The sequence below is a fragment of the Ooceraea biroi genome, chromosome 8 (assembly GCF_003672135.1).
Source record: "Ooceraea biroi isolate clonal line C1 chromosome 8, Obir_v5.4, whole genome shotgun sequence".
Classification (NCBI taxonomy): Eukaryota; Metazoa; Arthropoda; class Insecta; order Hymenoptera; family Formicidae; genus Ooceraea; species Ooceraea biroi.
The window spans coordinates 1,891,617-2,035,795 of NC_039513.1; the positions used below are offsets into that span (position 1 = coordinate 1,891,617).

Here is a 144,179-nt window from a genome sequence, read left to right on the forward strand (position 1 = left end):
AACGCATGTATTTAAATATGATAATGAATGAATACCTTAATCAAAATATTTTCCTTCGTTTTCTATAACTTTTTCCCATCTTTCTGGCAAAAGATGGATTTCACGACGATAAAATGACTCTTCTTTTGAGATGATCCATTCGTCGACGAATTTTCGCACTTCTTCGAAATTATGAAAGTGTGTATCCTCTAAAGCGTGTTGCATTGACCGGAACAAATAATAATCGCATGGAGCAATGTCCGGAGAATACGCGGGGTGCGGTAAGACTTCCCATTCAAGCTCTAATAGTGCTTGTTTCACTGATAACGCAACGTGAGGTCGAGCGTTGTCATGAAGAAGAATCACTTTCCGTTGTTTACTCGCAATTGGTGGTCGTTTTTGGTCCAATGCTTGCTTCAACTTGTACAATTGGTGTCGATAACGATCAGCCGTTACAGTCTCATGCGGATTTAACAGCTCATAGTACACTATCCCACGAAATACAGAGCATTACTTTTGAACCGTGAATATTGCGTCTTGGAGTGGATGTTGATGGTTGGCCTGGATCCACCCATGATTTTCTGCGTTTGGGATTATCAAAATAGATCCACTTTTCATCCCCAGTAACAATCCGAGACAAAAGACTCTTCTTTTTTTGCCTGGCGAACAACGAAATGCAAATGTTCAACCGGTTCGCAATGGCACTTTCCGATAATTGATGTGGAACCCATTTCCCTTCTTTCTGAATTTTTTCCATTTCATGTAAATGTTTGGTAACTGTTGTACGATCAACATTTAATGCTCTGGCAAGTTCTGAAGTGGATTGTGTTGGATTTTCGTGTAATAATGCTTGCAAATCTGCATTTTCAAGCTTTCTTGGTTGTCCCGAGCGTTCTTTGTCCTTCACATCAGTATCACCACTTTTAAAGCGTCTAAACCAGTATTCACACGTCTTATTGATGGGGCAGAATCACCATAAGTTTCCACAAGAATTCTATAACCCTCAGCCGCAGTTTTCTTTTGATTAAAAAACAAAAGCAACGCATGTGGAAAATGCTCTTTCGGAAGTTCCATTTTTACGATGATATAAACACGACTGTTATTGCATCTATTGCTATAATGCTACTAAATGTCATGGATAATGTCAAGACTGTAAGAAACAACAGTTATCGGAAACAGCTATTGGAACAAACTGACACTACAGCCATCTGTTGCAAAACCCTCAAAACTAAATCACACTCCTAATATAATAAATAACACAAAACCTATTCTAAAAAAGGCGTTAAAGGTGTTATTTATTTCATCATGTTTCATCAATTCAAATTTGACAGAATTGATAGCTGCCGTTTTCACGTTCCTAAGAAATAATAAATTAATATAACCGCACTGACAGCCACTATGACATTCTAACATTCGTAACACGAAGTTCAAGTCACACGAAGTTCGAGCCAAGCGAGAGAACCAATCAGCGTCGCGGAAAAGAGGCCTCAATATTCGATAAAAAAGAACTTCACGAAGTAACACGCCTTTTTTAGAATAGGATATTAGAACTTTTAAACCTTCTAATTCGAAAAGTTCTTAAGGAACAATTACTTAATTATAATGCATTGCAAAGCTCTCGAGCAACATTAAGATGCAAATTTCGGCGAAACTACGAGCACTTAATTTGGCGTCTGGAAATATCGACACTGCTTCGGACACAGAGCATTTTGAGACCAAAACCATTGAAGCACCAAATTTCATAAAAGTACATTACTCTTGTACGTAGAGAGGCGCGAGCAACATTAAGATGCAAATTTCGGTGAAACGGTACGAGCACTTAATTCGGCGTCTGGAAATATCGACACTGCTTCGAACACACAGCATTTTGAGACCATAACTATCGAAGCACCTAATTTTTTAATAGCACTTTACTCTTGTACGTAGAGAGGCGCGAGCAACGTTAAGATGCAAATTTCGGCGAAACGGTACGAGCACTTAATTCGGCGTCTGGAAATATCGACACTGCTTCGAACACACAGCATTTTGAGAACATAACTATCGAAGCACCTAATTTTTTAATAGCACTTTACTCTTGTACGTAGAGAGGCGCGAGCAACGTTAAGATGCAAATTTCGGCGAAACGGTACGAGCACTTAATTCGGCGTCTGGAAATATCGACAATGTTTCGAACACAGAGCATTTTGAGACCAAAACCATTGAAGCACCTAATTTTTTAATAGCACTTTACTCTTGTACGTAGAAAGGCGCGAGCAACGTTAAGATGCAAATTTCGATGAAACGGTACGAGCACTTAATTCGGCATCTGGAAATATCGACAATGTTTCGAACACAGAGCATTTTGAGACCAAAACCATTGAAGCACCTAACTTTTTAATGGCACTTTACTCTTGTATGGCGTCAGGTTCGCACGACGTTTAAGTCCGAAATTCTGCCAAACGAAACGAGCACCTAATTCCGCAGTTAGATGTCTTAAAATAACGTTAAAAAAGAAATATTTCGGCACCATTAATTGTTGAGCACGTTATTTTTTTTTTGTGTGTACTTTGAGTGCATGACCTGCACAAACATAAAGTAAAATTGAAAAATGAGATGCTGAAATGTTTTAGTATTGAAATACTCTTATTAATATTACATTAATACATATAAGCGGTGAATATGTGTGAAACTCGTTTTCTTTGGCAGACTTTCGGACTTAACCGTCGCGCGAACCTGACGCCGTACAAGAGTAAAGTCCCATTATAAAATTAAGTGCTCGACAATTAATGGTGCCGAAATATTTCTTTATTAACGTTATTTTAAGATATCTAACTGCGGAATTAGGTGTTCGTTTCGTATGGAAGAATTTCGACCTTAAACGTCGGGCGGACTTGCCGTACAAGAGTAAAGTCCTATTAAAAAATTTTGTGTGGATATATCTTAATGGATTCTTAGAGCACCTAATTAGCACCTAATTATTGCACAATAGATTTTTTTTAATTATATTTTTTCATATGTGGGGGGGGGGCTAACTTAATGTTAAGGCAGCCCCCCCCAATTCAAATTTAATTTTCTGCTAAACGATTTGAGCACCTAATTTCGGACCTTAGCACCTAATTAGCCCTTAATTTTTATGTTGGTCAGGTCAAATTTGGCGCTGGTGGGGGGGCTAACTTAATGGGGGTGGTTGTCTGGTGTATTTACCAATCATTTGACTTTGTCATTGCGATAGTGATTTCTTGAGATTCACAAAGACCTCAATTTAAAATTAACGTATGTAAGTTGTTGACGATTTGAGTATGTTTTGTTCTTGTATTGTATTCATAACAGAATTTTTGTTTTTGTAATTATTTGTAGATTGTGTTACTTGAGAAGGACCAGAATCCTGGTTGAAACGTTGTAAGGGTTTTAATTAAATTATTGCCAATATATGGTCGAATAAATAGAACTATTTGTTTTATTATTTTGTAATTTATAGTATTTTTATCTTATACTTAATAATTACACAGAATCAAAGTAACTGATTTCAATCAATAGCAGAGTATTTAATATGTACTAACGAGGACATAATTATCACATTGCCCGTTTTTGTCGACTTAATTGATGACTCTAATATTCCGATGTAATTTAATGTAGCCAGTGTTATGATTAATATTGCATTTGTACTTTGTATCGAGAAAAACAAGATTTCCTGATATTCGAAATACTTCAATGACGTTTGATAGCTGGTACAATAAACATTTTATCGCTCCATGTCGTCCCGCTACCCTCATGCTAAAATTATAATTGTATATCGAAGAAAAAAGCGTTAACGCGATATCTAGGTATCATTATGATTACGATTGCATCACGGTTGTATTTATTTCGCATTTATTTATGGCGGTAGAAACGTAGAGATCACAGAAGTTGATCGAACGAAATGAAAAAGAACGATCGACATCGTCGCTATCGTTCACTAGGTACTTAATTGAATGCTCACCTGCGGATTCTTTCTCTGAATCCACTTCTCGGTTTCACGGCAACACGAATCGTATTTTCCGGATTCGATTGAACGAGGCACGAGGACGAATCTTTATCGGACACTTATTGTTCGCTGTAAAGTGAAAGTAGTGAATTATATTGATTAATAGATCCACTTTTACGTTTGCAAGGACAAACATAGCTCTTGATTTTACTCTAAGTTTACGATAAGTTAATCGAGACGACGTGTCGTCGCCACACGACGACGCCGAATTTTGACGACTATGATCGACAAATTGAGTTTCCGGCGAATGTGACGACGAACAAGTAAGCGCGTAAAAGAAAGGAGAGAAAAAGTGTTGCATGTCGCTTCTCCATCAAACTCTCTGGGCGTCATTGTACATTGTCATTAATATTAGCATTATATTCCGTCACTATACTCGGCTAGCCGATATTTTTTATGTATGTTATGAAACGTCGTTAGGCCAATTCAATTTGTAAAAGAATAGTATTTATATTAGCAATAAACATTGACGAAAATTCAACTCCATGAATGGCTATCACATTTCATCGCAAATTCTATGTATGGTTTATCTGTATGGATCTTTTCCACTCAGCGATAACTTATAATCGATCTTTCTTTAACAGAAATCTAATTAGATGTGTATATTTCTTCTAGAATATCTTCTTTCAAAAACATTGTAAGAGTTTCTTAAATTAAAGTTCAAAGTCACATTCTGATAACATTTAAAAATAAAAATTATGATTTAATCTTATCTATAATACATATCTCTTTGAATCGCCAGTAACTTCATTTAATTGACAAATTCTTAAATTGCGCAAGACTGGCAAAGTGTCAGATGGTCGGACAATATTTTTGTGCATTAGATGCAATGATTATTTAGGAATCTATTTTTCAACCACGCGCCAACAATTTCGTCAGACTTAAAAACGCAGCCATTTTCCATATTCCATATAAACCTAGTAATAAATAGTGTTCGTCCGAACGCGGGCGACGGTATCTTCGACCGAGGCACGATACACGCGGAGCGAAACGAAATAGGAGCCGGAACGTTCCGACCAGAACGACGAGCGAAACGAGACGGTACGGAAAAGAATCAGGGAACACGGAGGATAGGGTTTAAAAAATGGACTGTATTTCGTATTGAAAACAAATATGTGCGGAACAAACTCTGAATATTAAATTAAGACCCAATATTCGAGAGATTTCAAATGTAAGAAACCGGAATCGCGGCGTCGAGCGTTAGACGCGGATCGGAAATCTTCTGGAGATCGGCCGACCGATCTCGCGAGACGGAGATCTTGAACACGTCGAACCGATATTTGTCACACCAAAGCGGACATCTTGAGAACGCGGAGTCGGAGATCTTGAATTCGCGGGGCGGAAATCTTCTCCGAGACTCGACACCGTTCTTTCGATCTTTCGATCCAAAACGCACTCGAATTTGAGTACTAGGGTCACTCGCGACGGACGTTGAGCGCGAACGAACACGATTTTATTATGAACTGTTCGGACACGTCTTACCGCTACGAGGGTCGGAAACGAAATCTTGTTCAGTCAAGCCGGACCGCAATTACTCTTTTTTTTTAAACATTGGAAATGCGAAACAAAATAAATGGCAATTTTCGGTGTTATCTTGGCTGTTGCCAACGCAGATCGATCCAACGAAACCTAAGGTTTAGTGGATATGCTTCGCGAAACCTAAGGCTCCGTTTTAAAACGCCTTTCGTGAACAAGTAGGAATCATTAAATAATAATATTTCGTTGTGAAAAAATGATTCCTAAATAATCATTGCATCTAATGCACAAAAATATTGTCCGACCATCTGACACTTTGCCAGTCTTGCGCAATTTAAGAATTTGTCAATTAATCTTATCTACTTTAATATTACAATTTAATTCACGAAAAGTTTTAGATCTTTGCGTTACATCGAAAGCTATTTCGATATTTCAGAGATTTGAAAGGAAAAATCCTTAACTTCTTTCAATATTTCTTAAGGGAATGTGAACTTGGTAGCATTTGGTACAATTTAATTTTCATTTAATTGTTTCATGCGTTCTCGTATATTTGTTCTCGACTTTCGAAGAATATGGAAACGATTGCCGGTCGATCGAGCACGACAAGGCGATGTGGATTCTGTACAATAACGCATTTTTCGCATTAATTAGCGAATATCACTTTCCTGTCGTAAGTTGGTTAGGAGTTCATCGGATACCAGCAATCCGCACCCCAACGTTCTAGAAGCATGCAGGATTATCAAAATTAAGTTGAGGATATGTAGGACACTCTCCCTTACTCCCAAGATGTATAAGCATACGTATGTAACTATTATTAACTTGGATTATTTATTGTAAGTAAATTGATAACATTGTCGATAAGTAATATTACATGGCGGATCGCGTTGCTCTTTTGATCGGATATTATAATTTATGTAAATATCGACAAAGACGCACGGTGCTGGTTAAACTTTGTTGTGCCTTCGAACTTTCGTGTGTTCTCGTTGCCGGTAAACTATGCGGAAGTAGATAGGCAAGTTTCCGAGATACTTTCGCATTTGCGTAAACATAATTGTAATTAGTTATAGCAATTGGCAACGTACTTTTTCTCATTATGCATGTGCACTCTTCTCTATTACGACGGTACAAAAAGGAAGTATATACTATTGTACATGCACATGTGACTACATACTAAAAGAATAGTACAAAAGAAAAGTAGGTTGAGGCAGCGATTATTAATTTACGCATAAACGCGAAATTCTAATAATAAAATACTTTTCACATTTATACAATGCACATTATAATGTAATTACAAAATGTATATTACAATGTGAAAATTATTATTCAGGTTTAGCAAGTAGCTCTGATCCTCAAACGTGCCAAATCAATTTAGTAATTATCTCGATAAATGCTTTCCATCATCGTAATGTTAATGACGCTAATCAATTAAAGTTTATTAATGCATTATCATATGACGATGCTTTAACGCACAAAGTATTTGTGACATTTTAATTGCATGTGATATAATGGCGCTCAGTGTTACTCGCCAATTAATATTCGCAGAGGTAATTAAAAACGAATTTGATGTTCAACGAGTTCTCCAATTTTACGCATTAATTTGCTAATCGAGTCCTCGAAGGAAGGTGGATTGATAAAGTTGTCGTAGAAATTTTTGCCGTATCTGCATTTCGTTAGTCAGAAATGATTTCCGAATGTCAGATCGCACCTCAGATTACAAATGCAATGTCACCGTATTATAACGCACCCTGTTTTTCTGACGGTACTGCATTTTTCTTGGGAGTTTCGAACTCATGACAGGTGCGGCTTGCACGGAGCTTAAGTTACTTGGAGCTCGAGAGAAGTTAAAAAATTAATAATTTGGTTGAATAACTTTCACAAACACCGCAGTGTAATTTACATATATATTAATACCTAACCGAGTGTGAGATTAAATTATGACATCGAAATGCAAATTTTAACACAATTTCTAGTCACGCGTACCATTAAAAAGTATGCTTCTAACGCTCTCTGATTCTAGAGAATTTTAAACCGTTGTCGTCTGTGTACCGTTAATTTATCAAGAGACACGGTAGTGTCTCGCGCCAAGTATACGCGCAGCGAGACCGCACCGTGACACTATTACGCGAAGCGACGCTTTCGCAGACACTCAGATTATTAGATCTCAATAACCGCTGAACGGATGAACTTTTAAGTAGGCTCAATGGATAGCTTGGGGTCAAATTATATACTAAGTGTTTTTATTTGTCTTGTACGTGCCCTACGAGCGGAGATATGGCGATGCAAAGTCTGAAATTGGAAAATTTCATTTAAGAAACGTCGTCATCGTCGTCAAATGTACAGTCCGTTCTTTTTCGTCGAGATGGCAGCAGCTCCGTTTATACCGACCGGCGGAGATGCTGTTGGTATATCCGTGTGACTCACCATAACGATCATATGTAGAGGCTCTACATTAGAATTGAGATATCGCGAATCTGATTGCGCTGACTTTTTGACAATCGTTTGTAGTTTTGTTTTGTTTGTAGTTGAACTGTTCAAAAGGTATTAATTAACAGTATGTTAGGGGGGTTGATTCTAACCCAGGGATCTGAGGGGGGCTGAGTCAGCGGGGGGAGGGGGGGTACGACGTCACACGGTGAGGAGGTCGCGGGGAGGGGGGAGAACTGCTGACCTAACCCACACGCGACAGTATTTGCTGGCCCAACCCGCGGGAGGGGGTTTCGCGGACCTAACCCGCGGAGGGGGGAGGGAGGACCGTGACCACCTAACCTAACCAAGGGGGTTTTCGCGGACCCAACCCGCAGGGATCGTGACAGTTTTGTGCTGACCCAACTCGCGGGGAGGGGCGAGGGGGAAGATGCACGGCACGTGCGCGATGTAAGAGAAACCCCCATTGTGCGCAACGTGCGATGTAACAGTTAGCATTTTGTCAACGAACCGATGTCGCGGTTCGCACGTGCGCGACGTAACCGATACCCTCTTCGCTGTACACGTGTTTCGCGGTGATAAGACGCGAGCGCCGACGTCCGGCTGCTATGAAATCGGATGAGTGGATGTTAAAGTATGATTAAAGATGACACGTTCGCGGCGAAAAAAATGCATGCGGAGAATATTCCACAACGCGAGCGCCGACGTCCGGCTGCTACGAAAAATGCACTGATTGCGCAATTCGACGTCTCAGGTTCAAGTGGACTGCTATGGGTTAGGCTCGTAAGTGTGCGCGAAGAAGAGGGAAGGGAGGGGTGGGGGTTAAATGTATATTTAAAGAGAAGAGCGAATGTTACAAATATTAGTTGTTTAGTGGAACGAGCACGATTAGATCTGAAGAGAAGAATCTAGAAGGAACAATGTGGAGCAAGAGACACATGGAGCAGAATTGCGATATAGCAGGGAGGAAGCGAAGCTAGTAAGTATATTTAGCAATTGATATAATAAGCAACGGTGTGATGTCTAATATACCTATAATATTTCTCCGCAGTGCTAATTCCACACCGGCCGTCACTTCCGAAGTGCGTGATACTGTAGCATCGCAATCACAACGCCGACGACAATGCGTTCGCATCCTAGGAAGAAGGTACGCGCTGACAACGACGGAACACAAGTATTTGGAAGTTGGCATAAATGTGGGATATGGTCCGAGTCACATGGAGATTGCTGTGGGAGACAAACGTGGGAATGAATTGATCCTCGGAATGGAAACCTGGAAAGGTCTCGTGGAACATCAGCATTTAATCCAGGAATATTTTTCCAAAACTGATAAACGACCCGTAGATCCCATATATATCGGGCCGCTAACTGTAGAATTTATTACGTTTAACGATACGAAGTGTGTTCGGTTCGAAGCAACAAACGTGCGATCAATAATGATGGCATCGACACTAACAACTCTGTTTAATCTCGATAAATGTATCGATTACATGTACAATTGGTTAGTGAGCTGCACCGACCATGTAGATGACAAACGAACAGTTCTGTAAGATCGCGCGTTGCGTAGATAATCCTAATGACATAACCGTTGCCATACAAAACAGCGAATATTTCGATGACAAGGAACTTATCGATTGTGAGTTATTGGCATTAGCCTTTTGAAATACGTTGTTAATATGTAACAAATATATGCAATAAAAAAACATTTACTCCTAAACGTTGTAGCGCACTTTTCTACAGTCCTCAGTTATTCGCATAGGTTAGATAAGTATCACAGAAGGTATCAAATGACGCGATCACATTTTTGTGTAGCCTCACGAAATAGTAGGTATATCATCACATTGAGACACGTGCAACTTAAGCTGCAAAATATGCGAGCACATTCGATATAGCCTCGCAGGATATTTTAGATGCGGTAAGGCAAATTTTTCAACACGTGTGCATTAGAGTGAGACAAAAGATATAGGGTGGTAAATCATATAATAGGGAACGATATGAAATAGCATATCAGTATACGTGTCAGAAGTGCCGCTGTTACATCGGTCACGTTGAAGGAGTGGAAAGGCGAAAAAATGGAGAACCTCACTTAACTAGAACAGAACATTGTGGCACAATCATCGCGTGTATCAAACATGGGTGAATATTTCGCATGGACACAACAGTGTGATGACCTTATCGAGCAATTGGAAGAACGCAGTCGCGACGCCAAGCAGCTGCGACTCTCTATCGGAAACAAACAGTCCTTAGTAGCTCGAATCGCGCGGCTCGAGGAACTGAAGAAGCGATTAGAAAGACGCTTTATCCATATTGGTGGCGAGTATGCAGGGTGGAATAACGGTTTCGAAGAACTCTCTTGGCGAGAGATAGAGACCGCGTTCGAGAGCCGCATTTTAACCGGTGCTGTGATAAATTCCGGCTATATCGAACCACGGCGATTTCTGGAAGACGCTAGCATCATAGTGCTCGATCATGTGCAAAAGGTAATAAATGAACATGACAGTGTGAAATTGAATACCGTGTTCAATGGCGAGTTTGTGGCGGGTGAGAAGACCGCCAATAAAAGTATCAATACGCGAAACCGAGAACTCTTTCGTACGTCCAATCTGAAAGAGTGGTTTGCACGATACGTTATCGAACCCACCTTGGCGTCTCTTGAAGAATTCCAGGAACGCGACAGTGGATGGGCGTTGTCGCGTATACTGGACTTGACGGTTAACGTTAACAAATATAACCCTATGCACGCGGGATGTCACGTCAAATTGCCGAAGAAAATTATGGCGAAGAAAGCAGTGGTAAACGTGCAAAGTAACGATGTCGCATGTTTTGCATGGTCAGTGGTTGCCGCTCTGTACCCAGGAAAAAGATATGTAGAGCGGCAATCATCGTACCCCCATTATACCACAGTACTCAATCTCCAAGGCATAGAATTTCCCATGACATTGAAGCAAGTCAACAAGTTTGAAGAGCTCAACAATGTCTCAATCAACATATACTATATGAATGAATGTCAGAAACAAAAAAATGAAAAAGAAGGATCATTAAGTATCGTTCCACTGCGTTTCACCGATGATAAGAAGGCCCGGCACATCAATCTACTGTACGTGCCACAAGATAATAGCTTGGGCCACTTCACGTGGATCAAGAACCTGTCTCGGCTAGTTGGCATCCAACTTAGCAGCAATAAACGAAAAAAATATATTTGCGATCGGTAAGTACGTTGTATTATAATAAAATACGCTGTCTTTGACCAGAAGTAATAGATCTCTCATTCATGCAGGTGTCTGCACTACTTCTCCTCCAACGGGAGATTGAAGGCCTACTCCGTAGATTGCACAAAACTAAACGATTGTGTCATCGTTTTACCGAACGAGGACGACAAGTGGCTGTGTTTCGGCAACCACAGCAGGAAAGAGCGGATGCCGTTCGTCGTATACGCCGACTTGGAGTGTGCATTGGAGAAGAGAGGAGCGGAAAAATCCGGCACATACCCATATCACCATCACAAGGCATATAGTGCTGCGTACTACGTGCGGTGTTCATACGACAACTCATTATCCGCGTATCGATATCGTCGCGGCACCGACTGCATTTCGTGGTTTGTCGAAGAACTGAAAGCTCTAGCATTTCGCGTAAAAGCAATTCTAACCGCTAATGTGCCCATGGAAAATCTAACGAGAGAACAGGAAGTAGCATACCATAGCGCGACGCACTGTCATATCTGCGAAGAGCCATTCGCGCAAAATGAGACGCGAGTACGCGATCATTGCCATCTGACCGGTCGGTACAGAGGTCCTGCGCATTCAAATTGTAATCTAAATTATAAAGAGTCCTATACTATTCCGATAGTATTTCACAATTTATCCGGCTACGATTCACATTTTATAATCAAAGAATTGGCTAGTAATTTCAAGGGCACAATTGCGCTACTACCGATTACAAAAGAAAAGTACATTTCGTTTACCAAAAATGTTAACGAGGCAGATACAGTATTTCGGAACCACGTAAAATTGCGCTTTATTGATTCGTTACGATTTTTGAGTAGTAGTCTGGATAAATTGGCATCGTTTCTCAGCAAAGACAAACTCAAAATTTTACGATCAGAATTCTCTAATTTATCAATCGAGGATTTCGACCTATTGACACGAAAAGGCGTCTTCCCGTACGAGTACATAGATTGTGCCGAAAAGTTGCAAGATACCCGCTTACCACCGCGAGAATCATTCTACAGTTCCTTAACGGGTGACACGATATCCGAGAGCGATTACGCGCACGCCGAGAACATCTGGCAGCGGTTCGCCATTCAAACGTTAGGCGAATACAGCGACTTGTATTTGAAAACCGACGTGTTATTATTGGCCGACATTTTTGAAAATTTTCGCGACAGTTGTATCACGAGTTATGGTCTCGATGCGGCATATTACTATACGCTACCGGGCTTCACGTGGGACGCGATGCTCAAGCATACGCGTATAAATTTCGAACTGCTCACCGATATCGATATGGTTATGTTCATAGAACGCGGCATACGCGGCGGCCTAAGTCAGTGTTCAAACAGGTACGCCCGTGCCAACAATAAATACATGGAGTCGTACGATCCATCGAAACCATCGTCGTACTTTGACGTTAATAATTTATACGGTTGGGCAATGTCTCAACCTCTGCCCTATGCAGATTTTCAATGGGTCGACGACGTCTCGGACTTCGACGTGAACGTTATCGTTCCTGATTCGTCCACCGGTTACATTCTCGAGGTCGATCTCGAATATCCACAGCATCTGCATGATGCGCACACTGACCTACCATTCTGTCCGACGCGCGATAAGCCGCCGGGCAAGCGCCAGAACAAGTTGCTCGCAACGTTATATGATAAGGAACGTTACGTGATACACTATCGCAACCTGCAGCAGTGTACGCGTCACGGTCTGCGGATAATAAAAATTCATCGCGTATTACAATTCGCGCAATCCGCATGGCTTCGTAGGTATATTGAACTCAATACACAATTTCGAATGCGTGCGACCAACGATTTCGAAAAAAATTTGTACAAATTGATGAACAACGCGGTATTTGGAAAAACTATGGAAAATGTACGCAATCATATGGATGTAAAGCTTGTAACGAAATGGAACGGAAGGTACGGTGCAGAGGCACTGATCGCTAAACCAAATTTCCATAGCCGGAGCGTCTTTTCGGAAAACCTGGTCGCGATTGAACTGCGCAAACTCCAGGTGAAATTCAACAAACCAATCTACGTGGGTATGTGCATACTCGACATATCCAAGACGTGTTTGTACGAATTTCATCACGCGTATATGGTACCTCTTTATCGCGAAAAATGCAAGATCATGTACACGGATACGGATAGTTTAATTTACCATATCGAATGCGACGACGTGTACGAGCAAATGAAACATGATGTTGCGAGATTCGATACGAGCGATTACGAGGTCAATAATGCGTATGGAATGCCACTCGCAACTAAAAAGGTACCCGGTTTGATGAAGGACGAAAACAACGGCGCGATAATGACAGAGTTCGTCGGGCTTAGAGCGAAGATGTACGCTGTGAGAGTGGCCGGTAGGAAAGACACCAAAAAAGTGAAAGGTGTCAAGAGTAATGTCGTATCGAAAGCGATAACATTTGAAGACTACACGCGGTGTCTGAAAGATCATACGGAAGTGACGCGACGCCAATCATGCATAAGATCAAAATTGCATGAGGTGTACACTGTGTCAGAGCCGAAAATCGCTCTAAGTCCGTACGACGATAAAGGTGCATTTTCACGAGCCGCTGAAACTGATCGTTTGAGCGACAAAAAGAATCACGTGACTTTTGTCGCCGAACTATATAGCGGTAACTTCTGTACAGGGTGGGGAAAAATTATTGGTCAAGCTTTCGCCAGTCGATTCTACTCGTCGAGATCGCCAACATTGTATCATAAACATGGTGCCGCAAAATTAACTTTCAAGGTCATTTTCAATGTCAAATTTTTTTATTGGCTTAGTCGATTCTACTCGTCGAGCTGAATAAAAGTCTCAAAGGGACTATATGCCGGAAATCAATATTTCATAGAGAAATCTTCGTTTGAAGTTTTTAGAAGCCAAAACATTTCGTAAAATTAATTGTGATGAATGTAAAATCTGCTTAATCTTAACGCTACCCAGGAACAACGAAGTGGGCGTGGTAGATTTTTGTTCCCTTCGGGTTATCTTGGTACCCAGTAACATTTCAACGGCTGTTGGTTCCTTAAAGCAACGGTCATTTGCCTCGGAGAGGAATAATATATCGCTCCATAAGACATTCGTTACTTGTGCTTAAGAAGCTTTCCATCCATATCCAGACCTTTTTCGTGATTATTAGAAGACCGCCGCTGATCTTGAATCAATTTTCAGTATAAAATTTAAAAAAATTGTTTTAATTTTTTACCAAATTTTTTCTAAGAATAACGTTGCTGTAGCATGCCTCGACGTGGTGGTCGTGATCGGGCGCTTCGGGATGGGCGTGACCAACGTCTAATGCTTCGAGCAATTGATCATGCTCATGGTAATTACACACAAGCACGAGCTCTTTATGCTAGTTGGTTGCGACGCCAAGCTAATGGCAGACCATTACGTCCAGGGTCCGTGCCTGATCGTCGAGAATTTCAACGACTCGATGAACGATTACATGATCAGGAGCAAATGAATTTTGCAGGTGCTAGCCACCGTAGGGCAGGTCGTCCTCGTGTGTCTTGGAGAATTGAGGAACATGTGATTGCTCTAGTTCGAACTTATCCTGTCATGGGATCACGACGCATAGGCGCGCGAGTAGGGGTTGATCATAAAACAGTCTTGCGCATTCTCCGTGAGGAAGGCCTACGACCCTACAAAGTGCAGGTAGTGCATGAGTTACGACCTGGTGATCGCACAGCTCGTCTTCGTTTTTGTCGGTGGATGCTTCGTAAGATCCGAAGATATCGGCACTTTCTGAAAAATATAGTGTTCACTGATGAATCCAGTTTTTCCAGCACTTCCATTTTGAACCGGCAAAATGTTCGCATCTGGCGCAGACGCAATCCACACGCAATGGTCCAAAGAGTTCAGCAGGGCCGTTTTTCAGTCAATGTTTGGGCAGGGATACTCGGGAATGATTATATTGCTCCTGTGTTTCTCTCAAACCGATTGTCAAGCGTTGAGTATTTGCGGTTTCTACGTCATACTCTCCTGAATCGACTGCGACGTATGGTTCCGAGGAATGCCCGTAATCGAATTTTTTTATGCATGACGGTGCTCCACCGTATTTCGGCAGGCAAGTCCGCGCTTTTTTACAACGAGTTTTTGGAACTCGATGGATCGGTCGTAATCCTATGCCACACTTATGGCCCGCCCGTTCACCTGACCTGAACCCTCTGGACTTTTATTTTTGGGGAGCTCTGAAAGCCAGTGTTTATGGGTCAAGCAGGGCTTTAAGGACAGCTCAGGATTTACAAGATCGCATTGAAGAGGCGGTTGCTACTTTAGCACGAAATCGAGCTGTGCTCCGTAGAGTGCGAGATAATTTGGTGGAGAGACTCCAAGCTTGCATTGATAACGGTGGTGGTCACATTGAAGCTGGCAGACAAGCACAACTGCTCAGAGCTATTGGGGCCGATGGGTCAGTTCTGTTTGTTCGTAGGTAGCGTCGACGACGATAAAGTGAGAGGCAAGGGGAACTCACTGTAATCAAGTCACCCCGAGGTGAGAGGCGAGGGGAACTCACTGTAATCAAGTCACCCCGAAGGGAACAGAAATCTACCACGTCCACGTCGTTGTTCCTGGGTAGCGCTAAGAGTAGATTAAGCAGATTTTTGACCTTGAAAACGAATTTTTCAGGGTCATTTTTGGGGGGTGATTTTCGCTAATCATGATCAGGATATTCAGAACATGATTTTAAGAACTTTATAAGCATCAGATTTATTTTCTGACTTCATAAAAATCGATTTTTTTGAAATTTCAGGCAAAAAAACTTCAAACGAAGATTTCTCTATGAAATATTGATTTCCGGCATATGGTCCCTTTGAGACTTTTGTTCAGCTCGACGAGTAGAATCGACTGGCGAAAGCTTGACCAATAATTTTTCCCCACCCTGTACATGAAAAAAAATAGGAGCGATAAAATTGAAAGTTGAGCTACAGATTTCGCGTTTTTTATTTTATTAATAACTGTCAGTGTTATTAACCTGTGTAGTTATGGCTTCTAGAAAAAAGAAATATTATAATTGGATATTAAATTATAATCGAATGATTCGAGAACGAGAAATAGAATTTCAAAATAATTTCGTTTTTGCCGTTTCGGTAATACATACCGTTGCCGTAATGAAAAGTGAAAAAAGACATTATTCTAAAAAAAAAGTTTTGGGTTGCACCACTGTTTCAAAATCGTAATGAGTATGGATTTTATAAAGCTACTTTACCGTATATAAAGTTAGAAAGCGCAAGATTTAAAAATTATTTTCGCATGTCATCAACGCAACTGGAGGATTTGCTACAAATTGTTGCATCGAAACTCCATAAACAGACATTTCTCAGAGAGCCTATCAGTGCTGAAGAACGTTTGTGTTTAACTCTAAGGTTTGTTTTATTACATTTTTTAAAATCTCATACAAAAAAATATATATAAAAGCGACACACTAGGCAATACAAGATATAAATGGTTTAAAAGTTATATAACTACTGTTTTTTACATAGATATTTGGCTTCTGGTGATTCAATGGTATCAATATCGTATCAGTACTTATTAGGATGTACGACAATCAGCAATATTATATGCGATACATGCGAAGTAATTTGGGATATGTTGTGTCCAATTGTCCTTCCATCTTCTGTAACGAAAGAAGATTGGTTAAATATTGCAGCCGATTTTGAAAATCGATGCAATTTTACTCATTGTATAGGTACGATCGATGGAAAACATATTGTTATTCAAGTATGTATGTTAATAGTATTATTATTTACTTATAGACATTTGTTATTTATGGCATTGCAAATCGTACGTTAGAGTTAGAGTTCTTTTACCTCCTCAAACTTTTAGCTAGAGGACCAAAGTGGTCGATTATCAATGTACTTTTTCAGTGTCCTGTTAATGCTGGCTCTACATATTATAATTACAAACACAGCCACAGTATTGTTTTAATGGCAGTATGTGATGCTAACTATCTATTTACATTTGTTGATGTTGGAGCTTATGGTAGACGCAGCGACGGTGGCATTTTCAAAGAATGCCAGTTTGGTAAAAAATTTGAACAAAAAAAGATGAATGCACCAAATGCAGAGGTTATTTCTGAAAATGGCCCCATATTGCCGTATTGTCTCGTTGGAGATGAAGCATTTCCTTTAAAAGAATATTTGCTTCGGCCATATCCAGGAAGAGGCGGACTGACCAAAGAGAAAAATATATTTAACTATCGACTGAGCCGTGCTAGGCGAACTATTGAAAATACATTTGGTATTCTTGCCAGTCAGTGGCGAATACTGAGGAAGCCAATAATTGCTAAAGTAGAAACAGTAGAGAAAATTGTGCAAGCCATTGTGTGTTTACACAATTGGTTACGAAAACAGGACATAAACATCAATGAATACGTGACTACAAATATGGTCGATCATTTGGATGATAATAATTTAATACCTGGTATTTGGAGAACAGTTCTTGAAAGCGGTTCTGCCTATCGTGAAATACAACGAGCAGGATCATATAGGAGTACTCAGACAAGCATGGAAATACGAGAAAAGTTTTGTACATATTTTAATAATGAAGGATCTGTACCATGGCAAAATAATTTTATCTAAAAATATATTACATTAAAAAAGACGTTTACCTGTTATTTATATTATTTATTATTTCGTAAACTTAGAATATAGACTATATGTCATGTACAACATGTGTCTTGTTTACAAACATGAAAGATTTAAACTTTAATATTCACTTTCTTTTACGAGATTGTATGTTAGTTGAAACATTTTCTGTGCTGCATCATCCAACATGTTTGGTGGAAGTTTTCTCAATCTTCGTTCAATTACGGACACAATTGCGTCCACGTCGTCATTTTGTGGAGGATCAGGCAAAGTAATCGGTGCCTGTACCTTTCACAAAAGGCATTAGCAATTTTGTCGAGTGCTGAAGTAACATTTTCTTTTTCATTCGTGCTTTGTTTTCTCTTTTCTGAAAATATTTATTTATATATAGTGGTTCGGGCTGCACGTTGATGAGTCAGTGAGTGAGTTAGTGAGAGGTATTTGGCTTATATATATATATATATATATAAGCCAAATATATATATATATATATAAAACACATTTTTTTAAATGAAACTATGTTATTTTATTACGTACGTAAGTTATGCTCTAGAAAATTGGCGTAGCTGTTGCCATTTAGATGTCCGTCGATAAAATAAGGACCAATAATTTTGTTATCTATGATACCACACCATACATTCAAAGACCATTGTCTCTGGTGTTCAATCTGCCGCAGCCAATGAGGATTTTCCACTGCCCAGAAATGCATATTATGTAAATTAACATTCCCGTGATTAGTAAATGTTGCCTCATCAGTAAATAACACTGTATCAAAAAATGAGTCATTGATTCGAATTTATTGTTGAGCCCATTGGCAAAATTCAACACGATTTACAAAGTCCATTCCATGTAATGCTTGGTGAAGGCTGAGGTGATATGGATGGAATTTGTTAATGATGCAAGATGCGGAGTACACTCCTCCGATTAATACCAGATTTTCCTTCAATTTGTCGCGAACTAATGTGCGGATTTTGAGCCACCATTGTGAGAACTCTAATTTCATTCCCTTCATTAGTTTTTCGCTTTTCACGCTCACTTTTACGTGTATTTAAGCTACCGGTTTGTCTAAGTTTATCACACACATTTTTAAATGTTCGACGCGAAGGCTGAGTGCGATTAGGATATCGTTCAGCGTATAAATTTTGCGCTCTCACTGAATTTTTTTGACATTCTCCATAAATGAGGATCATGTCGACTTGTTCTTCAAATGAATACATCTTGCACGATTGACTTATCTATCGATACTACTTTTTATGTTTATCTTATCCTGTGAACTTATTAAGATGGCCTTCAAAGAGTCTTTGTTTTCATTGAAATAAGTTTACGTCACTATTTATTTTCATCGATGTATCCGTTTGAAGAACAAGTTGATCCACATTTATGAGGAATGTCAAAATCAAAACATTCCGACAAAACATACAAATAAAGCGTCATTTCGTACATCTTTTAAACGTAAATTTCATTTAATATAAAAATGTATTTTTTATCGTTTTCATTTACATTTAATCTTGTTCAATAATTTTGTGTCATGAGTTCCGTACTTGTTTTAAACTCCTCTATAAAATTATGAAAAAAAACATACCGAACCCATTAAAAAAAATGAAGGTGACCTTGATATCTTCGAAGCGCCTCCACCAGGACAAAAATTATTATCGCCATATGTTAGCCCCCTTCGTACCGTATAATTTTGATTACATAAATTTTCCTCTGGACCTTATAAATTAGAAGATATTTAAGGTGGTAATAGTTATTGCCCCACCCTGTATATTAACAGTTTTATTATTTCAATCGAAAATGGGAATGCAAAAGATATATTACAAGTTATTTCGATTAAATTTGTTTCGTTTAAACACTATATAAAGAGTTATTTTTATGTATATATACTTACTTCATCTTCATCGAGTAAATTTTGCATCTTTCGTGTTCTTTAGTTTCTTACAATTTTTTTCTTTTTATAAGGTTAATAAGTACCCTTGATCTTGACACACGTACTGTCTCACCTCAGCGTTTGAGCGGTAATGTTTTGTAGTTGAACAAGTTCAGACTACAAAATTATAGCCGCGGAATTACGAGCGACAAATTTGTCGCTTCAATTACTTGTTTTAGCGGCACGTGAAATTGCGCCTTAAGTGTTATGGTATAACCGGTTCTAACGACACGTTACCATGGGGACATTATCGGATACCATTGTAAATAGGAAATACAGGTTTTGTAATGTTCATATGATATTGTATATATTTTTTATCGTAGATATTCCACTACAATACGAAATATATTTCTAAACTACATTATCCTTGTGTATCCATGAATTGTGCGAATCATCGAATCCCAGTCATTTCACGTAAACCTCGGCACCTTTCCTGCGTAACACCTTTTCCACGAGATATATGTCCGGATTAGCAACGCGATGCAATTCGTGTTCGTAGAATTCTCCGGCGATTGGCTCGCCGCGCAAATCCTCGATGAGATAGGTCACGGGATTAGTCGTCTGCACCTTGATGATTCTGAATACCTCGGTCGTCTAGTTTGGCGTGTAGCCCTTGTCGAAAACCGTCTTGTACTTGCTGACGCGTACCGGGTCACCTACTGTGAATCGCGCCGGGGCTGCAATCTTTACGTTGCTGTACACCGTGGCCAAGAGTTTATCCGCGATCTTGGCCGTTACATCGATGGGTCGCATACCGATCGTCCGATGTTTTCGCGCGTTGTACTTTGCGACGAGCTGCTGTAGTTCGTCGATCCATCTATAGTTTCCATTAAGCGTAAACATTTTCCACATGTCGTTCTTTAGCGTACGATTGAACCGTTCCACGACCGAGGCTTTCATGGGTGAATACGTAGAATAGTGATTGATATCATGTTTCATCAGGAGCCGCTGCACGTCAGCATTGTAGAATTCCTTTTCTCTGTCAGTATGCAAATTGTTTGGACACCTTCCATCCTTTCGAAATAGCTTTGCAAACGCATCGGCTGTCTCGCTCCCGCATTTACTCTTGAGCGGTACGGCCCATGCATACTTGCTCAACACGTCTATAATTGTAAGTATATAATTGTAGCCTTTGTTGAAACGTGAGTACGGGCGCATCTACACTATGTCAGCTTGCCACAGGTCATCGTATCCGCGGACTATGACGCGTCTTCGTGGAAAAGTTCTCGCCGGAGCATGCAGTTCCTCGACGAGTCGCCGTTTCTCGGAACTGACAATCTTTTTACGTCCATCGGATTTTCGCGATCGCATGTTTTGGCGATACAATCAACGACTGTTAGGCGTGTAGTTATATGTCTCAAACTGTTTGTAAACGTTCGACGCCTTTCCAGAGTCGTTCTTGCCCCGTTCGTCGCTGTTCCAGACCCTTTCTTGAGCCGTTCCTGCCACGTTCGTCGCTGTTCCAGTCCCGTTCGTCGCTGTTCCAGTCCCGTTCGTCGTCGTTCCAGTCCCGTCCGTCGCCGTTCCAGACCCTTTCTTGAGCCGTTCTTGCCACGTTCGTCGCTGTTCCAGTCCCGTTCGTCGCCTTTCTAGACCCGTTCGTAAGTCGTTCGTAAGTCGTTCGTGAGCCGTTCTTAAGTCGTTCGTGAGCCGTTCAACACTGTTCGTTGGCCGTTCGTCGCCGTTCTAGACCCGTTCGTAAGTCGTTCGTGAGCCGTTCGACACTGTTCGTTGGCCGTTCGTTGCCGTTCTATTAGTCGTTTCTGATGCAGCAGTAGTTGATAGCAGTAGTCGAAGCTCCTTTATCGCAGCCCATAACGCTTGCGTGTCCTTCTCGAACGCAATACTCAGCTTCCTCTCAAATTCTGCATGTTGATTCCACGACATTTTAACGTACTGTTCCACGTATAGTTTGTTTACAGCGTCGGTATCAGCCTCGGGCTGCGCTACACGACGAATTTTGCGCGACTGTGCGTCAAAATCAGCAGCGTGGCGACACAACGCATTTACACGTACGTAGTTTCTCACTACTCCACTGAACTAATAATACGGATTGTTCATCGGTGCCTCCCTTCGTTCAAGTAATACACCAAACTTGTTGATTGGCATGTTGGTGCACACGATCGACTGATTCGTTTCATTGATGTACCATTTAATTTATAATGAGACCTGCCTCGCGAAGTTCTTCGATAATCGACAGAATCTCATTATCGTGGTTATTATTTCCCGCTTGGCGCGAAGCTTCGAGCAATCACAGACGATCCACCAGTTCGTTGGGATCATTCCAGTGCACGTAATCGATCACATTGTCGTTTAGTGTCACATTGTCGTTTAATGTCACAGCGCGAGTTAATCTTCTTCCAGATCGCTTCTTAGGTACGATAGGCAGTAACGGTGTGATTACGCGGTTGTACTTGTAACTCTTGTTGCTCTTTACTTGACCATGCGCGATGTGTTTGCGTCTATGCGCATTCGTCGTCAGCAGCATGCTCTTGTACGCATGCAAATCATTAACTGTGTACACGACTTTGTTAGGACATTTCATAAAGATCAGTTTGTAAAGACCGGGTGTACCGATGTATCGCACGCCGTCGACAAATATGTTATCACGGGTGTCCACGTCGAAATGTTTATTACCGAACATCATTCCATCCTGACCGAGATAAACGCCGTGCATGTTATCTATGCCGCTCTCTCGATCACCGCTCAGGACAGGGCTTACGTATTGTTGTCCTAGCGAACCTAGCTGACTGTGCAGCATCTCTCGACCCTCCGGTGTTTGCAGCGTGTGATGAACGGAAGTTCGTAGCGATTCGTTCGTGGTTTCGAAGTCTTCATTGGAAGAGATTTCGATCGCGGACCGTTCAAACGGTTGCGGCGCTACTTTCATCGGGATAGAGGTTGTCATGTTGAATGGAACTCGTTTTCGCTTGGGCGGTGACGTTCTCGGTGATGCGTCCAACGAGAGTTTCCTCTTATTATTATATACCACATTAATCTCACTCTGCGGGGATAATGTTTCACTCTCTGTGTCTTCGGTATTGCTCATCGGTTCGTCTTTCTGTATGAGAGGGCTGGATGTATCGTCCGTGGTATTATCGATAAGCTTCTGCAGAGGTTCAATAATCGGTCTAAAGTGTCTCTCCAACGCGGCATCTTCCACCATCTTGCCAATCTTTAGAGCGCGATGCTTCTTGCGGATCGAATCACTGGTTTTCGCAATTTTCTTCACCATCCTCTTGCGCGCTTGAATATCTGTATCGGCAGTGAACGTCGCCATGTCGTAACGGGGTTCGGACGGTTCACCGAACACGTATTAACGGTGACTAACCACTTTATGGTATCGCAAACTCATTAAATCCGTTTCTATACCGCCCATTAGTGATCGCGCTGTCCTTGTCTATCACTACGAAACCGTATTTGCGTTGCCAACAACTGCGGCACAATGCGCAAAAATCATCGTACGACATGTCGGTATTTACGTGATCGTTGTACACGTGTTTCAATTTGGTACCATCCTGTTTAAACAAGATCAGCAGGTTCGCGTTGTCGCGTATAAGATGCTTGGGTATCTTTGCATACGTTTGACAGAGATAGAAACAGTCGACGTTCGAGTGTCGTCCCATCGCAAAGTATTCTCTCACCGTATCCTGCTTATCGCACGCCACGTCATCAAAGACGAAGATCGAGTTTGGACGCGCCTCGCTCGGTGGAATGATGTCACTGTTATTAGAAAACGTGAAATAGCCAATTTTTTCAATCGGCGACAATACATTTTCCAAGTACCGATATTTGGGCTGTTGCAACGATTTCGAGTACACGTACACGTTCTCGAAACGTACACCGTGCGGACTTTCTAACAGACTTATCAACACGTTGATCTTGCCACAATTCGAGGGCCCACAAACAATCGCGCGTATCGTGTGTGGCAACAGTTTTCCATTTCTGCGTACTTCCTTCTCCGATAGCACCCGCGTTCTATCGTCCAAATTTGTGACGTGTATCGTCAACGGTTGTCGCACGAATCGCATATTTGCACTTGCTAGGAAGAGGGGAGTTGAACGACTATTTATAGGTTGGCGGAATCGCGAAAGCCATCAGTACCACAGTGTTTTTCACACTGTCATATCCTTCCGATATTCGCGACTTAACCGCTGAACAGTTACAATTTGTGCCGAAGATCGTTCTGTTGCGAGCGTGTGGGAACTATATCGACTGCGTGTGGAACAAGCTTCCGGACCATATAAAGGCGGATTCGGAAGTGCAGACTTATCGCCGCTGTTACGAACATTACAATCAACCGTGGCAGCAAACGCACATCGACGGTCCGGCACCGTTGATCAGGGATTGTTACGCATGCCAAAAACAGTAGTGAGAGGTGGAGGTTTGCTGAATCGTGCGATAAACGCGCTTTCCTTCGAACTGCATATTCCGGGCTATCAGTTTTGTGGTTCTGGAACTCGTGTGGAAGAACGTCTAGCTAGAGGTGATCGAGGTATCAATCTGTTGGACGCGGTGTGTCGCGAGCACGATATAGCGTACCTACGTAGCAACGATCTTGACAACAGACACGCGGCGGATAAGATACTCGCCGAAAGGGCGCGAGAACGCATTTTCGCGAGGGATTCGACTCTGAGAAAGAGAGAGAGCTGCCGCTATAACAGTTTGGGCAGCTATGAAAGCCAAGACCAAATTGAGCATGGGTATGAAGACGAAGAAAAAGATGACTATCAGAAGAGTACCGAAGAAACGAATGCTTCCGATAGCGAGACGCGGTGGTGTCCTGCCACTGCTGCCGTTGCTGGGAGTAATCGGATCGTTGGCTGCGGGGGCAGCGGGAGTAGCGAAAGCGGTGAATGACAAGGCCGCGCAGCGTCAGCTGGATGAAATGCGCCGTCACAATCGCGCTATGGAAGATCAGGGACTTTATCTCGCTCCGTACAAGCGTGGAAAGGGTATCCCGAAGAGGAAGGATGGTGGAAAAAAACGTCAAAAAGACGATAGGAATGCCTACGGGTATAACCACCAATATACAATTGGGATACTTGGCTAATCGTATGCGCATACCGTTCTTCAGAGGTGTATTTATGCGTAATGCCCTACCGATGGACGGAGTTGGTCGAAACGAGAGCGGTATTGTGAATTTGGATGACGCGGAAGGCTCGGGCACGCATTGGGTAGCGTATGCGAAGCGAGGAGATCGCGTTATATATTTTGACAGTTTTGGGAATCTTCGACCACCGAGGGACTTAGTGCGCTATCTCGGACATAACGCGGTGAAAATTGAGTACAATCGTACCGCGTATCAAACGTACGATCAGAGCATTTGCGGACAATTGTGCCTGAAATTTCTCCAGACGGTTGGCAAAACATTTAAACCATTAACATTCCGCGATCGGCGCTCAGTATTCGCTCGAACATGTCGCTGACGCTTACGCTAACCGGGAAGAGTAGCACCCTCGCGGTAAACTACTTTCCCGCGATTGATTTGAGCGATGATGGGTACGAGCTCGGACTTATGGATTTTGAAACGTATTGCACGATACCGAACGTGAATTCCTCGAATATTAAATTTTACTTTGGTAAAGACGACAAGGAAATTACTATACCCGAGGGATCGTACGAACTACACGCCATAGATGAGTATCTGAAGCGTGCGATCGAACGACACGTAGCTGGTTCCGGCGATAATGCCAAAAACGTCGATGATGAGGAGTATCCGATAGTGCTTCGTGCTAATCACAATACGATGCGGAGCGAAATCAAGTGTGCCTATCGAATAAACTTTAAGAAACCGAACAACATTGGACGCTGCTGGGATTCTCGTCGAATCGAATATTGCAACTGCGAAAATGGCACGAATCGGACGTACCAGTCAATATTATGAACGTGAACATTATTCGCATAGAGTGTAACGTGACCGCCGGTGCGTACAGCAACGGTACGCGTGTGCACACGATACATGAATTTTCGCCGCGCGTGCCACCAGGATATAAGATATCGGAAACACCTGCGCAGATCATTTACCTGCCGATCATCGCACGGTGCATTACGGATCTGACGTTACGTGTTGTGGATCAAGACGGGCAATTACTTGATTTTTACGGTGAGGAGATTACCGTCAGATTACACGTACGACGACGACAACGATAGTGTGTCTACACACACTAGTAGTAGTGTAAGATGAGATGTTCGTTCTGAACGAAACGGAGCACGTGCGTGATACTGTTATAAGAACTGCGGTGACATTCGATAAACAAAAGCTGCCGAACATTGACGTTTTCAAATCTAATACGAAGAAGCTCAGTGTATCAAACGTTGAAGTTTTGAAATCTTTGGGCTTCAGAGTACGAAGTACGTAATCGCGGGGAAAAAATGATTGACATTTTGAATATCGGAGGTGAGCCAGTCTTCGACGATCGCATCGTCAAGATTGAGACTCATACGTATAATCCATACGCCAACATGCTGTTTGGACACAGCGATGAGATACGAATACCCATACAGCAGCAAGATTTGTATACCTTACCGTGTCAGAGCTTTCTGTACGTCGAGGGCAAACTAACGACAAACAGAGCCATTGAGGGCTCTAATGTGGTATTGAGGAATAATTGCGTAGCGTTCATGTTCGATGAGATACGCTACGAACTTGACGGAGTGGAAATTGATCGCAACAAAAATGTTGGAATGACTTTGACACTCAAAAACTATACATTGTTAACACTCGACAGAGGCGTGACCCTGGGTAATGCCGGTTGGGATACATATATTGACAATGTGAACGGAAACTTTAATTTTTGCGTACCGCTCTCTATGTTACTGGGATTTTGCGAGGATTACAAACGCGTGGTGATCAACGCTCGTCATGAGCTGATTCTAATACGATCGCGCAATGACAACAATAGTCTACTGGGCGAACCCGCGCTGGAGCCAAAGATTGAGCTGTTCAAGATACAGTGGCGAATGCCGCATGTGTTACTGAATGAAGTCAATAAGCTATCGATACTACGAGCCTTGGAGAGCGGACGATATCTGAGCATGACATTCCGATCGTGGGATCTGTACGAGTTTCCTCTACTACAGAGCACCACCAAGCACTCGTGGACTGTCAAGGCCGCGAGTCAGCTGGAGAAACCGCGATACGTGATCTTTGCATTGCAGACTGGGCGTAAAAATGTAATGTCCCAGGATGTTGCTATATTCGACGACTGCAAATTAACCAACGTGAAATTGTATCTAAACTCGGAATGTTATCCATACGACGACCTGAATTTGGATTTTGAGAGGAACAAATACGCCATCCTTTACGACATGTATTCACGTTTTCGTAGGGCGTATTATGGATGCGACTGCACCGAGGCATATTTGACCACTACCAACTTTCTTCTTCGCGGTCCTTTCGTGGTTATCGATTGTTCGCGACAGAACGAGTCGATCAAGAGCGCTACCGTAGATGTACGATTGGAGTTTGACTGCAAAGAGAATATACCTGCGAATACTACCGCCTATTGCCTCATAATGCACGATCGCGTGTTCGAATACGGTCCATTGACCAACGTTGTGCGCAGAATTGTGTAAAATTGCATCGTCAGCAGATATCTCTTTATAACTACAGACCGTTGAGAGTGTGCTACCCAAGTGATGCATATATAAGATGGGGAGCGCGACCGGTCGGGCAAACGCGACGATGTTCCTGTTGTTGCCGGAGCATAGAGGGATTTTCGGTTTGACGAGCGAGCAGTTGCAGTACGTTCCGAAGATCATTCTCCTGGAACGATACGGCGACTACGTGGAAGGGTTGTGGAACAGGTTACCTGAACACCTGAGACTCGATCCCGAGATGCGACGGTACCGCAAGTGCTACGCGCACTACACCAGCCCGGGCAGCGTACGCACATAGACGGACCGCCGCCGCGGATCATAGAATGTCCCACGTGTCGAGCGAGCGTCGCGCGGAGCGACGTGTGACAAGGGCACGCAGACGTAGACGCGTGACCGTTGACCCCCCTGTTCCGACGCGTGAAAAGAATTTGGATTTTGAGAGGGACAAATACGCCATTCTTTACGACATGTAAAATTGCATCGTCAGCAGATATCTCTCTCTTTATAACTACGGACCGTAGCGAATGTGAGTGATTAGTCTAGGGAAACTCGTCATGTCCGTACCGACGTTCGTGAACCTGCAGGGCTTCATCGTCGGCAAACACTTCGTCGTGAAGGAGTTTGCCGCTCTCAGAGAGGGATGTGTTCTCTCGCACTATATCTTTGGACCCTACGAATCGTGGTACGATCTCTTAAAATCTGAGAGATCGCAAGTTTCCTGGTTAACGGCGAACCATCACGGACTATCATGGGACGTTGGAACGATTCCGTACCGATGGGCTAGGCGTCTGATCACGAAGGCGGTGGTGGGCGCGGTGAAACAAGAGGATGATGAAACAGTACCCCTCGTGTACGTCAAGGGACACGAGAAGCGCGAATGGCTGCACGATTTGCTTCAAGACGATGCGCGAGATGACGTATTCATCGAGACTTTGGATGTGGACTACGAAGATATCGCTCCTTTACATAAATTAGATATAGTAAATACATTTCGATGTGGTTACCATGTGAAACATTGCGCCTTACAAAATGTATTCAAACTCTACAATTGGTGGTCGAACCGCCTGAAATAAACTGCATTCATTATTACAACTTGTGTCTGCGGTTTTATTCTATTCTGTTCTCCCCTTCTTACGGAACTCTCCATGCCATCATCACACACGTCACGGTTTTCGTTGCGGATATTGATATATGAGAATATCAATTTAATCGCGGGGAACGTGCTTTATCTTTGCTGATTATGGTTTTCATCATGCTGGTAACTCTATCCAAGTCCCTTTATGGGCCTCCATCGCGTCCACTTAATGTTAGTTTCATTCAGTACAGTTTGAATTCGTCGAGGTTCTGGTGTAGTCAGTGCAGGTCTTGTATAACGATGTCTTGCGACCAGCGGCCTAGGACGTGAAGGCACTACTTGAGTTGTTTTTGCCACTGGCGTGTGGATAACGTATCCGCAAGAAGCGGTAAGTACCGTATAACATTGACACGAATTCATATTCGTTAACACACACACACACAGACAATACTTGACACTCGCATACACACACAATACTTGACACTCGCATCTCTGTACTCCACTTTTTATCACATCTTAATTTGTGTTCTGCACTTTTGTTTTAGTACCTACTGGTGGGTATTAATGAACTGGTAGAGAATGGTCGCCGCGAGCTGCGGCTTCTTTTCCCCGAGACGGCAGATTTTTTATCATCGATTAATAACATCTCCTGTTAGCATCATACAATGTATTTGTTTATTTCTTTTCAGACCGTCTATAGGCAGGATATAGAGATCGACGGATTTATAAATCTTGATAAGCTGAACTTCGTGCGATTCTACCGCCGCCAGATGCGACAGAGAGATCGAGATTACTTTGAAGAGAGATGGACAGCTACATGGGGGCAAGATATTTTTCATCTACGCCGCTTGTTTAATGAGGAGCCATTAGAGGAGGAGGAAATTTGGTAGCAACATGTAGGGTTGCCACCATTTTGTGTGTTACTCATATATTGTTTTTAAATATTTACATTTACAAATAATTAAAGATGTGTGATATTAATAAAAAACAAGATTTCGATAAAATGGATACCTTAATCTTATTTTTCCTCTCATAACTTGTCACAAGAGAAAAATTAATAAATTAATTTTTACCTTTCTGATTATAACGAAAATGTATTTTGAAATTGTTTTTCACATGTGTGAGAACATTATGTTTTATCAAATGTGATAACTAATTATTTAAATTTTTATTTAAAAAAATTCATATTATAATATAAGATATTAATATGATATAATATAAAAAAATGATTTACCTATGCCTGGGATCGAACCTGGGTCGGGCCTGCCATATGACCACTCGCTCAATCACCTGAACCACACACAGGTTCTTGTTTTTACACTAAATTTAGTTTATACCGTTTATTGAACGTAAAATCGCGGGGCCAAGATATTTTTCATTTACAGCGCTTGTTTAATGAGGAGCCATTAGAGGAAGAGGAAATGTGGTAGTAACATGCAGGGTTGCCACCATTGTGTGCGTTACTTCATCACAGCGAAACACGTCGCGACGTATACAGCGAAGAGGGTATCGGTTACGTCGCGCACGTGGATGCCCCTCCCCGCCCGCGGGCCGGGTCAGCGGAAGTGCCGAAATGCTGGATATTGGTTCCTTAGTAACGAATGCTATTATGCACATTCCATCACGCCATCCCGACACATGTTGTGTACAATGGGGTTGGGTTCGCGAATAGTCCGCGAAAATATTGCGGTCCCTGCGGCCCTCCCTCCCCTCCCGCGAGTTAAGTCCGCGACATCACGTCACCCGCGAAACATGTTGTGTAGGTTTCTCTTACATCGCGCACGTGCCGTGCATCCTCCCCCCTCACCCCCTCCCATGGGTTAGGTCAGCAAAAACACTGCCACGATCCCTGCGGGTTGGGTCCGCGAAAACCCCCTCCCGCGGGTTGGGCCAGCAAATACTGTCGCGTGTGGGTTAGGTCAGCAGTCCTCCCCCCTCCCCGCGACCCCTTCGCCGTGTGCGGTCGTACCCCCCTCCCCCGCTGATTCAGCCCCCCCTCAAATCCCTGGGTTAGAATCAGCCCCCCCTCAAATCCCTGGGTTAGAATCAGCCCCCCTAACCTACTATTAACATTTGTTTAAATGAAAAATAGCTACCTTTGCCATTTGTTAAGATATCGCGAATCCGCTTGCATTGTCTTTTTCAAAATCGTTTTTAGTTGTTTCGTTTATAGTTGAACTTTTAACAGTTATTACCATTTGTTTAAATAAAAAATAGCTAACTTTGCCATTTGTTAAGATATCGCGAATCCGCTTGCACTGTCTTTTTTAGGATCGTTTCTAGTTGTTTGGTTTATAGTTGCACTTTTAAAAGTTATTAACATTTGGTTAAATAAAAAATAGCTAACTTTGCCATTTGTTAAGATATCGATATAATTAAAAAAGTAAAATAGTAAAATATTTAGAATATTTATTATAAAGCTTATAATTGAGAATATTCACTCTTAATTTACTCTTCGTCTCTTTTTTATGTGCCCTTTATAAAAACACAGAGGTGCAATCGAGCCTAAATTTTAAGTTTTATGCCTTAAAATCTCATTGTAAATTATTGTTACAAAAGAACGCTATCGCAAAGTGAAAGATGTTCCTTGGGCATTGTCAAAAGTAATTGCTTCAAGAGAATTGTCAAAATCAAATATCACGGCAAAATATTGCTTGGGGTTTACATGGTTTACAAAATACAGATAATGTTTCGTGTTATGCAAATCCTCATATAGTATAAAAAAGAATACTTCACACTACAAAATGTGTGAAATCACAACAAAATTACCTTTTTAAAAAAAGGTACAAAAAGCGCCAAGTATACGCGCCCGAAGTTCTTTCAAAAAAGAATTCTACAAAACTGATATCTTTCAAACTCGAAGTTCTTTCAAAAAAGAACTCTACAAAACTAATGATATTAACAAATCATTTTGCTGATAATAAATATTATTAATGCCGTTAATAAAAAGAAAAGAATAACATACTTCACACTACAAAATGTGTGAAATCACAACAAAATTACCTTTTTAAAAAAAGGTATAAAAAAGCGCCAAGTATAAGCGCCCGCAGTTCTTTCAAACCCGAAATTCTTTCAAAAAAGAATTCTACAAAACTGATATCTTTCAAACCCGAAGTTCTTTCAAAAAAGTACTCTACAAAACTAATGATAATAACAAATTGCGCCAACTACAATAGGCGCAATAGGCATATTTATGCAAACCAGAAAATCTATTACTTTTTATTATTATTCTTTGGCCGATATTAATTGTTGATTCTTATTTAAAACCATATTAAGTACAATTATAAGATATTTGAAACCAATCACACAGCCGTATTAGCATCTTAAGACATTACTTCAGATAGCGTCTGGAAATAAGAACGGACTATGGATATAGCACTTTAATATCAAAGGCCAGTATTCATAAATACTGGCCTTTGATATTAAAGTGCTATATCCAGTTAATAATATATGATTCTGTAATGACAGTTTTGGGCACATATTGTTTTACATTACATTCAACATACAAATAAATATTGTAATATTATTATCTCCTAGTCCGCATTTATCTCCTAGTCCGTTCTTATTTCCAGATGATCTGAAGTAATAATGTCTTAAGATGCTAATGCGGCTCTGTGATTGGTTTCAAACATCTTATGATTGTACTTAACACAGCCTTAAAGATTTTATTGGAAAAATAAAGGGTATAATAATAATAAGCAAATATTTTTCTACGATAAATATTTTAATACATATACATATATAAATATGTCGTCAATACAAATGTGTTTTTTGAAAATACTTGGCGCTGCTAAACCGAATAAAAAATTCTCAACAAATCGAACCAATATGTTAATTGCCTTATTCTCTTTCTTCCTCTCTTGTGAATGTGTGTGTGTGTGTATTTCGGCGGTTGTGTTATGTAAGTTAGGTGTGTGTGTGCCCCTCTCTCGTGCGCGCGCGCGTGCGCGTGTGTGTGTGAGACATTAGAGTTAAGTATAGAATAAGTGTAATTAACTACATTTGTACATATATTTTATGTATTTCGACAAGTTGTATAAATTAGAGTCTAAGCAAATTATTGTAATGTTTAGATTATTTAAATACTAAGAGAATTTTTTATTCGGTTTAGCAGCGCCAGGTATTTTTTGTGCATAATACATTTTTTTAACGAATATCATGTATGCAAAACTTTCAAAAAATGATTTAATTGTCAAATCAGCCATTTATAAAATAAAAGTAATAATAAAAAAATTAATGAAATAGAAACACAAAAAAAATTAAAACGACAAAAAAAAATTGAAATAACAAAAAAAATATTTCGTTACCTGTGCATAAGCGTTCTAACAATGAATCGTGTTCTGACACACTTACAGAAAATAGTGAGAGGCAAGGGGACTCATTCTAATCATTTTTCATTTCATTTTTTAGCTACATTGTTTAAACAATTTTGTTATAAACGATTAATATTTTTAACATGTTTAATTCACTTCACATTACTAACAATAAATGTCAAAAGTTGATTTTATTGTATTTTGAAAGTCGCATGTCGAGTTACTGTCTATTCAAGTAATTTTTCGAGTTTTCGTCCGCCATATTGGATCCGCCATATTGAATTTTGAAAATCTGATTTCAGATTCGGATTCAGCGACTTAAAAAACCAATATATTAAAAAGATCGAACAGTTAAAAAATATAGTTTCACAAGGTGTTTCATGCGCAATGCCAAACGAACGCGGCAATTTAGGGATTGTTTACCCCCCAAATATTTATATAAAACAAAACAAAAAAATACGTGTTCCTTAATTAGTTTTCCTCTTGAAGTTTTAATAGATTTTACTTCGATCAGATCAAAACTGATTTTTTGCAGCAAGAAATTGGTCACTTTAGGGGTAGTTCACCCCCTAATTTTCACTCCCCTTCCAACATACCGAGGCCGATTTTCGTCTTCTATCGAAAGATACTTTCATACCAAAAATCATTAAAATCGCTTCACTGGTCTCAAAGATATCGCAATTTTTCCATTTTACCCCCCATTTTGGGGGGTCGTTTCACCCCCTAAATATGTTTTTCCGCCGCTAAAAAAAATACGTGTCCCTTAGTTTTTCATGTATTATAACATATCCAAATTTCAGAAAAATCGGAGAGTGACACTTCCGTAGGTTTACTTGTGAGAGCTGGTGGCGTTGGTGAAAGGACGTTGGATATCGAAGTCCGCGGAATTGGAGTGGGCATTTGTTGAGGAACATGAGTCAACCTTGGTGGAGTATGGATGGGCGTACAATGCGTGGAAGAATCCGTGGAAGCTGCAGGATCAAGATATACTTCTGAAGGTGAAGTATCTTCGTGTGCAGATGTTTCAATGTCTGGCAATGAACTTACAGTCCTGAAATATATGTTTATTTATGCATACAGCATTTTATGACCGGTATTCACAGTCCGTGCGGCTGTGTGATTGATTTACATTTTAAGAATGTACTTAAGATATTGTTAAATATTTAATAAGAATGGACTATGAATACGGATCTATAAATGTGAGTATATCAAACATGAAACAAGCTTCAATATATCTTATCCTGGACAATATATCGACAAATTGACGAATAGAAGTAGTACAATTTGATATATTAAAGAAAAACTTACTGCCGTATCTCAAGAAAGTCATTTAAAAACATCATCAGATCGTAAAATCTGAACTTAGACTGTTTTATACTAGCAGCTGTGGCTGCTGATCCACTGGGAATATAAGTTTTTATTTTCTTGCGAGCTTTTGCGTAGTTGTCTCTTAAATACTTCCAGCGAGCTTTAGCTTGCTGTGGACTAAGAACTCCTAACAAGTGTATTTCATAATTAATTCATAAAATAAAATATATTTAAATAAACATGTAAATACATATGTAAATAAACGTAATTCATAACATTAATCCTTAGTCATAAACGTAAATATAAATATAGTACCTCCTAGGGTGTTGGACACTTCGGCCCATAGTGTATTTTTGCGCAAGTTCGTTCTTTGAAAAGCAGGTAGGCTGTAGTCGTACAATGCTTTCCTTGCTTTCACGGCTCCAATTAAAACTTCATCTAGTATGTCCTTAGATGCAGGACCTTCTAGAGGTTTTGTATTACCTTGAAACATTAAACAACTGAATAGATTTAATTATTATAATACAATAAAATGATACAATAAAATATGCATGAAGAAGAAAAGCATGCAAAAAAACATACATACAGGGTGTCCCAGACCTACCATATCACCGGTTAATGGTAGATTCCTGAGGTGATTCTGAGACGAATGTTCCTCTTGCAAAATGTTGAGGGTGGCGTAGTTTCGGCGCTACGAAGGGTTGTAGTTATCCTATCCTTGTGTAGAATTTTCCCGCGTTCAGTGACGGTGGGTCGAAGGGGTCCCGCGCATCGCGCACACTACAATTCGAACAGCCGCGAAAAATTAAGATCAAATTGATCATGTTCTAAAAAATTTGTGGTGAAGCGAAAGAGCCATCCACAATAGCCACATTTGTGCTGAAAAGGGTTCAAGCATGCGAAAAGAACGAGTGATAGTATTCTGTATAATTGTAGTATATCTTGTAATATTTTTGAAAAAGTATAGTGTAGTATAGTGTAAAGCGACCCCAGATATCCTGTATTATAGGGGACTGTTCCCCCTTTTTGATTTCAACAGAAAGAGAGCAAACTGTAAAATATTTAGGACCGTGAGGTCATTTCGGCTGATAATAAGGAATTAGAATCATAACAGTTGGAGCGCTGACCTAGCAGCCTAAGACCGAGGTTTGAAGACCGAGGGATCCCGAGGCAGTTCGAGTTCGAATCCAGGCAGGCTCCTCTAATTTTGCTTACAAAACTGACCACTGTATAACTCTATACAGTTCTCAGTTTGCTCTCCTCCTTAAATATCAGAAGATACTGTATAGTATCTTATTTCTAGCTCTCATGGTTGAATATTTTTATATTAGAGTTGTATCATGTTTGTAATTCCCAAAAATTCATGCACTTAAAATGAGATAAATTAGGTGTTGAGAGATTTGAGAGAAAGTGAAAATGCAACATGCAAAAAATGCAAACACGAATGGACCTATTAATATGCAACTCTAACCTTAAAATTTAGCCGTATTGCCGTGAACAATGGATGGGATGTAATAAAATACTATTATAACTATTATATAATAAATTCTGTACAAACTATTTGTTAACTTACTCTAATTTGAGCTTTATTCATTTTCTTTTTCTATTTGCACAAAACGCAATTATTAAAAAATCGTTTACTCAACAGTTGCTTGAGCGTTGTACCTCGTCCGAGAATCGAGCGCTGTTCTGAGGAGGAAACAGTTCCGAGGACCGTACGTGCGTCTGCGAGGGTTCACCGAATTTTACATACGAGGTTTCGCGGCGGCCACAAGTAAAACGTGTGGCTCGTATCATGAATGTGAATGTGAGTGAGCCAGTAACTCGTCGTACCTGCAATTAAATTACTCGTGAGATCACTCGTGTGTCACCGCGATTCCCGTGCACCCAGCGATGAACGATCTTGCACGCTTGGTACAGTAGCTCGCGGCATTGGCGTTGCCGTTAAAATAATTTTATCACGCACATCCCTTGTGCCGTTGAGCTCAGAGAAACCGCGCAACATGCACTAACACATATCATTAGCGTATTTTCCGCCAGAAATTGAAATCGGCGTAATGACAAAAATGGCGTACAAAAGGTTTGTTTTCTATTGCTGAACTGGCTGCACTAGTTCAAAAAGTGTACACTGAAACGTTTTCTATTGCAGAACTGGTGTCATTACTTCTGTTCGTTATTGCAGTGCAGCCAAACTCAGTACAACAGTTCACTGAACTGGTTGCACTGGGTTTGAAGTCAGTGCAGGAGTTCAAGAACTGAAAATTGAGAGTATCAGCGGTTAATTCAAAATGTGAGTTGCATTTTAATAACAAGTTTAACAGTAAATATGGAAATAGACATACAAAATACTTTAAGATATGTTAATACATAACATAAAAATTTGAAATACGAGTAAAAATCGTCACTATTTCTTTGTAATATGAAATTTTTAAGGTTAGAAAATGTCATGCTGACTTATAAAATAACAATACTACACATATTTTTAGTTATCACGAGAAGATCTTAATAAAAGCAATGTCAAGCATACAAGAAATGGCAAATTTAAGAACGGACGCAGTGGGAAACATTTTAGTCGACGAAAATGGATTTGCCACATGTATTTCTGAAGGTATTTAGATTATTCTATCTAATCCTGGTATTAATAGTTGTATAATCCAAGACAATAATCTAAGAATAAATCTGTACTTATGTGTAAATCTATGAATAATTATAATATCAATCAAGGATTACAGATTATGTACAACTATGTGAATATTAGCTTACATTTGCATATAAATGACATATGTTTACACGTCACCTTTAATCAGGTTTAATAACATCTGTAGTTCTAAGACTGACCAATTACAGCTACTCTTTTGAAGAATGGAGAGAGAGAGAGAGAGAGAGAGAGAGAGAGAGAGAGAGAGAGAGCGGGGGAGAGAGCGGGGTAGAGAGAGAGGGGAAGAGAGAGCGGGGGGAGAGAGAGAGAGCGGAGGAGAGAGAGAGAGCGGGGGAGAGAGAGAGAGAGAGCGAGAGAGAGAGCGGGGGAGAGGGAGAGAGAGCGAGAGAGAGAGCGCGGGAGAGAGAGCGGGAGAGAGAGCGGGAGAGAAAGCGGGAGAGAGAGAGAGAGAGTTATTAATGGAGATGTTATTAAACCCGATTAAAGGTGACGTGTAAACGTAATTAATAGAACAATATTAAAATTAATAAAATATCATACATTTTCAAGAGGGTTACAATTTCAAATTTCATTCAATGAAATTGATTTTACATGTGACACTATTCGCTGCTTTTTTGATAACAAAGAATTAATAATACCCTTACATAAGAATGTACAAGGAAATGTTAACATATTAGAAAATGAAAATAACGTGGTAAGCTCTGAAAAGAGTACAAATAAAAGTGAACATGAAAAGTTACATGAAGGATCTTTCTCTTGGACAGATGCAAGCACAAAATTGTTCTCATGTTTATATAAAGATAAAAAAGATCTTGTTTCACTGAGAAAAATAACAACAAAAAAAATCCTATGACAAAAAATTTCTGAGAAAATGAAAATAAACGGATATAATGTGCCTTGCATACAAGTAGAAAACAAATTTAAATCGTTAGAACGATCATTCAAGAACATTGTAACACATAATAAAAAAACTGGTACAAATAAAATAAGTTGTCCCTATGAGAGGTAAGTGTTTATTAATGTACAAATGTACAAAGAATTAATACATAATATAAAACCCACACGGAACAAAACCCTCCAATGGACGTCCACTAGACGTCCATCATGGAGATTCGAAACCTCCATTAGACGTCTACATAACATCCAGTAGACATCTACTAGACATCCATAGTTCCGCATTTGATACGTCCATACAACCTCCATTAGATGTATCCATAGATGTTTCGTGGATGAATGATAGACGTTAACTGGATGTTTTGTAGCTTCTTTAGAAATTTAATTTTATTATACTTACTAAATATCAAGAAATTGATTGATTATTCATACTTGTTGCACATATTTTATTTACTCATTTTATGTGTATAATGATTGGTTTTAAATACAAGAAACATATTTCTCGTATTCAAACCGATCACTTACAAACACATAAATATGCGAGTAAATAAAATATGTCCAATAAGTTATGAACAATTGCTCTCTTTCTTAATTACTGTCAGGCAATTAACGTATATAATTTTATTGCATAATTATATATATATATATATATATATATATAGAGAGAGAGAGAGAGAGAGAGAGAGAGAATTTAATACATAAATAAATACATAAAAAAATTTCTCGTATTTTTTAACCACTAACATCTATTGCAATCTTAAGTATTAATTAAATATAATAAGAAGATAATTATACACTAAATATAATCAACATTTCAAAAAATCGTTTTTTTATTGTTTATTGTGAAGAAATTATACAAGATGCATATAAACCTATACAATTTTGAAAAAATAAGAATATACTGAAAAAAGATATAAACATTATAAATATTCATTTTGCAACAATTAACAATAATATATAGATTTGGTAATAAAAAATTTCGCACGCGCGCGTTACAATAAAATATCAAAAATTTATACGTTTATAGCTAAAATTTATATATTTATAGATCGATATGTATATTTGATTATATTATATAGGTTATGACAATCAAGAAAAACTATATATATTAACTATATGTTAAGATGCGAATAGGTGTTCCATGGACATCTGAAACATATTAAAAATGATTAATCATAATTCATAATGTTATTGCAGATTGCTTTATTCTGATTGGTCAAATTCCAATTTTCAATTCGCAATCTCCAATCTCCAATACGTAATCTGATACGGGCTTTATTACGTTATGAGAATGTTTCATTGGTCGATTTGCTCACGGCCTTACGATTACGACTAAAACTTTAGGTCTGTTTTTTATTGCTGCACTGCTGAACTGGTGCAATGAGTTAGAGTGAGAAAACATATACTTGTCTCACTTTAACGTATTATTGCATCAGTTCAGTAGTGCAGCAATAAAAAACAGACCTTTTTACTACGACGAACTTTTATTACGACTAAAATGTGTACTACGTGCAGTGACCTTAGGCTGAGATTTCATGTGTCGTACGACAAGCTTTGTCAAACGTATTAATTGGCTATCAGATGGAGAAGTTTTAAGGTCCCAAAAATTAATACGTCCGATAAAGCTTGTCACACGACACATGAAATATTAGCTTAATACGGGCATCGCAAAGTAGATAAATATTGGCCTAGTTTACACCGATTGGTTAATACGTGTATCAAATAGTAAATAACTATATTCGTTTAGTATATTCGTTTAGTCATTGGCTGATTAGCTCAAATGTACTATTTGATACGCGTATCAAACGATCGGTGTAAACTAGGCTATTATGTATTGTTATATCGAATCAATGGTGAAGTTACTCGTTATTATGTAACCACAAAGAAGAAGAAGAAGTATTTTGGTGTGTGCTAGAAGATACGTCTGTAACTAAAAAACTATTAATAACAAAGTGTCTAAAATAATTCACAGACTTGTGATTATGGACCTGTGGATTGGAAGGATCTTAAATCCAAAGTGTAAGAAACGTTTAAGGTGAGTAAATACATATGAGATAAGTACGTATATATGTTTCAATTCCGATTTTTTTCATTTCATCAAGTTCTCTAATATTAATATTGAAAACAAATATATTATTTACTTTCTTGCAAAATACTCTGTATGCAAGTAGCAAAGTGATGTCAAATGACATGTCAAATAACATCTTAATGATGTATCTAATGTCAATAAGACGTCATTTGAAACATCATTTAATGACTGCGTTCAGTAGAAAAAGCTGATCAGTGAGCTCTCAGTGATTCTTTAATATAATTGGTTCTTGCCTTTACATCTTTGCTGGATCTAAGTGCAGAAACCAATCATAATGAAGGATCACTGAGCACTTAGTGTAGTTTTCTCCGCTGAATGCAGCCAATGTCACCATGCCACTTGGGTACAAAATTTGTATTACTTAAATTTCTTAGAAACCTCAGATTTGCGATATAAATGTGAGTTCAGTTATTAAGAAACTGTTGCTTATTGCATTTCATCATTGGTTTTTAAATGCAAAGGAAAATGAACTTATGTTTATTAACATAAACTTATCGACTAAAATCATAAACGATTTATAATATGTTTTAGATATCTCTGAAAACGATACAAAAGAGAATATAGAAAGCACAATATGAAAACACAACAAGAAATGAACACAATGAAACAGGTAAATTATGTTTTCTGCTTCTACTGCTACTAATGAAAGTATATAGTTAATATTTACTACCACTACTACTAATAATAATAATAATAATGATAAATATTTCATACCTTTTAATAATACCTTTCATAAATACCTTTCTCCGTAGGTTTTCCCTACTGCAAACTACTAGACGAGAATGCAACGACAAGTCCATATGTATATTACATCACATCACATCACATTGTCTGTATTGTTCCGCTTCTCCTCATTGAGGTGTCTTGCCTTCGAGTGTCGGAACCACTCCATTATCCTCCGCTGGATCTTTCCTTGGTCGGAATCTGGCACATTCTTAAGTACGCAACCTAGAAACATTTTCTCTATTTTAACTTTGTTTTCTTTATTTGTGTGTGTGTGTGTGTGTGTGTAAAATATTTAAAATATATATATATATAAATGTATTTTATATATTTCATATATTCTTATGCATATCTTTGCTTTATACATCGCGCATCATGTTTATCTGAATGATTACATCTAAATGCAAGTAAATATTTTAAATATTTTACACACACACACACACACAAATAAAGAAAACAAAGTTAAAATAGAGAAAATGTTTCTAGGTTGCGTATTTAAGAATGTGCCAGATTCCGACCAATATATAAAATACATTTATATATGTACATATATATATAAATGTATTTTATATATTTCATATATTCTTATGCATATCTTTGCTTTATACATCGCGCATCATGTTATATATATATATATATTGCTACGTCCCGACAAGTCTCCTTTTTCTTCTGGATTCCTTTTTTTCATTTAACCGTCATATGACGATATCACTGCCTTCAGACAGACTTTCTCTTTTATGATCCATCCCAAAATTCCTTTCCTAACAACCTCTCAAAGGACCAAGGTTGTACGCTTAGTCATCTTCCCCGACATAGCGCCTAACTTATACTTACTTAGACTTACACACGAGATATATTTTTATAGCATTTTAATTATAAGTAAATATTAAGCAGGTCGCGCGTCCTGGAGGCGAAGCGTGACTATATCTCTTGAATTGTTTTCTCATATATCGATATAGTCACTCTCCAAGGCTCGGTTTAAAACAATATGTCTATTGCATAATGTTAACGCACAGATTAACGATACCAATATTTGTATTCCCGTTGTTTAAAAACAAAATAAAATCATATATAAAATGTCTGATATTGAGAAGAGATTTGGAAATGTTTTTTATTTTTTGCGTTAAACATCTAGTTTGAGGAGGACCACTTATCCATAGTTTTATTAATTTTTTAACAATACCAATGCATATCATATGCATGTAATCTAACGGAATTTGAGATATAATGTTAAAATTTTGAATATCTAGTAAGATAGAACGACCAAGATGATATTCCTCTTGAGTTTAATTACGAAAGCTAGCATCTGTTCGATTTTGTCCATCAAAATCAGGAAAACAAATTCTATTATCAATAAAATTACCTTCAGTTGTACATTTTGAACAGCTAAAATAGCCAGTATGTCCTTTAGTTAATGTAATGAAAGATTTAGCGGGAGCATCACAGATAATAGAGTGTATTGACACTGAATATGTTGTCTCGTTGTAAGTTATATCCTCATTAATCAAAATATTCATATCGTTTACAAACGATTGTAAAAATTCATTCGCATTCGCTGGTTTAGCTTTACCAAAATCGCAACCAATTAGAAACACTTTTTGATATGGAATTATTCGACCTAAAATGGGCCACAATTGATTCGAGTTGGATTGAGATATTGGCAGACCATCAATACCGATTTGAATCTGAATAGGAGAAGAAACTTTGTTATTCTTGCTTTGAGATAAAAATTGGAGAATACCATATTGAGTACCACAATGATAATATTGTCCAGGAAGTATATCAGTAATAACAGAAGACCGTGGTGTACGTAATAATGTCTTTACACATTTTGGCAAATTTTGAAAAATTGGATGTGCCTTTCTTAAACCGGACAATAAATGCGACAGAGCTGCATGCGAAATGTGATGTGTGATCGCCCATTGTACTAAAAAAGCCTTAAAATCATCATCTTCTTTTTCTGAAGTATTCTCCTCTCCTATAAACGCTTCATGTAAAGATACGTTGTTTAAAGAAACATCACAAGGTTCGGAGATATTCGATTGCTCGGAAAATGAAGAATTTATTATCTCTTGTACAATTGCAGAAGCGTTATTTGGATTGACATGTACAAGATCGTCATGGTTACTTTCTGAAGCGGAATTAGATAAAATTACTTGAGAATTGATTGTACACTCTTCATTAAAGATTAATGAACATAATGTATCACTCTCTTCTCGAATCAATTTACGGCGATATCTCGTTGAAATGTGCGACTTAAATTTACGCTTCGGCATATTTAATATATAACGTGTTATAAAATTTATTGTATTAATATTATTATTTATATGTATTATTCTGTGCTAGCACAACAGCCGCTAGTCTTAGGGGTAGGTTAACTAGGTGTAGTAACTCCCTAAGAGAGTGGGTCCCAGACACCACGACACAGCGCGTCCTCAGGTTGCGGATAGAGGAACGGCCTCTATGTGGGGCTAGCTGCGAATAAATTGAATAAGCAGCCGCGGACAGCCGACTGGAAATGGCCCTCCTGTTCGGGGGTTGGGCGTAGGTCTGATAAACTCACACCGTAAAACGACTATTATCAAGAAACAATCAGAAGTCGCCATGGATTCTTTCGGGGTAAAATACCCCTCCGTTCGGATCTCCGGGTGAGGGGTACTTCGAGGAATTCATGCGGCACAAAGTCGAAAAACGGGGGGGATATTAGGGTAGGTACGTGGAACGTTCGAAGCTTATATAGACCGGGCGCGTTTCAAATGATGATACGGGAAGTAGGGAGATACGGAACGGAGATCGTCGCGTTACAAGAAACTAGGTGGGACGGGAATGGGGCAGTAAATTCGGGCGCATATACACTACACTATGGGGGGTCGGAAACCCATAGTTTTGGCGTCGGTTTTTTGATTAACAACAAAATCTCGTCCGCGATCAGGAATATTAGGTTCGTCAACGAAAGGTTAGGGTTACTTGTCGTACAAGGTCGTTGGTATAAAATCGCGATAATAAACGCACACGCGCCAACCGAAGATAAGGAAGACGAAATTAAAGACGGATTTTACGACGAGCTCGAACACATCATAGATCAGTTACCAAGCGATTATATGAAAATCGTGTTAGGGGACTTTAACGCGAAAATTGGTAAAGAGGAAATTTTTAAACCGACCATCGGATTGGAAAGCCTACACGATGGCAGCAACGAAAATGGTAATAGGGTAATTAATTTCGCGACCGGTAGGAATATGATTATCAAAAGCACGTGCTTCAAACATAAAAACATGCATAAGCAAACGTGGATTTCTCCGGACGGAAATACGATTAATCAAATCGATCATGTTCTCGTGGATAGGAGACGACACACGAATATTCTTGATGTTAGGTCGTACAGAGGGGCAGATTGTGATTCAGATCATTTTCTCGTCATTGCAAAAATTAGAGAGCGTCTTTCGACAAGGAAAAATAAAGAACAGGCGGCCGGAATTAAGCGCATAAACGTACGTAATCTCGCGGAAGAAGACAACGGCGTCAAATACGCGGTCGAAGTAGTTAATAGATTCGAGGCATTAGAAGAAGTCGACGAAACGGAAGATAACGCGGTTAATAAGCAATGGGAAAACGTGCGGGATGTTGTGATTAAATCGGCGGAAAGTACGATCGGTTATTGCAGAAGAAGTAAAAATAAATCGTGGTTTGATTCGGAATGCGAAAACATGATTAAAGAAAGAACTAAGGCGCGGTTAAGATGGCTATCGGATAAATCGGACACTAACAAAGAGGTATATAATAAAAGTAGTAAATCGGCCAGGGATTTAGTTAGAAGTAAGAAGCGTCACTACTTAAAACGTAAGGTAGAGGAGATCGATGAAAACTGTCGAAATAAAAACGTACGCGGGATGTATATAGGAATAAATAACTGGAGAAAAGGGTTTCAGCCTAAAACGGAGATGCTCAGAGACGAAAACGGGAATTTAATTACGGACACGGCAGGAATTTTGGATACGTGGAAAAATTATTTTGATCAGCTGTTAAACGTTCAATTTGAAAATGATCCAGCTGTCGAAAACTTAGAAGTATATACGGCGGAACCTTTAATCGACGAACCGACGGTGTTAGAAACTAAAAACGCAATTAAAAGACTAAAAAATTACAAAGCTCCGGGTATAGATTTGATTCCGGCAGAATTATTAAAATTGGGGGGAAATAAGTTAACGAACGAAATTCATAAATTAGTTAAAATTATTTGGAATAAAGAAGAGCTGCCGGAACAATGGACAGAATCGTTGATAGTTCCGATTTTTAAAAAGGGGGACAAAATGGATTGCAATAATTATCGTGGAATTTCTCTTTTATCAACTTGTTATAAGGTTTTGTCGAACATTTTACTCACGAGATTGACACCATACGCGGAAGATATAATCGGGGATCATCAATGCGGATTTAGGAGAAATAGGTCAACTTCGGATCAGATTTTTACTCTTCGACAAATTTTAGAGAAAAAATGGGAATTTAGTCAACCAGTCCATCAATTGTATGTAGATTTTAAAAAAGCATACGATTCAATTAACAGAGCGACACTGTTTAAAATTCTGGCCTATATAGGGGTACCCAAAAAATTAAATAGTTTAATTCAGGCTTGTTTAAAAGAGACAAAGGGTAGAGTAAAAGTCGGTAACAAAATCTCAAACACTTTTGATATTTATAGTGGGCTAAAACAAGGCGATGCATTATCCCCTCTTTTATTTAATTTAGTTTTAGAATATGCAATTAGAGAAGTACAGAAGAGTGGGGATGGCCTGCAGTTGAACGGTAAAACTCAAGTTTTAACATATGCGGATGATACTGCGTGGCTAGGCGACGATAAGGAAACGATTATAAGAAATGCGGAATTATTGATAGATTATGCTAAATATCTCGGTTTACAGGTTAGTGTGGAAAAGACCAAATACATGGTAACTAGTAGGGATCAGGATAACGATAATTTACAGGTTCGCGATAATATATTCGAAAGAGTAGACAATTTTAAATACTTGGGAACGATTATTAATCAGGGAAACGATACTGGGGTAGAACTTAAGAAAAGAATCAACGCGGGAAATGTAGCCTTTTATTCGGTCCGTAAATTACTTGGGTCGCGGTTATTATCTAGGCGTTTAAAACTTAGAATATATCGAACCATTATTCTCCCGGTAGCTTTGTACGGAAGTGAATCGTGGGCACTTACTTTACAAGGTGAAAAGAAATTTAGGGTTTTCGAGAATAAGGTATTACGGAAAATTTTCGGAGCGAAACGAGATGAGGAAACGGGGGAATGGTGGAGGCTACACAACGTCGAGCTGCATAAACTTTATGATAGTCCGGATATAATTAATGTAATTAAATCACGCAGATTAAGGTGGGCGGGTCATGTCGCGCGTATGGGAAAAGATAGAACCGCGTATAAAATTATGACGGGTAGACCAAATGGCAAGAGACCGTTAGGTAGACCAAGACGTAGATGGGTAGACAATATTCAGTCGGATCTCAATGATATAGGCGCCGAGAGTGGGGATTGGGAGGCAGTAGCTCAGGACAGGGATCGATGGCGAACTTTGGTAATTGCAGCTATGAACTTTCGAGTTTTGAATGCCAGCTAATATGTATTATTATTGAAATGAATAAAAAATATTTAAAATACGAAATTTTTAGTAAAAACAAGTATTAGATTAGACTTTCTTTTTACTTATCTCTTAGATAGAGTTCCTCATGCAATTGCGCTCCGACGCTCCTCCGACGCTCCTCCGACGCTCCTCCGACGCTCCTCCGACGCTCCTCCGAGGCTGCTCCGACGCTTCTCCGATACTGCTTCGATACTGCTCCGATAATGCTCCGATAATGCTCCAATAATTAATAGCTCAGAATTAATTCCTCTCGTCTACTGATCACGTGCATTCAACGCAACGGACGTAGTCAAAAGAAAGAAATCAAACAAAAGTGAAGCACCTGCATAGCGACGCGCGTTAAACAGTTTCGCGTGCCAATGTATCTCCTGGACACGAAATTGTTTAACGCGCGTTGCTATGCAGGTGCTTCACTTTTGTTTGATTTCTTTCTTTCGACTACGTCCGTTGCGTTGAATGCACGTGATCAGTAGACGAGAGGAATTAATTCTGAGCTATTAATTATTGGAGCATTATCGGAGCATTATCGGAGCAGTATCGGAGCAGTATCGGAGCAGCGTCAGAGGAGCGTCGAAAGAGCGTCGGAGGAGCGTCGGAGGAGCGTCGGAGGAGCGTCGGAGCGCAATTGCATAAGGAACTCTATCCAAGAGATAAAGAAAAAAAGAAAGTATAATCTAATACTTGTTTTTACTAAACATTACGTATTTTAAATATTTTTTATTCATTTCAATAATAATACATATAAATAATAATATTAATACAATAAATTTTATAACACGTTATATATTAAATATGCCAAAGCGTAAATTTAAGTCGCACATTTCAACGAGATATCGCCGTAAATTGATTCGAGAGGAGAGTGATACATTATGTTCATTAATCTTTAATGAAGAGTGTACAGCCAATTCTCAAGTAATTGACATTCACGTTTGGCCTTTACATAAAATAAATTACAAATTTGTAAAACTACCATACAAAGATGAGTATTTCATAGTAATACCACTTATAAGTACCACACATTTATAATATCTGTGTATTGCGCTTCGAGTGATGTTATAAATATGTCTTTCTATGTACGCAGAAGAAAAGAAGGTAAGTCTCGGTACTCGGTACATTGTTCATTCTAATATTGCTCTACTAATATAAGTAGAAGTTTATTTACTTATTTCTCATTTCGCAGAAAGATGTCCAGTCAAGTTGTTGTGAATACATCAAATCCATCGGAGGGACAAACGTTGATGATGCCGTGAAGAGGATACTGTACAAGACATTTTCTAATAAATTGGCGGAGAGATACAACTGGGAAGGCCGAAGGGGAAAAGAACCCCTATGTCAACTGGAACTTATAAAAGTTATTTTCAGTAAGTATTAATACGCAATAAGTTTATTTAGTAGTTTTATAAGTTTATAAGTTTGCGAACAATTAAATAATACTTTTTCAAATACACACAATAACAGGTCGATAACGGAAATGCGCATTATTGTCACATCTGATATTTTAATACTTCTAGTAATTTTATAATAATACATTACTTTTTCAATGAAATTTAAATTGTTTAATATTATTTTATTAAACATTATTTCCCACTTGCATTTATGATTTAGATGTAATCATTGAAATAAACATGATACGCGATATATAAAGCAAAGATATATATGTAAAGGAATATATGAAATATATAAAATAGAATTATGCATAACATTGCACGTACGATATATATATATATATATATATATATATATATATAATTCTATTTTATATATTGTTACGGAATGTAACGTTAATATTTTAGTTTTTGGAGTCAATGCATTTAAGCAATTTACCCCAGGGACTCAAGTCGTGTGCGTTTTGCGATTTAAGGATAATTTAAATGGTCGGAAAAGGAATGTGAGAGTCGGAGATTCAATTACTAATTCGATAGTTAATTACTAAGATATTGGATTTATTCGAGTTGATTAATGACAATGTTGAATGAATTTAGAGTGAGGGAGAAGTAAATATGAACCTTGAGTTGTGATCGCGTTGACGCCGTTTTGGAGATCTCGTTGCTGTACTTCTTTCTAACCGCGATATGAGTGAAGAGAGCCGGTGGAGAACCAGGAAGAGAAGAGAAGAAAAGAGAGCCAGGAATCTTGGTTGGTTCCTTTTATACCAAAATCGTGAGCAACAGAATTTTCCTTTAGCCAATGGGAGATCTCGAGAACGGCTGCAACAGGCATAGACAGAGAGGGAGGATCCCGCGCAAATCCCCGCTCTTGGCCTACAGAATCTTCGCGAAAGTTCTAACGATTCTTATACATATATATACTTATGGTATTTTATATATGATTTTATTTTGTTTTTAAACAACGGGAATACAAATATTGGTATCGTTAATCTGTGCGTTAACATTATGCAATAGACATATTGTTTTAAACCGAGCCTTGGAGAGTGACTATATCGATATATGAGAAAACAATTCAAGAGATATAGTCACGCTTCGCCTCCAGGACGCGCGACCTGCTTAATATTTACTTATAATTAAAATGCTATAAAAATATATCTCGTGTGTAAGTCTAAGTAAGTATAAGTTAGGCGCTATGTCGGGGAAGATGACTAAGCGTACAACCTTGGTCCTTTGAGAGGTTGTTAGGAAAGGAATTTTGGGATGGATCATAAAAGAGAAAGTCTGTCTGAAGGCAGTGATATCGTCATATGACGGTTAAATGAAAAAAAGGAATCCAGAAGAAAAAGGAGACTTGTCGGGACGTAGCAATATATATATATATAACATGATGCGCGATGTATAAAGCAAAGATATGCATAAGAATATATGAAATATATAAAATACATTTATATATATATGTACATATATAAATGTATTTTATATATTGGTCGGAATCTGGCACATTCTTAAATACGCAACCTAGAAACATTTTCTCTATTTTAACTTTGTTTTCTTTATTTGTGTGTGTGTGTGTGTGTAAAATATTTAAAATATTTACTTGCATTTAGATGTAATCATTCAGATAAACATGATGCGCGATGTATAAAGCAAAGATATGCATAAGAATATATGAAATATATAAAATACATTTATATATATATATATTTTAAATATTTTACACACACACACACACACACAAATAAAGAAAACAAAGTTAAAATAGAGAAAATGTTTCTAGGTTGCGTACTTAAGAATGTGCCAGATTCCGACCAAGGAAAGATCCAGCGGAGGATAATGGAGTGGTTCCGACACTCGAAGGCAAGACACCTCAATGAGGAGAAGCGGAACAATACAGACAATGTGATGTGATGTGATGTAATATACATATGGACTTGTCGTTGCATTCTCGTCTAGTAGTTTGCAGTAGGGAAAACCTACGGAGAAAGGTATTTATGAAAGGTATTATTAAAAGGTATGAAATATTTATCATTATTATTATTATTATTAGTAGTAGTGGTAGTAAATATTAACTATATACTTTCATTAGTAGCAGTAGAAGCAGAAAACATAATTTACCTGTTTCATTGTGTTCATTTCTTGTTGTGTTTTCATATTGTGCTTTCTATATTCTCTTTTGTATCGTTTTCAGAGATATCTAAAACATATTATAAATCGTTTATGATTTTAGTCGATAAGTTTATGTTAATAAACATAAGTTCATTTTCCTTTGCATTTAAAAACCAATGATGAAATGCAATAAGCAACAGTTTCTTAATAACTGAACTCACATTTATATCGCAAATCTGAGGTTTCTAAGAAATTTAAGTAATACAAATTTTGTACCCAAGTGGCATGGTGACATTGGCTGCATTCAGCGGAGAAAACTACACTAAGTGCTCAGTGATCCTTCATTATGATTGGTTTCTGCACTTAGATCCAGCAAAGATGTAAAGGCAAGAACCAATTATATTAAAGAATCACTGAGAGCTCACTGATCAGCTTTTTCTACTGAACGCAGTCATTAAATGATGTTTCAAATGACGTCTTATTGACATTAGATACATCATTAAGATGTTATTTGACATGTCATTTGACATCACTTTGCTACTTGCATACAGAGTATTTTGCAAGAAAGTAAATAATATATTTGTTTTCAATATTAATATTAGAGAACTTGATGAAATGAAAAAAATCGGAATTGAAACATATATACGTACTTATCTCATATGTATTTACTCACCTTAAACGTTTCTTACACTTTGGATTTAAGATCCTTCCAATCCACAGGTCCATAATCACAAGTCTGTGAATTATTTTAGACACTTTGTTATTAATAGTTTTTTAGTTACAGACGTATCTTCTAGCACACACCAAAATACTTCTTCTTCTTCTTTGTGGTTACATAATAACGAGTAACTTCACCATTGATTCGATATAACAATACATAATAGCCTAGTTTACACCGATCGTTTGATACGCGTATCAAATAGTACATTTGAGCTAATCAGCCAATGACTAAACGAATATACTAAACGAATATAGTTATTTACTATTTGATACACGTATTAACCAATCGGTGTAAACTAGGCCAATATTTATCTACTTTGCGATGCCCGTATTAAGCTAATATTTCATGTGTCGTGTGACAAGCTTTATCGGACGTATTAATTTTTGGGACCTTAAAACTTCTCCATCTGATAGCCAATTAATACGTTTGACAAAGCTTGTCGTACGACACATGAAATCTCAGCCTAAGGTCACTGCACGTAGTACACATTTTAGTCGTAATAAAAGTTCGTCGTAGTAAAAAGGTCTGTTTTTTATTGCTGCACTACTGAACTGATGCAATAATACGTTAAAGTGAGACAAGTATATGTTTTCTCACTCTAACTCATTGCACCAGTTCAGCAGTGCAGCAATAAAAAACAGACCTAAAGTTTTAGTCGTAATCGTAAGGCCGTGAGCAAATCGACCAATGAAACATTCTCATAACGTAATAAAGCCCGTATCAGATTACGTATTGGAGATTGGAGATTGCGAATTGAAAATTGGAATTTGACCAATCAGAATAAAGCAATCTGCAATAACATTATGAATTATGATTAATCATTTTTAATATGTTTCAGATGTCCATGGAACACCTATTCGCATCTTAACATATAGTTAATATATATAGTTTTTCTTGATTGTCATAACCTATATAATATAATCAAATATACATATCGATCTATAAATATATAAATTTTAGCTATAAACGTATAAATTTTTGATATTTTATTGTAACGCGCGCGTGCGAAATTTTTTATTACCAAATCTATATATTATTGTTAATTGTTGCAAAATGAATATTTATAATGTTTATATCTTTTTTCAGTATATTCTTATTTTTTCAAAATTGTATAGGTTTATATGCATCTTGTATAATTTCTTCACAATAAACAATAAAAAAACGATTTTTTGAAATGTTGATTATATTTAGTGTATAATTATCTTCTTATTATATTTAATTAATACTTAAGATTGCAATAGATGTTAGTGGTTAAAAAATACGAGAAATTTTTTTATGTATTTATTTATGTATTAAATTCTCTCTCTCTCTCTCTCTCTCTCTATATATATATATATATATATATATATATATATATAATTATGCAATAAAATTATATACGTTAATTGCCTGACAGTAATTAAGAAAGAGAGCAATTGTTCATAACTTATTGGACATATTTTATTTACTCGCATATTTATGTGTTTGTAAGTGATCGGTTTGAATACGAGAAATATGTTTCTTGTATTTAAAACCAATCATTATACACATAAAATGAGTAAATAAAATATGTGCAACAAGTATGAATAATCAATCAATTTCTTGATATTTAGTAAGTATAATAAAATTAAATTTCTAAAGAAGCTACAAAACATCCAGTTAACGTCTATCATTCATCCACGAAACATCTATGGATACATCTAATGGAGGTTGTATGGACGTATCAAATGCGGAACTATGGATGTCTAGTAGATGTCTACTGGATGTTATGTAGACGTCTAATGGAGGTTTCGAATCTCCATGATGGACGTCTAGTGGACGTCCATTGGAGGGTTTTGTTCCGTGTGGAAAAGGAGTATATTTAACCATGTTTGACGTACAGTCAAATCCTTTGGAGAACTGCAATTTATTATACATTACTATCATTTATTTAAGAATTTTATTGTAATATAAATATAAATATTTTTTACACTTCCCTATGCAATGAAATATCCTCTATTTGGGATGCTTTCCGGTTACATAAGTAACACAATTTACCCATCTGCAAATAATTATATCAATAATATTGCTAATAAACCTATAGGGGTTTGTATATTTTAATAATATAATAATTGTCTTACGTTTGCACTCTCACAGTTCCTCTTGCGACGCGTAGGTTCCTCTAACTGCGACGCGTAGGTTAACATGTCACTTTCATTTTCGCGCATGAGCATTGCGAACAAAGCTCTTTGCGTGCGCCATTACTTTTACCTCGATTTCGGAGCGACTGGCCATATAGTAGTATTACATATATGGAAAAACGTTACATCTTGATCGGGATCCCAACAGTTTTACTCGTTAATTACTGGGCAGAATGTAACAAAACTGTTCAATAACTACTAAATAAATGCACGAAATTTCTACCAGGATATTTATTTTTTTTTATGTACTTGGCGTCGCGACGCTACCGCGTCGCTTGATACGTAAAGGATAACCTGGCATATGAATTTTTGGTAACCCATAGCAACGAGGTAAATTACCGTTAGTTATACGTTGTTTATAACTATAATCAGTAATTATGTTTAAATCATGCTACAATTTAAGTAAATCATTAATCTGCGATGTTAATCGATTAATACGTACAATGATTCTGCGCCTGTTAAGTTGTATATAATTTGTAACATCTGAGGAGGACCGGAATACACGGTCGAAACATTGTGGAATTATTCAAATATATTGCCAGTAAGGTCAACAATTGACATCTCTTTTTTTCCTTCATATTCATTTCACTGGCAAAATAAGGATTTTCTGACTACATCACTCGTTACATTTTTATTGTTTGATTAATTTCTTATATTAGTTCAGATGCATATTTTAAATCGTGATACTGGTAATATCTGATGGTCAGATATATTGTTTTTATATAACTGCACGCCAACAAATTTGTTAGACTAGATGCAGTAATCTTTCTCGTACTAGGAATTAATTCATCAACTACGCGCCAACAAATCGTTAGTCTTTAAAACGCAGCGATTTCGTATTCCAGAATGAATCTATTAATCAATAGGAATCAAATTAATTAATAATATTCATTGCGAAAAATATCACCCCACGCCAGGGTTCGAATTTAGAACTCCCTAGCGAAGAAAAGATTTCTATACTTGTTATTCTTATATTAGATCAATATAGTATAATTCTGTGTAAAATTAAATATCTCTTAGTTCTTAAACATCAATTACGCAATTTTATTTTACATTGTAAAAATGTAATAGAAGGATAGATATGATGTAAATTACGAAAATAATTAATATTATTTTAGAGATTTGAGATATGTATGACTAAACTTAATGGATGATACTTTGGAAGAATTGGGCACTTGAAAACTTCATCGGAAAATGTGCACACGATCAAAACGAATAATAATGGGATATATTATTTTCTCGATAATAGTTACGATGTACAATGGTGGCTTACAAGTAACTAAAAGCGAAATGTCTTTTAGGGATTAATAAATGTGTATTAAATCATAATATTCACATAAATTAATAGATTTATTATATATTATTTTCTTATGCTGTGTATACCACATATTTGCTGCAATCAAAAACTAATTAATGTATAATTTTTGTAATTATATTTTTTAAATGTAATTATATTTAAACGTAGTTGTATTTTTTCAAAATATTTTTTGGACATTAATATTGTCACGTATGCATGTTAAAACATAGTTTTTGCATCAACATATCAGTGGAAATATTACCTATTACTTTTCTATTTTCTGTATAGCATATATTTGAAGCAATTAATAAATATATACTTTCAGAAAATATATTGTTTTCTTTTGGGTGATTACAATTTGTTTTTTAACTCTCTTAGTAATTGATAAAGTACGTAAATAAAATATATAAATATATAAAAATGTATAAAATATTAGTAATAAAAGCTGCACATGCATTATAATACTAACTGAACAATAATAATTGCATATTCTTCATACAGGCATACATGCAAGAAATAAATTAGCATTTTGCAATTAGCAGAACGCAATACTTGATGATAAATTATCTCTTTCACGTTTAGTGTTCGTTAGAATAAATCGATTGTTTTAATGTGCATAAGTGCTCTAACACATATCGCAAGTTAGAAGCACTTACAATTATCACGTAATCGTATCATTGTAATCGTATTGGGCGAATTGGTCTCAAAAGACAATGTTAGTTCATAGCGGTGATGACTATGACGAACATTATACAACAAGCCTTGCATTTCGGGCATCTCCTTTGAATGGCCAGAAAAAAATTAATTTATTCTAATTTTTAAAATGTTTACGTTTATAAAAACAAGTGAAGGTATGTGATATTAATAAAAAATAAGAGTAATACGGTCCGTGGTATGTGTGTACAAGCAGTTTCAATTCTCTGAATCATATCTTCTCGAGTTGTGGGTTCACGCTCGTACATAATATTTTTTAAATGTCAATCACAACGGAAGAAACCGAATTAATATATTAAGTAGTAAATACATCCTTATAATCTAAAGATTATAATAATTTCCTTACAATCTAACTTACATAACAAACTTCGGTAAAGCACATAAACTATATGTTACGAATTTAGTTAAAGTTATTCTATACTTAATTCTAATGTCACGCGCACACACACACATACATACACGCGCGTACGAGAAAGAGAGAGACACATGCACGTACGCATCCACAAGAGAGAAAGAAAGAATCAGCAATTAACATATTGATTCGGTTTAGCAACCCCAAGCATTTTGAAAAATACTTATTTGTATTAAACTAATTTTTCTGCATTTGTAGTCGATATCATGTACATGTATATACATGTGTCTGTATATAGTATAGATAATAATAATAGATTTTTTGATTTGCATAAATACACATTTTCATAGGTGGCGCAATTTTTGATATCATTAATTTTGTAGAGTTCTTTTTTGAACGCATCCTTAGAGCGCGTATACTTTTTTTAGCGCTTTTTTTGTACCTTTTTTTAAAAAGATAATTTTGTTGTGATACAAATTTACATGAATACATGTGCAATGCGATCCGGGCGCACCAAGTACTTCAATGTCGTCATGCGATAAGACAGTATGCATGGAAAACATTTGGATGAAATACTCAAACTGAATTGCTTCTAGGTACTTGGATAGTTAACTATTGATTTCGTATTTAGTTTTGATTTTTATAAATATTTTTTTAAACTTTTTGTTGCGTACCAGTTGGGATTTGTTATGTACTTGCCGTATTTCTTCCATCAGAAAAGGATAAGAACGTGTAGGATATTTTGACATGCTGAGTGCTATTTGAGTGCAGGAAATTGAAGAAATGGAGAGGAAATAAGCAGCAGAAGCTTCTCTAATGCGAAGATTGAATTCGATGGTTGCGGATATATAAGATCGATAGAGGTTTTCTCATCATGTCATTCTTCGGCTTTTCACAATTCCAACAGCCTCATCTTCTCAAGCCGCTCAGGTAATCAGGTAAGGATATCGATCAGGTAAATGGTTATAAAAATCGTATTTTAATATCAATTTTTCTTGAAACATACTAACGTACAATATACAATATATGCTTTCTTTTGAATTATTATCGGTTATTCGCGAGTATGAAAAAATGTATGTTATATTATATTTCTGTCAACATCCATTGATTTCTCTATCATCTTTCACATAAAATAATTCAATAATTACGATTGATTGATCAATTATTATTTGCATGTCATGCAAAGAATCAACATCAAACGCCAGTTGCAAGATTCTTGGTACTTGAATCCTCAAGTAATTCCGAGATTTGTGAATGAAGAAAAAAATAAGAAAAAGAAAGAAAAATGAAGTTAAAGATAAAAAGAGAAATAGTAAAAGAGAGAGGGGGAGGGGAGGGGGTAGAGCGACAGCGTGGAAAATCAAGAATAATACTTTTCACACATATATTGGATTGTGTGTGCGTGCGTGCGTGCGTGCGTGCGTGCGTGCAACATATATTTGTCTCGTTTTTTTAGTGTTTTTGATAACGAATTCAATCCAAGATTTATTATGTTTGTGCAATATGATCGATAAAATAAATACAGAGACAGCCCATAAGAATGTTGTGGTTGTAAATGACAGATGTGTATTAAAAAAAAATACTGAAAACCGTACTACTTTTCATGTGATGATACAAGACATTCCTTTCTTTCTCTTTTTCTAACATGAAACGCAAAAAAAACTTAACAGAAAGATATTTAACTTATCAATATTAACGAAATTGTAAATAGATTATATGTTATTTTCCTCATTGTGAGATTCTTCATTAAATTTAAAGAAATAATTAACACTATACTTTATCCAATACTCATACAACATACATGACGATAATTTGCGATTTTATGATTAGCAAAACATATTGTAACACGAGAGTATGATATAGCATAGACATTTGAATAGATACTTAAATGTAGATAAATAAACAATATATACACATACGCATTATTTATACTTTCTTATTATAAAAATTATATCTTAAAAATAGGATAATAAAATAAACTTTTCTTTTCTTTAGTTTTTCCAAAATAAAATTGCAATCGTAACTTACACTTTACAAAACACAAATAAAATAAGATAAGTACATAGTAGAGTAAATTATGTATAATCCTTTTAATACGTTATATTTTCTTAAGGAATAAAAAATATTCTTACTAAATCGTATATATGTTTGTATGTGTGTGTCTTAGCAGAGTACTCGATATCTTTCCTTTATCATTTTAAAAATAGCAATGGTTATAATTATATAATTTAATACTATAATATGTTTTCTAAATTGTTAATTACAGAAGTATTGTTTGAAATCTTTAAAATCTTCTTACATTATTTCTCTTTTGCATTGGAGCAGTAACTGTCAGAAGAAAAAATGTTTGTATTTTTCTTTTTATATTATGGTTGGTTTATATTTCTTTATCTGTATTTACTTCTATTTCTTTATTCTTTTATTTTCTGTATGTTTTTTTAAATTTCCTATATTTCTCTTTGCATAATACAATATTTATATCTAAAATCCTACAAAAATACAATGGCACATTCTATTTGTTATATTTGTTAATTAATATATTTAATTATTTTTTATTTAGTATATTGTGAAATAGCTTTGAGATATGCTGTGTACATTAAGTGCAAATAGTTCTGAGTCAATAGGGTCAAATCCAAATGAGAACAGTTAACATAAAATTTATAAAACAAAGTTTCACTTTCTGTTACATTATCTGTATGTGACATTAGTTTTTGCATATTATTATGAGTTTTTGTAATTACTATTATGCAAATTTTAATCATAACAATATTATAATAATAATAATATATATATATATATATATATATATATATCACAAATCACAACACACAAATGAATAAATTTTTATTACACAATGTATAAAACTATTTTTCTAGATAGTTTTTCTACATTGTTTTTCTACATTTTTCTACATATAACATAGATCCTAAAAGAATTTTAAATATTGATGATAAAGGAAAAATAAAAGTACAGTCAATTTACATCATATTGTCTATATTTATTCGCATTTTAATCAATACAAAGTAGTATAAACAAAGGTTTGAATAATATTATTCATATTAATGTTATGTTATAAATTAGTTTCATAAGAAGCTTTAATTCAAATACTCGTTCATTTAGCATTTTATTTGTTCTTGTTGTGAAAATTTTAATTTTCGCTAGGAACATTTATATGAAATGTTACATAGCAGCTAAAAAGTTAATATTTGCGCATTTCTTTCAGTTATGAATTTGTCAAACCGACTCATCTTATTGCTTGCCATTCTTTGTTTGTCGATACATATGACAGTTGCTGAGCGAAATACTGGTAGGTAAACTTTTAGCTTATAATATAATACAATGCTATCAAAATTATATTAAATTAAATTAAAATATAAATAATAAAATATATATATATACATATATATGTTTTAATATATATAAATATATATATATATATATATATATATATTAAAACATTAATAATTATGATCATGTCTTATATGTTCATCATTAATGTGTACAAATAAAATTGATACATATGTTAAAGGCTCTCAATCAATAAAATATACAAAAACCAATAAGAATTTACCATATAAAAAAACCAATAAGAATTCACTAATCACAGATGATAGTTCAAAATTATATATCTAGTTGCAATAAATTTGTTAATATCAGATTAACGCGAAATATTGGTAAACTTATTATTAAGTGCTTGCAAAAGTTTGTCACAAAGGTCACAAACGGCTGTAACTATTCACAAAGGGTGTAGCAGTTACTTGGTAACTGCTTCTTTTTTAAAATTTGTTTTTAGTTTTTAAGTGTTGGCTATACTGAATCAGAATTTATGATTGGCAAATCGTAATTCCGTACAAATTATGTCACGTTTACTGATTGAAAATAAAATTAGATAAAATTCATTTTCGCTACTATTCTTTACCGCTTTAATCGAAGTGCAACCGCTGCAACAATTAAAAGATTGATTTGTGAGATCTATGGAGAAAATATTGTGTCCGCTCACATCTGATTCACCATCTGTCTTTCATTGTTTGCCAGGATAAAAAATTTTTGTGATGAATATTTATGAGTGATGAAAAGTGGATCTATTTTGATAAAGCAGAAGATAAATCAATGTAATAATCTTAGTTTCAACCAAAACTGGCCATATATTTGTCCGAAAACACAACGTTTCGACCAACTTTGTGGTTCTCTTCAGGTGTACAAAACCTTTCCTCTCTAAATAAACAATACAATGAAAAAGATTGACAAACCGTTAAAAATTGAAAACACAAAAATAAAATAATTCAAAACTTACTTGACAGAAAAGGAAAGATAAAACCCCGAAATTGAAAGAATAAATGACGGAAAAATAGGTCTGTACCAGACGACCGTCAACAAGCAAGTGAAGGAGAAGGCCCGATGTTTGTCAGAACATGATCATATATAACGGGTAGTCTATCTGTATCTTTCTGTACATTAATTGAATCACTGTTCTTTTTAATGTAAATCATTTCTACAATCTCTCTCTCTCTGAGATGTTTCTCCTGATGAAGGATGTTAATTTTTGACCAATCAAAATCGTGACCTTTCTCCACCCTGTGCCTGCTAACAACCGACAAATCATCTAAAAAGTACAACCATCTCTCTTCCATATACCAGATGAATATAGTTAAAAAATCCGTCAATTCGATAGAACACCATATTGGTCCTTGGCGTAGTAATAACAATACCATAAACTTAATTTAGTCAGGAGAAATCAATCAATGTAATAATCTTAATTTCAACCTGTAACGATGCACCCCCTGCATCGTAATATTTTCGGCCGGCTATCCGCCGATGTCGCCCACCCGAACATCCGGCGGGCGAGGACCAGGCGCTAAACGCCAAATAATATTTTCGTATGTACTCCGCCGGGAAAGGTGACGTCATGTCATATTTTTCCCGTAGTGTTTTCCAACCGCTAACCCGACACCGGCGCCCCCGGTAGGCAAGGGAAGCGGTATAAAAGAGCTGCAAACCGCGGAGGAGAGTGATTCCGTTCCGATCCGACGCTCTGATCTGGTCTTCGCTCCGAAATCCCGATCACCGCCGTTATCCGACACCGATTCCAGATCCTAGTTTCCGAAACTATCTCAGGTCCGAACACGGGGGTTGAACGTTCTCAGCCTCCGCTAAGGGTTCTTAGCGAGACGACCGCTCCGATTCTTGCCACCGATTCTCTCGACCGCACACCGTCCGCGGGGTCAAGCGTACTTGGTCTCCGCCGAGCATTCTCGGCGACGGTCCGCTCAGAGAAACCGGTGCGCACCTGTCACATACCGTATTCGTGCCCGGGGGTGAAGCGTTCTCCGCCTCCGTCGAGCGTTCTCGACCACGATACCCGGTAAGACGAACATTCGTCTATCGTCACTGCACCGAGCGCGGGGTAAAGCGTTCTTCGCCTCCGCCAAGTATTCTTGGTCCGGTCGGTGTACGAATTCTACCCGCCATTACGACAGGCCACGATTCCACGCGGGATTTACCCACCAGCGTATTAGTATCCGCGGCACGCGTCATAACAACGTAGGAGGGGGGGGGGGGGCAGGTGTCATCCTCGCGCCGCGACAATAACCACGCTCCGCGAATCAACCGAAACCGCGAGCGCGAACGCGTCGAGCCGCGTCGATAGGCGAACTCATCAACCCACGCAAGGCACCGCCGGACACGACGGTGCCGTCCACTGTACATAAGTCTGTAAATAAATCTATTTGTCGTAATTCACAATTGTCGTATTGCTACTTGGTGTATCGCTACGTGTTGTATGGAAACCCCGTTCCTTCACTGCCCGCGACCTGACCAGCAAACCTGGGTCCGGCGAGCTATCTGTGCATAAGCACAGCGGGAAAACAGACAGGTCGTTTTAAACCAAAACTGGCCATATATTTGTCCGAAAACACAACGTTTCGACCAACTTTGTGGTCCTCTTCAGGTGTACAAAACCTTTTCTCTCTAAATAAACAATACAATGAAAAAGATTGACAAACCGTTAAAAATTGAAAACACAAAAATAAAATAATTCAAAACTTACTTGACAGAAAAGGAAGACAGAAGGTACAGACCTATTTTTCCGTCATTTATTCTTTCAATTTCGGGGTTTTATCTTTCCTTTTCTGTCAAGTAAGTTTTGAATTATTTTATTTTTGTGTTTTCAATTTTTAACGGTTTGTCAATCTTTTTCATTGTATTGTTTATTTAGAGAGGAAAGGTTTTGTACACCTGAAGAGAACCACAAAGTTGGTCGAAACGTTGTGTTTTCGGACAAATATATGGTCAGTTTTGGTTGAAACTAAGATTATTATATTGATTGATTTCTCCTGGCTGAATTAAGTTTATGGTATTGTCAGAACATAAATATCATGAGTTTATTTGGCCAACCATTTGACACCAAGAGCAAAATGGAACATCCATTATCCATAAGGTTCTTCTATGCTTCTGATGGGATCAAGAAAGAATATGTTACTATGAATGGTTACCACCGGGACAAACCGTAACAGAAGATCGCTACAGTCAACAATTATGGCATTTAAACCGATTCATAAAGAAAAAATGTCTATTATAAATTAGTGTTTATTTGTTATTTATAAAAATGCTCTCAAATAGTCGCGAATTGACGCAAAGTTATTCTGCTCCATGATAAGACCAAGCTGCATTTTGTTGCGACTAAAGAGGTGCTCAATTTAGACAGAGAGGTCTTGGCACACCAAACGTATTATATTCTTTAAAAATTACTCTATCAAATTTTTATCTATTCCGACCAATGTAACATTGTTTCTCTGATATACGCTTCTGAATGCTGAAGAAAAGCGAAAATGAATCGATACATGGATTCTCTCAAAAGCTGAGTTATTTTATCGGTGTGGGATCATGTTATTGCCTAAGAGGTGGCAAACATTTATTGATAGCAACGACCAATACTTTGTTTAAAATATTATATGTCCTTTTATTGTTATTAATGTGGCTATGATAAAAATGGCTTTAAAGTCATATGAACTTTTGCGAGTACCTAATATAAGTAATATTTACTAATTTATACTAGAGACCCTATACTAAGAGCCTTGACATAAAACGATCCGGGCAAAATTCTGGAAGAAAGAAGGATATGCATTTCCATTCCTCTGTTTTATTTTTTCGCGCTCACGCATGCTCAGTTTGCCACGCTCAATTTACAATGCTGCAAAATATATTGCAAAATATTGGGTCGTCCGGAAAGTTCGTTCCGATTTTTAATAGATGGCGTTGGAACATGTCTGAATATATCAATGTTATTGAAAACATACGATTTATATACATATGCTTAAAGGTGACATTTCAACGCATCTTTAGGAAAAAAGTTGTTTCAGATTAATTGATTCGTGTCAGTTTTGTACTCTTTTGAAGATGGAAGAAAACAAAGAACATTTTAGACACTTGATGCTTTTCTATTACCGGAAAGGCAAAAATGCCTCACAAGCAACAAATTCGATATGTTCTGTTTACGGAGAAGGCGCTTTAGCTGAAAGAACCGTACGTAAGTGGTTCGCTAAGTTTAGAGCTGGTGATTTTAACCTTAAAGACCAAGAACGCTCGGGCAGACCCTCTACTACTGATGATGACCAAATCAAGACACTGATCGAGAATAACCCGCGCTACACGACACGTGAATTAGCAGAGATACTGAAAATATCGAAAACCACTGTCCACGATCATGTAGTGAAGCTTGGTTACGTAAGTCGCTATGATGTATGGGTTCCGCATAATTTGGCCGAAAAAATTTAATGGATCGCATTTCCATCTGCGACTCGCTGTACAAGCGCAACGAAAACGTACCATTTTTGAAGCAATTAGTAACGGGTGACGAAAAATGGATCATTTACAACAATGTAGAACGAAAAAGATCCTGGGGTAAGCGAAATGAACCAGCATTAACCACTCCGAAAGCCGGCCTTCATCCAAAAAAAGTCATGCCCGTGTCTGGTGGGATTGGAAAGGAATCCTATATTATGAGCTCCCACCACACAACCAAACGATAAATGCAGATAAGTACTGCTCGCAACTGGACGAATTAAAGACAGCGATTCAGGAAAAACGTCCAGAATTAGCTAATAGGAAGGGCGTCGTGTTCCATCGGGACAATGCCAGACCTCATGTTTCTTTGACTACCCGAAAAAAATTGTTGGAGTTTGGCTGGGATGTGCTACCTCACCCACCGTATTCACCAGACATTGCACCTTCAGACTTTCACTTATTTAGGTCTTTGCAAAATTCTCTTAGCGGCAAGAACTTCAACTCTTTGATCGACATAAAAAACCACCTTGAGGAGTTTTTCGTCAAGAAACCTAAGAAGTTCTGGGAGAATGGAATCTTCCAGTTGCGTGAAAGATGGACAAAGGTTGTGAAACAAAACGGTGCATACATAAGTCAATAAATATTTATCGACATAAAAAAATGTTGCCTTTGAATTTTCCTTCAAAATCGGCACGAACTTTCCGGACGACCCAATATATAAAAAATTTAAAAAAATAATGGATGGATGTGCTGTTTATTTTTCACTTGTGTTGCTGAAATATAATGTTTATATTAACGATAAGGTTGTGTGATTCAAATATGAGCAGGATGCCCAGTTCTAGAGAACCAATCAAAATTGGATATCATATGGCGAGATTCTTATTATAGAGGAAAGATGCCGACATTTTGTTTTTGGAGATTATCTCTTAACTTAGAGCTCGAAATATAAATTTGCGTACACCGTACTCTCCTCTTCTTCATTCCCTTGTCCACGATGCAATTATAATGTTATCACATAATCGATATACGATCGTTTGACTTTCTTCGTTCCTTCGTATATTTGCGATGATACACACGCAAAACACAGCCCCACCAAACACGAACCGATACACAGTAGACATTGTCAAACAACGGTTGTGCACACCAACAGCACCAGTGTTTCACATACTCACTAACACGAAAGTGTATTTGCCACTTGATGCTTTTTATATTAGAGAGATGCTGTCGAAATTGTCAATCAGCTCTACTAATTACAAGGAATGTGCGATTATTTTGAACCTCAATCTTTAGATTAGTGTTATTGCAATCTGTTAGTGTTTTCATACAACGCATCTAGTTCTCGAGTACGATCTGTCCTCATATACAACGACAAATTGCCTCCTATTAGATGGCATTATATTTTTTATAATATCGTTTTTAGTTTTTACGAAAATAATGTTTTTCTAAGACAGACGAAAACTGAGCTCTGAGAAATTGGGCGCCAAAAGTGGCATATCTATTAAAAATTATGAAATATATTAAAAATATGATAATATATTTAATATATGATAATATGATAATATATTTAAATAAATGGTCCAAATAACACATTAAACGGTTATATAATATAAATTTATTAAAAATTTAATATTTTAATAATATTATTATTTATTTAATATATATGTAGTATATATAAAAGTATTTATGTAATAATATACAAAACACATATGTAATAACAAAAATAAAAATTCATGTCAAAATCATGTCAATTCTGTCAAGGATCAAAATTAAGTTATGTTGATCGCAGAGTAGCGCACGTATCGCATAGAGTATGTCTACGGCAAACTCTCAAATTTAAATTCTAAAATTGATAATATTTTAGTGGATCAAAACTGGCAAATGTCGATGTTCGGACATGAAAACTTTCTAATAGAAGGAACTGTGTGTTAATGGGATTTGTTAGACTTAAGACACAGTAATTGTTCTAATCAGAATCAATAGATCAATTTGAATAAATAATATTCGCGAAATTACTGTGTCTTAAGTCTAACAAATCCCATTAGCGCACAGTTCCTTCTATTAGAAAGTTTTCATGTCCGAACATCGACATTTGCCAGGTTTGATCCACTAAAATATTATCAATTTTAATGACTTACAGGCGATTTAATTTATCTCTATAATACTTAAATTCTAAATCTTTGATATCGTACCGTAAAAAAAGTAATCTCTCTAAAAAAACCTTACAAAGGTAAAAAATACGCCAAGTACATTAAAAAGCAAAACTAAATATGATGAAATCCATAGTTAACTAGCCAAGTACCTAGAAGCGATTCAATTTGAGGATTTGTAATTTGAAATAACACTTGGCGTGCCCGGGTCGCATTGGACATGCATTCTTCTAAATTTATACTGCCTTGAGTATTTTCACTAATGACTCGTAAATCTTTGTATTTGGTAATATTAAACAAATACGTTTACAGTTTTGCACATTAGCGGAGTGATTATAAATATCCCTTTTCATTACTCATTCAATATAAATACTTTACACATAGAGGTTACACAAATTATAGATAGGACGTACGTTTTAATGCGACCCGGGCACGCCAAGCATATTTCAAATTACAAATCCTCAAACTGAATCGTTTCTAGGTACTTGGCTAGTTAACTATGGATTTCATCATATTTAGTTTTGCTTTTTAATGTACTTGGCGTATTTTGTTTACCTTTATAAGGTTTTTTTAGAGAGATCTCATTACTTTTTGTAAAAATTTTTATATTTCATTAATTTAAAATATTTTTATGTATTTTTGTATTGCCGTAATAATATGCCATTTTATTTCTGCTGTGAGAACTTATCCAGCATATAAATTTTGGATAATACAGATTTATCTAATCGTGCAAATCACCTTAATTCTTCTAATTGTCAAATATAAATTGTGACAATTTAAAATTTTCTCTCTCACTCCCTCTCTTTCTTCCTCGGTTTCGTTTTATGAGTATAAAATGTTCCAAATTATATCTTAAATTATATCTTAAATTATATCGTAATATATCATACCATAATATATCGTTCAAAATTAGAAGAATTATTTACTTATCATTGCGACGCTATCACGATGATTTCATTTAAACAAGTAAATTTAAATTTTTTATAAGTTTTGCAATTTATATATTTATCTTAAAATAAAACATTATCCAAGTATTAAAATCAGTTTTAATTTATAATAAAGTAAATCATGCATGTATGAACGGCAGCTTGACGGACAAAATCGCTTTGCACGTGTATGTACGAACATATGTACGTGAGTGGTCTGAAATCCCACGGAAATGGAAAACGGAACGTCACAATTTTAACATAACAGTTACAATATCGCAAGATTGACTTCATCAATCTTATTCAAATTGGTCGCAATCGAAAGCTTGTACCCATATTATATATAAAAGTGCCGTTAGATTTTTGATAACGGCTTTAGTTCCTGAAATATTTTAATCATAAGTTTATGTGACCTGTCAAATGTTATGAAGTCCAGATAAGCTATACGGTAGCGCTCGATGTCTATGCACTGAACTTGGTAACGCTCGATATTTATGCAGTGATTCTCATTGTTCGGAGCTTTATTTTTTATTTTTATGTACTTGGCGTCGCTTGATAAAGATAAAAATAACAATAAAATATTTTTAGAAAACTACAAGCATGTAGAAGAACTTGATATTATAAAAAAAGATAGCTACAGTTGTTTAAACAACGTAATTTGTCAAAGTACTTATAGAAAACTTATAGAAAAAGAACTCGATATAAGCTCATTTAGCTCATTTATATAAACAAACAAGAAATATATAAACTATGAATTCTTAATACGTTAACTAACTAGATCGCGTTTATGTTAGTTTTGATAAAGTGCAACATTTACTTTCTGAGAAATAGGGATATGTCGCTTTAGAAGGTCTATGGCAGTTTCGGCGCCTTTCCTCACTAACTTATACGTAGGCTGCTGGAAAAGTGTCTGCAAACGATATGAAAAAAAAACATGTAAAATTCGATAAATGGCTTTATTGTTTTTCAAAGTCTTCGCCTTTAAGATCGATACACTTTTGCATACGCTCGTACCAATTTTCGAAGCATTTTTTCCACTCTGAGGCTGTAACCTCAAAAACCAGTGTTAAGAATGCTTCAACAGCTGCTTTAGGCGACACAAATCGCTCACCACGCATCTTATGTTTGATGTTTGGGAACAAAAAGAAGTCATTAGGTGATAAATCAGGTGAATACGGACAATTAGTTATCAATTCGACATTTTTACTGGATAAAAAATCAACGGTTTGACGTACTGACAAAATTGTGAGTGACAGCTAGCGTTGTCATGATGAAGGATGATGCGATGATTTCGGTTTGTTCTACGCAATTCATTGATGACTTCTGGCAAACAAATTGTTGTATACCAATCAGCATTTAGTCCTTCGATCTTCTAAAGCCACGGCTGCCACATGTCCGGTATAACCGAAGCAACAAGCAATCATTTGCTTGGCAGCACTGCGTGAACGAACAACTTTTGTTGATTTCGGCTCACTTTGAAACACACACCCAAACAGTGGATTGTTGTTTACTTTCGGGCTCGTACGAATAGATCCAGTTTCGTCCCCAGTAACGATGTTGTAGACCAAATGTTTACCGACGACCTCGGTGTTTGACCGACCTCGGTTGAATTTCTTGAGCATTTCTTTGCATTTAACACGAGCCTATTTTTGAGCTTCGGTCAAATTGTGTGGAATCCAACGACTGCAGGGTTTCCGTACGTTCAAGTGATCATGCGTATCGTGTGTATTGCTTTCATGTTAATGCCCAAGGATGCCTGAATCTCGCGGTATGTCACATGCCGATCTCGCTCAATCATTTCACGCACAACATCAACATTAGTGACAACAACAGACGTGGATGGACGACTTTCACGAAATTCGTCACTAAGAAAGGTACGTCCACGCTGGAATTCGGCAAACCAATTATAAACAGTCCTATTGGATGGTGCTTCATCCTCAAAGCCAAATGAAGTCGATCGATGCATTGTTTTGGAGTTAGACTGCATTTGTAATCGTAAAAAATCATTGTCCGAAAATTTTCGCGAAATTTCCATTTTCTCACAAAATAACTTCTTTTAAAATACTGTGCAAATAAAACTAGTTGGCTGGGTACAAACTGTCAACTGAATTATAGGTTAGAAACGTCTAATTTTACCATATACATAATACTTCTATACTGCTGATGGAGCCAATTTTCGGTGGTGGGGGTTACGCCGATGAAGTGAGACAGATAACAGACACTTTGGTCATTCTGCGCATGCGCGACGTCTTATAAGGCAATAATAGCCTGCGCAAGAAGATAAGAATAGGTTATTTACAGAGTACTGTCCAATGGCAGTTTAGAGAGTGCAGTGAAATGCCACTTGACAGTACTCTGTAAACAAGCTTGTCACATTCTGATTAAAAATGTAAATATTTGTAACAAACATTATAAAGGATATTTATAAAATTGAGACTGAATTTTAAAATTTTACATATCTGTTTCGAACATATTATTTCTTAATGCTAAGGACATAAATGTTTTAAAGGAATTATCAGGATCATTGCAATAAATTAAGGACAATAAAATAAAGATGGATAAATGTTTTTATTAAAAAAATTACATTATTGACTATTAAACAAAATTAACTTCGTGTACTTAGCTCGGAGATAGCAATCTTTTTGAGACATTTTGTTCGCTTCAGCGAATAATCTTATATTAACATGTATAATTCAATTATGTATTTAGAAAGTTGACTTCGATGATTATCAAATAACTCTTGATTTAAAACATGTCCGTTCATAATATTATTATTAAATGGATTGCCTATTTGACCAAATATCTTATTTACTAGGATTGTTTTAATATTTTTATACTCAACAATGTGTGAGAGTACTGGCGGATTATTCTTTCTGAAACTTTACAAATTGAAGAAACGTCTTTTGATGGAGTAATAAAGGGACCTCTATTTTTCAATTTCGACAAAAGCGACATACTTTCACCTAATAACTGTTCTTTGCATATTGCACAATTTACGATGAACATAAGTTTATGTGATATAAACCCCGAAATATAAAGAACAATTTCTTCTACACATTTTGATAACGTAAAACACGTAGAGATATAATCGTGATCGAATTCTATTGTACCTTGTAGCATGTCAGGATTACCAATCGGGTACTTATAATTTTCTTTTCTTGAGGAAACGTGCAAAATTGCGATGTTATCAGAAAGACAATTGCCATTTTGAAATTCTCTAAGTTCATGTTTTACTAACAAACGTTTGTAAGATGTTTGAAACTGTAAAGCGTTTGGATTGTTGTTGAAGCCATTACGATTTCTAATAGCTGAAAAAAACGTTTCTAAGTAATCCTGTGATAACTTATAAGTAAGCAGATATGTTAAGCCTAATGATTTAAGTTTTTCAAAAAGAGGAAAAATATTTCTCAGACATACAATTATACCCAAAAAGTCAGTCTTACGTTGTGTCTTCAAAATAGCCGTTCCTTTCTTATCGGTCAACTTAGTGATATATTTTTCAAAATTTTCAGCATACATTTTCAATCTTAAATAATTGCTATCGTTCAATGGACAATTAAATTCTTGTTTAGAAAATTCATTTTTGCAGTTAAGCATGTCTGTCATGTCATTAAAATTTTGACAGAATTGCGCAGTGGGAATACATTGTAAAAATTTGTTTTGAATTTTTTTATCTGGAACTTGACTTAAGAAAATTAAAGACTTACTAACGCTTTCACTGAGAGTTTGCATTGCTAACTTTACATTCATTTTATTATTTTCAAAGTGTATATGTTACCGTTAAAACCCGGAATCCGTGAAAACTAGTTTTAACTGGTGAAAACTAGTTTTAACTGGTAAAAACTAGTTTTAACTGACTACTGCAGTTAAAACTAATTGTAACTAAATTATTTCAGTTAAAACTAGTTATAACTGACCGCTGTAGTAAATCAGCTGCGATGACCTTGACCTTGACATATATTATACAGGTGACCCTCCTGAGTGACCTTCAAAAGGTTTTAGCCGTCGCTCGTTGTGTATTAAAAAGCTATTAACAAAAGAAGTTTAATAGTTTTGCATGTGTTTTCAGCAAGCGAGGTTCTACGCAAAACAAGATTCTATATTGTAACTTCCACGCAGTACTTTTGGTCACCCCAAAGTTTTGTTATTTATTTTATGTGGAAGAGTACTAGGTGACGGGCGAAGCCCGTCTTCTCGTGCTCTTCCACCCAAGCATATACTTTCCCAGTATAAACTTTCTTACTTTAATATTATTAATTTTTTATACTGGGAAAGTATATGCTTGGGTGGAAGAGCACGAGGAGACGGGTTTCGCCCGTCACCTAGTACTCTTCCACATAAAAAAAATAACAAAACTTTGGGGTGACCAAAAGTACTGCGTGGAAGTTACAATGTAGAACTTTGCTTTGCGTGGAACCTCGCTTCGTATAGTCTCAGTATGCTTTCTAAATTTATTAAATATCGCACGTATGCGCAAAGTAAGCATAGTATGTCGCTCCCGTAAAGCGGGCTGAAAACGAGCACTCGACTGTCGCCTAATAACATTAACGAGCGTATGTGTCCGGGGCTTTATTCATTAAACTGTTTTGTTAATAACTGTTTAATTGATAGCGTTGTTACGTCCAGAGCTCCGTGAGCTCGAAGGAAGGGCGCAACAGAGCGCCTCTCGTACCTCGTTGCACTCAGGCCCCAAAGTACGAGTCGGACTGACCACGTGTTCCGGCTTAAAGGTCAACGACCACGAGGTCGATTTTACCCTGAGTCTCGGAACGGTCTGCCCGTAGGTCCCTTTTTAGGTCAAGGAAACTGAATCCCTTTTACCTAGGATAGGACCTGTACGACCTGCTGGTAAGGAGGATGAATAGAGGGAATTCAAATAATTTACTACACGGTTATTTTATTAAATTAGAAAAACATATTTTTTAAAGAAATTTGAATCTGTATACAGAGTAACATAGTGTGTTTGTATTGCTTAAGATTTTTATAATTGTAAAGAAAAAAATGAAAAGTCGTGATATAATGGTTATTTGGTTGGTAAATTAAAATTATCCAGTAAACGAAGGTAACATAATCAACAGAATGTTTAACTTAAAATCTAAATTTACTTTCCAGGTAAATTCTATTTCTAAAAACCATAAACCGAAATGAGAACAGCTCAACCAATATAACAATACATAAATGAAAACTGCTGAGAGCGATCTATTTCTAAGATCTATTTCTAAGTTAAACATTAGTCATTACTTAAAAAGTATCGGCGCAGGAGGGTGGCTGGGAAAAGGATTGGGAAAAGCCGTCCCCTGACAATGAGCGGAATCCCGACGGCTGGGTCCGTGTGCCGAAGGGCGGCCCTGAGAGAGGGGATGGGAAAGAAAGTGGGGTCTAAAACGATGGCATTTGGTGGAAGAGGGTATGTGACTAGAGGGAAGATGTAGAAGAATCGCTCACCGAGTTCCACTAGTGAACGGCGGACGAACTCTTCAACTATATCTTCATCCCTCAAGGGCGACGGAGAAGGAGGTGGAGGAGAATTTGGAAAATCCTCAAAATCGCCAGGTTGTATGGGCGAAAAACGTCGGGAGGAGAGAGCTGGGGAAATAGAGGGAGAGCGTCGGGGAGAACTAGGCGGTGACGCTTGGAGGGATGCTCGCGATGAAGTCTCAGAAAGCGAGAAATAACAGGAAGGCGGTGTAAGAGAAGGAGGAGGAGAAATTATAGAAAGGGAAACGCTAGAAGGGGTTGAAGGACGCGAAGAGGAGGAAGATGAAGAGGAGGAAGATGAAGAAGAGGTAGAGGAAGCAGTAGACGGAGAAGGCGATCGGGGTTCCAAAATCTGGACGGTAGAGGAGGGTGATGCCCGATGGGAAGGGGAAGAAATTATTCGTACGGAAGAGGAGGAGGAAGGAGGCCGAGGAGGATCTAAAATTACGATCGATGAACTAGTTGACGATGCTGAGGGGGGCCGCGGATTGATCTCTGTCGCGATCTTTTTGCACGGTGGTTCCGTCGCTGGATGGCCCCCAGACCACGACCCTTGGTCGGTATTAGACGGTCCCGCAGAGGGAGACGGATTCCGGGATCTTTTGCCAGAAAACACTTAAAAGGGGCAAACGGAATGAGTCCAGGAGAAATGGATAGAAAAGGGTAGAAGAGACTTGAAGAGGAAAATGTGAATGAGAGTTGTCGGTGATGAATCAACGAACAAACAAAAAAGGAGAGAAGAGAAGGAAAAAGAAAAAAGGAGTGACAACTGAAAAATCGCTCACTTGTTTGCAGGTGTGTAAAGAGTCTTTGAATCCGGTTGTGAACCAATGAACTGCCGTCTGGTGGAAATTCCCGTGCTCTGCAGGGGCGTGATGGTGTAACTGCCAAGCGCACCTCGAGTTGAGTTCGTGGTATTTAACTCGCGCAACAAAACTAGTATTAAAGCCCGGCACTGACTTCACGAAACTTCTGCACAAGATAAGTGATGTTTCGTTCGCGAAGGCTGACAAGCTACGTTCGCGAAAACGGACAAAAATGAATGAGCTGTCCTCCGGAGTGGTCATCGCCTTTTTATAAGATAGGAATAGTGTGGAAAAGAGGTAGCTTTTCCGGGAACCGCTTTTCGGGGAACCACCTTTCGGGGATCGTTTCGTTAATTTAATTGCAAATATCGACAGTCGATCTATAAGGCGATAAGCCGTTCGCAGATGGTTCTTCCAAGCCGGAAGGGTTCCTCACAGAAGTCTCGCGCCGACACACGTGTCTGGACTCGCGGCTCCTGTGAGGGCTTTTACCCGGGGATGATCTGGCGCAGCTGTATCATTGCTCTTCCTGGAAGAGCGATACCGACGCCGCGAGACTACAGTCACGCGCGACCGAATTTGTTGCGATGCGGCTTATCGTCTTTCAATTCAAAAATGATCATTAGAGATCAAGAGGTTTATTATCGGGGTCTAATATCGCGCCTGCCCAGACACGTGTGTCAAAACCCGCGGCTCTTGTGAGGGTATTTCCCCGGAAATGATCCGACGCAGCTGTATCATTGTTTTTCTAATCCCTCACTGGAGCTCTACTGATCACAAGCGACCGGATCGACGCGTCGCGCCACATTGTCCGACAATTAAAAAAGATATCGCTATATTTCCTGGAAGCAAGGAACCGTGCAGTCTCTGGACGTAACAGCGTCAAGAACGCAAATTAACTAAGAACAATCAATCAATTCTAGTTTTTACTAAATTATTTCAGTTAGAACGGGATTTTACTACAGCGGTTAGTTATAACTAGTTTTAACTGAAATAATTTAGTTACAACTAGTTTTAACTGACCGCTGCAGTTCTATACTGTTGACGGATGTGGAAGAAATTGGTTTCGCTGTATTTGTCTTATAGAATTATACGCTTTTAGTGAATAAAAATGTAGCGTTAACGCAAAAGTGCGACTTTCCTCGGAATATTTACCGCGACGCTTCTGCAGTAACTTGACTAACTTTTCTTTTCCTTCATCAGACATCATATTCTATAAGAATGGAAAACAACGACAAAAGTATCAAAATGTTTAGTTAAGTAACATTTTTAAACAATTGAACTGATTAGTGTTTTCCTGTTAAACAAATATATATATATATATTTATATAAAAAAAAGATAGAATTCTTTTGAATCTAAAAATGTAGAAATGTTTTCATTGATTGAGAGAGTTTGCAATCTAATTCATTATATATAATGCAAGAGTCATATTTTGTCTAACATTCAATCTATTGACGCAATGTGAATTGCTCGTCTCTTAGAATTTCTGGTAAAACTGACGTTTAGGGGAGGCAGCTCCGATGACCTTGACCTTGACATATGTTGTGAAGGTCCCCCTCCTGAGTGACCTTCAGAAGGTTTTGGCCGTTGCTCGTTTCTTATTAAAAAGTTATTAACTAACAAGTTTCGAAAATATAGTAGTTATTTTGAATATGAACGAACAAAAATTATTTAAAGCAGTGAATCATTAATATATAGAATAGTGTTTTTATAAATACAAAGTATTCTTTATTTTAACCAAACGCACAAAACAGGTAAATACAAATTATTCTCTGCTTTAATCGAAAGTAAAAACTTCTTTACTCGAAATTAAAGACTTTTTTGAAACTACTTTAATCGAAAGTAAAGAAAAATAAGTTTAATTTTAAGATTTTTTAATTGCATTAAAATTTAGATCTAGCATCTCTTTAAAATAAACATTGTAACTATATACACGGCTGCGTCTAAGTCGTCCAAATTCCTACAAAGTATAAAGACCAATAATATTTATTTGACATAGTTATCAATTAACATTAAAAAAATTATTTAAAACAGATTTTGCGCCAGAGAAAACTTCATCAAAAATGCAGATAAATACACGACCAAAAGTGACAACTTTATTGATGGACTCAGGAGCACAACGTTTCGACCCAATTTGGGTCCTTATCAAGTGCACAATTAGTTACTTTTCTGTAAAAACAATGTAACAATAAACGTCAAATAACGCAGAAAGGGCCTTTTTACTATAAATGAACACTTACTGGTTGAAAAATAACTATTAAAACTAAAATATACGGACGAGTCACAAAGAGATACATCTCTCGCAAGGAACCTACGGCGACTGAACAATACGAAAACACCTAGATTCTGTTCAAAACAGATTCATACACAACAGGAAAGCTTTCGGTATCCCTTTGTATGTTAATAGTATCCGTGTGTGATTTAATGTAGTACATTTCTGCAACCTCCCTTTTTCTCCGATGACTTTCATGATGCAGAATAAACGTGTTTTGCCAATCAAAATCGTGATCGTTAACCAATCTATGTTCACTCACTACCGAACGGCAACCTTCATGCTTTCGTATGTCCACTTTATGTTCATTAATACGTTTCCCTAATTGTCTTTTAGTTTGCCCAATATAACAGGCATCGCAATTGACGCAATTTATTTTATACACTACACCCATATTTATACTTTTCATCAGAACATCTTTTCCAAGACTGATGATACAATTCAGCTTATTACGAACCGAGAATACGCAATCAAAGTTACCATTTTTAAAAATTCGTTTAAGGTTTACATCAAGATCTTTGATATACGGTATTACAACACGATTACAATTAATTACAATTAATTGGCTCCTTTTCTGCTGAACTGGCTCCAATATTCACATGAAAAAGTCTATCGAGCCTTCGGTCTATACATTTGTTGATGAAACTAGACGGGTAACAATTATTTAAAAGAATAGATTTTACAATATTTATATTAGAACCATGAAACATCGGATCGGACAATAACACAGCGCGATCAACCAAACCTGAGATGACACCTATTTTGTGATTTACCGGATGATTCGAATAATAATAATTAATGTATCTACCCGAAAAAGTGGGTTTACGAAACCAATTGGTAATAAGTTTGTCATTTACTCTAGAAATAGTGACGTCGAGAAAATTAATGGATTTATTCGATTCAAGTTCAAATGTAAATTTAAGTCTTGAGTGATAACTGTTAAACCGATCAAGTACATAGTCAATTCTGTCGAAAGGTAAAATAATAAAACTGTCATCTACGTATCTATAAATCACAACAAAATTACCTTTTTTAAAAAAGGTACGAAAAAGCGCCAAGCATACGCGCCCGAAGAACGCGTTCAAAGATGACCTCTATAAAACTAGTGATATCAACAAATTTCGCCAATTATAGAAATGAGTATTTATGCAAACCAAAAAATCTATTACATTTATTCTATTTATTACATCTATTATATTTTTATACAACTAAATATTTTAATACATATAAGTCCCTCTAAAAAACCTTACAAAGGTAAAAAATACGCCAAGTACATAAAAAAGCAAAACTAAATATGATGAAATCCATAGTTAACTAGCCAAGTACTTAGAAGCAATTCAGTTTGAGGATTTGTAATTTGAAATAATACTTGGCGTGCCTGGGTCGCATTAAAACGTACGTCCTACCTATAATTTGTGCCAACTGTATGTGTAAATTATTTGTATTGCGTGAGTAATGAAAAGGGATATTTATAATTACTCGACTAATGTGCAAAACTGTAAACGTATTTGTTTTAATATTACCAAATACAAAGATTTACGAGTCATTAGTGAAAATACTCAAGGCAGTACAAATTTAGAAGAATGCATGTCCAATGCAAAACCCGGGCACGCCAAGTATTATTTCAAATTACAAATCCTCAAACTGAATTGCTTCTAAGTACTTGGCTAGTTAACTATGGATTTCATCATATTTAGTTTTGCTTTTTTATGTACTTGGCGTATTTTTTACCTTTGTAAGGTTTTTTAGAGGGACTTATATGTATTAAAATATTTAGTTGTATAAAAATATAATAGATGTAATAAATAGAATAAATGTAATAGATTTTTTGGTTTGCATAAATACTCATTTCTATAATTGGCGAAATTTGTTGATATCACTAGTTTTATAGAGGTCATCTTTGAACGCGTTCTTCGGGCGCGTATGCTTGGCGCTTTTTCGTACCTTTTTTAAAAAAGGTAATTTTGTTGTGATTTATAGATACGTAGATGACAGTTTTATTATTTTACCTTTCGACAGAATTGACTATGTACTTGATCGGTTTAACAGTTATCACTCAAGACTTAAATTTACATTTGAACTTGAATCGAATAAATCCATTAATTTTCTCGACGTCACTATTTCTAGAGTAAATGACAAACTTATTACCAATTGGTTTCGTAAACCCACTTTTTCGGGTAGATACATTAATTATTATTATTCGAATCATCCGGTAAATCACAAAATAGGTGTCATCTCAGGTTTGGTTGATCGCGCTGTGTTATTGTCCGATCCGATGTTTCATGGTTCTAATATAAATATTGTAAAATCTATTCTTTTAAATAATTGTTACCCGTCTAGTTTCATCAACAAATGTATAGACCGAAGGCTCGATAGACTTTTTCATGTGAATATTGGAGCCAGTTCAGCAGAAAAGGAGCCAATTAATTGTAATTAATTGTAATCGTGTTGTAATACCGTATATCAAAGATCTTGATGTAAACCTTAAACGAATTTTTAAAAATGGTAACTTTGATTGCGTATTCTCGGTTCGTAATAAGCTGAATTGTATCATCAGTCTTGGAAAAGATGTTCTGATGAAAAGTATAAATATGGGTGTAGTGTATAAAATAAATTGCGTCAATTGCGATGCCTGTTATATTGGGCAAACTAAAAGACAATTAGGGAAACGTATTAATGAACATAAAGTGGACATACGAAAGCATGAAGGTTGCCGTTCGGTAGTGAGTGAACATAGATTGGTTAACGATCACGATTTTGATTGGCAAAACACGTTTATTCTGCATCATGAAAGTCATCGGAGAAAAAGGGAGGTTGCAGAAATGTACTACATTAAATCACACACGGATACTATTAACATACAAAGGGATACCGAAAGCTTTCCTGTTGTGTATGAATCTGTTTTGAACAGAATCTAGGTGTTTTCGTATTGTTCAGTCGCCGTAGGTTCCTTGCGAGAGATGTATCTCTTTGTGACTCGTCCGTATATTTTAGTTTTAATAGTTATTTTTCAACCAGTAAGTGTTCATTTATAGTAAAAAGGCCCTTTCTGCGTTATTTGACGTTTATTGTTACATTGTTTTTACAGAAAAGTAACTAATTGTGCACTTGATAAGGACCCAAATTGGGTCGAAACGTTGTGCTCCTGAGTCCATCAATAAAGTTGTCACTTTTGGTCGTGTATTTATCTGCATTTTTGATTAAAAGAATTACCTCATGATTGTAAATAACGAAATCTGTCTTTAACATTGCGCTTCCTCTCATCTGTATATGCATTTTTTAAGGTAAAAGCCAAAATGTCATGCAAAAATTCCTCGGAAATTGCATCATTTTACGAATTATCTTGCAGAATTTTTATTTAAAAGAATAAACAATTTTGACAAACGTATTGAGGCTTTTTTTGAAATAATGAGTTCTATGTATCCATTAGATCGTTTAAATACTAATTAAAATTCTTATTTTGTATACTCGTCGACTATTTCTTAATCATAATCCTCTGTCCAATTATGGATATATTTTTCAAACTTCTTTTGTTAATAACTTTTAAATAAGAAACGAGCGACGGCTAAAATCTTCTGAAGGTCACTCAGGAGGGTGACCTTGACAAAATATGTCAAGGTCAAGGTCATCGGAGCTGCCTCCCCTAAACGTCAGTTTTACCGAATTTCTAGCAGAGTCTACAAAGCGAATTGAAATGTGTTTGGAATAGAATTAGTTTTATCTATTTACCGTTAATGAATCTCCTGCTTCCTGGGACATTAATCCTTTACCTTTTAAATGTTTAATCATATCTTCGAAAGAGGCGATACGTTTCTTTTGGTATCTGTTGATGTCTTGCAAGTGTTTAATTTTCTTCATATTCTCTTGGTTCTTATTTTTTATTGATTTTACTGTTTGTTGAGTTCTTCTTGGTGTGGCAAAATCGGAAATAATGTAATTTCTGAGATAAAACGTGGCTCATGAAATCGACACTTTTTTTAGGAGTAGTGACGTAATTTACATGAGAACCTAATTAAAACAAGTTTATAATTTAAAAAAAGAAACAAAGATATGTCTGGATATTACAACTAACAAATAAATAACTTACAATCATGATTGGCTTGATCAATTTCAACATTCAGTTGCGAGGAATGCTCCTCATCGTCTTTATCATTAACTTCCAAGTGAGCTGATACAGAAGCATCAATGCGTTCTACATCCATATATTCTACGTCTTGAACAGATGCACAGTCCATTAATGATACACAAGAGTCACCAGTTCCTGATGTTGCATTTTCTTCAATAATGTCATTTGTTAATACATCTTTAGGTTTAGATGGAGTCAGAAATTGAAGGAAAGGAATAGAAATTGAAGGAACTGATTCAGGCCGTAGAACTATTCTTGGATTGCCAGCAACCATCATTATCTTCGTATTTTCAGGGGAAAAATGAACTGAACAAATATAAATACGAGACACATCGTCTATGTCACTTAACCCACAAATATCCTTCCATTTCTGGCGAAAAGTTGGGTTTGTTGGAAATCTGTAAAGGAACGTAAAAAAGTATGTCGCAATAGAAAATTTTACTTCTCGTAAAGTATGAGACTCATGACACTTACCGATGTACAGAAATGTGTTCATTCTTCGACGGCTTACGGTTGCCAAATTACAAATAACACCTTTTGGACATTTTTTTTACTCATAACTTTAAGTATGATAATTGTACATATGATCTGACAATGTGCTATTAAGTGAGCAATTAACCTCTAAACCACGATAAAATGAGTTCTGCGCAACCCCACTCTCGATCTCCACGCATGTGCACAATGCACGAAGTGTCTTTAGAGTGAGACACGAATATCGTCTGCACCGTAATGTTAGCGAACGTTTTCAAGGGCTACCAGCAGTATAGAAGTATTATGTATATGAATGTTACGGATATGACAGTAGCAGAACGTTGGCGCCACTGGAAGTACTAGATTGCAGAAACTTGTCCAGCAGCCTACGTACTAATATAAGCAATAAGTACTTTTTTCTTGCCAGAATATTTTTAGGCTTGTTATTGTAATTTGATATTGTCACGTCCGGGCATGCTTCGCTTGACGCGCACACTATTACTCGCTCGCACGCAATCGCGGAGTCACTCGCGCTCCAAGGAAACCACAATTTTTTAAAATAACCAACGAGCTTTATTACTTATGAGAGCGGAAGCAACATGTCCGATTGCTACAACGCCACGTCTTATTCTGTTTCCTCGCAATTATTTATTATTCCCCCTGGCGACCCGTCGCCAGGATCATGTTCTTTGTCGGATATACAATTTAATCGGATATATCTGTTTGTTAATATGTAATTGAATTATCCGATTAGGTAGACCATAATATTTTTCTCAGTTTAGGTATTTTCATATTTTTCATTTCGTATTTTTTGTAGGTATCTGCATCAGAAACTGCGCTCAATGCCAAATAATGCTTGGCGGGTATTTCATGGGGGAAAAGTGCGCAAATTTCTGCGTGAAACATAAAGGTAAAGTTATTCCGGATTGTGAGGATGAGTTCTCGATTCGTCCCTTTCTGCAAAAAGCGCCCGAGAACGAATATTAATCGACAAGATCAACCAAAAATTATACTTCGATTTTCTCTTTCGACTTTCGTCTTTCGCATTAATGTTAAGCTGTGCAATATATCTTATAAAAATAAAAATTGCGACATAAATTATGTACTAAAATGTAACGTAATGTACATGGTGGTGTTATGAATATGTAAAATCCAGAAACGGTAGATGCACTGACCTCAGAAAGTTTCTTTGTCTCAACTCAAACATCGCGTTTGAAAAAAACAGATATTTTAGTTTATCTATTGCTGACCATCTAGCATATGTTAGCCAGTTTTGATCAAAGAAAAAATTTATCTGTCAACTCAAGAAGTTTATTTGCACAATATCGCTAGCCGTACATAAACTTAATTGCTTGTTACAAATAAATAAACAGATGTTCTTCGACCAACACTGGCTAAATATATTTAAAACGCACAACGTTTCGGCTTAATTTGAAGCCCTTCTCAAGTGCATACCAATCAATATCATTTTCTGTAAACAATACAATATAGGTACAAATATCAAAAATAAAATACAAATAATCACTAAATAAAAACTAAATAAAAAACCTTACTGTTTGAAAATGATATATAATAATGTTAACAAAGGTAACGGGGTAACACATCCGCACCACACGAGTCTCAGATCAGAACTAACTCAGCAAAAACCAACCTATGTGTTTGTCACAATACCGTCGTAAACATCTGACAAGTTCTCTGTGTCTCGTTTAAGATTAATCGTCCTTGAATTCTTCTTTATGAAAAACGTTTCAGCAATCTCTCTCTTACGGTTGTTAGATTCATAATGTAAAATGTTCTTCTTACTCCAATCAAAATCATGATCATTGGTTAATCTGTGTTGACTAACGACAGAGAGATTGCCAGAATGCTTCTTAATGTCCGCTCTTAATTGCTTATTGTCTCTTGCGCATAGTTGTCCTTTGACTGTGATTTGCTATTACTGCTAGTACCAACAATACTTATTCTGTCTTTGTCGGTGAATAAGAAGATATAACGATGTTAGAAATATAATACTGCCAATGAATAGAACACATCCCATGCCAGCGCATCTTCGCGCGCTTCCATAGGGGAGACTGAGTACACTTGATCTTTATAGGAGACATGGTACATCGATTTTACGTTACTTCTATGAACTCAGTATTTGATGCAACTAGCAACACTGTTGTCTATGACATGACTTAATTTCACATGGTAGTGACATCTATCAAACGTTTGCATATGGCGGCCGGTTTTGTGATTTGATGATATCGTTCTTTGTTTTGGTGAGTTTTTTTCTATTGGATTTCTTGATGTAGGAAATGGATAGTGCTATTTTACAAATACGCATTTATTTGTATGTCTATTAGATAGTTTATTTTATAGGTAATCATAGAAATACGTGTTGTCGTATTTAAGTATTGGCATAAAATTATAACCTAACATCAGTAGGGAGACTTGGTACGATATAGTCAGGGAGAGAATAAAAGATTATTTTTGTTATAGTAATTTATTTTTAGAATAGATTATGTTTAGAAGATTTAAGAAGTATCAATCTTGTTAGTTGCAAGAACAAAAGATTAGTTTTGTTATATTCAGAAGATTTAAGAAGTATTCTTTTTATAAGCAAATTAATAAGAAGATGCTGCCAAATGTGATGTGATAACTAATTAAAATAAAGACTGATAATTATTTATAAAAATCAAATGTTTTATTGTAAAAAGTGAGACATGATCCATGGATCATGTCACTCAATACGCAGGAACGAGTTACTTTCAATAGATGACACATGGTACCATTTCTCTTTTTTCAGTTTTAGTTTAATAACGTCTGTATTAACTGGTTAATAAAACCGGCTTTATGATGAGAGTAAGGCAACTAAATTCTTAACTATTTTATGGTATTACATTTTCAATACATACTAAAATGACAGAAATAGCTCTTTACAACAAAAGGGGGGATCAACTGTTCCCAGTTTCCTCTCTATATTCGCGTATATCTGAACGCAGCGCGTAAATTTGAATTTATATCACAATGCACACATAAATTCTCCTTATTAAACAAAAGAAATGCATTTACTTGAAAAAGAAGATGTAAAACAAGAATCGTATATTAAGAAAATAAAAATAATTGAAGATGCTGTGTCCTTTGAAATGTTTCACTCTAATTAAATTCAACTTTATACACTAGTTCTCGAAATATACTGATAACTTTTTTGTCATAGTTTCAAGATCCGTTTAGTTGTATTCGTAATAAATTCCGCTATCTCTCCGGGAGGACGTTTTGGTAACGTATCTGGTGTTTCTGACGACTGCTGAGAAATTAATGCCTTAGGCTGTGTTCCTGCCAGTACTGAAAATCTGTAGTTCACGTTACATGTACCATAGATTTACACTATTGGCAACTGAATATTAGAACGCAGCCTTAATATCTATTGCATCTGCACGTTAGTACAATTCTTATAATAAGTACTCGGACTCCCTTGGCAACATTTGTAAAATTGTTCTTTTGATAGAAGAAGCATTGCTAGCCGTTGAATCCTCCTCAAAAATCACATCGTCCTGTAGTATCATCAGAGCGCCTTCGTCTACTGAATTATTTTGATTGATGTGTTTCTTTCAGATTCATCTAAATCTTATAATGTAATTTCTCTTTTTGTTCTATAATTTGACCGAACATCCATTTGTTTTTGCCTAAGCAACTTCTACAATTTCCTTTCTTTCTCATCTTGAGATGAGATGAGATGAGATGAGATTTTTGAAAATGATGTACGATTAGTGCGATACAGTGCTTCGTTTACTTTTTGATATTTATAATAATATAAGTAGATCTATATTTATACGTAATCTTGTAAATATTAATTTCGTTGGAAACTTTCTGGTCGCAGAGTAACACATATTTCGATACTGTATAAATATTTGTTATATTGTAATATTACATGTATAGCGGATTAATATTTCGCATGCCATGCAAAGAATTGTTGAGTTTGTACAAATTTCTTCACCTAATATTATACGTCGGAATATCGAAGGTAGCGAAACTTTTTCTACCTTAATTCGATCCTTATATAGTGTAAATAATATCAAAAAGTTATTTTCGGCCAAAAATATCAATACTCTTAATATCATCCGAATATATGTGCAATAAGATCGTGTCCACACTATACAAGTTTGCATCTGTAATCAGAATACGTAGCGATCTTAGATTACAATAAAAGAGACAATCAGGATTTGTGAACGTTTTATTGTTAACTGTCTTCACAGTAATTTAGTTTAAGGAAGTCAGCTCTGTTGATACCGGAGAAATCCGAAATTCCGCGGTTTGTATCACACGTGACGCAGGAGAAAGAGTTGTGCTTTACTCCGAAAATTAGTAAAGTAGTCGTCTCACACTGTGAGGATTGTAACGGCGATTGACTAGGATTACAAGAACAAAACACATCTGACTCTGGCAAAGGATAATGACTGACTGTATTTGACACTTCTACATACATCTGCATGAGAGCGATATACTTATACACATATATGTATTAGAGAGAGACGAGTGACATTCGCATTGTGTCTGTTGTGTATTGTATCCGGCTATTTTATTGGATAGGCCTCATAGATTGGTTTATGACCGCGCGCCTACAGCGCCTCTTGCGTTCTTTATGTGTAAGCAATCATTCGGCAAGAATAAAAGGTTCTGTGCATTAAGACGATTGTTCCTTCCGCATTATTACGAGAAATCCAGCGTAATTATATACAGTGTCGTTATCGTATTGATGCGAGCATGAGACATGTAACTCCCAAATTCGGCTACTAGAGAACGCGCGATAATTCAATCCTCAACAAGCTCCAATGATCTTAATCTTGAGATATACTGAGGTCATTTTATTGAGTAACCTTTAAAGGTTTCGTGCTCTCTCGCTGTTTATTTTAAGAGATTATTAAAAAAAATATAACAAATTAAAATTTGACAATTGTAATGCGTTTTCGATAAATGTAACAATAAAAATAACAACAAAAAGCAAAAGTAAGATAGTTGTGTAGGCAAGCGATCCATTCCTTCTTTTACATTCCCCACCTTGAAAAAAATATAATCTCCTTCGCAATCTCCATCCCTGAAGGATATTATACTTGCACAACTCAAAATGAATGAAATATCTCATATTTATACAATTCAACAAATATATATTATAAAATTGGTTTGAGTTATGTTATAACTTTTTCGTGATACATGGATTATTTTCGTGATACGAACATTATATTATTTTTTCTAAAGTGGGAATGTTTTATAGAGAAGTATTATAGGAGCTGATGTGTCAACGACGATTGAAAGGTATGTGATGCATTATTTACTACTTCAATCTTCTTGCCTAATGGATATAATAAGAATGTAACGTAATGGATAAATGTGAGTGGATGAGGAAAAAAATAGAGATGCTTAGATTGTTATTTAACGAAATTTATTCTATATATCAAGAGGAAGTTGCTAAAAGAGTGACTTATTTGCTGTTATGACGCTATTGCTGTAAAGGTAAGACTTTATGTCTTCTTTTATGTCATTAGTAATGTATTATTTTAACTCTATGACTTTATTAATGAAATAATCTACATTAGTGTTATTTCTAAATATGACGTTCTTGTAGCAAACAATTGTCCTTGTAATTGTAGTATTTCTTATTATGTCTTTATTACAAAAAAACATTGTTTCTATTTTGAATCATCAATTTGAATCCTTATGAGTCCTTATGACGTTCTTGCTGAAAATATTTTTCCCACCTTCATGATTTATTTTCCATTACTTACACTTACAAGGGAACTGTCAGAACTGTTCCTCACCGATTTTAATGGGCTTTGGATATGTTGTAGAGCAGCAAAAAATATTAAACATAAATATCATAAGTTCTTCGACCAAAAAAATAGACCCATATTTGTTTTAGCTGCGTATCTCAACGTTGAAACAGCCCCTCGAAAATAACGGATTTTTTCATTTTTAGCGAATATCTTTGAAAATATAAGGTATATGAAAAAATGTTTCATACAAAAGTTTTATGGTATTTTATACTCTTTACAATAGTGTATTCACATTTTTCGAAAATGTCAAATTTTTTAATTTCGCCCACCTCTACCCATTATTTTTGCAAAATTTAAGAATTTCGTAAGGACAAAAATTAAAGAGCATCGAATGCCAAATCCAACCATGTATAATAATATTATGTTTCCACGATTCAATGTAGCCAAGATCTATGTTTCTTTATTATACGCATTGCAGCTATTTTAATTCACTTTGATTTTGATCTTGTTTAATTGTGATGTTTAATATGGTATGGCTAAAAAGAGATTTTGCACGTTAAGTCTGAAAATATATTTCGGACACTTCTAGACATATTACGACGCCATACACACGTATGTTATTATTGCTATATACAGTGACCGACAAAAAGCCACCTCCTTAATTATCCTGTTTCGCATTATATTTTAATAAAAATATTAAAATAATGTTATTTTTATTGATGAAATATGAAGCATTTATTATATTTTAAGAGGTTAAGTTTAAAAAGTACATAATAGTATTGCTTATTTTTAATTTTACTTATATTTCTTAAATAATACAGTTTATTAAATTGACAAAATAAAAAAAGCCACTAAGGTCTGTTTGGTATAATATGTATAATACTTTGTGATTTCCATGTCAACAGTTTTGTTTATCGTGAAGTTTGTCATGTTCGCGTTACTGTTCGGGTGTGTTCACTTCACGTTATTGCATTCATTTTTCCGACATCGTCTTGCTTTGGTTATTGTCCGAAGTCCGTAATAAATAAAAAAATGGGAGGAAAACCAATTTCCATACAGGTTCGAAACCTAATTGTGCGGGATATTCAAAAAGGTCTTTCCCAACAGAAGATAGCCAAAAACTACGAAGTAAGCAGAGGAGCGGTAGAATAGATCAGAAGGAAGTTCCAGTCAACTGGATCGGTGACAGAATCGGAAGAGGCCGACAATGAGTAACATCCAAGCGGGAGGATATGAAAATAGTCCGAGAAGTTAAAAAAACCAAAGATGACTGTCAGAGAAATTCAGGAAAATATTCATCTCAATGTTTCTGACCGTACTGTTCGTCGTAGACTTAATGAAGCAAATTTACACAGCCGGTTCGCACGTAAACGACCTTTCATCAGCGTTATCAATAAGAAAAAACGTTTACAGTTTGCTCGGAAGTACGCGAATATGCCATTGGACTTTTGGAAAAAGATTCTATGGACAGATGAAAGCAAATTCGAGTTATTTGGACAAAAGAAGCGGATTAGAGCCTGGAGAAAACGTGGAGAAGAACTTCAAGATCGTCATACTCAGAAAACTGTAAAGTATGGTGGAGGATCTATTATGATCTGGGAATGTTTCTCATGGACAGGAATCGGAAATCTTGTCAAAATTGAAGGAATTATGACGGCAGATGTCTACATTGACATAATTAATAAAAATTTGGAGGAGTCTTTGCTGAAACTCGGGCTAGAAGATAATTTTATTTTTCAGCAAGATAACGACCCGAAACATACAGCAAAGAAAAGTCAAGCTTTTTTCCGTACCTGTAGACTCAAACAGCTCGAATGGCCTCCACAGTCTCCAGATTTGAACCCAATCGAAAATCTGTGGGCGATTCTGGATAATAGAGTTCACAAATATGGAATAACTAATAAAAACTCTTATTTTGAAGCGTTACAAAAAGCATGGGAGAATCTGGACTCACAACATTTGCAAAATCTAGTTGAAAGTATACCAAAAGACTTAGGCGATCCTGGAGTTGCTAGTGAACTATTTTTTCACTAGCTCTCGTAACAGTGACCGTCCGCTAGCGACACCACCGACAGACTTGACAATTACCGACATGTCGGGAAGACGTGAATGCTTCAAAACTCTGAAGCATTTGGAACGTCAAGTGGACTAGGCAATTTCCCAACATCATTTCGATATATATATGTATATGAATGCATTCTATGAAATAAAATTGTCTCGTTATTATATAAAATAAAAATAAATAAATATACAGACTAATAATAAACATTATATATCGTTTTTCTATTATATAATATAAAATAAATAAGCACAATTTATAAATTTTCTTATATAATTTTTCAAAAATTTTAAAAGTTTACTAAAAATATTTGTAACGCACGAAAAGATTGATAAACCCGTTATATTCTTTCCATTACATATTGATAAGTTTAAAAAGTAGTTATGATTCCATATGATCCCATTAAATTGTCATACATAAAAAATCTTTTCTCAATGCAATATTTAATAAAGTACATACAAACTGCAACTAAATTATATATATATATATGTATATATATAAATATTATATTAATATTAATATTAATAATAATTTTAATATTAATATCACAAATAGCTCTATAATATACAGGGTGGGGCAGTTAAGGTGTTACAGACTTATATCTCGGAAACGAAGCATTTTAGAGAAAAATGTTTCAGACAAAAGTTGCAGGGTTGGAAGGGGGCCACTCAGTGGAGGTAACAAATTGGTCATTCGTGGTCATTTTCAAGGTCATTTAAAGGTCAAGTCCAATTTTTTAAACAGAAACCCATACTTTTTATTGCAGATTCTGATTCTCCGTCGAAAAGTAAGTAACTTTTGTTGGAAACATTTTTTTTTAAATACCCTCCTCATCCCGAAAACACAGGTTCAACCTTTGGTGGATCAATGATAATAACTCGCTTTATAACAGACACTGAAGTTTTTTTTTTAGTATTTTACTGTTTACCGTCAGCGCTAGCGTTACCCAGTGTGCACCACGTGGAGGTTGCTGATCGGATTTGCACACCTTGTGGCCCTGAAAAGGGCCGATTGCTCTGCTTTACACTAAGAAGCAGTACGTAATTTCAGAAGAAGAAGTATATTATGTTTAGAAAATGCTGGAGGACATTTTGAACATCTCATGGATTAGTGTAAAGCGAAGCAACCGGCCTTTTTCAGGGCCACAAGGTGTGCAAATCCGATCAGCAACCTCCACGTGGTGCACACTGGGTAACGCTAATGCTGACGGTAAACAGTAAAATACTAAAAAAAAAACTTCAGTGTCTGTTATAAAGCGAGTTATTATCATTGGTCCACTAAAGGTTGAACCTGTGTTTTCGGGATGAGGAGGGCATTTAAAAAAAAATGTTTCCAACAAAAGTTACTTACTTTTCGACGGAGAATCAGAATCTGCAATAAAAAGTATGGGTTTCTGTTTAAAAAATTGGACTTGACCTTTAAATGACCTTGAAAATGACCACGAATGACCAATCTGTTACCTCCACTGAGTGGCCCCCTTCCAACCCTGCAACTTTTGTCTGAAACATTTTTCTCTAAAATGCTTCGTTTCCGAGATATAAGTCTGTAACACCTTAACTGCCCCACCCTGTATATATTATATACTACTTATATATATTATAGAGCTATTTGTAATATTAATATTAATATATACAGGGTGTTTCAGAAATAGGTAGCCAAACTTTAAGATTATATTCTACTCACTGTAAGGGTGAAAAAAGCATATCAACATAGGTCTGGAAATGCTTCCTTTGCAAGTTATGAACACTTTTTATTTACAACAAACTTTCATAAAAAAACGTTTCTCATTACATTAATGCGGAAAATAATTTCTTTCTGCATCAATGCAAGCCATATCGAAGTTTCATGGAGTCAAAAACGTTCAAAAATTCCTAGGGACATTTTAAGATTCTCATTTATGATACTCGCTACTGTGCTACTGTGGACGTACTAGATCGTATTATCGCTTTGTGTGACAAAATACGAAATATTTCAGGAAGTTTTGAATATCTTCAACAATCTATGGAACGCCAATCTGAAGTATTTCCAGCAATTTCTTTAATGAAACGTCCTTTTACCAAAGTTTGTTGTAACAAAAAATGTTCATAACTTGGAAAGGAAACATTTCCGGACTTATGTTGATATGACTTTTTTTCATCCTTATAGTGAATAGAATATAATCTTAAAGTTTGGCCACCTATTTCTGAAACAACCTGTATATTAAGGGGTTACATACCTCCATAGCGGCGAAAAATTGATATGTTTGGGGAATTTTTTTAGGGGATACATCTGAAATAATAAAGTAAAATATGAATTGCATATGATTTACTGGTCCTTTAAGTGTAAAAAAATAATTAATAATAAATTTTTGAATATTAATAAAATGAAGTTTTGTGGCATTAATTGGACCGCTGCTGAAAAAATGTCCCCTCAGAGTCGGCATGATATCTTCTTGTAACATTGATGGATCTGATAAATGCAAGAAATTTCTTGTAAAGTAATGTTGTACATAGTTATAGTCTGTCGAGCCAAATTTTTTAATTTCAAAAAAATAAACAATTTATGCCATGTCAAAGTTGAACTTCATGTTTTCATGAAAAATTTCGGTCTTTACTTGTTTATAAAAATTGTATTAAACAAAATTGCAAAACAATGGCTCGACAGACTATAGACAAAACGATTACGAAGATTTGAGAACAAAAAATTTTTTAAAATATTGAAAACTCTTCGAGTTATTGTGCCGACCGTGTCAAAAAAACTGGTTTCAAGAAAAACGCGTTTAAAGTTTGAGAAGTAAAAATCGTGTAAATATTAATGTAAAATTAACCAAGTAAAAATTAACTTATCTTGTATATAAATACCAAATAAAAAGTAACCTATTTAAAAAATGTACAATTAACCAAGTAAAAATTAACTTATCTCGTATATAAATATGCTCGAAGAAACCAATGTGGTAGTTTCTTTAACTTTCAAAAAAGAACTCTACAAAACTAATGATATCTTTCAAACCCGAAGTTCTTTCAAAAAAGAACTCTACAAAACTAATGATATTAACAAATTGCGCCAACTACAATGGGTATTTATGCAAACCAGAAAATCTATTACTTTTTATTATTACTCTTTGGCCGATATTATTTGTTGATTCTTATTTAAAACCATGTTAAGTACAAAAAATTCTTTCAAAAAAGAACTCTACAAAACTAATGCTAATGCGGCTCTGTGATTGGTTTCAAACATCTTATGATTGTTTTTAAGACGGTCTTAAAGATTTTATTTGAAAAAAATAAACGATATAATAATATTAAGCAGATATTTTTATACGAATAAATATTTTAATACATATAATACTTGGCGCTGCTAAACCGAATACAAAATTGTTTTAGACCGAATCAATATGTTAATTATCTTATTCTCTTTCTTTCTCTCTTGTGAATGTGTGTGTGTGTGTGTGGGTGGGTGGGTGGGTGGGTGGGTGAGTGTGTGTGTGTGGGGGGGTGTTCTGCATACGTGTGTGTATTGTGTGTATGCGTGTAACATTAGAATTAAGTATAGAATAAGTTAATTAACTACATTTGTACATATGTAAATTACAGTCGAAAGAAATTATTGTAATTTTTAGATTATTTAAATACAAAGAGAATTTTGTATTTAAATTTTCTCGTCTATTTTATTACCAAGATCTCTAAAATCTTGCATTGCTTCACTAGCTTCTATATTTTGAACGCCTATCGGATTGTCAGGGTCATCCTGAGACACGTTTTTTTGTAATTTTTCATCTAGTAATTGCCGAACTAACTCTTACGCAGTTTCAAATGCTTTTTTTAATTCTTCTAGCTTTTCATGGTATTGCAATGCCTCCGTAAGATGCAGTTTTACTTTATGAAATGATTCTGCATAAGTATTACAACTATCTCTAAGATCCTCTAATTTCCGCCATGGTTTAAACATAAAGCAGAAAAGAAAAGAAATATTCTTCCGGTCGATTATTAACATTATGTTTATAATGATTAATAAGACATCCACGTTGACGCCGTTTAAGGTAATGACTATTATCTATTTTATAGTATTCAATAATATTATTTCGCGGTTCGATTGTCGTGATATCATACCATTGTGCGAATTCATAAAGAGACACAGATTCTAATTCTTCCGGTCTATTCGGATAATAATTATCTACTAAAGATGGATGAAATATATCTGTAGATTCACCATCAAGAGCTTCAATTTCTTTACGATTTTTTAATTTCCTCTGCCGTATTACATTAACATCTAACCATTTAATCGTCGTATTTCGATCAGTCCCATATAAAGGAATACCTAGCAACGTATCAGCAGCTTCAAGAGCTCCACATTCTCTTTTGCTTATGGATCGTAAACCAAAATTCCATAGAACACTTGCCAATGATTTATTTTTATTATTCTTACAATTGGCAAGATCAAAATCAGATAACTCACTTTTCGCTGCTTTATTCAAATATTTGGTAACGTACCAAGTGAGCAATGTCGACTTTTCACCAATAAATTGTATATCCATATTTCCTTCCCATGCAGTAAGAGTAGCAGGATTATAATCATTAATATCGACTTCTTTATTTTTTCGAGGAAGATCGTACAATCTGCTTTTATGTTTTAATTGTTTTCTACCTGCTATTGCAGTTGGCACATCTCTCATATTTACTGTTTCAGTAACGGGACGAGGAAATCCAAACCGACACCTACGAACAACTTTACGTCCTACTTTTTTAGAACGTAGACAATAATCATTATGTTTGTGTCGTTGATGCGTATCAACGCGTCTGTACAATAATGGCGAAATATTTTTATCTGGCAGTTTGCAGCTTATGTATTTTGAAATAAATTCAGACACTTCTTGAATAGAAGATTCATCGAAAATCGGTGCATCTTTAATCCAAATTAGTAAATGGAAATGTTGTATACCTCTACCTTGATATTCTCGTCGCCAAAAATAGTGTGTTACTTCACCGATCGGACAATCTTTGGAACAAATAAAATCAAGCATTGCCCGAAATTTATTATCAAGAAATCTCGACGTTGATACAGGATCTTTAGCAACAAGTGCACTGGTACTCAATGAAGAGTTTTGCCATCCATTGACTTCACGAATATATTCACCTAAGTCGTCCCATAGCCATTCACTAGGACTTAACGTTAGAAACCATGTTGCAGGTCCGTAATGTTGTGTCATACAAGACAAATCACTTCTCGGTCTACGCCAATATCGTTCCGTATTTCGAAGTGAAGAAAACATTGTATTTAAGTTAGATTCCAAAATTTCTTTCGACTAGCCTCTAAATACTCCGCAGGCGTTTAACGAATCCGTGGATTAGTTATATTCAGTTTATGGTAAATTCCACGACTTAACTGACGAATAATCGCCTTATTTAACTCATAAAACAAGTATTGTTGATTTACTCTAAATTATGGATGCCTAGACGTAAAACGACATTTAACATACTCATGTTCCTGAAGTTTCACCGGTCTAGTTTCATCACATTCGCCATTACAACCAAGTGGGAATAAATCTGGAAAACACATCAAATCCAAATTTTTTTCCCGATTATCCAAGGGTGAATCCTGAATTGGTAACACTTGATATAAGGTACTCGCAGTTTGATTTTCTTTATTTGCATGTAGAGGAACTATAGTAAACAACTGCTCGTAATAACTATCATCTTTATTTTTTTGAGTCAGCATTGCCTTACGTTGGTCATGTAATGTAACTTCTACATCATTTTCTGTTTCTACAGCATTTTCTGTTTCTTGCATTTCAAATTCTACATTATCCAAATTCCCTAAAAATAGTTTATTGTGAGTTTCGGGCAGTACAATTTTAGAATATAAAGGATTATTATTTTTCAACCATATTAGAGCTTCAAATACTTTTTTAATATCCACTAAATCTTCCCAGATAATTTTTGATTTAGTTGGAACATTTCAAAAGTAAAATAAATTCGTGATTTAGGTTTATTGGATCAGTGTTAGAACATAATTTATTTAAAGTCTGTTGTAAAGGAAGTGGTAAATGAAATGTCCTACTTTTAACTTTTTGTATCTTTTGTCTTTCAGGTATTTTGTTATTAATAACTGTTCCCATTTTAACAACAGTTTGAAAAGCTTTAGCTCTTTGTAAAAGCAACTTCTCAAAATCATGAAGAGACGATATTACCTCAGGTACATCATTTACAGAGAGATTATTTAGAATGCAGTAAGCAGGCATCAAACCGCTACGAAATTTCCTATCACAATAATGACATATATATTGCGGATTGATTTTTTGTTGCTCTACATATGCCACCAAATCTTTCCAAATTGGATTAGTTCGTGCTTTTTTACGTTCACTAAGTTTAGAAACACTTCTGTTATAACAAAGTCTCTCACACGATATACAAATATACCGCGGTGTGTCCAGTGAACGTTTTTTCAAAACCGTAAATGCATTATGATATTTAGAAATAATATCATCATCACTCAAAATTATTTCAGTTTGCTGATGCTTGTACATATCTACTTTTTCTTGTGCTGAAGTTACAATTTCATTTAATATATTCAAATCAGCAGAATATAATGCTTCGTTCAAATACAACAATTTTTGATAAAAATTCTTAAGTTGATACATTAAACGTTTAATATTTCTTACTTTGGGGAAATGAGGCGATAATAACTGCATTGGAACAGACATCGCTTTACAAATATTTAAATCAATATAACAGCTATGCGTATGGCCTAATTTATCATTTGAAGTTTTCACGGTACATTCATAAATATTGTGCATGAGTTTTGATACGTTCTTTAAAGTACATATATTTATAGCTTCTAAAAATTTTTGATATCGATCAATTAGAAGCGGATCGTTAATTTTACATAAAGAATTGCACAACCACGATTTTTTTGCCTTTCCCTCCATCAAGGGTAATATATTTTCAGTCTGTCCTTTCATATTTATTATTAGATGCTCCCTTATATTGACTTCAGATGAAATTATATCGTGATAAATCGAATCAACAAAATAATTTTCGGACGAAGCTGTATGTCTAGATATGCCACACAGCGCACGTAATTTGTCATCAACTGTAGAACATTCTGCAACAACAGTCAAACATGTTTCTGATTTGTTTTTAAGCAGAGTTAACATTTTATGTATATTACGAATATAGCTGTCTCTTAGATGCATACACCAGCGTATGACTTTTTCAACTTCTAATCATTTTTCAATATAACCTTTGCTGCAATCTGTAATATTGAGCTTGTCTAAAATATTTTTTACGAATACTTCCGGAGAATCGCGAATTTTTATAAAATTCCTCACTCGAATTTTGACATATTTTTTACAAATATTTTCGGTAACATGATTTTTATTTTTATTCTCAAGTATCGAATTAGACTTTCTTTTCTGATAATATCGCTTATTATAAAGCCACTTACGATCAGAAGATAATTCTTTTTGTCTTTCTCGTTCACGTTCAGAATTTATGAAATAACGTTTTCGTTTTTGCGCACGTTCTTTTATTAAATTCTTGTCATACCGACGCCACTTTTCAGCACAATTATTTTCTAAATTCTGTTCATATCGACGCCGCTTTTCAGCAAGATTATTCTCTAATTTCTGTTCATATCGACGCCGCTGTTTAGCACGATTATTTTCTAAATCCTGTTCATATCGATGCCGCTGTTTAGCACGGTTATTCTCTAAATTCTGTTCATATCGACGCCGCTGTTCAGCACGATTATTCTCTAACTCCTGTTCATATCGACGCCGCTGTTTATTCCTCTTAGCATGATTCTTTTCCAAATTATGCATACATTGCTGAGAATTTTGTGCTTCTTTTACTTGATTCAATATGTCATATTCCTTTTCATATTGACGTTTTATACGTATACGGGCCGCTTCAACTTGTCTTGCTCTTACCACTGCTAATGGAAGCACTTTCTGAGGAACGTCATAGTTTAAATCTTGAGGAAAATGCTCAATAATATTTGTCTCAAAAATTTTTATTAAATGCAAACGCATTAAGCTGTGATCATATCTTACTTTTTCTGGTTTGATGTTAAATAACAATGAAACTGCAAAAGCTATTGCGAAAATACCGCAATCACTACCGTTGGGTTGACTTTGCACAGTAGGAAATTTGACAGGATACTTGATAAAGTCATGTGTTGGGAATAATTTCGTCAAGAATTGTTTATGATGCTCATGTAACATTTTATTATTTAAAGAATCGTAAATACATATGTTTTTTGTATCATAATAACTACATACCCAATGTCCTCCTCCCAACGAACTATGTAGTATCTGGATATGCTTTCTATTTCTCGATATGGGTTCTATTGAATCAGGATGCTGTATTAGCACTGTATCAACAGGTCTATAATTTGAACAACTTTGTAAAAGTCGTTGGAAATTATTTATACGTGTATCACTAAGCCATTCGCCTCTGGTAATTATATCTTTTTCTGCAGGCATGAAAATAATATCCCTTGCTTTTAGAGACATTGTAAATCCTTTTACAAATTTTTTTGCAACTATTCAACACTTCTTTTACTCTCACCAACCTTGTATGGGCGCAAAGCGACCTTGTATCCTTGTATAGATACGGGCGCAAAGCGATCCTTGTATATATACGGGCGCAAAGCGACCTTAACTTAAAAATAAATAAAATGAAAAAAAATGAGAGAAAGAATAGAGATAAAAAAAGAAAAGGGAATGTATACAGAGCGAGCGCAACGAGCGAGCGAGCGAGAGAGAGAGAGAGAGAGAGAGAGAGAGAGAAAGAGTAAATGAAATAAAATGTAAAAATAGAAAGAAATAGAAATAGAAAAAGAGAAAGAAAAATAGAAAAGAGAAAAAAAGAAAAAAGACTTACTTAAATATAACCAACGTAACCTGAAACAAAACATTTTTAAACTATATAACTAATAATAAGAACATCTCATGATTCGCATATTAAGGCCGGTATTCATAGTCGAATCTTATATTTAAGACCATCTTAAGTGTATCTTCAGATACTCCGTAGCCAATGATATCATGATCTATACAGCATCTGCAGATAAACTTAAGACAGTGTTAAATATAATATAAGATGCGACTATGAATATCGGCCTAATAAGATGGCATTGTTTCAAAAAGAGAATCTTGAAATCAAAAGTATTCGTACACTAAGAAATTTTACAGAAAATAATTACCGAGGAAATGCGACACGAGCAATTGTTATGAGCAAATTCGAGCAAACATACCACTTACTTTGCACCATTAAAATATCCACAAATTCTGATTACTCGAGCGACTAATTCACGTACAAGAAAAATGAAAACATTTTTATTATATCTCGACATACCTAAATTAACCTTTTCTCGGTTCTTATTTTGACGGTCCGTATTTTGATAATATCTTCCTTCCTTCTATGGCTAACTGCGTAAAACGTTGCTACGATGCAAATCCGAGACACGCGTAGACACCAGTCACTGACGGTCGATGTATCAAACCCATTTGACGTAAGTCATAGACCATGATAATGACCTAGTTACACCGATCGTTTGATACGCGTATCAAGAGACACGGCAGTGTCTCGCGCCAATCAAATAGTACATTGTACTGCACTGTGGCTGCGTTCCACTTGACGCTCGCAACGACCGCAACGTCATTCTATCTTTATTCAATGTTCAGTGAGGAATAAAGACAGAATGACGTTGCGGTCGTTGCGATGTGTAGTGAAAGAAGTTGAGTGAGAATGTGAAGGAAGACTCAGGCGGGAGATCCGACCGCAGCCGAGGAAGTGTTATTGTTTTAGTTCGTCGTTAAATAACCTATTCCATTGAGTGAGATTGAATACAATGTAAGTAACCTATACATTATATTCTGATTATTAGTATTATTTAATAATATTAGAGAAGTAAAATAAAAGTGTTTGACCGGCCCAAGTAAATCACGCGTGTTTACTCGAGTTCTCTTTGATTCAATCGCACTTTCCGTTAATGACAACAATTTCATTTTGACATTCTTGACATAATTTAGACATTCTAATTTTCTATATACGGTTTTGTACTTTTGCAGCCAGGACAATTGGTCGAAATGTGTCTCGCACATAGACGAGCAAAAAAATTACCAGAACCGTTTCTAGTTTCGCGAGAGATTATTGTAAAGAAATAATCTGTCGCTGTAAGTTCATTCACTGAATACTTTACGAAATCCTTTCACGGAGGGGAAAATGCTTCGAGTGCGCTCCCAGAATAGCGTGTAGTAAGTTAAAGAATAAAATCAGTCGAGCATCAGACTTTAATCTCGCGATATTATGACAGATCGTGAATGGTGAGTCGTTTGAATAAATCTATTTTGTTTTCACTGAGCAGGAGGCGAAATTTGTACAGGATCGTATAACAGGCGTGGAGAAGCACTTCGCTGAACTATGAGTAGAAAGAATATGCGGGTTCTAACCCAGGGACTCCGAGGGGGGGTGAGGGGCGGGGGGTATCTCCGGGGCGCGAGGGTATAGCGTCACTCGGGGGGGGGGGAGGTCGCCGGAGTGCGAGGTATAGCGTTATGGGGGGGGGGGTATGGGTCCTTTCAAGTGTCCTCTGCGGTCGAGGGTGTTTATGTAAACATATCTAGGAACGAACCATGGTATACGGTATGTTTATATCTTATTATATTTTCTAGCGCCGATACCCGGCTGCTATCAATGAGATGTTTATGTAAACATATATCTAGGAACCGTGGGATTGTTTTATAGATAAAAATTTATTTTCAAGCGCCGATACCCGGCTGCTGTCAATGATCAATTGAGAAGAGGCGATATACAGATCTAGGAATGGGACTGTTTAGAGAAGTTTATTTCTCAAGGGCTGATATTCGGCTGCAGGGTGGAAAGAGACGGAGATATGGTACCGATATCATATAATCAAACGGAAAAAAGGTTTAGCATCACAGTTGGTTGCGAGTGCTCCAGAAAAGAGTTTCCTGAAAATCTTCAGTGAGAAAAGTTCTGTGCGCGCAAAACGAATTTATGTGTGCAAAACATGGAAATCGATTCCGAATCTGACGATGATTTCAACTTTGACAATGACATCGATATGGACGATATAGAGAACCGTGTCGCCCGCGATCGCCTTTTAATGGATAGTGACGAAGAAGATAGTGACGAAGAAAGTATATTATCAGACGAGAGTGCGTATCTTAGCAGTGCAGAAGTGGTCGAAGAAGAAACTCATAGAATAACATCCGATTCCCAACGAATGGCCCTTTCTCCACTCACCAGTGTCTGCACCATATACTGTTATTATTCAACGGGTGGGCCTACAGATTTGTGCATGTCATGTGCAATCAGCACAGCGAATGTAGACCTTGGACCTGTAGTGTACATTATACGAAGACACGAAGTAGACACCTGGGATGGAATATGCGGTCGCTGGTGTACAAATTGCCGCTCCACATTATATGTGATATTCCCGTGCAACATGTGCCCGATATGTACGAAGTGAACAATTAAGAAACATTGAACAGTGAAAGTGACAATACGCGAGCATGGCGGAAGAAAGACCCGAGTTCGCGGGTATGCAACGAGTATCGATGGTACAGTTTCTGTGCGACCGAGAACGCGGTATACGCGGAGCGAATGAACGCTTCGTCGGACAAGGAGTTTTCAAACGTTATCCACGCAGTGAAGGGTTGCTGTACATTGTGGGTCCTGCAGGTGTCAGGTGGTTTGAACTGTTAGTGAAGGACGAACCTTACAGCATATGCAATAGCCGTTTCTGTCGTTACAGTCGCCGATATACGGACGTTGATTTTTCCGATGATTTGTGGGACTTTAAAAAATACAATATTCCCTGGATGCATTTGGATTTTCAGTTAATACACCATGACCTTCTATGTATAGTACGTAAATGTAGAAAGTGCGGAGAAAAGATGTGCAAGTGCTCCGAAATATAAAAAAACTATTAAACAATCGGTGCGTTGCGGACAAGTATCACGTGCTTCGAAATATAACGAACTATCGAACACTGGTGAGAAGAAGTGTTTCGCGGGACAACGCAAGCACTCGTCAGCCACGAATACAACCACATTGCGGATGGAAGAGCAGCGAGAAACAGGTATGTAATAGTAAATAAAGAAAATGTATATTACGGAAAAGCCGATCATGTAATCCTGAATTTAAAATATTTATGTTACAGAAGGGGCCAGCCGCTTGCACGTAGACCGCGCTCACGAGGGTCCTCTGCGGTCGAGATGGAGGGGGTCAGCGCAAGCTGCATGGAACCGGAGGATGGGGAAGAGGAGGAGGCGGAAGAGAGGGAGGAAGGAGAAGGAGTTCGTTTGGAGCGGTGATCTCTCCTGCTATAACACCACGTAAGTTTTAAAATTTTTAAAATAAAAGAAAAAAGATCTACTTCCAATATACTACACTAACTAATAAATAACTATATAACTAATAAATATATATTTGTTTTTATGTTTAGTGACAATGGCGGGTGGAGTGAAGGAGTGGAAGGAGGAAGAAAATAAAAGAAGAGAAAGTTTATATACTAAGAATATTTAATATACGTAAAAGATAAGAATACATAATATAAAATAATGATATAATATAGTAATAAGAAATAGTAATAATAGTACTTGTAATAATAAGAAATAGAAATAGAAATAATAATAGTAGTAATAATAAAGAGATATAATAATAATAGTAATAATAGTATTTGTAATAATAATAAAATAAAAGTTATATAAACTAATATTAAATTCGTTCCCCTATTCCTTCTTTCCTGCCGCTACGAATACAATTTCTGAAAAATAATAAAAAAGTCATTAATAATAATCGATCGTAATGGAGCGAAGTTGAAAAAAGAAAAAAACAAAAAATACTCACGTATGTCATCCTCTTTCTCCTCTTCCTCGTCTTCCGTCTCTTCTTCTGTCTCCTCTTCCTCCTCGCTTTCCTCGTCTTCGTCCTCCTCTTCCTCGTCTTCGTCCTCGTCGTCTCGCTCCTCTTCCTCCGCGAACCTTACTCGTTTGCAGAGGAATACTGAAACAATTTACAAAAATTTATTAGTTTGAAATAAAAAAATTAAGTATATAAACGAAAAAGTAAATAAACAAATACGTACCAACATCATCGTTGTCCTCCCGCGCGCGCTTTTTATCAAAGATAATTTCTGTAATGGCAAAAGACGATTAGTATACTTATTCGTAATAAAAATTAAAAAATAAAAAGTAAAAAAATTTTTTAAAACTCACCAATATCACTGCCCTCTTCGATCCGCATCCTTTTGTTGAGGCTCTCCGACATCTCTTCCTCCTCACTCGCCTTCCTCTTGCTCGCAACTGTAGGTTCTGTAACAATATTATTAATCCCGATTATTATTTTACTATTCGAACACCGTTATATAATACTATGTAAAAAAGGAAAAATAAAATTAATTACTCACCGATATCTTCCCATTCGTCCCAATTTTCGGGAGCCCACTCATCTTCTCCGTATAAATTCCTCAAATGGAAAATATCATCGTCCTCAATGTCCGGGCGCGTCCACAATTCGTCGATACACTCGTTCTCCACCCTCCTCCCCTGTCGCTCCCAGCGCGTCCACTTCATTTCGCTAATATTGATGAATCCTTTATACTCCATTCTGTCACTTTGCACGAGAACTTTTCAGTGAACTATTGAGATGCACGATCGAAGACTGAAAACTGACTGACTGAACGGGAAAAAATCTTTCGCGTGTAGCCCGTAGAAAAGAAGAAGAGTAGGGATTGCAATATGCAATGGTTAACATTAAGATAAATGTTGAGGTAGTAAAACTCTAAAATTCAAGAGCTCCAGAGCTGGCGTAACGTGACGCTTTCGATTTAAGCTAGATGTGCAATGGTTAACGTTAAGTGTTGAGGTAATAAAACTGCTAAAAGTCTAGAGCTGGCGTAACGTGACGCTTTTCGGTTACACAGCACGCACAGATACACGTATTTCATCCCTAATACAACTAGACAGTATCTACGGAACTAGAAGATGCAGCCTTTTCGAGAACGATCTAGAGAAAAAAATATTTACGTTTCGATGCGACAAGTTAAGGGTGAAGCGCCTCGTAGAGGATACTCGAGTGCGTGAGGGAAATGAGCGTGAGGAAAAGAATAGTACGCTTTATGTCTGGAACAGTATTTCTTTATTGTATCTGTTTTTTTACAATGGTTTACTAAAAACCAGAGCCAACAACTCACAATCTATAATGTTATTGGCGCTGAAGCAATCGCTTGCTGATATTACGTTTGTTACATTTTTAGTCTCGGCGGACGCGATATTTGAAAATTGTGCAATCTTTGCGTCGACCTTTTCGACGAGACGATCCAACTGAGCGTACGTCAGCTCGATGCAGCGGTCCAGATTAATCATGGCGAAGAACATCGATTCGGTCATCATCAATCGTACGTTGGACGAATCCAGACACACGAGTTTGGTATCACACACTGGACTCTCACTGAATCGCACCGTTAACGGTCCAACGGTGAGAGGACGGTCGCGAACATCCTTGCAGAGATGGTTCTGGATGTTCCATTGTTGTTCATAGAGTCCCTTCCACGTTTCAAGAGATAGGATCAGCTCGTTTCCTCGATGATCTCCTATCGCAATCTCGACGTAGCTCGGTGGACCGACGTTGATGCCGATGTCCAGGTACTTATATCCCGTAGCCGTCAGTGCGTATCGGCTGTTCAGTATACGAACTGCTCGATGTGCGGGTAAAACGCTGTGAGAAAAAAATCATGAATAAAACAAATACTTAAAAATCAAAAGTCAAAGGAGAAGATTCTTAAACGTACCTGATACATTTCTTCGGTGGAGTTTCGGCGTCCTGAAGCGGAACGTAATAGTTCATGCTGCTTCCCTCAATGGAATTCATTGCTGCTGCTGCTGTTGGTTAGGTTTTGTATGCACTGAGGTTGACGCAATACTGAACGTGCATGAACATGTTCGATTCTTCAACCAATTATAAGGAGAGGGGATTATCTAAACATTTTTAAGCGCCGATGTCAGCGCTGCTTACGTATGGAATTTGAGTTGATGCAATACTGAACGTGCACGAACGTGTTCGATTCTTCAGCCAATTATAAGGAGGGGAGGGGAAATAAGAAGAATTGTGTTTCATAAAAACATATTTTATTTCGTATGGTAAGACCACCAATTAAACAGTTTAAATACATTTTGCAAAGCACACTTGGTTACATGTTTGTTACAACGCAAAGTATGCGTAACGTCCAGAGTATTCAAAGATGGTACGTCTTCGTAGTGAGCGTCGATAGTCTCGATGTAGATATCGTCGTCATCCAGGAGTAGATTCCGCAGCCATTCGCGTTTCTCGCGTCCCTTGACGTATATGATGGTACATGATGCTTCGTCCGTCACCGCCTTTGTAATCAGATCTTTAGCCCATCGATACGGAATCGTTCCATCGTCCCATTGTAATCCGTGATGATTCGCCATCAGCCAAAATGCACGGCGTCTCTCCACCTTGTTGAGACTGTACCATGGCACGCAGGGTCCAAAGATATAGTGAGAGAGAATATTTCCATTTCTCAGCACGGCAACCTCCTTCACGACAAAGTTTCCGCCGATGATAAAGCCTTGCAGATCCACGAACGTCGGTACGGACATGACTGGTTGTGATATCAACGCGTCGACTACAATCGTTCTCGATGCGGCTGTTTGTTATATAATAGAGATCGCGATGTGCCACGTTTAGGTGACTCTGCGTACAACGTTGGTCAACGGGCTGTATTCGACCACGCGATCGTGTATGATGAGACAGTAGGCCGTTGTATTTGGCGGTACATTCTCCTTGCACTCAAATTCCAATCGCACATCCACGGTGGCACTCTTGACAGACTCGTTCTGTCGCGAACAATCGATAACCACGAAAGGTCCGCGAAGAAGAAAGTTGGGAGGAGTCAAGTATGCCTCGGCGCAATTGCAGTTATAATAAGCCCTACGGAAACGTGAATACATGTCGTAAAGGATGGCGGTTTTGTTCTTCTCGAAATCCACATTCAAGTCATCGTATGGATAAAATTCCGAATTGAGATGCAGTTTCACGTTGGTTAGTTTGCAGTCGTCGAATATGGTAACGTCCTCGGACATGATGTTCTTCCGACCTGTCTGCAGAGCAAAGATGACGTATCGCGGCTTCTCAAGCTGAGTCGCGGTCTTAATCGCCCACGAATGCTTGGTCGTGCTCTGTAACAGCAGATACTCGTACAGGTCCCACGATCGGAAACCCATGGTGAGGTATCGTCCACTCTCCAAAGCACGCAGCATCGACAACTTATTTATCTCGTTCAATAACACGTGCGGCATTCGCCATTGTATCTTGAATATGTCGATCACAGGCGCCAGCGCGGGATTTCCCAGCAGACTATTGTTATCGTTGCGCGATCGTATCAGAATCAGTTCATGACGAGCGTTGATCACCACGCGTTTGTAATCTTCGCAAAATCCCAGTAACATGGAGAGCGGTACACAAAAATTAAAGTATCCATTTGCATTATCACTATAATACGTATCCCAACCGGAATTACCCAGGGTTATGCCTCTGTCGAGTGTTAACAGTGTATTGTTTTTAAGCGTGCTGGTTATGCCAACGTTTCTGTTGCGATCAATCTCCACGCCGTCAAGTTCGTAGCGAATCTCATCGAACATGAACGCCACGCAGTTATTTCCCATCACCATACGAGGTCCAATAAGGTCTCCGTTGAGCGTTAGTTTTCCCTCGATGTACAGAAAACTTTCATGCGGCAGTGTGTACAGATCCTGTTGTTGTATAGGTATTCTTATCTCGTCGCTGTGTCCAAACATCGTGTTGGCGAACGGATTGTACGTGTGAGTCTCGATCTTGACGATGCGATCGTCAAAGATCGGTTCGTCCCCGATGTTGAGGATCTCTGTCATTTTTTTCGCGATTAAATATTTCGTACTGCGAAACCTAAAGATCTCAAAAATTCAATGTTCGATGCGGTGAGCCTCTTCTTCTTGGTGGTATCGGATAACTGACTATTACCGAACGTTGGCCTCGTAAAGATTGTGTTATCTGTCGCTTGCTTCGATCCGCTCAATACGAGCATCTCACGTTATCGCCGTCGCACGTGCAATCTGATCGTGATCTCTTCTTCACGAAAATCGAACAATCGCCCGGTTTGGTCGACAACGCGTATCGTTAGATCCGTAATGCACCGTACGATGATTGGCAGGTAAATGATCTGTCTCGGTCTTTCCGATATCTTATATCCCGATGGCACGCTCGGCGAAAATTCGTGTATCGTGTGCACGCGTTCGCCGTTGCTGTACGCACCCGCGGTCACGTTACACTCTACGCGGATAACGTTCACGTTGATGATGTTGATCGATGTGTCCGATTCGTACCATTGTTGCGGTTGCAATATCCGCTGCGATGAGAATCCCAGCAGTGAGCCAATGTTGTTTGGTTTTTTGAAATTTATTCTGTAGGTGCATTTGATCTCGCTTCTCATCGTATTATGATTAGCGCGGAACACTATCGAGTATTCGCCGCTGGTATCAACCACGTCCCATTCCTCTGCTATTGCACGTTTTAAAAACTCAATTATGTCTCACACTTCGTACGATCCTTCGGGAATCGTAATCTCCGCGTCGTCTTCGTCATAGTAAAACTTATTGTTCGAAGCGTTCACGTTCGGTATCGTGTGATAAGTCTCAAAGTCCATTAGACCGAGCTCGTAATCACCGTCGCTCAAATCTATGGATGGAAAGTAGTTTACCGCGAGAATACTACTCCTCCCGGTCAGCGTGAGTGTCAGCGACATGACGGAGAAACCGCCCAACGAATACTGAATATTCATAGCGTCTCGTTAGGCTTTAAATTCATACTGATCGTCGACCGTTTGGAGAAACCTTAGACACAATTGTCCGCAGATGCTCTGATCGTAAGTTTGATAGGACGTTCGATTGTACTGAATCTTCACTGCATGTCCAAAATATTGCACCAGTTCCCTCGGCGGTCGGAGATCACCAAAACTGTCAAAATATATCACGTGGCCTCCCCTCTTTGCGTATGCTATCCAATGAGTACTGGGACCCGTTGCATCGTCCAGATTTACGATACCGCTCTCGTTTCGACGTACACCGCTCATCGGTAACGAGTTACGCATGAAAACACCTCTAAAGTATGGTACGCGCATACGTCTTGCCAGTTGATCCAATTCTACATTGGTGGTTACACCCGTAGGCATCTTTATCGCCTTTTTGACGTTTTTTTCTTCTTCGTTACTGCGCCCTGTCCTTGTTTGTACGGGGCGAGATACAGTCCCTGTCCATTCTTGTATGGAGCGAAATACAGTCCGCGACCTTCCATTGCGCGATGGTGACGCTGCATTTCTTGTAGTTGACGCTGCACGGCTTTGCTGTCATTCACCGCTTTCGCGACTCCCGCTGCCCCGGCGGCCAACGATCCGAGCGCACCCAGCATCGGTAGAATCGGTAATATCCCACCGCGTTTCGCTACCGGAAGAATCCGTTTCTTCGTTGTTCTTTTCTTCATCGTCTTTTTCTTCTTCGTCTTCAAACCCATACCGAGCTTCGTCTTGGCCTTCATCGCTGTCCAGACAGCCGTGGAGGCGGCTCTCTCTCCCAAAGTCAAATCCCTCGCGAAAATGCGTTCTCGCGCTCTCTTGACGAGTATCCTGTCCGCCGCGTGTCTCTCGGTGAGATCCTTACTCCGAGAATACGCTATGTCGTGCTCGCGGCACGCTGCGTCCAACGGATTTATACCCGGATCACCTCTGGCTAATCGTTTCTCGAGTCGCGTACCCGGACCACAAAACTGATAGCCGGGGATGTGCAGCTCGAAAGGAAGCGCGTTTATCGCGCGATTCAGCAAACTTCCGCTTCTCACTGATTCGTTCGTCGCGAGCGCTGACATTCACGGCAATCCCTGATCAACGGTGCCAGACCGTCGATGTGCGTTTGTTGCCACGGTTGATTGTAATGTTCGCGACAACGGCGGTAAGTCTGCACATCCGAATCCGCCTTTATATGTTCCGGGAGCCTGTTCCACACGTGTTCGATATAGTTCCCGCACACTTGCAACAGAACTACCTTTGGCACAAATTGTAACTGCTCAGCGGTTAAATCGAGTATATCGGAAGGACTCGTCAGCGTGACAAACATTTTGATACTGCGCGATTTGCGGTTTCACGCGCCTATAAATAGGCGACTCCACTCCTCCACCGAGAAGTGACGAAATGAGATTCGTGCGGCAACCATTGACGATACAGGTTACGAACTGCGACGACAGATTACGACTGATGGAGGACAATGAGGAGAAACGCAAACACGGCCCGGTGCTGCCGACCACTATACGCGCGATCATCTGCGGCCCCTCGAACTGCGGTAAAACCAACGTTCTGATAAGCCTGCTGGAGAGTCCGCACGGTGTACGTTTCGAGAACGTGTACGTGTACTCGAAGTCGTTGCAGCAGCCGAAATATCAGTACTTGGAAACTCTGTTGTCGTCGATAGATGAAATCGGTTACTTTACGTTCTCCAATAACAGTGACGTCAGTCCACCGAACGAGGCGCGTCCAAACTCGATCTTCGTCTTTGATGACGTGGCGTGCGATAAGCAGGATACGGTGAGAGAATACTTTGCGATGGGGCGACACTCGAACGTCGACTGTTTCTATCTCTGTCAGACGTACGCGAGAATACCGAAACATCTTATACGCGACAACGCGAACCTGCTGATCCTGTTCAAACAGGATGGTACCAACCTGAAACACGTGTACAACGATCACGTGAATACCGATATGACGTACGATGATTTCTGTGCGTTGTGTCGCAGTTGTTGGCAACGCAAGTACGGTTTCGTAGTGATAGACAAGGACAGCCCGCTCGCTAATGGTCGATACAGAAACGGATTTAATGTGTTTGCGATACCGCGGAACGGTTAGTCGTTGATCGACAACATGGCTGGGAGCAATGATATTCGTGAGCGTGAAAAGTTCGCGAGGGCGATTGAGAAAACGAGCGAATCGATCCGCAAGAAACATCGTGCTTTGAAGACCGATATGATCGATGATGATATCGCGGTGAGGAGACATTTTGGGCCAATCATTGAACCGCTGCAAAAGATCGTTGACAACTCGAGCACACGCGCGGTGAAGGACGAGTCGGACGTAGGGATTGAAGTACCTCCGAAGCGCGAGCCGTACGTAGAGCTCGCAGTACCACGCGCCCCGAAGTTCGAGAAGAAGAATGTGATAAAGAGTAGGGTAAAGAGGAAACGAACGGACGGCTCGCCGGATCGCGAATCATACGAATCGAAACGGTGTCGAATCGGATCGAGCGATGCACCGGATGCGCCATTGATAACCTTTACGCCACGTACCGTAGAGCTTGCAGTACCATGCACCCTTAAGACATACAGAAAACGAGAGAACAGCTCACCGGATCGCGAATCATACGAATCGAAACGGCGTCGAATCGAATCGAGCGATGACGCAGGGATTGAAGTACCACGCACCCTGAAGACAAAGAGGAAACGAATGGACGACTCGCCGAATCGCGAATCATACACATTGAAACGGCGTCGAATCGGAGCCGTACAACCGTCTCTTCCAATCGAGAACGTTTTCGAAACCATGGATGATTCGTTGCGGACTCAATTGGGCCCGTTGGGCCAACGGTACGTCGGGGCTGTTATAAGCCGTGACGATGAGATAGATTATGTGTTCGGCGTTTATATCGATCAGAATGGGCTGATGTTCGGTAATAAACGATTCGCGATAGACCACGAAGATAACATACTTATCGACGATGTGCAACACAAAGGTACACCTGGTCTTTACGAGCTGATTTTCAAGAAACATCCCGACGAGGGCGTGTACACGGCAAATGATATGCAAACGTACAAGAGCATGCTGTTGGAGACGAACGCGTATAGACGCGATCACAGCGCGCGAGGTCGGGTAAAGAGTAACAGGGGATACAAGTACAAATACATAATCGCACCATTACTACCGGTTGAACCTAAGAAGAAATCCGGAAGAGGATTACCTTGTGTCATGACACTGAACGACAATGCGATCGATTACGTGCACTGGACGATCCCAACGAGCTGGTGGATCGCCTACGATTGCTCGACGCTTCGCGTCAAGCCGGACACAACTCTCACGACAACGAGATGCTGTCGATCATCGAGGAACTTCGAGAATTTGGTCTCATTATAAATTGACTCGTGTATCGTCAAAACGAACTAGTCGATCAACGTCACTCGCATCGAACGAATGCCTCTCAACAAGTTTGGACTATTCGAACGGGGAAACGACACAGTCGGCAACAATTCCCGTCATTGGGACGAATTAGTGAGAAGTTACGTGCGCCGTAACGCTCTGTGTCGCATCGGTACGGACTTTGACGCAAAGTCGTGCAAGATTCACCACGTAGCGGAGCCTGAGGCTGATACTGACGCCGTCAATAAACTGTACGTGGAGCAGTACGTTGAAGTGTTGAGGAATCAACAGAAAGAATTTAACGAAAAGCTGATTGCGTTCGAGAGGGACATGAAGAGGTGCCAGGCCGCGTACGACGATCTTCGACGTTTAAAGTTGGAAAGCGAGGGTTACAAACAACTAACCAACAACTATGACAAAGACAACAAACGGCAAAAGAGCGGTTTTCGAATACCCACTGAACGGATAGCCGACGTCTCAGGAACGACTCAAGAACGGCTTTCGAACGTTGGTGAACGGCTCAGGAACGTTAGCGAACGCCTATTGAAGGGTAACAAATCGGATGATCGCGAACCGCTAATAAAGGATAAATAAACGGCTCAGAAACAGCTAACGCACGTTTTAAGAACGTGTTTGAACGTGGAACGAACGTGGAACGAACGTGAAACGAACGTGTTTGAACGTGGAACGAACGTGAAACGAACGTGGAACGAACGTGGAACGAACGTGTATCGAACGTGGAACGAACGAGAACGAATGTGGAAAGAACGTTGAACGAACGTGTTTGAACGTGGAACGAACGTGAAACGAACGTGGAACGAACGTGGAACGAACGAGAACGAACGTGGAAAGAACGTTGAACGAACGTGTTTGAACGTGGAACGAACGTGTTTGAACGTGGAAAGAACATGGAACGAACGTGGAACGAACGAGGCTGGTATCATTATAAATTGATACACGTATCGTCAAAACGAACCAATCGTTCAACGTCATTCGCATCGAACGAATATCTCTCACCAAATTTGAACATGAAGGATTACCGAGGTGCGCTTAACGATCTTCGAAAGGGGCTCACAGATTTCCAAAGAGTGGTCAACGAATACAACAACCCTCCCCCACTCCCCCCGCGAGGCACGCTAGACGGTTTTCAACAGGCGCTCACGGATCTCCAAAGATTGAGCATCAACAACAACTCCAGCGCTCCCCCACTTCCCCCGCGGGGCTCCAGCCTCGGCGCTCCCCCACTTCCCCCGCGGGGCTCCAGCTTCAGCGCTCCCCCACTTCCCCCGCGGAGCTCCAGCCTCAGCGAATCATCCTGGAATAACTACAGAAGGGGTACGAACAAGTAACGGACGACCGCGAACAGGTACGAACGGCTCAGGAACAGTTTTGAGACATATTGTAACTATCTTCACACATATCGTGCCGACCAGTCGATGATTTGCACCCGTCAAAACATGAGCTCCGAAGGACGTAAGAAAGGTGTCGTCAGTTCCGAGAAGCGGCGACTCGTCGAGGAACTGCATGCCCCGGCGAGACGAAATTTTCCACGAAGACGGGTCATAGTTCGGAGATACGATGACCTGTGGCAGGCAGACTTAGTCGAGATGCGCCCGTACTCACGTTTCAACAGAGGCTACCACTACATACTCACCGTCATCGATGTGTTGAGCAAGTACGCATGGGCCGTGCCGCTCAAGAGCAAAGGCGGAAGCGAGACAGCTGCGGCTATCGCCCAGATAATTCGAGAGAGCAAGAGATGTCCGAAAAACTTGCAAACCGATATGGGGAAGGAATTTTACAACACCGACGTGCAACGACTCATGAGAAAACACAACATCAATCATTATTCCACGTATTCGGTATTGAAGGCATCGGTCGTCGAGCGATTCAATCGTACGCTGAAGAACGCCATGTGGCAGATGTTTACCCTTAATGGGACTTACAAGTGGGCCGACGCGCTATCCCAACTCGTCAAGGAGTATAACACCCGAAAGCATCGAACAATCGGCATGCGACCCGTTGACGTAACCCCCGCTGTTGCTGAGAGACTCTTGACTACTGTATACAGCGCGATAAAGATAGCGGCTCCAGCAAGGTTCAAAGTAGGCGATTCGGTACGCGTTAGCAAATACAAGACGATCTTCGAGAAGGGTTACATGCCAAACTGGACCACCGAGGTTTTTCGCATAGCTAAAGTTCAGCGTACCAACCCCGTTACCTATCTACTCGACGACTATCGCTACAAACCAGTCGCCGGAGCGTTCTACGAGCACGAGTTGCATCGCGCGAGGTATCCGGACGTGTATCTCGTGGAGAAAGTACTGCGCAGGAGAGGTGACGAGGTCTACGTGAAGTGGCTGGGATTCGATGGATCGCACAATTCATGGATACACAAAGACAATGTCGTTTAATACTTTTATTTTTCACAAACATATATAAATGTATGACAATATATGAAAATACAATGATATATATGAAATACAATAACTCTTTATTATTATTATTATCCTTATCCTAAATATTTTACAATGGTATCCGCAAATGCCCCCACGGTAGCGTGTTCGTGGAATCGGGTACGATGTAGCGCTTATCGTCGTACGGACTCAGAGCGATTTTCGTCTCGCGAACGGTGTACACTTTGTGCAGCTGCGATGTTATACGAAACTGATCTCGACTCATTTCAATCTTTTCCCTCAAACACTGCACGTAATCATCAAAAGTTATTTTTCGTGCAACTACGTTACTCTTAACACCTTTCGCCTTTTTGGTATCCTTTTTACCGTCTACTTTCAAAGCGTACATTTTCGCTCTGAGCCCCACGAATTCCGTCATTATCGCGCCGTTGTTCTCATCTTTCATAAGACCTGGTATCTTTTTATTCATGAGCGGTATTTCATAAATGTTGTCGGACGCGTAATCACTTGTATCGAATCTCGCAATGTCGCGTTTCATTTGTTCGTACACGTTCTCGCACTCAATATGATAAATTAAACTATCGGTATCCGTGTACATGATCTTGCATTTGTCGTGATATAACGGTAACATGTACTCGTGGTGAAACTCGTACAAACAGACCTTGGATATGTCGAGGATGCACATACCTACGTAGATCGGTTTGTTGAATTTCACCTCGAGCTTACGCATCTCGATCGCGACCAGGTTTGATGAAAAGATGCGGCGACTATGAAAATTGGGTTTCGCGATCATTGCCTCTGTGCCGTATCGTCCGTTCCATTTCGTTACAAGTTTAACATCTACGTGATTGCGCACGTTCTCCATGGTTTTTCCAAATACCGCGTTGTTCATTAATTTGTATAAATTTTTCTCGAAATCGTTGGTAGCGGCCGTTCTAAATCGTGTATTTAGTTCAATATAATCGCGGAGCCATAGAGATTGCGCGAATTCTAATACGCGATGGATTTTTGTGACGCGAAGACCGTGATGCGTACACTGTTGCAAGTTGCGGTAATGGATGACGTACCGCTTCTTGTCGTATAAAGTTGCGAGCAACTTATCCTGCCGTTTGCCTGGCGGCTTATCGCGCGTCGGACAGAACGGCAGGTCAGCGTGCGCGTCATGGAGATGCCACGGATACTCGAGATCAACTTCGAGTACGTACCCTTTTGGCGAATCCGGAGCGATCACGTTTACGTTGAAATTGGAAATGTCGTTGACCCATCGAAAATCGGCATAGGGCAGTGGTTGACACATTGCCCAGCCGTACAAGTTATTAACATCAAAGTACATTAGGTAAGATGAAGGTTTCGATGGATCATACGACTGCATGTACTTATTGTTGGTTTGCGTGTACCTGTGCGAACACTGACTTAGGCCGCCGCGTATACCGCGTTCTATGAACATGACCATGTCGATATCAGTTAACAATTCAAAATTTATACGCGTATGCTTGAGCATCGCGTCCCACGTAAAACCGGGCAAAGTATAATAGTATGCGGGATCAAGACCGTAACTCTTTATGCAGCTATCGCGGAAATTTTCAAATACGTCGGCCAACAACATGACATCTGTTTTTAGATATAGATCGCTGTACTCGCCTAACGTTCGAATGGCGAACCGTTGCCACACGTTGACAGCGTGCGCGTAATCGCTCTCGGATACCATGACACCCGTTAAGGAACTATAAAACGATTCGCGCGACGGTAGGCGAGTATCCTCCAATTTTTCGGCGCAGTCCACGTACTCGTAAGGGAAAACACCCTTTCGCGTTAATAAATCAAAGTCGTCGGTAGAGAGGTGCACAAATTCGGATCGTAATGTTTTAAGTTTATCTTTACTGAGAAATGATGACAATTTATCCAGGCTACTGCTCAAGAATTTAAAGGAATCAATAAATCGTAATTTTATATTTCTATCTTTCCAGTTTGCTATTTTTTCACCTATTTCTCCAACATTTTTTGTAAAGGAAATATATTTTTCTTTAGTTATGGGCAATACATCGACATTGCCCGCGAACGCGGTGGCTATTTCCGTAATGATAAAATACGCGTCGTAGCCGGATAAATTATGGAACACTATTGGAATGGCATGCGAATCTTTGTAATTTAAGTTACAATTAGAATGCGCGGGACCTCTGTACTGACCGGTGAGATGGCAATGATCGCGAACCCGCGTGTCATCTGACGTGAACGGTTTCTCGCAGATATGACACTGCGTTGCGTTGTTAAATTTTTCGCGCTCATCTCGCGTTAATTCTATCATGGGGACATTTCTCGACAAAATCGCTTTCACGCGATACGCTAACTCTTTTAGTTGTTCAACGAACCATGACACGCACTCCTTATCGCGACGGGATCGGTACCCGGATAACGCTTTGTCGTAGGAGCATCGCACGTAATACGCTATACTGGATACCTGATGACGCTGGTACAGTTTCGGGTCGTCCTCCTCCGTCTTCTGCAATACACATTCAAGGTCTGCATATACTACAAACGGCATCCGCTCCTTTCTGTTGTAATTGCTGAAACTCAACCACTTGTCCTCTTCGTTTGGTAGAACGATTGCGCAGTCGTTCAGCTGTTGGCAATCCACGGTGTGGGCCTCTAACTTCTCCTTAGTGTAGAAGTAGTGCAGGCATCTGCAAGAATAAAAGAAAGAACCTGTTATTTTCTAGTAATGCTAATTTCTAGCGATAAGTATTTATTATAACGCTACTTACCGATCACAAATGTATTTTTGCCCGTTCTGCTTATTTATCTGGGAGTTCACCAAGCGGGATAGATTCTTGATCCATGTGAAATGTCCCACGTTGTTGTTCTGCGCATCTTGCACATACAGCAGATTCGCGTGCTTAGCCTTCTTCTCATCGGTGAGTCGTAGCGGCAACACATTTATCTTCTTATTCTGTTCCTCGGTACCGAACACGTTTATGGAAATATCGTTCAGACGTTCAAACTTCGCAATGTTTTTCATTGACATTGGAAACTTTATGCCCTGGAGATTCAGCACCGTCGTGTAGTGCGGGTATGAAGATTCGCGTTCCGTGTGTCTTTCCGCCGGATACAGAGCGGCGACCACCGACCACGCGAAACATGCATTGTCCATCGATTGCACGTTCACCACAGCCTTCTTCGTCTTGATTTCTTCCGATAATGTGATGTAACACCCCGCGTGCAAGGGATTGTGCTTGTTGATGTTGATAACCAAGTTCAATATACGCGACAATGCCCACCCGCTATCGCGTTCCTGGAACTCCTCGAGAGACGCCAGGGTGGGCTCGATCACGTATTGCTCGTACCATTCTTGCAGATCAGACGTAGAGAAGAGGCCATGATTTTTCGTGTTTATACTCTTATTGGTGGTCTTCTCACCCGCCACGAACTCTCCGTTGAACACGGTGTTCACTTTTACACTGTTGTATCTGTCAATAGCGTTCCGCACATGCTCCAGCACTACATCACGAGCAGCTTCCAGGAATTGTCGCGGGTCGATGTAGTCTTCATTAATCACCGCGTCGGTTAGTACACGGTTTTCAAACGCAGTCTCAATCTCTCGCCAAGAGAGTTTCACGCTGGAAGGCTGTTCGGCGTAATCACCACCAAAATGTATAAAGCGCCTTTCCAAACGCTTCTTCACTCTCTCAAGCCGCGCGATTCGAGCCACTAACGATTGTCTATTGCCGATAGATAGCCGCGGACGCTTAGCACGACTTTGTCCTTCCGATTGTTCAATATACTTGTCACATCGTTGCACCCACGCGAAATATTCGTCTAAGGAGGTGACATTGTTGGCTTCCTCCAACAGGTCGCGTTCACTTTGCTCCATGTTGTTGCACAGAACTTTTCACACTGAAGATTTTCAGGAAACTCTTTTCTGGAGCACTCGCAACCAACTGTGATGCTAAACCTTTTTTTCCGTTTGATTATATGATATCGGTACCATATCTCCGTCTCTTTCCACCCTGCAGCCGGGTATCGGCGCTCGAAAATAAATTTTTATCTATAAAACAATCCCACGGTTCCTAGATATATGTTTACATAAACATCTCATTGATAGCAGCCGGGTATCGGCGCTAGAAAATAAATTTTTATCTATAAAACAATCCCACGGTTCCTAGATATATGTTTACATAAACATCTCATTGATAGCAGCCGGGTATCGGCGCTAGAAAATATAATAAGATATAAACATACCGTATACCATGGTTCGTTCCTAGATATGTTTACATAAACACCCTCGACCGCAGAGGACACTTGAAAGGACCCATACCCCCCCTCAAAACGCTATACCTCGCACTCCGGCGACCTCCCCCCCCCCCGCGTGACGCTATACCCTCGCGCCCCGGAGATACCCCCGCCCCTCACCCCCTCTCGGAGTCCCTGGGTTAGAACCTGCATATTCTTTCTACTACTATGCACGATATTTGCAGCGTTTACCAGGAAAGCGGCCTGGTGATAACCGGCTAACTCTATCGATTATTTTTCCTCAGCAATACACACGGACCCTTCACTCGCTATCACTTCGACGTAAAACCTCATTTCCGTTTATTATTCACCAGCAATATTATTTTCAGACTGCGCGATAAAAGTGACGAGTTTGCAAAAGTAATACAGGTCTATGTGATCGAAAACTATAAATCGATCTATGAGTACTGGATTGGCGAACTTTTCAGCAACGTTATCAGTCGTCGGTGATTATAGTAGGTAAAAACGATTTTTCAAATTACATATCTCACGCAAATAATGTCTGCAAATAATTAACAAATTTAGCTCAATTTAAATTTAGTTACTCGGACAAATAAACTATTCATTGTCTTTCTATATTAAATATAAAATTTACCTTTCAACATGCTGATAAAGTGCAACATTATGCTTCAACATCATTTTAATTTTTTCACCTTCGAAATTATTAATTTTAGAGATGCAGAAGTGCAAAGATTGGACGCCAAAGTAAGTGCGCCTCCTTCACAGTACGCAATGATTTGCAAGCATGCACCCGATGATGTAAAATATACCTTCGCAGCACGCGACAGAGAATTCACAGGACGAAGGCAATTGAACAAAGTTCGAGAAAGAAACCCTAGGAATGGTCAAATGGTAGTATCCTTACAATTAAAACCTCATTTTACAAGCATCACTTAATTTCAATCGTGATTTCATTAATTCCATGGCTTTCGTAATTGTAAATCGAAAGATCATTTAGACGATAAATAAAATCGCGCAATAAATATATTGATGAAATCATTTCAAACTAATATAACTATGTTACTCAAGTATCTCTTGTTACAATTAGTCACAAGCCGAGTCTGAACTGATGAAAGCATTCGTTGAGATGTCCCGAGTGGTCAAGGGATTGGAGGAGCAGATCAACTCGTTCGAGCGACGAAAGCTGCACGATTTGAAATCTGTACTATTGGATTTCGTCACCATCGAACTGAGGTTTCACAGAAAGGCTCTTGAACTTCTGACTAAAGCGTACCAAGATATCGTATCCATCGACGAGATTAAAGACCTTGAGGTGAGATCTCGAGAACAATTTTTACTAAATTTCTTCAAATCGTGTGATCATTTTCATATCATATATCATGTATAAGTGTAGTTGATTTAACATGCTTTTAACATGCAGGACTAACGAAATAACGTATCGATAATATTGTTTAACCAAATCATGCGATTATATACAGGAATCAAGAGACTTTAGAGAAACAATGCGCGCCCCTGACTCCGTCACAAAGCTGGACACAGTAAACAGAACGTCGTTTCGACACGCTTATTCCTTAACGAACTTAGCTAACCGATTTGCATCCTCTCCTGCAACACTGCAGAAATTGGCTAATCGAGAAGCCGAGTCTGCTGTAAGCTCAATAATTCATTTAACGTGTAAGTCGTTCTACTATTCCATTCTTGAATTTTTAACGATGAATGCTTCCAGGATTCCGTACAAACCAGATTCACCAATTCATCCAAGTCGGTCCAAGTTCTCAGGCCTATCCCACCAATCCCTACATGTCAGAAGTCCTTCATATCGTCCATAATATCCATAATATATCGCATACCTTCGAAAATGATTGTATTATACACTTACTTTACTTACTTTTGACAAATACTCGATTTGTACTTTAGATATAAATGTCTATGAATAGTTGTTTAAGATTTAATAAAAGAAGAGGATCCTGAATCATCTTTATAATGTCTAATAATCAATATATGTATTTTATGAGTTACGGTATATTAAAGTTGTGTTATTTAAAATGTAATCCTCATTCACTTTCTGACAGCTCGGTCAATCGTAATAAAGATCATTCAAAGCAATAGAAAAAGTACAGTTTTATAGAAAAGTGTAAGTTTATTTTTTATAATATAACAAAAGGATATCTCATGCATGCTTATCTTTCCTCCACATGATTGTATGACTATTCCAGATACTTTGGATGAGTGGTCACTTGTTAGATTAGTATATTGAAGAAAGGGATGAGCCTATTTATCACCTTATTAAGGATTTATATGGCACATTAATAGTACGATTATTGAGTAATATACTGAGTAATATTACTAATAAGTAAATGCAGCTTTCACAGTTATATAGATAAATCAATACAATGTAAGATACATATACAATATGTATAATGCTGAAACAAATGTATTACGTTTATCTGTATATAGATAATAGTTACATTAACAATTTGTTCGTTATCACGACGTGATCGACTTGAACACAGGAGCATCGATAATCGTTTTGTTAGAAGATAATAGACAGGATGAAAAGAGCGAGATTACTGCAACGTAAAGAGAAAGATCAGGAATGGCGATAGGGTATTAATAAATAAAGAAAACATATATATAATATATTTGGATTTATTGTTTATTAAAATATTAAAAATATATTAAAAATGAAAATATTGTATGTTCACGACGCACCCGCCACGTCCGCCACGTCCGCCGCACCCTCCACGTCCACCACGCCACGGATGGCGGCCAGCGCGTCTCCATCGTTCTGAAACAAACAATTGATATTAATATATGTAGATATATATTTGAATCCAATCGAGCATGTTTGGGATATGTTAGAGCGCCAAATACGCGAAAACTATCCCAACATCGTTGATTTGGCTTCGCTTGTCACAGTTCTTTGCCGAACTTGGCAGCGAATCCCTCAAAGAGCAATACGTCGTTGCATCAATATGCGAAATCGATTGCGAGCAGTCATTTTGAATAGAGGCGGAAATACACGTTATTAAATTCTTTTTAGCGTTAATCACTCTATCTTGCATTAATCACTGATACACTCCACATAATACATACGCGCGCACACGCACACACACACACACACACACACACACATACACACACACACACACACAAAACGAAGCGTAAATCCGACCGTGCGACCTCCACGTGGTACGCTTTGGATATAACTAACGCCGGCGGTTCACAAATTTTTTCAATTTTTGGTAGAAAAGTGTGTACTTTGTTATTGCTGACTTAATAAAGATTAATATAGTGCGCTAGAAATCAATTTTTTAACATTAATTAACAGTATTTTCCATTTTATCTTACTGAAATTTAGCAATTTCTTAGTTTTGTCCCATAAAACCACAGTGGCCACCATGAAAAAAATCTTATAGCTATTCGGCAAATTTTTGTCAAATTCATGGTATTGAAAAGTATACAAAAATGTGAAGAACAAATTTTTTTGTCATTCTGTACGATTGTTTTTAAGGTCAAAATGACAAAGTGAAAAATCATTCATTTTTACGTTATATTCATCCATTTTCAGCATGGTTACATGTTTTCGAAAAAATTTGGGCAAGTATACCGTTCAATAGAGCAAAGTTTCAGCTTTAAGAATCCGTTTTTTAAATTGCTATGCGATGATTTTTACCGGAGTTATGAGCAATCAAAGTAAACAATGCCAATTTTTATTTAATCGGCGATAACTCAGTAACAAAAACTCGTAGAAAATTAAAAAAAAGCGTTTTGTAGGGAAAACTTCAATCTTTTACAATAAAAAGTCGAAAATTTTCGCAGATATTTTTTCATACGTGACAGACCTTCAAAGTGAAAAGAAAATTTCTTATTTTGTCCAGTTCGCAGTTTTTTGTATGTAAAAATTACTAAACGTCACAGAAATTTAAACTCATAGCAACCGTTTGAAAGTAGAAGTTTCAAGCTTTAAAATCCTTTTTTTTAATTTAAATTTTGTTCATTTTTAACAAAGTTACAGCTGCTTGAAGTTTACCTATTTTTTAAGAAAAGTTTGGTGTTCCTCTAATTTTTGTGAGTAGTGTATATATCGATCATATAAAACTGTACATAATTATATAGAAATATATAAAATTATGTATTAGCACTTGGCGTGCCCGGACCGCATTGGACATGTATTTCAAAATTCTTATAAACTTGAGTAACAGTATCTTGATTTGTACTGTATTTTGTATGGTGAGCTATTGCATCGTAATACAACCAGGGCACGCCAAGTTTTTTGCTTCACTATGATTCCGTTGATCATTTGAGTCAGTTTAAGCCCGTTTTATGTGACTTAGAATTTGCGTGAAGAGACAATGGATGCGTTAAGCTTGTGTTGCATATACTTTTGAATGTATACAATTTGTTTCATATACTTTTTGGATTAATTGTGAATGCATCTTGTACATTATTTTTGGATATTGCACTGACAACATCCATTTTTAAACAAATACTAGATAAATTGCATTGATTTCATATTCATTTGTGAACAATTCACTTTTCAATAAATAATAATATACTTGGCTAATTGCATTGATTTCATGTATATTTTTGAAGAAATAAATTTTCATAATACACTTTTTTAGAAAGGTTGTTTTTTTATAATTACACTATTTTTAGAAAGTTCGATACGTTTTATGTACTTGGCGTAAATATTTTTTCTTTTTTTAAAAAGGTTTTTGTAGGGATCTCACTCCTTTTTGTACATTTTTAAAATTGTGATAGGATAGAATTTCAATATTCAAAAAATAAATTATTATTTAGAGATTATTTTTATTATTAATTATTAACAGATTGACAGTTATTAATAGATTATTATTTTTCTAAAAAAATATGTATGCACCCTTAGCATTTCGAGGCCACTGACATGTCTCAACTTTTAAATCATTTATGGAAATCCATTTTGTACCCTTAGCTCGCAACATGTTCGTGTAATGTCCATTGTTAACATTTTCACCATAATAAAAAATAGCACTGTTAACTTTAAAATATTTAGATAAAATAAGTACTTCTAGGTACATCTAGGTACTTCTAAATACTTCTAGGTACTTGGCTAGTTAGCTATTGATTTCATATTTAGTTTTGATTTTTCTAAATAGTTGTTTAAACTTTTTTGCGTACAAGGTGGGATTTTTTATGTATTTGGCGTACATTTTTACCTTTGTGAGGTTCTTTTAGTAGGATCTCATTGCTTTTTGTAAATTTTTTAAATTTTGAGATATCCCGAATCCGCTTGCGCAGTCTTCTTTAGAATCGTTTGCAGTTGTTTCGTTTCGTTTGTAGTTGAACCGAGATGTCTCAACAAAAGTTAGCAATTTTTTATTTAAACAAATGTTAATAACTTTTGGAAGTTCAACTACAAACGAAATAATTAGAAACGATTCTGAAAATGATAGCGCAAGCAGATTCGCGATATCTTAACAAATGGCAAAGTTAGCTATTTTTTATTTAAACAAATGTTAATAACTTTTGACGGTTCAACTCCAAACGAAACGAAAGAACTACAAACGATTGTGAAAAAGACAGCGCAAGCGGATTCGCAATATCTTAACAAATTGCAAAGTTAGCTATTTTTTATTTAAACAAATGTTAATAACTTTTGAAAGTTCAACTACAAACGAAATAACTAGAAACGATTCTGAAAAAGACAGCGCAAGCGGATTCGCGATATCTTAACAAATGGCAAAATTATCTATTTTTTATTTAAACAAATGTTAATAACTTTTGACGGTTCAACTCCAAATGAAATGAAACAACTACAAACGATTGTGAAAAAGACAGCGCAAGCGGATTCGCGATATCTCAATACTCAACGTATGAGACGCAGTGTGAATTCTCCATAACGTGCTTATGTGAACGCACCGTGACGGACAAACTCGCTTTGCTTGTGTGCGTGCGAGCATACGTACGTGAGTCTGAAGAATCTTAAGAAAAACGGAACGTCACAATTCTAGCATACGATTACGATATCTTAGGATAGACTGCACCAATCTTATTCTAAGTGGTCGCAATCGAAAGCTTACATCCACATTATGTTATAAAAGTACCGTTTGATATTTGATTACGGCTTTAGATCCTGAGATATTTTAATCAAAAGTTTGTGTGACGCGAAATTTCGGATAAACTATATAGTAGCGCGCGACGTCTATGCAGTGGCTCTCAACGCTCGGAACCTTGTTCTTTATGCACTTGGCGTCGCGACGCTACCGCGTCGCTTGATAAAATTAATCATCGATAAAAGAACAATGATTAACGTGCTGAACGTCAGAATATAGGTCAAAATATATAAAATTTATGTCCTTATCTTTATATTTCTCTTTGCATCCATCCAGCATCCATCCCAGCTTCACATCACTCTTCCGACATCAACCTCACCATCGTAAAGGAACTCATGCCTGACTCTTTATCTCTAAATGTTTCTCCGCATCCATCCAACTTTCATATCACTCTTCCGCTGTCATCCTCACCATTGATAAAAGAACAGAAGTGCAATAAACTAAAAGAACACACATGCAATAAACATTTAGCAATACCATGAAGAACAAAGATATAAAATTTATAAAAGTAATCATCAATAGAAGAATAGAAATGCAATAAACTATATTAGCAGGTTGCGAACAGTTACCATGAAGAACATAGAACATTTATAAAATTAATTATCGATTAAAGAACAGAAATGCAATAAATAAAATTAATCATTGATAAAGGACAGAAATGCAATTATTAGCAAGTTGCGAACAGTCTGGTAACACTGGCATGAAGAACGTAGATATAAAATTATTGACAGCTAATCAACATAACCAAAAGTACTTACAGCCGCACATGTCTTCCTTGGCTGCGTTCGGATTCTCCGCCCGGTCTCACATCTTCCTTGACATGTGTTCTTTATAGCTGCAGTGCTGGACTATTGCACTTGAACTCACTCAAACTACTTCTTGCACTTCATCACGTCGTAAACACTAATATTCACACATGGCGCGAGACATTATCGTGCCTCTTGATTGGCCAAGTCTCTAGCTAATGAAGAACGTTCTGTAGCACATTTCTTCTCCCCTTCCGCAACCCTCCTTGCCCACACTTGACGATAACGGAGAAAACGGAGTATCTTAATCGTAAAATCGTCATTTCCAACTTTGCATTGCAATATCTCCGCTCTTAGGGCACGTAGAAGAAAAATAAAAACACTTTTATTACATAATTCGACCCCAAGCTAACCATTGAGCCTCCTCTGAACTTGATCCGTTCAGTGGTTATTGAGATCTAATAATCGGAGTGTCTGCGAAAGCGTCGCTTCGCGTAACAGTACACGGTCGGTCTCGCTGCGCATATACTTGGCGCGAGACACTACCGTGTCTCTTGATAAACAGTTCTCAAAAGCAGCTCACGTAAGTCGCGTTGTAACCAAAACTTCGATTCATCGCTCAGCTGAACTGCAAATTGAACCGTAATTTACGGTTGAATCGGGGTTTAAGATTTATATTCGCATACGAATTTTAATAATTATACGCTACGAATTTTAAGTAACAGTTTAAATAAAATGTGTGACAAAAAGAGACCAATTTATTCTGAAACTGAGAAAACATTATTGAAGCAGCTTGTTCTCAAGTATAGTAATATTATCGAAAATAAAAATACCGATAGTAATAGCAATAAACAAAAAAGTCAAACATGGGAAAAAATTTCGGAAGAATATAATCAATGCTCCAGTATAATCTAAAAGGTATATTAGATACTTAAATAGACAAGTACAATTATATATTTTTGTGATGTACATCATCTTATTTCCTAAATTATTACTTTATATAGGCAACAGTAAAACAATTACAGTCTTTATGGAAAAATATAAAACATCGCCAAAGAGACATATTAGTTGCAGAAAAACAGTATCGACATCGGTCCAGTGGTGCACAAGTACAACTTGACGTGTCCATTGATCCACTAGTTGCTAATGCTGTGCCACATCTTATAGTCGAGATACCAAATGTAGTCGATTGTGATACTTCTGACAAAGAAATAATTGGTACAATATTGACGCATTGCTCCAAAGTTTTAAGTTTTTTAAATGTAATTGTAGTACAAAGTATCCATTCAAACAATTTAATATTTATTAAAATCATTAGATAATGATACTCCTGAAGCTGTGAACGATGAACTTTTTAAGAAACCTGATGCCTCTGTTCCGACAGTTATTGCTACTGCTACGCTACAACATATGGGTAGGTAATATTATTAACGAATAAATATAAAAGAGTAATTATACGTGCGTACGCGCATACACATGTAAATATATAGTTAATTACTTACTCACTCACATATTTACCCATGACTTGTTTTACATATTGCTATTACTACCGATATATTTATTTTCAATCATTTATATAAAAATTGAAACTTATAGATAATAAGAAACGAGAGGTAGAAAATATAAATGATATAGAGGCTAGACGATTATGTCTCGAAAGTCCAGAGGATCTTGATATAGAATTTATCAATGATGCTGGCAATAAATCGACTCCTCTATCATCATGTCGAACGCATGCAAAATCTTCGAGAAAGTTATCATTGCAATTGAAAGGGCAAGATATACGGGCACATGTTCTCCAAAATGAAACAAATGCAAGAATGGATAGATATGCGGAATTAAGTAAAAATGAACGTGAGATCCACGCTTTAAATATAGAAACTGTACGGTATAAAGTAATGACAGAACAATATCGTGCAGAAAATGAACGTAAACAACTCGAGATAACTGAGTTATCAAAAAAGGCTGCCAAAATAAAATTAAAAATTCTCGAAAAACAATATCATGATATGTTTAACAAAGAAAATAATATTGAAAACATAAATATTTAGAGATTTTTTAAATATTTTAATATTTTTAATAAATTGTTTTGTTAAAATCTTATTATTTTAGTTTAAATCTAATTACAATTTATTGTTCGTTACAATTACAATATCTTGTTTCGTTCACTTTTATAATGTTTTAAATAAAATCTTGTTATTGTTTTATTGTTTTAATTACGTGAAATGATTACGAATTAATGCTTGACGCGCAGCGATGCCTTCAAGTGGCTGTACATGTACAGGTTCGTATGGAACTGGTTCGTCTAACAGAAGTTCAATTCCATCATTTTCAGGTATTTCATCATCGACTCGTAGACCTATGTTGTGAAGTATCGTACAAGTAATAATAATATCAGAGACAGTCGTAAGATTATTTCCTAGACCTTTTTTAAACATAGAAATCTTCTTTTCCAAATTCCAAACGCTCTTTCAACTGTATTTCTAGCACGTTTATGTGCTCTGTTATATCGTTCTTCTGTTGCGTTTTGTGGATTAGCCACAGGCATAAAAAGAAAACTTGTACTAGCATATGCAGCATCACCCAGTAGAGAACCATGGATTTCTCGATCTACCAGTTTCGTATATATTCTAGATGCTCTGAATATAGTTGAGTCATGTGTACTTCCCGCATATCTTGCTACAATATCCAGAAATTCCATATTGGGTCTTGCTATAGTCTATCAATTAATATTTATGATTTTTAGAAATGTTTATAGTCTACAATTTTAGTTTTTCTAAACAAGATTGAAATAGAACTGGTTTTATACACTGAGAAAAATTTCCATCGGATAAACCGATTAAATAGTATATCCGATTGTTATTCTTGTTTTCCGATGGTAAATACGACGGTAAATTCCGATGAGGGGAGCCTGCCCCGATGACCTTGACCTTGACATATATTGTCAAGGTCGCCCTCCTGAGTGACCTTCAAGAGGTTTTACCCGTCGCTCGTTGTTTGTTAAAAAGTTATTAACAAAAGAAGTTTAATGATTTTGCACGAATATTCAGCTGTCTACGCGAACCAAGAACATACTATTGACATATATTACAAAGGTCACCTTCCCGAATAACCCTCACTAGGTTTTAGTCGTCGATCGTTGTTTATGAAAAAGTTATTAACAAAAGAAATTTCGAAAATATAGTAGTTATTTTGAAAGAATATTGAATATTGAAAGATATAAACGACGAATATGTATATGAACGAAGGAAGAAAAGTCATTTAATGCAGTGAATCATTAATATATAGAATAGTTTCTTTTAATATAAGTACAAAGTATTCTTCACTTTAACCAAAAGCATAAACAGTTAAATACAAAGTATTCTCTGCTTTAACCTAACCTAACCTAACCTAACTTAACCTTGTTAGGTTATATTTTCCGAAACTGGAGCCTCGGACACATACGCTCGTTTTCAGCCCGCTTCGGGGGAAGGTGGGGGCAGTGTTCCCAGAACCGAGCCGCGGCCAACACGAAATGACAACTGGAAGGGGTAGTCACGTGACGCGCTCGAGACTCGGGCAACTTCGAGCAGTAGAAAGAGACAGACAGCTTTCTGTCTCTTTCTTTCGCTCGGGCTCGCTCGGGCTCGCTCGGGCTCGCTCGGACTCTCTCGGGCTCGCTCGCGGCTCGCGGGCCGCGGCACGCTAATGCGCCGCGTAAATGCAAAAAATTTCGAGATTTCGACTTTGCGTCGCAATATCTGCTCATAGGGCACGTAGGCAAAAACTAAAAACACTTTTCTCATGTAAATCATACCCAAGCTATCGATTGAGCCTACTCAGAACTGGATCAATTCAGTCGTTATTGAGATCTGAGAATCTCGGGTACTCGCAGCTCGCCAACTCGCGTAAAAGAGTCACGGTACGGTCTCTCGCACTACCGTGTCTCTTGATATATTTCAAATGAATAAGTTATATAATTATATATTAATTGCAATTAATAGTATGCATATATAGTGGACTTCCGCACCACCTTTGAGGTTTCACTAATGGCGCGTTAGGTTTTTTTGAAGTGGTCCTTCGCCAGGAGCCCTATTTTACCACATTATGCCGTATAGAAGACATCTGGCGATTTTTAGTGTGATGTCTGTCTTTCGCACACTTTTACATTTGTAATGTGATGTCTGTCTTTCGCAGACGAGATATCTTTCGCACACTTTTACATTTGTAGTATGATGTCTGTCTTTCGCAGACGAGATATCTTTCGCACATCATGATTATGAGCAACCAACACTTTCATCCGCAGCATGTAAATTAAAACTACTTTTCTTTCTTGTTGGACAAGTTGCATATAATTTTTCAGATACCATACAAGATAAATGCTGTTCGTTTATTTTCATATTTGCAGCTATTTCGCCTCTGCTTTTCAAGGCTGATTTTATAACACAAATCGCATTAACGCACATTGAAGAAAGTTTATTGCGTTTTTTGGATTTTATATCTGTTAGAATTGAAAATGTTCTCTCTGAATCTGCATTTGAATTTGGAAGACAGCGGACAGCACTCAAAAGATTTCTTAAATTGGGATATTTATAAACGCCATTGGACAATTGGCGCTGCAAAATTTTCTTCCACATATCGTCAAAATCTAAAAGAGATAAATTGTTTCTCTTCTGCAGTGAAATCAGCTGGTAATGTAAACCACTCGTATTTTAACGATTCTTCATCGAAGCCACCAATATTTCTTGCAATGAGACAAACGTGCTGGAACGATGTGTCTCTGTCACTATCGAATAAAGATATTGATGGGAGGAAAACTTGCATTTTTTTCAAAAAATCATCGTTAATTGGCAATCTTTTACGTACTTCCTCTGCAGCAGTTATGTAAAATTGCAAGCAGTTTTGTCGTACTTGTGTAACTGCATCCATGTGACCTTCTAATAGTAAATCTTCAAGGTACTGTTCACACTCTGATCCAAGAAGAATATCATTTATATCTTTCTGATTTTCTTTCTGTGCAAAATTAATATTTGTGGCTACGTCTTTCAAATAATCTTTCTGAAGAAAATTTCCACAGATTTGCAAGAGAAAGTTAGCTGATTTCAATTGCAATAAATGGATTCTTGTTTCCGCGGATTGGAAGAATGCATTGAACGAATTAAAGAAATATAAAATATATTTCAGAAAAAGAAACTATGCTTTTAATTCCACATTATCCATCACAGACAAAAGTGGTTGTGCAGATTTACTTTTGTCGCTTACAACCATTTCTTGCAAAAAATGTCGAATAGTATCCCATGACTGAAGAAGTCTCTCAACACATGTGTAGCGAGACAGTCAGCGTGTATCACTTAATTTTAAAATTTTACGATACTTTTCTTGAAAGCAGTCGCAAAAATCGTGAAAAATTGCCGAACGTTTCGGACTACCGTTAATATAAGAAGCTATTTTTCTTAAAAAGTCGTCACAATATGACGGTATCCTCGCACAAGCTGCATGAGCAGCTAATGCAGAAGAATGGCATGGGCATGGCAATGTTAGCAAATGTTTACACATCTCTTTTAATTTACTATGAAAAGATAAATGTTTCCCTGTCATTATAGAGGCATTGTCACATTACAGGGCAACAATATTGTGGAATGGAATTTGTAATTTCCACATTTCACTCTTAAATGCGTTAAATAACTTATCAGCACTACAATCTGTTGCATTAATATTAATGAGTTGCACTAATTGTGAGCGAACATTTTGTGTCTCAGAATCAACATATCGAACGAAAAATGTCATCCATTTTTCATTGCAGATATCTGATGTTTCATCTATGAAAACAGAGAATTTTGTTGTCTGAAGCTTCTTACTGACATGTTCAGTTTCAACGGAATACAAGACGTTAGAAGTTATATTGCTACATTTCGTTGGACCCATGCTCATACTATTCAACACATTAGGATCGTTTAGTTGTTGAAAAAAGTTCAGAATTTTGTGTGCATTGTGAAGAGGTACATTTGATTTCTGCCATCAAAGCAGTATATTTTATTTCTGCTGTCTTTTTACGCTTATCAAACGACAAAAGAGATTCATTGATTTGCGTATCATTTATCTCACTCACTTCAATCCCTTTTTCTTTACGAAGATTTAAATGAGTTTCACTTTCTGCATGCCGGTGAATATGCGAAAAATAGGCAGCAAAAGATTTATCGCAAATCGTACATAAACATAAACTATTGTTATTCGGAACTTCACGTAACCATAATTGAAAATTCTTTATATCTAGCCATTTCTTTTTAAATACTGCTTTACTTGTATTTTTTACATTATTACCATCATCACATAATGATGTATTTTCTTTATAACTCTTTAAATGACACATAGAATTGGCATGTCTAGAAACGTGTGTTGAGTTGCAAGAGAAATTGTTATTACAAATAGTACAATGGAAAAGGCTATCATCACAGGATACTTTACGTATCCAACATTTGTATCGATCATCATGAAGCCAAGCTTCCAAACAACTTCGCTTAGCTTTTTTTCTTAATTTATCACATATTTCAATATTTAAAAACTATAGAGAATATAAAGATAAAGGAAAAGAAAATGATAAGAATTATATTAACAGTAATATAGAAAATTGAAAGACTTACGAACGCGAAGTCTCCTTCCCTTTCGAATGCGATATAGCTAACTTAACGCCAAGATTCAGAAAAGCATGTATTTTTATACATACGGTACCACTTATCAAGGCGAGAAGATTACAAGGAAATGTTTTGTGCTTGAGCAAAACGGCGAAAGAAAATAAAAAAATGCCTCGTGAAAAAAATGTATCGCGTGGCGATACATCGAGTGACTGAGCACAGAGCCACGCAACATGTTGCATAAGTACAGAATAAAAATATTAATACTATTTCTTGCGAACTTATTTTTTTCTGTTATTGAATAAGTCGTCGATGAACCTCTACACACGATCCGATATGCAGGATTCGATTTGTTGGAGATCCTGCAGCTCGGACCGTGTGTAGAGGTTAAAACATTAATCGAAAATTCAATAAATATATAAATTTAATAACATATATATACAAGATATTGTATATTTTGGTTATAGAGGTCATAGATGATGAAGAAATGTTCCTCGAAGAGAAGAAAGAGAAGAACGCTGCAACTACGCAGCAACTATTGCAAGGTCTACAAGTTCTGCTGCAGCAGCACCAGCAGCAGTCGCAGGAGCAGAAGTCGCAGCAGCAGCTGCTGCAAGTTCTGCTGCAGCAGCAGCAGCAGCAGCAGTTGCAGGAGCAGCAGGAGCAGGAGCAACAGCAGCAGTCGCAGGAGCAGCAGGAGCAGGAGCAGCAACAACAACAAGGTAATGAAAAGAAGTATTATATAATTTCTTTTTCCCCTTTTTCTTCCTTATATTATTCGTTAATGTGATTAATAATTTATGTCTTTATTTATTATAGATAGAAAAAAAAAGAAGAGGAGCCAGCCGATCCCGCGCCCGCTGGTATTACCAGCGAGGTGGCTGCCGTAAAATGAAACGGCAAAGCGGCGGAAGCGACGGACGAGGCGGACGAGGCGGACGAGGTGGACGAGGCGGACGAGGCGAACTAGGCGGACGAGGCGAACTAGGCGGACGAGGCGGACGCGGCGGCCGCCAAAATATAATAATTAAAAAATATTTTACATTTTATAAATAATTTGTATAACACAACATAATAATACATACATATAATTATATGTAATGTTAAATTGCAAATTTTCTTTCTTTATTCTTTGTGAGTGCGTTAATAATTATATAACTTATTCATTTGAAATATATCAAGAGACACGGTAGTGCGCGAGACCGTACCGTGACTCTTTTACGCGAGTTGGCGAGCTGCGAGTACCCGAGATTCTCAGATCTCAATAACGACTGACTTGATCTAGTTCTGAGTAGGCTCAATCGATAGCTTGGGTATGATTTACATGAGAAAAGTGTTTTTAGTTTTTGCCTACGTGCCCTACGAGCAGAGATATTGTAATGCAAAGTCGAAATCTCGAAATTTTTTGCATTTACGCGGCGCATTAGCGTGCCGCGGCCCGCGAGCCGCGAGCGAGCTCGAGCGAAAGAAAGAGACAGAAAGCCGTCTGTCTCTTTCTACTGCTCGAAGTTGCCCGAGTCTCGGGCGCGTCACGTGACTACCCCTTCCAGTTGTCATTTCGTGCTGGCCGCGGCTCGGTTCTAGGAACACTGGGCGAGGGGCGGGGGCTTCGCCCCCCCCTCCCCGCCGGGATCCGTGCCGTATACCAGGTGATCAAAATCTGTACGGTAAAATCTGTTACACTGGTTCTGGCGGGGGGGGGGAGGGACGAAGCCCCCGCCCCTCGTCCTTCCGCGAAGCGGGCTGAAACCGAGCGTATGTGTCCGGGGCTCCAGTTTCGGAAAATACAACCTTTTGCTTGTCGTGGACGGCTGAAAATTCGTGCAAAATCATTAAACTTCTTTTGTTAATAACTTTTTAGTAAACAACGAGCGTCAGCTAAAACCTCTTGAAGGTCACTCAGGAGGGTGACCTCTATAACATATGTCAAGGTCAAGGTCATCAGGGCAGGCTCCCCTCATCGGAATATTTACCTTTAATCGGATATATCCGTTTGTTACTATTTAATTGGATTATCCGATTAGATAGGCCATAAGTACGTATATTAAAATATATTAATAAATTCGTACCTGGACATTTATGGAAAAATAAGTTTTTCTATTACTGAAGATTTCTAGATGCGGTGGTCTTCCGGGTATATTTACAATCCGTACAAAATTACCTTTTTAAACAAAGGTAAAAAAACGCCAAGTATACGTGTGGTATATGTCTTGAAAAAACTCAAGTGGTAGTACACGACAAACAATGATAATCTATTTGGAAATATCTTTGTGTCTCGAATAAAGTAAAGTTGTAGTACCTTTAATATTTAAAACTACCTTTGGACCTTTTGAAAAACCAAAGTGGTAGTATCTTTAATTTAAAAAAATTAACCAAGTGATATGTACTCCTCTACAAAACGAATGATATCAAATAATTGCGCCAACTATAAAAGTATGTGAAATATAAATAGAAAATTAAACATTCTATATGTAATTAAATGTGATTATAAATATGTGTTTTGAGATAACTTAATCAAAACCGCAACATTTTTCCGTAGTAGAATTCACCAGTTATCCAAAAAGTGAACTAAAGGTGTAGAAAATGATGGAGAGTTTTTAATATCATACTGTGTAATCCGTAAATAAAGATTGAATTTTGTAACAAAGTAATAGATTAATGTACGCACTAATAATATATTGAATAAAAGATATATTTTTAAAATATAATAAATTTTTTACTATGACAGAAAAAAATAAAAGTTTTCAATAGAAAAAACTTAGCGCTGCTGCATTAACTATAAATATATAGAAGTCATATAATTTAGAAATTGATATTACTCTTTCATACAATAAAAAGAATCAGGAAGACTTAGTAAGTACTCGTGCGAAGAAACTATAAGTGTACAGGGTGTTAATTTTCCATTGCCCACTAAGCACACAGTGTTATTCCTTATGAAAAGTTGAGTCACAAAGTTCTGAACTATTTTTCTCTACTGCTTAATGAAAGATGCTTAATGAAAGAGTTATTGTTAAATAAATACCAGCAAATAACACCGTCATTTAGAAGTATACACGTCTGTGAGTCACACAAACTATCTTAACAGCATGAACACAGCGGCCGTGTACTCACGCACACTACCAGGCGCGCAGCTCACTGATGTACACCCGGCTAAAGATTCGCGGTGATTCCATTGACTTTACTCATTAATTACTACTTTACTAAGCTGTGTGCTTAGTGGGCGGTGAAAAATTATCACACTGTATAGAAGTCATATAATTTAGAAATTGATATTACTCTTTCATATTTTGAAATCCAGCAGCGCCAAGTTTTTTCTATTGAAAACTTTTATTTTTTTCTGTCGTAGTAAAAAATTGATTATATTTTTAAAATACATCTTTTATTAAATATATTATTAGTGCGTACATTAATCTACTACTTTGTTACAAAATTCAATCTTTATTTACGGATTATACAGTATGATATTAAAAACTCTCCATCATTTTCTACACCTTTAGTTCACTTTTTAGATAACTGGTGAATTCTATTACGGAAAAATGTTGCGGTTTTGATTAAGTTATCTCAAAACACATATTTATAATCACATTTAATTACATGTAGAATGTTTAATTTTCTATTTATATTTCACATACTTTTATAGTTGGCGCAATTATTTGATATCATTCGTTTTGTAGAGGAGTACATATCACTTGGTTAATTTTTTTAAATTAAAGATACTACCACTTTGGTTTTTCAAAAGGTCCAAAGGTAGTTTTAAATATTAAAGGTACTACAACTTTACTTTATTCGAGACACAAAGATATTTCCAAATAGATTATCATTGTTTGTCGTGTACTACCACTTGAGTTTTTTCAAGACATATACCACACGTATACTTGGCGTTTTTTTACCTTTGTTTAAAAAGGTAATTTTGTACGGATATCACAACTTTTTTTAGTATGCATACAAAGATACATATCACTTGGTTTACTTTTTTTAATTATTTATTACCAACTTTTTGTAAAACTAAAACATGAATACCTTTAGCACCTCTAGGCCATTGTTTTTTCTTTATTTGTGCGTCATCAATTTCAATCCAAGATGTACCTTCTCTACACATATTTGTATAATGGCCTTCCTCAATATTTGGGCCATAATGAAATACAACATTCATTACTTTATACTGCTGTTTAGCTATTAATACTTTAGTTGTTGGTATGGCAGATAAATTAAACTTTTGTGGTATATTATACGTCTATGCTCGATTACTCTTTCGCTGGCTCTTTCACTCTCGCTGTCGCTCACTCGAGGACTATAACGTACAAATCATACCTAGATATATCGCTAGCGCTCTCTTGCGACAGAAGTATCAACGATACAACTTTGTGGTCGATGATGACGACCATGACGACCTTTCTTACATGTAAATTTCGAGATTTCGACTTTGGGTCATAATATCTCCGCTCGTAGGGCACGTAGGAAAAAAATAAAAACACTTATTATGCAAATCGCAGCCAAGCTATCGAGTGCGCCTACTCAGAACTTGTTGATCAATTCAGCCATTATTGAGATCTGATAATCTTGCGTACCCGCTGCCCACCAACTACCGTAAAGGAGTCACAATGCGGTCTCGCGCAGCACTTGGCACGAAACACTACCGTGTCTCTTGATAAGATAAAGTGAGATATCCTATTTATTTGAATTAAAATGAAACAATCTGTATATTAACACGTTGACCGACCAGCATAAATTAAGTATGTCATACCATTCTGTATATCCTTTTATTAAATATAATTGTTATTATAAAAAACTTGCAAATTATTTATATAATTCTGCTAATTACGTGAAAAGAACTGTCATCCATATATGGGGGACGTGGCAGTCCACGTGTAAAAATTGAACGACAGAAAAAGTTTTGACTGAGAAAGAAGTTAAAAGAGGAAAGCGAATTAATATAGCTTAACAAATTTTATTTTCACATTTTAATCATCAGAATAAGTAAAGTTTAATTTATCGCGTCAAATTTGTTCAGAATCACAAATACAAGATTTTCGGGTTGGTCAATTAAAATTGGACACCCTATATATTATAATCAAAAGTCGACACCAAATATATTGTAATAAGATAAAGTGAGATATCCTATATATTATAATTAAAATGGGACAACCTGTATATTAAAAGTGAACGAAACAAAAAGGTTTTGACTGAGAAGAGACTTAAAAGAAGAAAACGAATTAATATAGTTTAACAGATTTTATTTTCACATTTTAATCATCGGAATAAGTAAAGTTTAATTTATCGCGTCAAATTTGTTTAGAATTACAAATACAAGATTTCCCCAGTTGGTCAATTAAAATTGGACACCCTATATATTATAATCAAAAGTCGACACCAAATATATTGTAATAAGATAAAGTGAGATATCCTATATATTATAATTAAAATGGGACAACCTGTATATTAAAAGTGAACGAAACAAAAAGGTTTTGACTGAGAAGAGACTTAAAAGAAGAAAGCGAATTAATATAGCTTAACAGAGTTTATTTTCACATTTTAATCATCGAAATAAGGATTAATTTATCGCGTCAAATTTGTTTGTATGTATGTATGATTTATTGATCCCCTCAGGGTTACAATCTGTACATAAACACTTAACCTAATCTTAGCCAACTTAAAAACTATCTTAAAAACTATCTTACACTAACTTAACCTACTTATTCTACTCGTGCGAGTAGAGACGAGGAAAGCTACCTTCCCTCCTCTCCCTCTACACACACACACGCACGCACGCACGCACGCACCCACCTCCTCCCTCGGACTTCCGTTTCCTCTTGCTTCCCTATCCATAGTTTCCTTCTTTCACTTTTTTTCCATTTTAAGATCTTTCTTCCATTTCTTTTCTTTTCCTTTCTCCCCCACACATCTCCTACCTCCTCTCACTCACTCTACTCCCCGCATTCTTCTCACCCCTATACCTCACTCTCACTCTCTCTCCAACCACTCCTCATCCTCACCTTCCTTTTCATCCTCTTCTTCATTTCTCCCCCTTCCCATCCTCTTCTTTCTTCCTCTAATTCCCTCATCCACCATTCACCCTCCCCTTCCGCCCCTAATACCCACCCCACCGCATTCTGCCAACTTCCTCCTCCATTCTTCCATTCTCTGCATTCCTCCCAGACGTGTTCCTATGTCTTCCTTTCCTTTCTACACAACCTGCATACTCTTTTTTCTTCATTCTTCCAGTACATTCCTCCACCCATTTCATTTCCTAGCCTAAACCTTGCTACTCTTCTCCATCTACTTTCCCCCATCCCTTCTTCAAGTATCCCGGCAGTCCTCTTCCCTTCACCTCCTTATACCAATTGTTATATCTCGACTCCCTTATCCTCTTCCACCTCTCCTCCGTCTGCTTCTCCTTATTCATTTTCTCTATTACTCCATACCAAAACCTTCCCTCCTCTCTCTTTTTCTCCATTTCCTCTATCTTCCATCCCTTACCCTCAAAATGTCTTTTTCTCTCCTCTTCCCATCCCTCTTCCACTTTTCTTCTCTTTGCTCTCTCCTTCACTTCCTCCCAACATCTTCTCGTCAATACCCCTCCCCTTCCCTCTTTTAACCTTTTCTCAAACCCCCATGCCCTCTTCGCCGCCCTTCCCCTCAATTTCTCTCTTTGCAATTCTTCCCTTATTAAATAGCTCGGTCTTTTTCCGTCTACACCTAGACACCATCTCAAATACCTTTCCTCTAATTTCTTCATCTCCTCTCTTTCCTCCCACCCCCAGATCTCTACTCTATAAGCTAACACCGTCCAAACCAATTTATCAAATAACCATAATTTTCTACCCATATCTTTACCAAACCTCCTTTTTCCTATACTCCAAATCTGCCCCATTACCGCTGTAGCCCTTCTTACTCTATCCCTCACATGCGCGTCTTGATTCCCATTTCTTTGAAACACATACCCTAGATATTTAATCGCTTTGACCTCTTCTGTTTTCTTCCCTTTCCACCTCCATATCCTTTTATCCATCCTTCCTCTTCCTTTTCTAAATCTCACTACCATCGTCTTGTCACTATTTAATTCCAATTTCTTTTCCTCTAGATATTTTTCCAGCCTCACCATTATACTCTTCATTCCCTCTTTGTCCTCTGACATCAACACAACATCATCCGCATACGACAATGAATAAACCCTTTCCCTTCCTAACCTCACTCCTCCCCACCTCACCTTCCCCATCTCTTCCTCCAAATCCGCCAGCACCATATTAAATAAAATAGAGCTTAACGGACATCCCTGCTTCACCTCTCTTGCCGTCCAAAAACTTTCTCCCTCCTCTTCTCCCACTCTCACCTTACTCTTTGTCCTTACTCTCTCACTATTTCCTCTATTCTACACACCAGCCCCTCCCTAATCTTCTTTTTTCTTAACGCCTCTATTAATACACCTCTGTCCATTGAATCGAAAGCTGCCTTCAAATCTACAAATAACGCAATTAACTTCCCCTTCTTTCTCCCTATCTGCCTGTTCACCAAGTAGTTCAACACATAAATATTATCTATTGTCCCCAATCCCTTTCTGAATCCTGTTTGATTCTTTTCTAAACATCCTTCTCTTCTATCTTTATCTTCAATCTCTCTGCCAGGATCATCACATAAATAACCTTGTATAACGTAGACATTAGTGTCACTCCTCTATACTTTTCCGCCACCTTTCCTTCTCCTTTCTTTATGATCGGCACTATCAAACCCTCTTTCCACCCTTCCGGCCATCCTTCTCCCTTCCACATCCTATTCCAAAAACCCCATATCCATTCTATTTCCTCTCCTCCATACTTCCATACTTCGTTCGGTATCCCATCCCCTCCCACCGCCTTTCCATCCTTCAATTTTCCAATTATTTCTCTTATTTCTGTCCTGCTTATCTCCTCCTCTTCGTCTCTCTCCCTCACCCCCCTCCTTTCTCCCCTAACCACTCTACCCTGCACTCTTCCCAATAGCCTCATAAAATGTTCTTTCCACTCTTCCATTTCTATACCTTTATTAAATCTTTTCTTCTTTCTTCTATCCCTATTTATTATTTCCCACACCTCCTCTTCCCTCCTCACACTCTCTGCTTCTCTCTCCTGTCTCTCATTCATTTCTTTCTTCTTATTTTCGCATAATTGTTTATACTCTCTTTTACTTTTCTTATACAGGGTGTCCCGGGTTTTAACCGACAAACTGCAGGAGCATATTCTACTAGTGAAAATAAGAAAAAATTCTTATATCGAGTTTGCTTAGAAATGCTTTATTACAAAGTTATAAACCAATATTGAAAAGAAATATGAGATAAGTAACAACGGATTTTTTCACAAAAATAAAAATTATGTACGCAATGATTTAGTGACGCATTTCAAAATGTTGTCCTTGCACATCGATACAAGCTAGACATCGACGTAGTACAGAATTTGTTACAGTACGACATTCCTGAAAATTTTGTTGCATCTCAGTAACTGAATTAGTAATTCGTTGCTTTAAATCTTCAAGCGAGATTACTTCTGTACTGTAAACTTTATTTTTTAAAGTTCCCCATAAATAAAAATCAAGAGGCGTTAAATCGGGCGATCTTGGAGGCCAGAAAACCGGTCCTCCTCGACCAATCCACCTATGAGCATAATGTTCATCTAACCAGTTTCTAACTTGTCTAGCATAGTGCAATGGACAACCGTCTAACTGTATCCAGCTGTTTTGGCGAAGATTTAAGATTCTTTCCGAGCGTCGTCGGTGTCTTAGAGCTGAACGAACATCATCATATTCATTCATAGGTCGAAATGAACCCAAATTACGTAATTGGAAATGGGTATTACTAAACACAGAACTATCTGGTACTCTCCTGTTAGGAAATCTACGTTGATACTCTCGTACGGCAGCTCGTGCATTTCCGTCACAGAATCCGTACACGAAATGAATATCAGTGTATTCCTCATTTGAAATACTTTTGGCATTCTGATAGTAATTGCTAGTTCACACGACGATTGAAATCTAACAGCTACTGTTGTGAAAGTAACAATCATACTGAATCGTTTCAACATAGTGAACATGAATACATGTGAATACACATAACATAAACATCTTCGACCTTCCAAATTCTACACTATGTTCCGTTGTTACTTATCTCATATTTCTTTTCAATATTGGTTTATAACTTTGTAATAAAGCATTTCTAAGCAAACTCGATATAAGAATTTTTTCTTATTTCCACTAGTAGAATATGCTCCCGCAGTTTGTCGGTTAAAACCCGGGACACCCTGTATATCTTCCCCGAACTCCACCCTCCTCTCCACCTCCTCAATTCCTTCTTTACCTCTCTCTTTTCTCTCCTACATTCAACATCCCATCCCCTATTTTTTCTTTCTTTATCCCCTATTACTTTCCCCGTCCCCTCCATTGCATCTCTCAACCTCCCCTAACCCTTCCCATTCTTCTCCAATTTCTCCATCTCCTAGCGCCACCTTCTCCAACCTTTCTCTGAATATTTTCCTCCCCTCCTCATTACAAACTCCTCTCTCTCTTCTACGCCACCCCTCCAATCCTTCTCTCTGCTCACCTCACCCTTTATCTTCACTACCACTGCCTGATGATCCGAGTCTATTCTGTCTGCTACTCTCATCTCAATTACACTTTCCCTTATCTCTCTATCTCCTATTATACAATCAATGACCGTGCACCCCTTCCCTCCCGTAAACGTAAATTCTCCTCTTTCATCCCCCCTCGTATTACCATTAAGTAACACCCATTCCTTCTCCTCCAAAAAATTTAACAAAATTCTACCCTCCCTGTTTACTTTCCCATCTCTCGACTTCCTACCTCCGCCTTCTTCCGCCTCTTCTCCCATCAATATTCCCCCTTCACTTCCCGTTCTCGCATTAAAATCTCCTCCTATTATCGTTTTAACCCCCTTCTTCTTTCCCTCCACCCATTCTTCAATTCCTTCTAACTTCTCTTCAATGTCTCCGTTCACATAAACTCCTACTACTTTTCATCTGTCTTTTCCACACCTTATCTTTCCCACCATTAAATCTTCCTCACCTACTTCCACTTTTTTCCCTTTATCCATCATTCTTTTCCTTATACCCATTACCATACCTCTCATCGCTCTTCCTATCTTACTCTTCCTCTTCGCTTCTTGCATCGCCCATACATATCCCTTCGGTAATTTACTTTTTAACTTTTGCCATCCTCTCCCTTCCACCCACGTTTCCGACAATACCATAAGATCCCACTCTTTTAAACTCTTCCAAAAATCTTCATCCTTATTATGTAGCCCCGCCACATTCCAAAATGCTACACTCCAATCCTTACCTATCTCCTCCTTCGCCCCCCTCACTCTCATCCACTCTTCCCTCTCTAGTTTCCCTCTTCTCTTCTCTCCTCCTTCTTTTCTCCCTGCATCCTCTCCCTTCTCCTTCCTTTCTCATCCTTTAACACTTCCTCACTTTCATCCCATTTCCACCATTGTTCTTCTATTCTAATCCTCCCATAACCTATCCACACCCTCCTCCCTTTTCTTTCCTCTTCTCTAGCTATCTCTTCCAACCTCCATCTCATTTTCCTCTCTATCCACGTCCAGTCCTCCATTACTCTCTCCTTTCTTCCCTTTAACTCTTTTTTCTTTTTCATTATCTCTCTCTTTTGCTCTTCATTTTTAAGCTTCACCAAAATTGATTCCTCCCCATTTTCTCCTACCCCACCTATTCTTTTAAAATCAAGAATCTCTACCTTTGCTCCTATCTGATTTATCAAATTCTGTACCGCCTCTTTTCTCCTCCCCTCTTTCACCTCTATACCTCTTATTATTATATTCTTTCTCCTCTCTTCTTTATCCTTCCACTCAATTCTACGCTCTATTTCCCCCATTTTCTTTTCCCAGCCTCTCTTAACCCCCTCTGCAATTTCTTCTTTTCCTCTCCCCTCTCTAATTCCCCGCTCCACCTCCATCTTCCTCTCCAACCCTTCCACTCTATCTCTTAGCTCCATCCTCTCCTCTTTCCCCTTTCTCTCTTGCTCCCTTATTTCCTCTCTCATGCTCTCTACTTTTTCAATCAATCTTCTCACCTGCTCTATAATCTTTTCATTAGCTTTTTCCAGCAAAAATTTAAACTCCTCTCTTATGACCTCCCTTATTTACTGTCCTATTATCTCTCCACCCTCTCTCCCTTTCTCTGGCGACCTCGGCGTTTTCTTACTTTCCATAAACACCTCTTCTTCCTCTCCTCCACTTCCTTCTTTTAACAATTCTCTCTTCCCTTTACTTACTTTCACTACCGCCCATGCCTTTTTCTCCATTTTCCTTATCACTTATCTTTATCACTTGCTAGCTTATTACACTACCGCCCTCTGTCTTCACCCACTCTCCTCTATTTCTCCTCACTACTCTATGCCTGTCCACCTTCTCTCTACACGTCCCCTCTCTATCCTCGTCTTACTCTTTGACCAGATTCTAACCTCACTTAGCCTCTTACTTTATCTCGTCCACTTACTCTCCTCTCTCTCAACCAATTCACTCTCCTCCACTTTTTCTCACTCTCTCTCCCCTCTGCTCCTCACACACTCAACTCTCATCTCTAAACTCCACTCTCACTCTCTTCTCCACCATCGCTAATATTCCTCCGCTAAAACCTGTGTTTGTCACCTTAGCACCGGAAACGGAAGTCCGCGTCAAATTTGTTTAGAATCACAAATACAAGATTTTCGAGTTGGTCAATTAAAATCGGACACCCCATATATTGTAATCAAAAGTGAACACCCAGTATATTATAATATCGGAAATACAAGTTTTTCGGTTAGTCAATAAAAATCGGACACCCTATATATTGTAATCAAAAGTGAACACCCAATATATTATAATATCAAATATACAAGTTTTTCAGTTTGTCAAGTAAAATCGGACACCATGTATAATATATTCAAAAGTCGACACCCTGTATAATATCATTAGATACTGTGAGATACTCTATATTTTAAAATGAGACCTGTATGTTATATTATATTTGAGTGATATGGAAGTTAAAAGAGGAAAGCGAAGTAATATAGCTTAGCAGATTTCATTTTCGCAATTTAATCATCGGAATAAATAACGTTTACTTTATCGTGTCAAATTTTTCTCGAAACAGAGATACAAGTTTTTCGGTTTGGTTAATTATAATCGGACACCCTATATATTATCGTCAAAAGTCGACACCCTGTATAATATGTACTGTACAGAGTACAGTACAGACATCAGTTGAGGTCGGACGTGTTTGCCTCTCGCTCTCTCACAAACAGCACATCCCGATTTTCCGTTGCGATTCCGAGGGTCTTGTCCTCAGCGTTTAACTATGGAAGAAAGAAAACATGCAAGGGCTACGGCACAGTTGTTGTCAAACCTGTTTTCTGTCATTTGTGTGGTGCATCATCACACCCTGCGTGCATTCCCCGAACGGGTCACCCACATCGTGACGGGAAGTTTTTGAATTGTGTTATTGTCGATGATCCTCAACCTTCTGACGGTGGAAGCCAATCTTTCCTTGCTAAAATCCAGGATATGATTCGTTCTGAACTTGCTGACTTTCGGAAGGATTTGTGTGACATGATCAGGGCTGACATTGAACCAATTAATAGAGATATACAAAGAATGTCGGAGCGAATCGATAGACTGGAAGGGGCGGATCGGCATGGCTGTGGTTCATCCGCCTTGTCTGAGGAGGATCTTTTGGAGGAGTTAGAGGAGAGGAACAATAGAGCTCTGAACCTCATTATGTTCTCCTTGGATGAACCAGCCCAGACGGATGACTCCCGGATTTCTGATGCAGTGCTGGTAAAGGATATCCTTCAATCTATTCTGCCGGACGGTGCTCCTGGCTTTGAGTTCTCCAGACTGGGCGAAAAAAGACAGGGACGTTCTAGGTCTCTACGAGTTACACTTCCTACGAAGAAGGCTGTATTGTCGGTGTTGCGGAATAAAAGAAGGTATACTGGTCCAGCAAAGATACGACAAGATATGACACCTAGACAAAGGAATCATTTGGCTGACCTCAGAGTTCGCTTGCAGGATTTGCGTGATGCGGGTGAAAATAAAACCATCCGATACATAGGTGGAGTGCCAAGGATTGTAGATGGGAAGCAGCCTCGCGTTGCAAAAAACTAATAAACTACCTTCTGGTACATTATCAGAATGTGCGCGGTCTAAGAACCAAATTATCAGATTTGCGTTGTGCGTTGCTCTCAGCATCTGAATCTTTTGACATTATCATATTTGTGGAAACGTGGTTGAATGATGGTATAGCGAACGCCGAGCTGAGTTTGAATCAGTATAATGTCTACCGTCGAGATAGAAACCCTAGAGTTAGTGCATTCGCTCGTGGTGGCGGTGACCTAATAGCGGTTCGAAAATGTTATCCCTCTAGGTTTTTAAATATACCTGATTCCGCCGTGGAGCACTTGTTTGTTGACGTTAGAGTCGACCGAAAACATCTCATCGTTGGCTCTGTTTACATACCTCCGTGCTCTGATGTGTCCGTGTACGAAGAACATTGTACTGTTGTTAGCGGGTTGTTTAACAGAGCACTAAATACTGATATTTTAATTGCGGGGGACTATAACTTCCCTAATGTGTCTGTTTGTGTTGATCCTAACGGAGTTCTGATACATAGATATAACTCTAATCGGTCGTGTAATATGTCAGCACAGCTAGATACTCTGTTAAACTGTTTTAATGAGCTCCATCTTTACCAGCATAATACCGTTTGCAATACTGACGGTAATACATTGGATATGATTTTTTCTGTATTCCCGATGTTGACTGTAACCCTGATTTCTGACTTTTTAATTGTTTGCGATAAATACCATCCGCCTCTTAGCATGATTTTACCGATTGAAACTGCGCATCTGTGAGTGGTTCCCTGACGCAAGTGAGAAACTTTAAATGTACGAATTACGTGACGAGTAATGATTACTTGGGAAATATTCAGTGGGATGATGAGTTGAGGAGCTTGCCTGTTGACGATGCGGTTGAGTTCTTTTACTCACATCTCGATTTTGTAATCGCGAGTTTTGTGCCGGTGTACACGATTCGGTCATCCGCATACCCTAGATGGTTCTCCAGGGAATTGATATCACTCGTCAGACTTAAGAAAAGAGCTCACTGCAACTTTAAACGGTCTAATCTATTTTCAGACTATCTTGAATTTTCTAATCTAAGATCACAATGTAAAGCTCTATCGCGTCTGGCTTGGAAGAATTACCTGAAAAGAACTGAGCTGTCTATCTGATGATGTCAATGTTTTTTGGAATTTCATCAACAGTTTCACAAAGAATAAGTCACCTCCACCTTATATCTACTGCAATGACGACTATATTAATGATAGTTTAACTATAGCTAACCACTTTGCGGATTACTTTGAATCGGTTTACGCTAGCCATGACTCGTTGTGCGATACAGTAAGTAATAGACATAACTTAACTCACAATTCAGATTTGCATATCACAAATATTAATATAGGAATTGAAGAGATATTTAAGTGTATAAACAGTATGAAATTGAAATCTGACCCAGGAAATGATGGTGTCCCTCCTGTATTCATAAAATCCTGTATATTTATTCTCTCTAGAATATTGTGGCTTATTTTTAACAAATCTATATCTAGTGGCATTTTTCCTCGGGCATGGAAGAGATGTATTGTAACTCCACTCTTTAAGGGAGGTGACAAGGCTGCCATTTCCAATTACAGACCTATTTGTAAACAAAGTCTATTACCTAAAGTTCTCGATAACATTATTGCGAAAAAATTATCTATGTTACTAAAAGGTGTGATTATCAATGAGCAGCATGGATTTGTAGCGGGCCGTTCGACCACAACGAATTTAATGGTCTATTATGATTATATTGTCACAGCCGTTGAGGAGGGATATCAGATTGACTCTGTGTATACTGATTTTAAAAAGGCGTTTGACCGGGTTGACCATGGAATTCTGATCGATAACCTGCGCAATATTGGGATTAGCGGAGCTCTTCTGGACTGGCTGTCGAGTTTTTTGAAAGACAGAGTCTAAAATGTAAAATTCGGAGGGTCTCTTTCTAGGGATATCGCGATTACATCAGGCGTGCCCCAGCGTTCTCACGTGGCCCCTTTATTGTTCAACTATTTTATTAATGACCTAAAGAACGTCTATCTCCACTCAGAATCTTGCTATATGCCGATGATTTAAAAATCTTTCGCCGCATCACGAGGCCAATTGATGTTGAGCTCCTCCAACAAGATCTTTTTAGACTTGACGACTGGTATAAGGATAATAATATAAATTTTAACCTATCTAAGTGTCAAGTTATTCATTTTAGCAAAAAGAAAGAAATCTACTCACATAATTACACATTGTGTGGTAATCCTCTCTTGAGGGTTGAGTTGGTTCGTGATCTCGGAGTAACTCTTTGTAGTAATTTGTCATTTGATATGCACATAAATTCTATTGCAAACTCGGCATTCAGGAGACTTGGTTTTGTGACGCGTGCTTGCAAACTCTTTGATAATGTGTTTACACTAAAACTATTATTTTGCGCCTTTGTGAGATCCCAATTGGAGTATGCCTCGGTGATATGGGCCCCCTACCTGACATCTCGTTGTTACTTGCTGGAGAAAGTTCAGCATCGCTTTCTTCGAAGCATTAGCTATAAATTGCGCAAGCCAATGCACCTCTACGACCATAATTATGATCACCTATTGGATGAAATGAACTTATTAACGTTAGAGAAACGAAGAATTGTATTAGATCTTATGTTTTTGACTAATTTAATCAACAATAGAATTGATTGCCCTGAATTGTTGAAGCGTGTTGAGCTATATGTTCCTGGAAGATCATTGAGACTCCATGAGTTGTTCTCTGTCGAGCCACATAGAACTCTGTATGGTAAATACAAACCGCTTAACCGTATTTGTATGTTGGCGAACTGCGTTTCAGACTGTGTTGATCTTTTTTATGTATCTCATAACAGGTTAAAAAATGCTTTGCCTCGTTTTTTGGATCTGGCCAAATTGAAATGACTCCATAATTTTTAATTTTTATTTTTTTTAATTTTAATCGTTTCGGTTGAGCTTATACTCACATGTATACGTACACTTTTTTTCTTTCTTTTTTGTATGTACTCAATTTTACGATACTTTATACGATGTCTAACCATTTTTGTATACTTTGTACCAGAGGGTTTTCACTCTCATTCAATAAACATATTATTATTATTATAATATAATAAGGTAGTGTGAGATACCCTATATTTTAAAATGAGACCTGTATGTTATATTATAATTGAGTGATGAGGTAGGTAAAAGAGGAATGCGAATTAATA

General features: G+C 37.6%; 9 protein-coding genes and 1 non-coding gene across 12 annotated transcripts; 6 read left to right on the top strand and 4 right to left on the bottom strand.

Annotated features, from left to right (window-relative positions):
- Nucleotides 1-8,855: 8,855 nt before the first annotated feature.
- On the top strand, nt 8,856-10,444 carry LOC113562385. The gene has a single exon (XM_026971801.1). The coding sequence runs from the start codon at nt 8,902-8,904 to the stop codon at nt 9,430-9,432; it is 531 nt and encodes a 176-aa protein (XP_026827602.1). The 5' UTR covers nt 8,856-8,901; the 3' UTR covers nt 9,433-10,444.
- Nucleotides 10,015-15,539, top strand: LOC113562459. The gene is made up of 3 exons (XM_026972039.1): nt 10,015-11,090; nt 11,160-13,751; nt 15,170-15,539. Exons 1-3 carry the CDS (start codon nt 10,015-10,017, stop codon nt 15,537-15,539), a joined length of 4,038 nt encoding a protein of 1,345 aa, XP_026827840.1.
- A 422-nt stretch (nt 15,540-15,961) lies between these two features.
- On the top strand, nt 15,962-17,684 carry LOC105287446 (protein ALP1-like). The gene is made up of 2 exons (XM_026972040.1): nt 15,962-16,824; nt 16,971-17,684. Exons 1-2 carry the CDS (start codon nt 16,609-16,611, stop codon nt 17,682-17,684), a joined length of 930 nt encoding a protein of 309 aa, XP_026827841.1. The 5' UTR covers nt 15,962-16,608.
- Nucleotides 17,685-40,967: 23,283 nt separating this feature from the next.
- Nucleotides 40,968-42,556, bottom strand: LOC113562460. The gene has a single exon (XM_026972041.1). It carries the CDS (start codon nt 42,554-42,556, stop codon nt 41,567-41,569), a length of 990 nt encoding a protein of 329 aa, XP_026827842.1. The 3' UTR covers nt 40,968-41,566.
- Nucleotides 42,557-55,285: 12,729 nt separating this feature from the next.
- Nucleotides 55,286-83,350, top strand: LOC113562389. Of its 2 annotated transcripts, XM_026971806.1 has the most exons (4): nt 55,286-55,609; nt 57,895-57,978; nt 67,278-67,400; nt 79,498-83,350. In XM_026971806.1, exons 2-4 carry the CDS (start codon nt 57,897-57,899, stop codon nt 79,665-79,667), a joined length of 375 nt encoding a protein of 124 aa, XP_026827607.1. In that variant the 5' UTR covers nt 55,286-55,609; nt 57,895-57,896; the 3' UTR covers nt 79,668-83,350. The 2 variants fall into 2 exon arrangements, 1 of the variants encoding a protein (XP_026827607.1); XR_003406889.1 differs by lacking the exon at nt 67,278-67,400 and having other exon boundaries at nt 79,498-79,580.
- On the bottom strand, nt 77,944-79,485 carry LOC105279908. Of its 2 annotated transcripts, XM_011340045.2 has the most exons (3): nt 78,684-79,485; nt 78,171-78,607; nt 77,944-78,091 (listed from the first exon to the last, which is right to left on the bottom strand). In XM_011340045.2, exons 2-3 carry the CDS (start codon nt 78,484-78,486, stop codon nt 77,955-77,957), a joined length of 453 nt encoding a protein of 150 aa, XP_011338347.1. In that variant the 5' UTR covers nt 78,487-78,607; nt 78,684-79,485; the 3' UTR covers nt 77,944-77,954. The 2 variants fall into 2 exon arrangements, with proteins under 2 accessions (XP_011338347.1, XP_011338335.1); XM_011340033.2 differs by having other exon boundaries at nt 78,171-79,485.
- A 10,035-nt stretch (nt 83,351-93,385) lies between the features above and the next one.
- On the bottom strand, nt 93,386-95,124 carry LOC105286098 (eukaryotic translation initiation factor 3 subunit A-like). The gene is made up of 2 exons (XM_011350755.2): nt 95,043-95,124; nt 93,386-94,943 (listed from the first exon to the last, which is right to left on the bottom strand). Exon 2 carries the CDS (start codon nt 94,690-94,692, stop codon nt 93,694-93,696), a length of 999 nt encoding a protein of 332 aa, XP_011349057.2. The 5' UTR covers nt 94,693-94,943; nt 95,043-95,124; the 3' UTR covers nt 93,386-93,693.
- Nucleotides 95,125-96,119: 995 nt separating this feature from the next.
- LOC105282230 lies at nt 96,120-116,377 on the top strand. Its single transcript, XR_003406891.1, has 9 exons — nt 96,120-96,322; nt 96,541-96,726; nt 96,830-96,889; nt 114,596-114,637; nt 114,760-114,889; nt 115,105-115,285; nt 115,479-115,703; nt 115,870-116,040; nt 116,118-116,377. It is a non-coding gene; the product is annotated as a protein FAM92A (transcript).
- A 4,767-nt stretch (nt 116,378-121,144) lies between these two features.
- Nucleotides 121,145-128,733, top strand: LOC105283538 (serum response factor homolog A-like). The gene is made up of 6 exons (XM_026972042.1): nt 121,145-121,195; nt 122,237-122,450; nt 122,551-122,646; nt 122,829-123,086; nt 128,311-128,565; nt 128,663-128,733. Exons 1-6 carry the CDS (start codon nt 121,145-121,147, stop codon nt 128,731-128,733), a joined length of 945 nt encoding a protein of 314 aa, XP_026827843.1.
- A 5,372-nt stretch (nt 128,734-134,105) lies between these two features.
- Nucleotides 134,106-135,086, bottom strand: LOC105283545 (golgin subfamily A member 6-like protein 6). Its single transcript, XM_011346379.1, has one exon. The coding sequence runs from the start codon at nt 135,084-135,086 to the stop codon at nt 134,106-134,108; it is 981 nt and encodes a 326-aa protein (XP_011344681.1).
- Nucleotides 135,087-144,179: the final 9,093 nt, after the last annotated feature.

What these genes read in the sequence shown, in the direction of transcription:
- LOC113562385 (XM_026971801.1), top strand. Translation starts at nt 8,902, where the DNA reads ATGTCTAATATACCTATAATATTTCTCCGCAGTGCTAATTCCACACCG.
- LOC113562459 (XM_026972039.1), top strand. Translation starts at nt 10,015, where the DNA reads ATGGGTGAATATTTCGCATGGACACAACAGTGTGATGACCTTATCGAG. An exon ending in AAAAAATATATTTGCGATCG is followed by an intron (nt 11,091 to 11,159) that starts GTAAGTACGTTG and finishes TCATTCATGCAG; the next exon opens with GTGTCTGCACTACTTCTCCT. An exon ending in AGCGGTAACTTCTGTACAGG is followed by an intron (nt 13,752 to 15,169) that starts GTGGGGAAAAAT and finishes GTATTTCGGCAG; the next exon opens with GCAAGTCCGCGCTTTTTTAC.
- LOC105287446 (XM_026972040.1), top strand. Translation starts at nt 16,609, where the DNA reads ATGGTATCAATATCGTATCAGTACTTATTAGGATGTACGACAATCAGC. An exon ending in GAAAACATATTGTTATTCAA is followed by an intron (nt 16,825 to 16,970) that starts GTATGTATGTTA and finishes GTACTTTTTCAG; the next exon opens with TGTCCTGTTAATGCTGGCTC.
- LOC113562460 (XM_026972041.1), bottom strand. Translation starts at nt 42,556, where the DNA reads ATGCCGAAGCGTAAATTTAAGTCGCACATTTCAACGAGATATCGCCGT.
- LOC113562389 (XM_026971806.1), top strand. Translation starts at nt 57,897, where the DNA reads ATGAATTTGTCAAACCGACTCATCTTATTGCTTGCCATTCTTTGTTTG. An exon ending in AGTTGCTGAGCGAAATACTG is followed by an intron (nt 57,979 to 67,277) that starts GTAGGTAAACTT and finishes TTAATGCCCAAG; the next exon opens with GATGCCTGAATCTCGCGGTA. An exon ending in GAAATTCGTCACTAAGAAAG is followed by an intron (nt 67,401 to 79,497) that starts GTACGTCCACGC and finishes TATTTTTTGTAG; the next exon opens with GTATCTGCATCAGAAACTGC.
- LOC105279908 (XM_011340033.2), bottom strand. Translation starts at nt 78,705, where the DNA reads ATGAACACATTTCTGTACATCGGTAAGTGTCATGAGTCTCATACTTTA. An exon ending in TGATCAAGCCAATCATGATT is followed by an intron (nt 78,092 to 78,170) that starts GTAAGTTATTTA and finishes TGTTTTAATTAG; the next exon opens with GTTCTCATGTAAATTACGTC.
- LOC105286098 (XM_011350755.2), bottom strand. Translation starts at nt 94,692, where the DNA reads ATGTTACATGAGCATCATAAACAATTCTTGACGAAATTATTCCCAACA.
- LOC105283538 (XM_026972042.1), top strand. Translation starts at nt 121,145, where the DNA reads ATGCAATTATTAGCAAGTTGCGAACAGTCTGGTAACACTGGCATGAAG. An exon ending in TGCTACGCTACAACATATGG is followed by an intron (nt 122,647 to 122,828) that starts GTAGGTAATATT and finishes TGAAACTTATAG; the next exon opens with ATAATAAGAAACGAGAGGTA. An exon ending in GGAGCAGCAACAACAACAAG is followed by an intron (nt 128,566 to 128,662) that starts GTAATGAAAAGA and finishes TATTTATTATAG; the next exon opens with ATAGAAAAAAAAAGAAGAGG.
- LOC105283545 (XM_011346379.1), bottom strand. Translation starts at nt 135,086, where the DNA reads ATGGTGCTGGCGGATTTGGAGGAAGAGATGGGGAAGGTGAGGTGGGGA.